Raw genomic sequence first — 144,179 nt, forward strand, 5'->3', positions numbered from 1 at the left:
GGTTGTGTTCTTATCCCTTGCTTCATCTCCAGAACATAGTTGGTGAAAGTAGTTAATACATTTAAACTGTGGTCACCGAGTGTTTATCTTTTAAGCATGCTTTGTGAAGAAATTGGTAGTAAGTACAAGCCTTCTTTTCCACACAATAGTAAACTGTTTATTGAGATAAAAGTGTTTAAACAAACTTTTAAAATCAGGGATGAGATAAAAGCATTTCTCCATGACATTAGTAATACCATTTTTTTAAAGTATTTTTTTCAAGTAGCATATTTCAATGATATATTCTATTTTTTAACAGCCTCAGTCTATCATATCAGAGTATACATTTTTATCATATAAAATATTGTAGCCTTCAGGATTTCTTAAAAGGATCAAATTATGGTATAAATATCTTAAGTTTGATTTTAACATGTGATTTTTTTCATTCGTTGGAGAAATTCGAGACATTATGGGATATGCTTGTATTCATATCCCTGAAAATAGGATAAATAAAAGAAACTAATGCAAATTAGTTTGAAACTAATCTGAAACCTGGAGAAACACTTTCCAGAGCCAAATGAAATCAAAGTGGAGACCTGCTCCATTTACCGTCATCTTGCCATTCCCTTCTCCAGAACACTGAATTTGTTATAGAGAACATTCTGGATATTACGTGTGGGAAATTTTTTAATCCTAAATTTTTTCTTATCCTAATAATAAAAAAAATTTTTTTTATCCTAACAACTGACTTACTGCTGAGAGAGAAACCAGAATACGTACTTTCTGGGTATATGTTTGAGACAAAGATTTAGGAGTATCAGAGGTCATGAAAATTTTACTAATTCTGATGACCAATAATTATGGTTAGGATTTTCTATTTCAGTCGAAATTGAGTAAGAAACAAATCTGGGGAGTTCCCTGGTGGGCTAGTGGTTAGGATTCTGAGCTTTCATTGCCATGGCCCAGGTTTAGTCCCTGGTGGGGGAACTAAGACCGTACAAGCCTCCTGGTGTGAGCAAAAAAAAAAAAGAATCTGACCAGATGGGTGCCTCTAGCGCTCCCTCTTTTAGTGGGTTAAAGAAATCTTGGTGAAAGATTATGAACAGTATTGTCCCTTTCACTGATATAAAATAATAATTATTATCATTCATAGAAAACTATTTTATTTCAGATGAACCTTGCAGATATTATGCAAAGTTAAATAAGCCAGACACAGAAGGACAAATATTAATGATTCTGTTTATACGAAGTATAAGAATAATTAGAGACCGAAAGTAAACTAAGTTACCAGGGGTGCGGGGGTGGGAGGAGGGAAGTGTAGAATTAGTGTCTTATGGGTACAGATATGGGCACGAGAATCTGTTTGGAGTGATCGAACATTTCTAGAAATGGATGGTGAAGATAACTGCATAACAACGTGAATATACTTAATGCCACTGAACTGTTACACTCAAAACTGGTTAAAATGGTAAATATTATGTTGTATATATTTTACCACAGTGAAAAATGTTATGTTATTACTATTTTAGAACTGTAACATAAATTAATTTTAACATATACCCCACGTGGTTAGTCTTATGTGAGCCAAACACCCAACAAACGCCTGGGCACACTGGAAGCCAGCTCTGGAAATTCTCATCACATCCTTTTGAAACATCAGTTTCTACAGAATAAAGGAAACGAGAACACATTGGCAGAAGCCAAAAGGAGGTCTTGAAGAATGATGGCCAGAGGTGAAATTTGGAGCCCCCCATAGTTTGCTGTGGAGAATCCATTCTCCTCTAGAGTCTGAAGAGAAATTAAATGTTTGGTGTCTTTCTCACCAAGGAGAATTCTGTTCAGTGTCAGGCAACAGAAGGACACTGATTGCTCTTTGTTTGACAGTTGTATTTATTTTGCACTTCATAGTTTTTTAAATTTCTATTTTACTTTTGGCTGCACCTTGTAGCATATGGGCTGGACTGCCAGGGAAGTCCCTTATTTTGCACTTTAATTTATTTAGACATGTTCAACTGAAAACCTTTGGCTATGGAATTTCTTCTTTAGGCAATTGCAGTAATTGAAACAAGAGGCCTTTGGGACTTAAAACAAAGAGGAGCATCTCCTTGGCTTTAACCGGAAGACAGGCTCCTAAAGTGAGCCATGGAATGCTAATAAGGGTTTTATGAGAAAAGGTATGTTTGGTCCAGTCAGTAACAGTTGCTGCAGGTTTCTCCACTGCAGAACTTTCCAGAGTGTTTTTTGAATCAATAAAAGAGTGTGCGTGCAAGCTAAATCGCTTTAGTTGTGTCTGACTCCGTGCAACCCCATGGACTGTAGCCCGCCAGGCTCCTCTGTTCATGGGATTCTCCAGGCAAGAATAATACTGGAGTGGGTTGCCATGCCCTCCTCCAGGGGATCTTCCAGGCACAGGGATCGAACCCACCTCTCCTGCATCGCAGGAGGATTCTTTACAGCTGAGCCCCTGGGGAAGCCCCAGTAAAAGTTAGTGCTTTCTTTTTATTTAAAACAATTTTAATACAAGTTTTAAAGGTTACTTTCCATTTACACTTATTGCAAAGCATTAGCTTTCTCCTTATTGTGTAATACGTCACTGAACCTGTTTTACACCCAGTAGTGTAAGTGAGTCCTCTCTTAAATGTTGCTGATATTGTAGTAGTTCTTAACGTTGACCTTCTTTGTACTTTTTACAGAGTGTTTCATGGCACATGTGTTCTGGGGAGCACACCCCGGGGAAGATTGGCCTTAAGAAATTGTGATGCTGTGATAAGAAGTATTTATTCAGCTTTCCCCTCCATTTCTGACACAGAACTCTTAAAACTCTTCATAGTTTCTAACTGGTAAGAATGATAAAGGTATCTTTTTAAAAATTGAAGTATAGTTAATTGACAATATTATGTTAGTTTCAGGTGGATAGCATACTGATTCAATATTTTTGCAAATTATATTCCATTATAGGTTATAAGATAATGGGTATAATTCCCTGTGCTATACAGTATATACTTATCTATTTTGTATATAGTAGTTTGTACCTTTTCAGTTCAGTTCACTAAGCATAATATTCTCTGGGTCCATCCATGTTGCTTCAAATGGCAGTATATCATTCTTTAAGGCCCATCCCTTGACTTCTGGGGAGGGGAGATGGACTGGAAATTGAATCAATTGTCAATAATCAATGATTTAATCAACCATGCCTATGTGATGGGGCTTCCCTGGTGCTTCAGATGGTAAAAAATCTGCTTGCAATGTGGGACACCCAGGTTAGATCCCTGGGTTAGGAAGATCCCTTGGAAAAGGAAATGGCTACCCATTCCAGTATTCTTGCCTGGAGAATCCCATGGACAGAGAAGCCTGGTCCATGGGGTTGCAAAGAGTCAGACGTGACTGAGCAATTAAGCACACACACATGCCTATGTAAAGAGGCCTCAAAATGATGATATTCAGAGAGCTTCCTTAGTGAATATGCAGAGATTTGGGGATAGTGGCGCTCTCAGGGCGTAGAAGCTGTGTCCTTTCCCTATATCTTGACCTGTGCATCTCTTCCTTCTGGCAGTTCCTGAGTTACACCTGTTTATAATAAACTGGTAATGTGTTAAGTAATATGTTTCTCTGAGTGCTGTGACTTACTTTAGCAAATTAATTGAATCCAAAGAGGGGGTCACTGGAATCTCCACATAGCTGGTCAATAAGAAGCACAGGGCATAAACAGACTTGCAGTTGTGTGTGGTATGTATGTGTCTGTGATGTGTTTGTGTATGTGTGTGTGTGTCTGTTGGGGTGAGAGCCAGTCTTGAGGAACTGAACCCTTCACCTATGGGGTTCTTGGTAGGTAAATGAGTTAAATTGCAGTACACCCAGCTGATGTCAGAAAAATTCTTGGTGGTGAGGGCAAACCCCACACATTGGAATTAGTCTCAGAATTAAGAAAATCATTTATACTGTTATTTATTTGCTTCTCACTCATGTCTTATATGATCACTGCATGTTATCTATCAGTGGCTCAGTTGCTCTCAAATGATCTTAACAGTTTTTCTGATATATGTTTAAAGTAATACTCATTGTTTTTTTCTTATTGGAAAAAGCAATGCAATCTTCTTGAAGAAAAACTGCAAAACACAGATCAGCAAAAAGAGTAAATAAAACACCTATCTAGGGGTAATCAGACTTTATTTTCTTAGGCTCCAGAATCACTGCAGATGGTGACTGTAGTCATGAAATTAAAAGATGCTTGCTTCTTGGAAGAAAAGCTATGACCAACCTAGACAGCATATTAAAAACCAGAGACATTACTTTGGCAACCATGGTGTGTCTAGTCGAAGTTATGGTTTTTCCAGTAGTCATGTATGGATGTGAGAGCTGGACCGTAAAGAAGGCTGAGCGTTGAAGAACTGATGCTTTAGAACTGTGGTGTTGGAGAAGACTCTTGAGAGTCCCTTGGACTGCAGGGAGATCTAACTAGTCAGTTCTAAAGGAAATCAGTCCTGAATATTCATTAGAAGGACTGATGCTGCAGCTGAAACTCCAATACTTTGGTCACCTGATGCAAAGACCTGACTCATTGGAAAAGCCCCTGATGCTGAGAAAGATTGAAGGCAGGAGGAGAAGGGGAAGCCAGAGGATAAGATGGTTGGATGGGATCATCGACTTGATGGACATGAGTCTGAGCAAGCTTCGAGAGTTGGTGATGGACAGGGAAGCCTGGCGTGCTGCAATCCATGGGGTCACAAAGAGTTGGACATGACTGAACAACTGAACTGAGGGGCAATCATTGTTAACAACTACTGGTTATCAATTCAGCTCTCTTTTTATTATAAAAATGTATTATATTATACATTTATTTACTACAAGGAGACCATTCAGTACACATTTTTAAAAATCTGATTTTTAAATTAGGTCTACCACAAACTTCTTCCCATTGCAACAAATATTCATCCACAGTATAATTTTTGTTGTTCAGTCACTAAGTCACGTCTGACTCTTCGAGACCCCATGAACTGCAGCATGCCAGGCTTCCCTGTCCTTCACTATCTTCTGGAATTTGCTCAAATTCATATCCATGGAGTCGGTGATGTCATCCAACCATCTCATCCTCTGACACCCCTTCTCTTGCCCTCAATCTTTCCCAGCATGAAGGTCTTTTCCAATGAGTCAGCTCTTCTCATCAGATGGCCGAAGTATTAGAGCTTCAGCATTATTATCAGTCCTTCCAATGAATAATCAGGGTAAATTTCCTTTAGGAATGACTGGTATAATTTTTAATAGTTAAAAAATTCCATATTTACAAATACATATGCAAAGTAATAAAATGTATTTCTGAACTATTGGCACAGACTTTGTTGTTTTAGGAAATATGTAAATGGCTTCATTTATTTTATCTCTTCTGTCTTGCACTTTAATACAATTATAAAGAAAGGATTTAGCCCATGTGGCCTAATCCCCCCACAGCTGCATTTTGGCTATTTGGATATACCCACAGCTGATCAAGGTTCTGTGTGTTACTATTTTTGCCTATACTATAGTTCTCAGATGAATTGTGGAAAGGGACCTTAGTTTCTAGAGACACCTGTTAGTAGTTCACATGTATTTATTTATGTGTTAATAGTCATCTCATTGTGTAGGCCAGACTATAAATGGTAGTTAGCAACTGAAACACAAAGTTCATTACAGAAAATGGGAAAAATACAAAACTTCTTCCAGGAAAGGAATTCGGCTTTTGAATTGAGATCTGTGGAAGGAGGACACCAGCACTTTTCCAAAGGTGATGCTACCTAAGCATTTCCACATGCCACCCAAAGCCTATTTGTAATTATGTGCGCATTTCAAAGGCCCTCCGAGATCAAAAGGGATCGAGGACTGCATTCCGCTGGCGAACCTCAGTTTCTCAGGAAGGAAAGACTGCGTCGGTGAAATGAGCCATTTCTCTCTTGACTGTTTTCAGTGACCCCAGTGAGGCTCTTCCCCTTGTCACTTACGTTTCCTTTTTCCTCACTGACTCAACAGTACCCAGAGAAATCATGGCAGACTCACGCTTCCTGTGAGTTCAGCTGAGTTCCCACGCTGTCCTTGGTGAGAAGGACTGCTTCAGTGGTGAAAGAACAATTTGAAGGGGCTTCAAATTTCCCTGCAATTTGAAGCCCAAAGTAGAAATTAAAATTATGAACAGGATATTTTGACATTAAATTAAATAAAAAATGGAAATGTATGTCTTTATTTTTAAAAAATATGGGCAATCGATTCACTTGGATTATATTACTGTTTCTAAACCATAAGCATCTCTAATCACATACCAGAATAAGTACAAACTGATAAACAAAATATTAAAGATCACTCACTTCAAGAAACAGAGTTAGTCTAATTCTAAAATCGATTTTAGTTTTTTTTATTACATACAACTTTCCCTTTGAATTTTCCAAATCATGCAGTCATTTCTAAGTATATTTCTATGAAATTAGAAAATAGATCTTGTGTTTCCCCCCAAGAGGGCTTTTGTTACCAATAAATGAACTACACACACACACACACACACACGCGTGCATGCATGCACTGTTCATCCAGTTTTCAATAATATTTTCAGAGCAGGTGTTAACATTGTTGCATGCTAACATTTAAGACATTTTACAATTGAAAACAAAGTCAGGATTCATATAAAAAAACCCCAAGGGAATACTTAATCAATGCTCCAAAAAGTAATTGTTGATTGAAACCCTGTTCTTCAGTCAATGCATCTCTCAGAAACAGACAAAAATATGTATTTGTCAACATAGAAATGTATTTCTATTTTCAATTAAAATGACCCATCTTACTCATGTTTTCCCTTCTCTCTACACGCACACATACACATCACACACATATTCACGCACACACAATTAGACAACAAGTTCTGCCAAAATATTTCTTGAACAAGTGATCTTTCCTTAGGAAATTCTACATGACCTGAGTAGAATTATTTCTTAAATCAAAACACTTAAGAGAGACAAGACTTTTAGTGAAAATATACAAATTTTGACAAACTTATAGATCTAGAAATGACCTAACAGATCATTTTATCCAACTCCATCACTGTATAGCTAAAAAACTCCTGTTGGGGAAGCCAAGTTGAGCTCCTCTAGGCTATACAGCCATCTGCTGGCAAAGCTGATACTGAGAGACTTCCAGCCTCTCAGGTCTCCCCATACGCTATGCTAAACACTTCACACTTCTACTCTATCATCTTTCATGTGCTATATGTTTGGTGAAATCTACATATGCAGTAATAATGTATATATAAATGTTTATAAAATATAAAATGGCATTTACTGAAAATTATGGTACTCACAAGTCATTTCCTTACAGAAACCTTCACTTACCTCTCAGACTTGGTCAGCAAGCCTGCATTCAGTCATAGGCTATTGTGCCACTTCTTTGAAGCACTCACCACAGATGTAATTTTACATTTGCTTCTGTGATCTCAAGACCGTAAAGTCTATGAGAGCAGAAAATATATCTACTTTTGCTCACCTTTATATCCCAAGCATCCAGCCCCAAATAGATCTTATTATATTATATTGTGCAAAATTGATGCTTAATTATTTATTGAATGAGTGGTGAACATTTCTGCTAATGATTGAAAAAAATTAATGCTGAGTTAACATATACACGTGTAATTATATTTATGTATTTCTCTATCTCTTTCTTTCTCTCTATATATATATTATGCATATATATATTCTTATTATATATAATAGGAGTGGGCTCAAGCATTATGAGGTTCAAGATAATAGGAGTGTGCTCATGTGCCGAGAGCCAGCACGGGAGATCCCACTCATGACAAGGTCATGTGAAGGAGACCTGATAAGCAAGGCTTCAGGACTTGAGGGACTCCCTGGGCCATCCCACCCGTGACAAGGTCATGCGGAAGAGACCTGATGAGCAAGGCAGATCTCGAGGGACCCCCTGGACCTGCTCGAGCATCTATACCAAAACGAGAATCTGTCTGTCTTACTATTTTGTGCCTTTCACCAACTCTTCTGACATTAACAGGGGGCTATCCCCGACCACCTTTCTCTGGAGAAAATCAACTTAGGGCTCTAGCTAATAAGTCTCTTGGGCATGAAAGGAGTATTTCAATTCAACCCCCCCGTTAGCATTCTAGCTTGCTTGGCAGGTTTATCCATACTCTTGCAGCTACGCATGTGATTATTCACAGCCTCCCAGTGGTGAGAGGCACGGGAAGCCTAAAAAATTCTAAAAATATAGAGCCTTTCAAAGAGTTAAAAGCTATTAGAGTAGTGCTGGCGTAAGATTTCATTGTTGAGCCAATGCTTGCTGCTAAGTTCCCATATCTCTTATCCACTGTGCACCTGGGAGTGCATTAGTTAACATAGTTGGAATGCAAGAAAAACAAGTGTAGCCTTGGAATTAACCACATCAGACCTTTGAGCTAATTGGTTCTTTCTTTGTTGTAACTCACTGCACCTTTGCTCTGTGAGAAATGTAACTCTGTTTAATACTTTCTGAGGCTGACATAGATTAGAAATATAAAGAAAAAATATTTCAAGGGAAAATAAGTTTTCTGGTTGAGCAGCCTTTATCAAAAGAGGGTCATAAAATGTTCACAGGCCTCCAAGGCCAGAAGATAATGTACACAACATTGTTTATGGGAAAGGTATGCAGAAAAAATCCTGGTTTCAATAAAGACAAAACAGATGCAATGTTTGGGCTGACTCTGTATGACTTTGCATCTTTCATTTCCCTCTATGTACAAGTCAATGTATAAAAGCTTCCCTGAAAAATAAAGTGACGGACCAGGATCAGTTCCACGAAAGCCTGGTTCCCCCGTGTCTTTCTTTCTTTCTTTCTCTCTCTTACTCTCTTCTTCATTTTCAGGCTGATCCCTTGGAGCACAGAGGCTCTCTGCGTTCACTTTCCTGCCTGGCCTTCTAAGACATGAACGGGAAGGCACTGTGTCTTTACTCCCTTGGGAGACCGGGAGGGCTCCTGTAGCCTCTGTGAACAGAGCAAGTCCCTTTTCTGGGACTTTATTTACTTTCTGTGTAAACCAAGGAATATCAGCCTCTTTCTCTCCTCTATTTTCTTATCTGCAACATTCTTTCTTTATCTCTCTCTAAATTTCTTCGCCGACGCCGTCGCACTTTGGATACCCTGGATCCGACTGGGGCAGGACCCCGGCAGTCATGCATTATGAGGTTCAAGAAATCCCTTGATCTGTTATCTGCAAGGTGGAGAAGCAGGAAATTTGGTGGTATAATTGGTCCCAATCTGAAGATCTGAGAACCAGGAGTGCCAGTGTCCAAAAGCAGGAGATGGAGGATTTCTCAGCTCAAACAAAAAAGAATATATACCCTTGCTCTGCCTTTTTAATGTATTCAGACCCTCAACAGTTTGGATGGTGCCCACCTCTGCTTCCACTGCCACATCTCCTTCTCTAATTCTGACTCTCTAGCCTCCCTCTTTCCCTCATAAGAACTTTTGTGATTACATTGGGACCATCAAATAATCTCTCCCTTTTGGGGACTTCCCTGGTGGCTCAGAGGTAAAGTGTCTGCCTACAATGCGGGAGACCCGGGTTCAATCCCTGGGTCGAGGAAGATCTCCTGGAGAAGGAAATGGCAACTCACTCCAGTATTCTTGCCTGGAAAATCCCATGGACAGAGGAGCCTGGTAGGCTACACTCTCCATGGGGTCGCAAAGAGTCAGACCGACTGAGCGACTTCACTTTCACTTTCAAGATATTTAACTTAGTCACATCTGCCAAATCCTTTTTGCCTTGTAAGATAACATATTCACAGGTTCTAGTGAACAGGGTATGCCTAGCAAAATTGGTGGAATAATTTTAATAACAATGAGAACTATCATTTGAATTTAGCATGACAAAGCTAAAAGCTTCCAGTGGTGAAAGATAATAGGTCATCTAAAAACATATTGATAATCTGCTGGTACAGGTTTCTCACCAGCAGTCCTAGAGAGCAAAGAAACTCTTATCAGTGCTTTCAAAGGTTTTAGCGAAGAGTCATTTTCAACCTGGAATTCTGTACCCAAAGTGTCCAGCAACAGGGAGTGCAAAATGTGAAACATTTTCTCAAAATTTACCTTTTTTTTTTTTTTTAAAGGAAATAACTTTTCGTTGAACTCCAACAAAATGAGGAAGCAAACCAATAGACAGGATGATATGAATCCAGGAAACAGAAGTTCAACTTGGGAGAGCAGTGAAGGTAAGTCCTGAGAAAGTGGCTGTCTGTTGGGGCCAGAGAATGATGTATGTGGATTGGAGGTGGGGGGAACAGCTCCGGAAAACGGGGGATTTGGTGGACTAAACAGTATGTAAAACACTGGTAAATCTTGAAATTGTGATAAAAGAACAGCAGGGTTCAAAGAGAAAAGCAGAAGCAGTTAGCGATGGTAGAAAATTGATGGATGAAAGGATAGATTACAAAGGGATGGACTTACTTGATTGTGGGCTTGGAGACACAAGTCTCAAGCCCATAGGCCAGGCTATCAGGACGAAAACATCATGGCAGGCTTGAAACCATGGGCACAGGCTGAAGCTGTTGTGCACAGGTCCAGAGAAATGTCTTCTTTTTCTCCAAGAGAAACTTCACCCCATCCACTTTAAACCTCCTTACTTAGAATCAACTGATTGGGGCCTTAAATTACCAAAAGCTCTTCACAGAAACGCCTTGATTAGAGTTTGAATATCAGAACTCTAGACTAGACAACGGAGAAGGCGATGGCATCCCACTCCAGTACTCTTGCCTGGAAAATCCCATGGATGGAGGAGCCTGGTGGGCTGCTGTCTCTGGGGTCACACAGAGTTGGACACGACTGAAGCGACTTAGCAGCAGCAGCAGCAGACTAGACAAGCTGACATATCAAAAACCTCATCCCACATAGGCAAAAGAAAAGAGAAGAAAAGGAATCAGAAACTACAAGGAAAAAAGTTCCATCATCAGAAAGTCATAGTCCACTACTGTATAGCACAGGGAACTATATTCAATTTTCTGTATTAACTTCTATGGGAAAACAATCTGAAAAAGAAGAAATATATGTGTATGTATAACTGATTCACTTTGCTGTACACCTGAAATTAACATATCATTGTAAACCAACTATACTCCAATACAAATTTTTAACAATATAAAATTTTGATAATCAAAAAAAAAGTATGTCTAAGTAAAAAGCAAACTAAAATTAAATGTTATTTTGGTTACATGATAGAGCACGGAGGAGGAGAATCCATTTGAACGTAACCATAGAAACATTTTCCATTGAGGGGCATGGTTGTGATGTGCCAGCCATTGAGGAGGCTGGGCAATCTTACGACTACACTCAGGACTTGGCTCTACATGGATACTATTTACCTGGTAATGATAGTAAACTCTGTTTACCAGCTTGGAACATGTGGGATCAACCTGTGGGCAAATCACAAGAGGCTTGACTTTGTTTAAGGAACACAGCATAAATGCTTCAACCTTGATATTGTGCAAACCCCGAGGTTCAGGTTACAAGGCTGGGAGGAGAAGTTGGGGGCAAAGTGAAAGAGATAAGAATTGTGAAACTGCTACACTGGGAGTGTAATGGGGAAGAACACATCTGACTCCATATTGGATCCCTTTCTTTTATTTTAACCTTTGTGTGCTCCTGCTTTTTCTACAAGTTAACCAGTAAACAGGGCTTCCCAGGTGGCTCAGTGGTAAAGAACCTGCCTGCCAATGCAAGAGACCTGGGTTTGATCCTTGGGTTGGGAAGATGCCCTAGAGAAGGAAATGGCAACCCACTCCAGTATTCTTGCCTGAGAAATCTCCTGGACAGAAGGAGCCCCGAGGGCTACAGTCCATGGGGTCACAAAGGGTGGGACATGACTTAGAGACTAAGCATGCATGCAGTCCCTAAAGGGATGTTGCCTATAGCTTGGACAACATTAAGACACGACTTAGTGACTAAACAACTTCACCTCGTCTACTTTATCTCCTCACTTCCCTCTCTTTGCTCTAGAAAAGACACTAGCATCCAAACCTGGGCAAGATGATGCTTTGGGACACTGGTCCACCATCTTCTTGGTCTGCTGGCTTTCTGAATAATGTCACTGTTCTTGCCCCCAACAACTTGTCTCTAAATTTATTGGCTTGTGGTGCTTACTACTTGGAGGAAAGTTATGACCGACCTAGACAGCATATTAAAAAGCAGAGACGTTACTTTGTCCACAAAGGTCCATCTAGTCAAGGCTATGGTTTTTCCAGTAGTCATGTATGGATGTGAGAGTTGGACTATAAAGAAAGATGAATGCCGAAGAATTGATGCTTTTGAACTGTGGTGTTAGAGAAGACTCTTGAGAGTCCCTTGGACTGCCAGGAGACTCAACCAGTCCATCCTAAAGGAGGTCAGTCCTGGGGGTTCTTTGGAAGGACTGATGTTGAAGCTGAAACTCCAATACTTTGGCCACCTGATGCTGAGAGCTGATTCGTTTGAAAAGCCCCTGATGCTGGGAAAGATTGAGGGCAGGAGGAGAAGGGGACGACAGAGGATGAGATGGTTGCATGGCATCACCGACTCAATGGACATGGGTTTGGGTAGACTCCGGGAGTTGGTGATGGACAGGGAGGCCTGGCGTGCTGTGGTTCATGGGGTTGCAGAGAGTCGGACACGACTGAGCTACTGAACTGAACAGAACTAAGTGCAGAGAGAAGCACAAACTTGGAATCCATGACAGCAGGAGGCAGGAAGGGGATGTGGGAGCCATACAGATTAGCTAAATCTTCTGTCACAGGAGGGAATCAACACACAAAGTCCAGAATTGATAAATCAGGACTTAGACATAGAAGTTTATTATTCAGAGCTGTGGAGATGGCAACCAAAAGGAAACAACAGATGGCACAATGGTTGCATGTGGGCAGCAAAATGAAGCAAGAGGAGAGCAGAATCCAGACAGTTGCTTTGCATGATGAGTCCTTCTCTACTCTTTGATTGTTAACCAACCACGTGTACATTATCTTTATGAAGAATTTAAATAATTGTATTTGTAAACAAAATCTCAAACCAAAGCAATGGTCACATGAGGTTTGTAAGAGGTGAAAGGTAGGCACAAGGGAGGACAGTGGTGGTCACAGTATTTACAACGGGAATCCAGGATTTCCACCTACTCTTCTATTGCCTGTGTCCTCAATGAAGGCCCCTGAAGATTCACATTTGGGGGTCAACGTTCAGTATGGTGGTGCACACAGCCAGGCTGGAGACTGGGGAAGAACACCAGAGAATAAGTCAAGCACAATGTCATGATAACAAAACGTGTGTGCGTGCTCAGTTCTGTCTGCTCTGTGCGACCCCATGGACTGTAGCCCACCAGGCTCCTCTGTCCATGGGATTTTCCAGGCAAGAATACCGGAGTGGGTTGTCATTTCCTTCTCCAGGGGATCTTCCCGACACAGGGGTCGAACCCAGGTCTCCTGCATCTCCTGCATTGGCAGGTGGATTCTTTACCACTGAGACACCTGGGAAGCCCAATACTATAATGAGCAAAGTCGCTTCAGCTGTGTCTCTTTGCAACCCCATGGACATCCTGCTAAGCCCCTCTGTCCATGGGATTCTCCAGGCAAGAATACTGGAGTGTGTTGCCATGTCCTCCTCCAGGGGATCTTCCCAACCCAGGGATCGAACCCACGTCTCTTACATTTTCTGCACTGGCAGGCGGGTTCTTTATCATTAACACCACCTGGCATCTGACCCCTAATCACTATCAGAGGGCATTTCTCTGATCGCCAGGCTTCATCAGGTCATGTTGGCTGCTCACACTTATGGTCAGCTCAAAGCAAACGACTACTTGACTCCTGTGTGATGGAACCTGGGGAGGGGGGGCCATTTTGCCAGTGACCCCAATTCTATCAGAGTGTCACCCCATACTGCAGTTGATTAAGGCTCTCCTTGGAACCATCCCAGGTTTTACTTCCTCTTTGCAATTTCCTGGCAGCCCTGTTCCAAGGCTAGATGAAATCTTGACTTTTACCAGAAGCCATTCTCAGTAAACATTTGCTAGGTAGATGCTCGCATACATGAATGAATGAGGAAGAAGGTTGCATGTGGGGTTTGGAAAGAAGCAGGGCAGCAAGTGGGCACCTGAGGGTGTCTCTGTGAGGGTGGGGGTGCCTGGTGAGCACGTGAGGCAGGTATTGAGGGGAATGGGGAGTGGAGGGCAGATTACAGTCTTCTCCTTTTTGTTTTTCCTTCAGCTCTGGACTCTGGTCCTGTTTGTCTCCTGCCTTGGGTGGCTTTTCTCCTGGTCTAGGCTTCTGGGGGCCCCTCCTGCTCTCCTCCATTCTGTTCTATGTTTGCAATGTACCCCCAGCTGTTCCTTCTACAGACGTAATGCTAATGCTTCATTTCTCCATATTTACATAAGGTTCTTTTCATTTCCTTTCTGGCCTTTCTTCTTCCACGCCATCTAGTCATTTTTAGGGATCTCAGAGAGAGGACAGGTGTTTCAGAATGATAGTGACATATCTCACAGAGCTCTCCTGCAACCCAGAGCTTTCTCTCCCCTCCCACCCCTGATTGATTTGAGCTCTCTAAGTGAGACTTTTTCAGCAATAATTCCAAGATCTCAGGAGAATCACCGCAGGCACAGGCAGTTGTGCAACCTGGGAAGAAACTCCTGTTCTTTAGTGTTCTTTAAAAGCCAAGGGAAAGGGGGTTGGGGGAGGGTGGAGTGGGAGGTTGGGGTTAGCAGGTATCAGTTATCATATATAGCCTGGATTAACAGTAAGGTCCTACTATATAGCACAGGGAACTATATTCAATATCCTATGATAAACCATAATGGAAAAGAAATTTTAAAAAGAATGTATAATACATACGTATGTATAACATCCCAGGTGGCTCAGTGGGTAAAGAATCTGCCTGCAATGGAGGAGACATGGGAGACCTGGGTTCGAGCCCTGGGTTGGGAAGAGGAAAGCACAGCAATCCACTTCAGTGTTCTTGCCTAGAGAATCCCATGGACAGAGGAGCCTGGTGGGCTACAGTCCCAAAGAATCAGACATGGCTGAAGCAACTGAGCAGCACACACATATGCACAACTGAATCACTTTGCTGTACAGCAGAAAGCAAACAACGCTGTAAATGAACTATACTCCAGTTTTTAAGAAACCTAAGAAAATAGGCATGTGAAAATAGACTGTTTTTGTCGCTTTTGACAGCAACTGCCCCAAGCTAGTAGTTCTAAAGAGGGTCCCATCCACAAGGAACAGAAACACAGAACCTCTTTTTACCATCCCCAATCAAAGAGCAGCGATGCTCCTCTTTCTAAAGCATAAAAATGGAGTCAACATAAGAATTGTCCAGGGAACTTCTGATGGTCATTTCCAACAGAGAAAACAAAGTAATAAAATTCATAGTCCCTTTTAAAGAGCTAAATAACTTGGTTCATGTATAAATAAAACAAGTCATTCCAATTTTAGAAACCAAGAGCCTGTGCAACTGCAGTTTTAAAGCTCAAACACAGCTCAGTAACTTTATTACAAAATTTGCATTCTGACCTGTAAGACAAATTTAAATGAAATTTTACAGTGTCTCCAAAATGCACGTAGGGAAAAAAATGGAGTATTCAATAGCACTTAATTGTAGTAGAGTTATGTAGTCTTGGTGTAAAACAGAGACCAATGTAACAGACATTTACCCCTAGTTTTACAGTGGTACCTCTTTATATTATATTTAATTTAGGACAAGTGGGATCTTGACATCAGTTTAAGAATTTAAGAAACCTTGCTAGGAAAACTGTCAGAGCATCAGCCCTCTCTGATAGGATAGCAACATGGTTAAGGGGTGAAAAAATCCCTGGAGACTGGGTTCTAGATGCAGCTAAGACATCAAGGTGCTGCCAGGCCTTGGACAAATCACCCAGCTGCTCAGGCCTCAGTTTATTTCATAAAGGGACAGGGGTTGAGAGCAGGCTGTATCTTAACCCTTTATTGGCCACAAAAGGTTTGGAGAATTTAGTGAAATCAGCAAGCCCACCTGAGCTTCCCTGGTGGCTCAGTAGTAAGGAATTTACCTGTCAGTGAGGGAGATGTGAGTTTGATTCCTGGGTCTGGAAGAAGGAGAAGGAGATGGCAACCCACCAGAGAAGGAAATGGCTGGAGTGGGTATTCCACTCCAGTACTCTTGCCTGGGAAATCCTATGGACAGAGGAGCCTGTTAGGCTACAGTCTATGGGGTCACAAAGAGTTGGACATGATTCTCTCTCCTCTCTCTCCCTCTCTCCCTCTCTCTCTCTCTCTCTCTCACACACACACACACACAACCATTTTCCAGAATTATCTAACCTCATGTTCATCCATTGGAGAAGGCAATGGAACCCCACTCCAGTACTCTTGCCTGGAAAATCCCATGGACAGAGGAGCCTGGTAGGCTGCAGTCCATGGGGTCGCTAAGAGTCGGACTGAGTGACTTCCTTTTCACTTTTCACTTTCATGCATTGGAGAAGGAAATGGCAACCCACTCCAGTGTTCTTGCCTGGAGAATCCCAGGGACAGGGGAGCCTGGTGGGCTGCCGTCTATGGGGTCACACAGAGTCGGACACGACTGAAGCGACTTAGCAGCAGTAGCAGCAGTAGCATGTTCACCCATTACGATGTTGTTTTCCACCCCAGTTTGAACAGGATCTCACATATATGAGCTTTTATGTCCTCCACACGTGCCCACAAATACAATTTAACTAAGAAACACTGGGCTCTCCAGGTGGTGCCAGTGGTAAAGAACCCACTTGCCAGCGCAGGAAGACACAAGAGACACTGGTTCAATCCCTGTGTCAGGGAGATCCCCTGGAGAAGGGCGTGGCAACCCACTCCAGTAATCTTGCCTGGAGAATCCCACGGACAGAGGAGCCTGGGGGGGGGGGGTCGGAGGTGGGGGTGGTGGTGGCTACAGTCCATGGGGTTGCAAAGAGTTGGACACAACTGAAGCAACTGAGCACATGAAGCACCACACCTAACTGGAAAATAAAAGCGTGCAAAATATCGTGAACATCACTTTCAGTTAGCACTAATGTGCAGTCTTGAAATGGTGAGTCTGGGTACCACCTCTGCCACAAAATGGGTTCAAGTGCCTTAACATTTTAGACATGATCAAATGATGAATGCTCTTTATATATCACCACCAAGTTGCTTTATCTTGCAGTATCTTATTCATTCTTGCATTCCACAGGTATTTACTGGGCCCCTACCATATCCCAGACAATGTTCAAGGCACGGAGAATACAATAAGTCCCCTACCTATGCGTGTGTGTTACTCGCTCAGTCGTGTCTGACTCTGTGATCCTATGCACTTCAGCCCATCAGGCTCCTCTGTCCATGGAATTCTCCAGGCAAGAGTACTGGAGTGAGTTGTCAATCCCTTCTCTAGGGGATCTTCCCGACCCAGGGATTGCACCTGGATCTCCTGCACTGTAGGCAGATTCTTTACCATCTGAGCCCCCAGGGAAGTCCCTGCCTATGAATGAGTCCAATTTGTTTGTAAGTCCAACACAGAGCCTAGGTATCCAACTAACACAGTAGGCTATATAGTACCGCACTGTAATAGCTTTATAATGCTTTTCACACAAGTAATACATAAAAAACAAATACGAAAAATTAAGAAAACATTTTTACTCTTACAGTGCAGTGAAAAGTACAGTGGTAGAGGACAGCAGCTGGCATACAGGGGCTGGCATGGAGTGAACAGGCAAGAAGAGTTAAGGACTGGAGGAGGAAGAGGAGGTGGGAGATGGTGGGGCTGAAGGATCGTCAGCAGGAGGAGATGGCGGGCAAGCTGCAATTTCACTCATGCCTCACGCTGATGGAATACATGCTTACATCTTTGAAAGTCTGCAACTTGAAGAGGGGACTTACTGCGCGTTGTGGGAAAAGACAGAAAAGGTTCCTCATCAGGTGATGACAAGGGCTAAAGAGAATTCAAGTAGGTGATGTGATGGTGAGTGCCGAGTGGCTCAGGGCCACGCCTGCCGGAGGTCAGGAAGGACCCCGGGGGAAGAATTCAAGGAGGTTCCTACCCTTGTACAAACAGCAGGCGAAGGAACACCGGAGGAAGAGGCAGCGGCCGGTGCAGAGGTGCTCAGGGGCAACAAAGTGTGGTGTGTTTGGGGACGTGGGTTGGGGTGGGATGAAGCAAGGCTGGAGAGGTAAGCGGAAGCCAGGGCTCACAGGATGCGTGTGCTTAGTCACTCAGTCGTGTGTGAGTTGCACACAACTTTTTGTGACCCCATCGACTGTAGCCCATCAGGCTCCTCTGTCCATGGGATTCTCCAGGCAAGAATACTGGAGTGGGTTGCCACGCCGTCCTCCAGAGGATCTTCCCAACTCAGGGGTCGAACCCAGGTCTCCTGCATTGCAGGTGGATTCTTTACCATCTGAGCCACCAGGGAAGCCCAGGGAACCACACAGGACAGCGGTTCTCAAACCTGAGACCTGATGCTTCCTTAAAAAATATGCTTTGTAGTGGTCCTCCAGTTCAGTCCAGTTCAGTCGCTCAGTCGTATCCGACTCTTTGCGACCCCATGGACCTGCCCTAAAGTGAAACTCCCAGATAATACGGATCCTTTTTCACCTTAGACCATTTTCCTGGTGGCTCAGACGGTAAAGCGTCTGCCTGAAGTGTGGGAGACCCGGGTTCAATCCCTGGGTCGGGAAGATCCCCTGGAGAAGGAAATGGCAACCCACTTCAGTATTCTTGCCTAGAAAATTACTTGGATGGAGGAGCCTGGTGGGTTACAGTCCATGGGGTTGCAAAGAGTCGGACATGACTGAGCGACTTCACTTTCAAGTTCACCTTAACTGTTTTTTAAATTTAAAAACATATTGAGAAGACAAAATCTATCCAATTCCAAGGAAACAAAAGAAATATTAAAACTGAAATTCCAGCCCCAAGTTTGTGGGTGGTCCATAGATTAATGGACCTTATCTGCAATTTTTCTCCTGAGAAGAGTAAGGCCACTCCTACAGGTCCCATGTCAGTTACTGTTTATTGGTTATAAGGTTGTTATGACCACCATACTCTACACACTGGGAAACAAATTGTGCCTCATATCTAAGGGCCCTCATCTCGTCCCTCAAGGGGTAAACATAGTTAGTCCAAAAGTTTTACTGTTAAGCCTGGACTGGTATAATCAACCAATCTAATTTGTGCTAAAGGAATTTGTAATAAAGCATTTTGTATTTCAACATGTAAGTGCTTAGGCACAGCTCTATTGGAAGATATGAAGTAAATGAATGATTGCCCACCTAAGTAGGATCACTGTGCACGTGAAGGAAATTTGCCATAGTGACCCAGACACAGCCAGTGACTTCTCCGAGAAATGGATGACTTTCTGAAATGGTTAACATCTTTTGATAAACTTTAGATCCAAGCAAAGCACATCCTTTCTACTTTGTGTTTAATGTATAATACTGAGTCAGGGACTTCCCTGATGGTGTGATGGATAAGAATCCGTCTGCCAATGCAGGGGACATGGGGTTTGATTCCTGGTTCCAGAAGATTCCACACACCTCAGAGCAAATAAGCCCCTGCACCACAACTTCTGAGCCTGAGGGCTACAGCCACATGCCTAGAGCCTGCGCTCCACAACAAGAGAAACCACCACAATGAGAAGCTCATGCTCTGCAACAAAAATGAGCCCCTGCTAGCTGCAACTGGAGAAAGCCCACAAGCAGTGACAAAGATCCGCTGCAGCCAAAAATAATAAAATAAATAAATAAAAATAACATTGAGTCTGCATCCAGGCCCAGATATAGATCGGCAGGCAGAATAAAGAGTCCCACAATTATGGGACATCTGGTATACTTTCGGGATTCCCTGGTGGCTCAGAGGGTTAAGAGTCTGCCTGCAATGTGGGAGATCTGAGTTCAATTCCTGGGTCGGGAAGATCCCCTGGAGAAGAAAATGGCAAGCCACTCCAGTATTCTTGCTGGGAAAATCCTGTCCATGGGATTACTTTACCCTGCTCATTAAATGGCAGTAGCAGCCCCCCTCCTAATCAGTATGACAATCAAAAATGCTCCTATGCAATTTCAATCACTCCCCAGAAACAAGAACCACTGAGGCAGGCCCTCAGTGGAAGGAGTTTGAATTTGATTCTATGTGCCCAGGGGGAGCTCACTGAAAGCGCTAGGAAGTGACAAAAACCATTAGCATTTTTAAAAGCTTGTTCTGGATGCCATGTGGGGAATCGATTGCAGCAGGGGAGAGAATGGATGCGGGGAGACCAGTCAGGAAGGGATGGCTGTATTCTAGGCAATAGATGATACTGCCTGAGCTTAGGATGGAAGGAACAAAGGTGGAAAGAAATGGATAGACTGAGGATGTGTTTTGAGAGGAGAGGTAACGGTATCTACTGATTGAACTGCTATGGAATGAGAAAAAGGTTTTGGCTTTCAGTTCAGTTCAGTTCAGTTGCTCAGTCATGTCCGACTCTTTGTGACCCCATGAATCACAGCACGCCAGGCCTCCCTGTCTATCACCATCTCCCGGAGTTCACTCAGACTCACGTCCATTGAGTCGGTGATGCCATCCAGCCATCTCATCCTCTGTCATCCCCTTCTCCTCCTGCCCCCAATCCCTCCCAGCATCAGAGTCTTTCCCAATGAGTCAACTCTTCGCATGAGGTGGCCAAAGTATTGGAGTTTCAGCTTTAGCATCAGTCCTTCCAAAGAACAACCAGGACTGATCTCCTTTAGAATGGACTGGTTGGATCTCCTTGCAGTCCAAGGGACTCTCAAGAGTCTTCTCCAAAACCACAGGTCAAAAGCATCAATTCTTTGGCACTCAGCTTTCTTCACAGTCCAACTCTCACATCCATACATGACCACTGGAAAAACCATAGCCTTGACTAGATGGACCTTTGTTGGCAAAGCAATGTCTCTGCTTTTCAATATGCTATCTAGGTTGGTCATAACTTCCCTTCCAAGGAGTAAGTGTCTTTTAATTTCATGGCTGCAGTAACCATCTGCAGTGATTTTGGAGCCCCCCAAAATAAAGTCTGACACTGTTTCCACTGTTTCCCCATCTATTTGCCATGAAGTGATGGGACCAGATGCCATGATCTTCATTTTCTGAATGTTGAGGTTTAAGCCAACTTTTTCGCTCTCCTCTTTCACTTTCATCAAGAGGCTTTTTAGTTCCTCTTCACTTTCTGCCATAAGGGTGGTGTTATCTGCATATCTGAGGTTATTGAGATTTCTCCCGGCAATCTTGATTCCAGCTTGTGCTTCTTCCAGCCCAGCGTTTCTCATGATGTACTCTGCATAGAAGTTAAATAAGCAGGGTGACAATATACAGCCTTTTCCTATTTGGAACCAGTCTGTTGTTCCATGTCCAGTTCTAACTGTTGCTTCCTGACCTGCATATATGTTTCTCAAGAGGCAGGTCAGGTGGTTTGGTATTCCCATCTCTTTCAGAATGAAAATTAGTGATGCTGTTTACAAAGAAGAAGAAGAAGACATAAGTGGTGGGGAAGTGGTCTGAGAATCGTGAGTTTGGTTTTGACCATGTTAAGTTTATGGTGACACCCATGTGGAGACATCAGGTGACCAGTTAGGTGTATGAGTTTCCGAGAGATGCCCTGGCCGGAGCTGAGTCTGTGGTACATAAAGGGCAACCAAAGCCATGAGGTTGGAGAGTGGAGGAGGTCTCCCTGGAGGAAGGGGTTGGTGGAGGAATGAAGTGGGGTCAGGACAGAGCCTTGGGGTCCTCCAACACTGCTAAATGAGGCACTGTATTAATTATTCCATTAGGAGAAACACAGATGTTTTCCATTAATTTAAATGGGAATATTTAATGATTGATGACACCACTTTGGGCTCATGAACAAAAAGTTTGGAAACCAACTATACTCATTTATCAAAGCATGAGGATGTATTTTATCATGAATTTCAAATTATTTTCCAATGAGTAAAGTCTGATTATCAAAACAATCTTATGATAGAAAAATAGTCATTAATGTTTGGATTGAGGGCAGGCTATATAAGGGGGAACTTGGGCTTGTATCCTCATGAAAAACTACAGATGAAGTACATTAATCAATATTTACAGGTCCCCTGCAGAATAGGTCCTGAGATTTTTCATTTTAAAAATCACCTGTATATTTCCTAATGGAACTTGATAGACTCCATTTTCTAAATTTTAAAAATCTTTCTTTTTCGTAGCTTTATTGAGATGTGTATGTATCTTCCATTGGCTTAGCAGTAAAAAAAACATTTGCTTGCCAATGCAGCAGACACGAGTTCAATCCCTAGGTCGGGAAGATCTCCTGGAGGAGGAAATGGCCACCCACTCCAGTGTTCTTGCCTGGAGAATCCCATGGACAGAGGAGCCTGGTGGGCTACCGTCCAGGGGGAAGCAAAGAGTCAGACACGAGTGCACACGCACACATATACAACTTCTTTACCCCATACCATACAACTTTAATAGTTTTGAATTTGAAGACAGTTATGGTGAATTGTCAAATAAACATATAAGTTAAAACGTGCTGTCTAGCATAGGGAGCTTAGCTCGGTGCTCCGTGATGATCTAAATGGCTGGGCTGGGAGGTGGGTGGTGGGAAGGAAGCCCAGGGGGAAGGGGATATATGTATACATATAGTACATACAGCTGATTCACTTTGTTGTACAGCAAAAACTAACAGAATTTTGTAAAGCAATTATACCTCAATTAAAAAAGATTACCCCACTGGTTTAAGTAAACATAAGAATGGCAGCTAGTGTTGATTGGGCATCAACTCGGGTGACAGGTATGGCAAGCAGCGTTTTACAGAATTGTTCCCGATCTTTACAACATCTCTGAGGAATGCTTTCCATTTTACAGAGAAAATATGGCCTGTGAAAATTTGGAGAACTTTATGGAGGCCACCATGAGGGGAGATCAGGGGCAGGATGGGGACGCAATCTCTGACTCAAAGCCTTTCCCTCTCCCTTCCTTCATCCTGCTCCCAGTCTCCCGAAAGCCAGCATCTAGATCCTGGAATATACCTAGAAACCATCTACACGTTTTAAAGATAGATCAGTGTCACAACCCACTGGGACTGGCTTCTCAATGGCTCAAATTTTACAGTGTTTTACTGTCCTACGGCTTTTACCTTCAGAAACATTTCTTAATGGTGTTACCTTTAATGCCTTATACTTAAGTAGAATTACATATCCTATAAAGGTTAAATTGGTTTATCTTGTCACCTTCCTCTCCAAAGGACCTATGCTCATTGAAGTTTCTAAATATATTTAGGCAAGTGCCTGGGTGGAGTAGGAAAATTGGTCGGGCCCTGAGTTAATGGGTTTTACGAGATACAAATGGGCTATTAATATCTGATGACTGGTAAGGGGAGAATCTGCTGTGTACTTAGGCAGACACCCAGGGCAGAGTGGCCGCCAACTTACCCAGTTAGGAATCATATCTTCCAGAAGTAGGGAACAGCAGGCGTCCATGTCCTGACCGGTGGAGACAGAATTACACCACCAAAATAAAGCCTTGCCTACAAAGGGATAAACAAGAATGTGGAATGTGGCTCTGTGCAGAACAACGGTTGAGGTTGTGGCAAAGGAGTACCCTGGGTGAGAATTCCCAGTGGGGTATTCTTTCAGCAGAGGGAGTGGAATCTGGGGGAAAGGGAGCACGGAAGAGTGGCTTGAACTCTTTGGGGTTAGCAGCCCCCTAAGACTGGTGGTGCAAGTTACAGGTCTGAGATCCAGTGTGGTAAACATCCATGTCAAATAGCCCAGGAGGGAGCCAGGAATAAAGGAAGGATTGTAGAACTGGAAATCGCCAGGGTAAGAGATGTCCTAACAAGGAGCTAGTCTCTAAATTAGGGGTCATCTAGGAAGCAATATAAATGAAAATCAATATTTTCACTTTATTTCACTATTTTCATTTCACCAGCAACTTCCCTGGTGGGTCAGTGGTTAAGACTCCAGGCTTCCATTGCAAGGGGCGCAGGTCTGATCCCTGGTCAGGGAAATAAGACCCCACATGCCATGAAGCATAGCCAAAGGGAAAAAACAGAAAGGAAAATGAGTAGTTATAAGCACCTTGAAGGCAAAATTCTTTAGTAAATAAGACCAAATGTGCAGTAGAGTCATCTCGAGATTCTTTATTCAAGAATCGATAGGTGGATGTCACTTATGTGTGGAATCTAAAAAATATAACAAACGAGTGAGTAAAACAAAAGAGAAGCAGATTCACAGATACAAAGAGCAAACTAGCCATTACCACCGGGGAGAGAGAAGCAGAGGGCAGCATGGGGCTGGAGGAAAAGGGGGTTGTTATGGGATTATATGAAATTATAGGGCTTTCTCCATGGCTCAGTGGTAAACAATCTGCCCGCAATGCAGGAGAGGTCGGTTCGATCCCTGGTTTGGGAAGATCCCCTGGAGGAGGAAATGGCAACCCACTCCAGTATCTTGCCTGGGAAATACCATGGACAGAGGAACCTGGCGGGCTATAGTCCACGGTGTCGCAAAGAGTTGGCCACGGCTGAGCACATATGAAATCATGGGTGTGAAACTTTGGAAAGCTGTAAAGCATTATAGAATTCAAAGAACCTTTTTCATGCAATTAAAAGAGGAAAAAAATGCAGAAAAACAAAACAAAAAAGAATCCACAGATGGGACTCTTGTTGGAAGCATCAGAAACAAAGACCAAGATTCGTTTTATTAACATTAGTTATGGTTAACTGGGCATTGCGGTTTTTTTCCTTCCTTTTTTCTTTGTCAGAACTCACTACACGTTTATTTGTGTGCGCTTGGTCTCTCAGTCGTGTCCAGCTCTGTGACTCCATGGACTGTAGCCCGCCAGGCTCCTTTCTCCATGGGGATTCTCCAGGCAAGAATACTGGAGTGGGTTGCCATTTCCTGTCTAGAGTGTTATTTACTAGAACATTGTTTACTGGAAAGTTGCCATTTCTTTACTAGAATGTTTATTATTTTGTGGGGATTTGAAAAATTCTGAGTTTTAAGTTATCTCCCATCTTGCAGAGATACTTAGAACCCTACCACCCCTCTTTATTGACAGGCCTGCATTTATGATGCTGGCTAGGTGAGCATCCCCAGTGCTACCAAGCCACTAAGTGTTCATAATGTGCCTGTGATTCAGAGTAAATCACACAACCTACAAGAACATGGCAACTATTTTCCTGTTTTACAGATGATGAGACTAAAGCTCGGACGTTAATTCATTTGCCTGGAACACACAGCTCAAGAGTGACGGAGCTGGCATTGAAAACTGGTCCCTAAAACTCAGGTGCCCTGATTCACATCCGCATGGGATGGAAATAAGGTGGAAGTGACTCCACCTGACCCAAGATCAAGGGAAAGAAGAACATTTTCTCTCTCAGGTTTTCAAAGGGCATCTGGTCCTAGAGGGGAACGGCAGCTCAATTTCAATTTTTTTTTCTTTTTCTTTTTAAAACTTACTCTATGTTAAGGGATAAAGAGCCCTGTGTTACTCTGATTAACTGGTTTGCTGACCGAGGTGGGGCATTTATACATTGTCAGCTCTTCACAAAGTCAGTCCCAAGCTTTTAAATATAATACGGTCCTGCCTTTTAAATACCATGCTAGATTTCAGCTGACATGGATTACAGCCTTTCAGTTGCCAGCACTGGGCTTCAGATCTGCTGAAAGGCTTCCAGTTTCAGTGCTTGGAAACTGCAGCCCTGAGGAGTCCTAGGGGCACCCTCTTTCTTTGGGGACCACTGCCTTGAAACCTCTTAAGAATGATAAAAGTACAACACTTATATAATCACTGGACTGAATAAAAGTAGGCTTTTCGGTAAACTGCCTACAGTTTTAGCAATCCCAATTCTCCCAGAAAAAAAAAAAAAAGTATATGTATTGAAGAATCAACTAACCTTGAGGCTAACAGCTCATCTTTTAAGTTGGGGGAAACAGTAATGAAACCTAAATCTAGTACAATCATTTGCAAGGCCCTGGGCAAATTGTTCCTTGTTAATATATTCTGCTAGTGTCAGAAAACACTGTCGATCCAATGCAGGCAACACATGAAACACACTCTTTTAAGAAATACCTATGGTTGTAAATGATTCAGCTAGTATTGTACCAGTCCAGAATTTGCTTGAAGGTTCCACACCCATGCTCCCTAGAAATGGCAGTGGGCAAGCAGCTTTTGTACCTTCATTTCAGTTCAGTTCACTCCACTTGCTCAGTCATGTCCGACTCTTTGCAACCCCATAGACTGCAGCATGCCAGGCCTCCCTGGCCGTCACCCATTCCCGGAGTTTACTCAAACTCATGTCCATTGAGTCGGTGATGCCATTCAACCATGTCATCCTCTGTCATCCTTTCTACCTTACTCCTTCAGCTGCTGGAAATGTGGGAAGGTGACCACGCTCATTTCCCCTACTCCTGCCCCCAGTTCCAGAGCCTTATGGAACCATGAAGGTGGGATCTACTCCCTGTTCACATCCCCGCCTCAGCCGTGCCACTGACGCTCTCCCCGGAGCTCAACTTATTGCTGATTGAATCCTCTCTTCAGAGCAGGTTCCGACCTTTCCGAGCCTCCTCAGTCCAGCCTTAGGGGACGCTCTCAGTGGGGGCGACATCATCTCGCAGGCACCTAACAGCTCTGCATTCTAACACAGCCTTCCTCACTCCCTCCTGTCTCCACTCACCATATTCACTTCTCCCTGGCTCCTACTCACCACTCAGCTTTTCTAGAATCAGTACTCTGCCTCCACTTTTTCAGTCCAGACTCTCTAACTCTTATCTATTGGCTTTATGAACCCTCCCTGCCAGAACTTCTAAGGTCACCAGGGACTTTCTGAGAAACTACTGTAAACCTTAAGTTCTCACCCTTCTCTGTCTGTTCTCTTTGTGTTGTTCATTAAACCCTCCTTGTTGACAGGCTCTGCTTGGCTTCAGTGATTCTTTCGTACTTTGTTAGTTCCTTCCTCATCCTCGTGTGTAGGTGTGTGCTCAGTGCAAGGGCCTCTCAAGAGTCTTCTCCAACACCACCGTTCAAAAGCATCAAATCTTCAGCACTGAGCCTTCTTTATGGTCCAACTCTCACATCCATACACGACTACTGGAAAAACCATAGCTTTGAGTAAACAGACCCTTGTCTGCAAAGCAATGTCTCCGCTTTATAATATGCTAAGTTGGTCATAACTTTTCTTCCAAAGAGCAAGCCTCTTTTAATTTCATGGCTGCAGTCACCATCTGCAGTGATTTTGGACCCCAAGAAAATAAAGTCTCTCACTGTTTCCCTTGTTTCCCCATCTATTTGCCATGAAGTGATGGGACTGAATGCCATGATCTCAGTTTTTTGAATGTTGAGTTTTAAGCCAGCTTTTTCACTCTCCTCTTTCACTTTCATCAAGAGGCTCTTTAGTTCCTCTTCACTTTCTGCCATAAGGGTGGTGTCATCTGCATATCTGAGGTTATTGATATTTCTCCCGGCAATCTTGATTCCAGCTTGTGCTTTATCCAACCTGGCATTTCATATGATGTACTCTGCACAAAAGTTAAATAAGCAGGGTGACAATATACAGCCTTGACGTACTCCTTTCCCAATATAAGGACATATTCACTTGTAATACCAAGTACAATGGCTGGTGTCAGTAACTGCTTAATAAATGCCAATCATCATCTCTGTAAGAAGATCAACCTTCAGTTCAGTTCAGTTCAATTCAGTCGCTCAGTCGTGTCCGAATCTTCGTGACCCTATGAATCTCAGTATGCGAGGCCTCCCTGTCCATCACCATCTCCCGGAGTTCATTCTGACTCACATCCATCAAGTCCGTGACGCCATCCAGCCATCTCATCCTCTGTCGTCCCCTTCTCCTCCTGCCCTCAATCCCTCCCAGCATCAGAGTCTTTTCCAATGAGTCAACTCTTTGCCTGAGGTGGCCAGAGTACTGGAGTTTCAGCTTTAGCATCATTCCTTCCAAAGAAATCCCAGGGCTGATCTCCTTCAGAATGGACTGGTAGGATCTCCTTGCAGTCCAAGGGACTCTCAAGAGTCTTCTCCAACACCACAGTTCAAAAGCATCAATTCTTCAGCGCTCAGCCTTCTTCACAGTCCAACTCTCACATCCATACATGACCACTGGAAAAACCATAGCCTTGACTAGACGGACCTTAGTCGGCAAAGTAATGTCTCTGCTTTTGAATATACTGTCTAGGTTGGTCATAACTTTTCTTTCAAGGAGTAAACATCTTTTAATTTCATGGCTGCAGTCACCATCTGCAGTGATTTTGGAGCCCCAAAAAAGAAAGTCTGACACTGTTTCTACTGTTTCCCCATCTATTTGCCATGAAGTGATAGGACCAGATGCCATGATCTTTGTTTTCTGAATGTTGAGCTTTAAGCCAACTTTTTCGCTCTCCTCTTTTACTTTCATCAAGAGGCTTTTTAGCTCCTCTTCACTTTCTGCCATAAGGGTGGTGTCATCTGCATATCTGAGGTTATTGATATTTCTCCCAAGTTACCCACTCCAGTATTTTGGCCTGGACTATAGTCCACTGGGTTGCAAAGAGTCGGACATGACTGAGTAACTTTCACTTTCAAAATTACTTATAAAAATGAAGATCAACCTTCAGACCTGAATTTCTCATCACCTGCTGCATATCTCTTTGCTAAGTTATCATAATCACCTAGTTCAAGGATAAACTTAATGTACTTATCAAGGGTTAGTACAGGTGACTTTCACTTTCTTCTTTTTGTTGGACTTTTAAAATCTTGAGTAAATAAGAATTTAAAGTCACCTGTACGAACCCTTGCTTCCCTGACAGCTCAGTTGGTAAAGAATCCACCTGCAATGCAGGAGGCCCTGGTTCGATTCCTGGGTTGGGAAGATCCCCTGGACAAGGGATAGGCTACCCACTCCAGTGTTCCTGGGCTTCCCTGGTGGCGCAGCTGGTAAAGAATCCACCTGCAATGTGGAAGACCTGGGTTTGATCCCTGGATTGGTAAGATCCCCTGGAGAAGGGAAAGGCTACCCACTCCAGTATTTTGGCCTGGACTATAGTCCACGGGGTTGCAAAGAGTCGGACATGACTGAGTAACTTTCACTTTCAAAATTACTTATAAAAATGACCTAACTTCAAAAAGTCAAATAATTGCTTAAATCACATTCATCGGCAGGTAACAAAAATCTAAATCAAAGTACATGAAGCAGAAGAGGGGATTCTCCACAGATTCTGGTGTGTCCCCGGAGAGCCAAGAAGAGGGCTGTGGCAGCACTTGGGAAATCCTAGACCTGGAAACCCAGATTCTCTGAGAACCCTGTTTCTCTCATTTTTCATCTCCAGCTCAGATAGCACAAGAGATGGCATCAGGCCACTCCGCTAAGATTTACCACAGCTTCAGCCAGGCACTTTCCTACGTCCAGTCTCTGAACAGGACCCCACCTGGACCATGTGATAGTAACCAGAAGGAATATCACGTTATACTGTATGGAAAACCCCACAATAACCCTGTGGGTTGGAGGCTGGTCTTAGAAATTGGTAGACAGATGCTGGTGTGTTTCAAACACCAGGTAGCTATCATACAGACTTTTACTCTGACTGTTCTCTTGCCTCAAAATTTCAAAATGCTTCCAGCCTTCTGGGTTCAACCTTAAACACAACTTTTTCTGTAAAACCTTCATTGATCTCCACTTAGCCAAGTCTGAACTCTTTTTTTAAAATTTTCTTTGTGCTTCCCTGTGCTTTTCATTTTGCCTTATTTTATAGTAAGTTTACATGTCGCAAAGTGACAAGAGTCAGAATATAATAAAACAAACTCTAGATTTTAAAATTAGACCGGAATGAAACTAGATTTTAAAAATCTGTGCTACCTAGCTAGGACTGATGCTGAAGCTGAAGCTCCAATACTTCGACCGCTTGATGCAAAGAATCAATTCATTGGAAAAGATCCTGATGTTGGAAAAGATTGAGGGCAGGAGGAGAAGGGGGTGACAGAGGATAAGATGACTGTGTGGCATCATCGACATAGGACATGAGTTTGAGCCAACTCCAGGAGACAGTGAAGGATAGAGAAGGCTGGCGTGCTGCAGTCCATGGGGTCACAGAGTCAGACACAACTTAGCAACTGAACAACAACAACGATACCTAGCTAGGTGACTTTGGACAAGTTATTTCACATCTGAACTAGTTTCTTCATTTATTTATTTATTTTTTAAAGTTAGGGAGTCAAGGACACAGTAAATCACATGTTCTTGTGAGGATGGAAGACATTGTGTGGGAACTCTAGACACAGAACCTGGCTCAGCAGATACTCATGAACTGCTAGTTTTTTCTCTTCCCATTTCCCTTGCTGGGCTCTAAAGTCCTTAAATTCAGAATTTTCCACTGTCCTTATTAAATGGCTTAATGGTAAGTAGGTCTTCATCAAATGTTTGTTGAACTGAATTCCTTTCAGATTGTCTTCTGAGCCAGATTTAACCAGTAGTACTAATACTCATGAGAGGTTGACTAAATCGCCCCAATAACCCTGTGAGATAAGACTTTATTGCCTCTATTTTTGCAGATGAGAAAACAAGGGCAGAGAAGTTCAGAATTTGCTGGAATTCCAATCTGTGAAGTAGTGGGGTGAGGAAGTGGCTCCAGGATCCTCCACCTCTAATCATCCCAGCTAGTGGTTTCTTAGGGGCAGAAAACACGGCTACCATGAAATACTTAACATTAGTTATTTTTTGTTTGAACTAGTTTACATTTTTTTCTAGTAATCCACACAAACGGTTGCTTGACTTTTTTATTCCTTTAATGAAAATCTTCCAGGAGACTTAAAAGCCTCCGTGGCTGATGACAGGCTTTCTCAGGTGGCAGGAGTGGTAAAGACACATGGGTTCGGTCCCTGGGTCAGGAGGACCCTTGGAGGAAGAAACGGCAACCCAGTCCAGGAGTCTTGCCTGGAGAATCCCAGGGACAAAGAGAAGCCTGGTGGGCAACAGTCCATAGGGTCACAAAGAATTGGACATTACTGAAATGACTCAGCACACACATGGCTGATGAAAATAGTCCCAGGATTTGTCTAAAACTACAAATAGTCGCAGTTGAGCATGAAGGGCTGATAGAGGCTCCATACTGCCAACTCCTAGGGCCCTGGAACACCTGGGAGTTTCACCTGGTAGATTTCCAAGCTGGCTGCTTGTGTAGTGACACACTTGCAAAACTGTCCCAATAGGCAGCCCCAGGAACATAGGAAAGTGAAAAATAGCTGTCCAATAAGAACAAGGTGAGAAACCCTGACCTGAACGCTTTATTCTTAGACAATGTCCACTTACACTTCATTGCTGAAGCCTGATAGCTTTGTTCATTTTTCATTTCTTAATTATGTACTTGGCTGTCAGGTCTTAGTTGCATCATGCAGGATCTCTCCTTGCAGCGTACACAGTCTCTAGTGGTGGCTTGCAGGCTTCGTTGCTCCACGGCATATAGGATCTTAGCTCCCCAACCAAGGAAGATCTTAGCTCCCCAAACAAGGATCGAACCCACGTCCCCTGCATTGCAAGGTGGATTCTTAGCCAGTGGACCACCAGAGAAGTTTCTCTTTATTATAGCTCACTCATCACCATGGGCTTCCCAAGTGGCGCTAGTGGTCAAGAGCCCGCCTGCCAGTGCAGAAAATGTAAGAGATGCGGGTTCAGTCCCTGGGTCGGGAAGATCCCCTGGAGGAGGGAACCCACTCCCATATTCTTGTCTGGAGAATCCATGGACAGAGGAGCCTGGCGGGCTATAGTTCATAGGGTGGCAAAGAGTTAGACATTGCTGAAGGGACTTAGCACAAATGCATACCAATCACCCCTGGGTACCCAGATCACCTGGGCCAGGAATGACTTAGTAGGTAAGGGGGGAAAGAGAGTACGGAGAGGATGCAAGCAAACACTGACCACATACTTGCACAGCAGCTATGTTTGCAAGGTACATTCACACGTATTTTTCTTCCAAAAGATCCTCTCCTCACCTTTGCAGCGAGGACACAACATTATCTCCATTTTACAGATAAGGGCACGGAGGTTCACAGCAACGAAACAACCCAGCAAAGCACGTATCAATGTGTGTTATGACGGAGGTCTGCCATCCGACTCTCTACACTTACACCATGATGTGTTTGGAGACAGCAAGATGCAGAGGAAATTTCTGCTTGGTCATAGTTTGGAGAGTAAATGAGGATGATAAATACCCCGGGGGAAGAGGTATAAAAATGTACAGGAGAAGCAGTGGGATCTGTTTGGCCAGGAAAGAACCTGAGTCTCCCCAAATTTGTGTCCTTCACAGCTCAGCGTTGGGAGTGGGGTGGGGCTGAGAAAGAGAACGGGATCAGCCCAGTCCCCAGGGGATGGCAGAGGCAATCATTCCGTCCAGTTGCAGTTTCAGTTTTCCTTCCTCCTCCAGTGTCCCACACACCCTTTCATAGTCACCCTTGCATCCTCATCTGAAATTTAGTAACTGGGACTTCTGGTTGACTGAGAAGTACCCACCAATAGCAGCTGCTGCTGAAATTCCTCACATAAAAAGTTGAGCAAGTCTGTTTTTCTCTTCACATTTGAAATTCCTTTATATCCTTTCTTTTCTGATTTACAGTGACTCTGCTCCTTTTGGGCTTCCCAAGTGGTGACAGATTGTGGTCCACTGGAGAAGGGAATGGCAAACCACTTCAGTATTCTTGCCTTGAGAACCCCAGGAACAGCATGAAAAGGCAAAATGATAGGATACTGAAAGAAGTACTCCCCAGGTCAGTAGGTGCCCAATATGCTACTGGAGATCAGTGGAGAAATAACTCCAGAAAGAATGAAGGGTTGGAGCCAAAGCAAAAACAATACCCAGCTGTGGATGTGACTGGTGATAGAAGCAAGGTCCGATGCTGTAAAGAGCAATATTGCATAGGAACCTGGAATGTCAGGTCCATGAATCAAGGCAAATTGGAAGTGGTCAAACAGGAGATGGCAAGAGTGAACATCAACATTCTAGGAATCAGTGAACTAAAATGGACTGGAATGGGTGAATTTAACTCAGATGACCATTATATCTACTACTGCGGGCAAGAATCCTTTAGAAGAAATGGAGTAGCCATCATGGTCAACAGAAGAGTCCGAAATGCAGTACCTGGATGCAATTTCAAAAATGACAGAATGATCTCTGTTCGTTTCCAAGGCAAACCATTCAATATCACAGTTATCCAAGTCTGTGCCCCAACCAGTAACGCTGAAGAAGCTGAACGGTTGTATGAAGACCTACAAGACCTTTTAGAACTAACACCCAAAAGAGATGTCCTTTCCATTCTAGGGGACTGGAATGCAAAAGTAGGAAGTCAAGAAACACCTGGAGTAACAGGCAAATTTGGCCTTGGAATGCAGAATGAAGCAGGGCAAAGGCTAAAAGAGTTTTGCCAAGAGAATGCAAACACCCTCTTCCAACAACACAAGAGAAGACTCTACACATGGACATCACCAGATGGTCAACACCGAAATCAGATTGATTATATTCTTTGCAGCCAAATATGGAGACGCCCTATACAGTCAGCAAAAACAAGACCAGGAGCTGACTGTGGCTCAGATCATGAACTCCTTATTACCAAATTCAGACTGAAATTGAAGAAAACAGGGAAAACCATAGACCATTCAGGTATGACCTCAATCAAATCCCTTATGATTATACAGTGGAAGTGAGAAATAGATTTAAGGGCCTAGATCTGATAGACAGAGTGTCTAATGAACTATGGAATGAGGTTCATGACATTGTACAGGAGACAGGGATCAAGACCATCCCCATGGAAAAGAAATGCAAAAAAGCAAAATGGCTGTCTGGGGAGGCCTGACAAATAGCTGTGAAAAGAAGAGAAGCAAAAAGCAAAGGAGAAAAGGAAAGATATAAGCATCTGAATGCAGAGTTCCAAAGAATAGCAAGAAGAGATAAGAAAGCCTTCTTCAGCGATCAATGCAAAGAAATAGAGGAAAACAACAGAATGGGAAAGAATACAGATCTCTTCAAGAAAACCAGAGATACCAAGGGAACATTTCATGCAAAGATGGGCTCGATAAAGGACAGAAATGGTATGGACCTAACAGAAGTAGAAGATATTAAGAAGAGGTGGCAAGAATACACAGAAGAACTGTACAAAAAGGATCTTCACGACCCGGATAATCATGATGGTGTGATCACTCATCTAGAGCCAGACATCCTGGAAAGTGAAGTCAAGAAAGGGCCTTAGAAAGCATCACTACGAACAAAGCTAGTGGAGGTGATGGAATTCCAGTGGAGCTGTTTCAAATCCTGAAAGATGATGCTGTGAAAGTGCTGCACTCAATATGCCAGCAAATTTGGAAAACTCAGCAGTGGCCACAGGACTGGAAAAGGTCAGTTTTCATTCCAATCCCAAAGAAAAGCAATGCCAAAGAATGCTCCAACTACCGCACAACTGCACTCATCTCACACGCGCGTAAAGTAATGCTCAAAATTCTCCAAGCCAGGCTTCAGCAATACGTGAACCATGAACTTCCTGATGTTCAAGCTGGTTTTAGAAAAGGCAGAGGAACTGGAGATCAAATTGCCAACATCCGCTGGATCATGGAAAAAGCAAGAGAGTTTCAGACAAACATCTATTTCTGCTTTATTAACTATGCCAAAGCCTTTGACTGTGTGGATCACAATAAACTGTGGAAAATTCTGAAAGAGATGGGAATACCTGACCTGCCTCTTGAGAAATCTGTATGCAGGCCAGGAAGCAACAGTTAGAACTGGACATGGAACAACAGACTGGTTCCAAATAGGAAAAGGAGTATGTCAAGGCTGTATCTTGTCACCCTGATTATTTAACTTCTATGCAGAGTACATCATGAGAAACGCTGGACTGGAAGAAACACTAGCTAGAATCAAGATTGCCAGGAGAAATATCAATAACTTCAGATATGCAAATGACACTACCCTTATGGCAGAAAGTGAAGAGGAACTAAAAAGCCTCTTGATGAAAGGGAAAAAGGAGAGCGAAAAAGTTGGCTTAAAGCTCAACATTCAGAAAACGAAGATCTTGGCATCTGGTCCCATCACTCCATGGGAAATAGATGGGAAAACAGTGGAAATAGTGTCAGACTTTCTTTTTTGGGGCTCCAAAATCACTGCAGATGGTGATTGCAGCCATGAAATTAAAAGATGCTTACTCCTTAGAAGAAAAGTGATGACCAACCTAGATAGCATATTCAAAAGCAGAGACATTACTTTGCCGACTAAGGTCCGTCTAGTCAAGGCTATGGTTTTTCCAGTAGTCACGTATGGATGTGAGAGTTGGACTGTGAAGAAGGCTGAGCACCGAAGAATTGATGCTTTTGAACTGTGGTGTTGGAGAAGACTCTTGACAGTCCCTTGGACAGCAAGGAGATCCAACCAGTCCATTCTTAAGGAGATCAACCCGGGGATTTCTTTGGAAGGAATGATGCTAAAGCTGAAACTCCAGTACTCTGGCCACCTCATGCGAAGAGTTGACTCATTGGAGAAGACTTTGATGCTGGGAGGGATTGGGGGCAGGAGGAGAAGGGGACGACCGAGGATGAGATGGCTGGATGGCATCACTGACTCGATGGACGCGACTCTGAATGAGCTCTGGGAGTTGGCGATGGACAGGGAGGCCTGGCATGCTGCAATTCATGGGGTCTCAAAGAGTCGGACACGACTAAGTGACTGAACTGAACTGAACTGAACTGAACTGAAGTGGCGCAATGGTTAAGATTCTGCCTGACAACACAGGAGACCCGGGAGACTGGGGTTCCATTCCTGGATTGGGAAGATCCCCTGGAGGAGGAGATGGCAACCCACTCCAGTGTTCTCGCCTGGAGGATCCCATGGACGGAGGAGCATGGTGGGATCCTCTGTAGTCCCTGGGGTTGCAGAGAGTCAGACCTGATTTAGTGACTGAGCAGACACGCACTGCTCTTTTCATGATTAAGTCTCCCTGCCTCTGCAATTTAGTTTTTTAGTCATTTAGTTATGTTTGGCAAAGAATATTTGAGAAAAATCTCTCAAGAGAGCAGTGAATTTTATGAATCCTAACATGTTACATGTGAAGAAAGGAAACAAACTTTTGATCAAAGTAAGCAATAATGACATGTTTATTTAAAATTTCCAGTAGAGAAAACCCACTAGTTTTGGAATAAAAGTACTCAGTGTATGAGAGTGTAAGTGAATATAAAAGACTAGCAGAAGAAAAATAAAACCAAACATAGTACAAAAAAATTTTTTTTTAAGTTTGAAATTGGTTTAAACAGAGATGTTCTTTAAATCCTCCAAATATTTAACAGAGTCACTAGGTTTGGCAAATAATTCACTTGAAAATTAAAGCCTATTTCTGTATTGTAAACTCCATAAAAACTCCTTATTAAATTCAAGCAACTCCATTCAACTGTGGTACTGAAATACACAGGCAGTCAATTTCAGAACAGAAGGAATTATTCATTTGCTCTCACAGTTATATGAATTAACCAGCTGCATAACTTTTTATTTTTGGAGAGGATGAGATAGAAGATGCAAAAAAAAAAAAAAGAAAGGATAAAATCTCTAAAAAATTGAAACACAGCAAAATTCAGACATTAGTTTGTTTCTTTAAAGCAACAAACTGAATTTTTACAGTATATTCTACATTTGTCATTTCCCTCTCCCCCCACCCCCTTCAATACTCCTAAACCCACTAGTCTAATCAATTCTTAACTTTCAAATATTCTGTACATATATATTTAGCAAAGAGCGTATGTCTAACATTATTCTGACAGCATTGTGGTCAGCATACAATTTTAGAAAGATTACTATGTATATCACCAAGATTAACCTTTACTTAAAAAACAAACAAAACCCTTTACTAAACGAATAGTTTTAAAATATTATGAAAACCCACGAAGAGAATACTCCACGCAGGCTCTAAACCTGATAAAAACACACATCAGAAAGACTATTAATGCTTAACTTCTGCCAAACGATGACCTTAAAATGCCAAACACAAAAGACTCTCTTAGGATCGTTTTTCCAATAGGTGATTTGTCCCTGGCTTGGCCTTCTCTCCTTTAACTATACACAAAGTCCTGCTAAAAAGTATGCATTTTAGTTGATTTTACAATCCAATGTTACAATGTAAACGAAACAGGTTCTTGATATCAACAGTATGTTACCCCGGTTTTTCAATTTCTGAATCCGACAGTTGGTCACAGAGGTCAAGTATTGTCAAGGCTCCTTTGTCAGTTCAGATGGTTGTCTGACTCATCCATCCTTCAAGTACATGCAAGGCTCAATAGTGTTCCAGAGGCAGAAGCCTGAGGCGTTTAAGACACAGATGAAATAGGGTTATGAGGTGAGCCCATCTGGGTAAGGACTTTATCCAGCCACTGGAGGGGGCCGTGCAGATGGATCTCGATCCAGCAGGGGGTGCTGGTAACATCCTGGCGGTGGTATTCTGCTCCCCAGCCCTGGAAACAAGAGTGGGAGTCATTTAACCTGCTTGACTCAGGGGTTCAACTTACGGAGTAAAAACAGCTCACACAACCAGACGCTCCCATTAAAGATACGGTTCTCTTCACAACACAAATGTGTATGCATGATTTGGCAGACAATTTCATAGCTCCCCAAAGACCATATGTGGATTCCAGATTAAGAAGTACTGGTCTTAGGGGACCTCCCTGGTGGTCCAGTGGGTAACACTCCGTATTTCCACTGCAGGGGGCTCAGGCTGGATCCCTGGCTAGGGAACTTATGATCCCGCATGTTATGCAGTATGGCCAAAAAAATTTAAAAAAATGAAATAAAATAAAGAGAATAAGTCTCAGGGAATGAAAATTTTAAACTACATTATTAAGTGTCCGACTCTTTGTGATCCCAAGGATTGCAGTCCGCCAGGCACTTCTGTCCATGGAATTCTCCAGGTAAGAATACTGGAGCGGATTGCCATTCCCTTCTCCAGGGAATCTTTCCAAGCAGGGGACTGACCCCATGGCTCTTGCACTGCAGACAGATTCTCTACGGTCTGAGCCACCACAGAAGCCCAAACTACATTATAAGGCTGTTGCAATAGCCACTTTGTAACTTTCATTTTCACTGTCCATTATGTTACCCATACTATGATGACAGGTATTGTTAAACTCTTATCTTATCATCAAGAAAATAAGAAAAAAAAGGTATGTAAGACAAACTGACATTCTGTTTCTCCCTATTCAGCCACTGACAGTTCCCTTGCTAACACAGAGCTCCTGACCTTTTGATCTCTAAGCAAATCTGGAAGGACCACGTAAGTATCCAAAAATCTATTAGGAACACCTAACCAGTGACTTGGATCATTTGTAAAAGAGGGTAGCTTGCCAGAGACCTTCAGGATTACTGAATTAGGACATGACAGTTGACAGAAGAAGTCTCTATGAAAAAGAGAAAAATAATTTTGCTATTGCAAACATCAAATCCTTACAGGTGTGGTGGATGAAGGCATATGAGATACTGATAAACCCTTGTTTCCTGAGAGATGTCAGAGAAGGCTGGGTTCTCTTTATCTATCTCAGGAATTTCAAGTAATGTATCTGAATATCAGAACTTTCAGAAGAAACCTGAAATATATGAACCGCATAGGTATAAACATCCACACATCTGTAAATATATCAACAAGCTGCTAACTTTAGTGGAAAGGTTTGTTTAAGTGCATGTTCCTGCACTAGACAGTAAGTTCTTTGAAGGTAGAGACCAGATCTCACTTATTTTTTTTTCTCAAACATCTAGCAGAGTGATGGGCACAAAGCAGAAGATGCTTGTTGAGATGCTTGTTGAGCCGAAATGACTTAGAATTTTCACATATGGGGAGTCTACTGTGCAAATAATTTATAAAATACATGTTTAAAGTCCAAAATTGATCTTTTCACTAAGTAGTACAAAATCAGCTATTAATATTATTAGAATGTTTTCTATCCTTTCTCTAAGATGCTGAGGGAAGAGTATGTAGTGCTTATGCTAATAAAGAACAAGGCTGTACAGTGATCACATTTTTTGTGGCTCATGTAGTGAGTAGCTGCCCTTTATCATGTCAGCAAGAGGTTAAAATGTTTAACTCTCCAAATCTAGCTTCTCAGCCTTGTCCTTTATAGCTTGTATAACCCTTCACTCCAGTACTTATCAATTTATATTATAATTAAACATAGGCTGAGCCATCAGAATCTTGAAGCTAGAGACTTTAGGTGTTTTATCATCTTTGTATTGCTATTTTGGAATGGTGCTAAAAAATGTTTGCTGAATGAATGAAATGCTAATCTATTTTTAATGCATATCTTTGATTATAAACACTTTTTACTAGTGTAAAGGTGGTTTTCACTTATGTAAAAGTAAATAATTAAAAACCTGTAAAAGTAAAATCATTAAAATTGATTGGGTAATCAATAAGAGATAAGTTTGAGAAGAAAGCCAGTTGGAGCATTACAGTCATAAATTCTCCTAGAGTGGTCCTTTGATAATAATAAGGGACCCCAGTTCCCTAACTACAGCCACCCATTTTAAAGATAATGACCAAGGGGATCAGGAAGGAATCTCTGGGCCTTAATCACATGACAGAATAAGAACATGGATCTTCATGTTTTATTTATTATATTTCCTCCCTATCAATAAAAACAATAAACACAAACAATGCTGGCAAGTCACCGTCCTAATTTTAAAATTCACTTTAGTCAAAATGCTAAGTCAAAAATCAGGGACTTCCCTGGTGGTCCCTGATGTTGGGAAAGACTGAAGGCAGGAGGAGAGGGGATGACAGAGGATGAGATGGCTGGATGGCATCACCGACTCAATGGACATGAGTTTGAGCAAACTCTGGGACACAAGAGGACAGGGAAGCCTGGTGAGGTGCAGTCCAAGGGGTTGCAAAGTGTCGGACACAACTTAGTGACTGAAGAACTACAACTGGTGGTCCAGTGGTTAAGACTTCGCCCTCCAATCCAGGGGCTATGGGTTTGATCCCCAGTCAGGGAGCCAAGATCCCACATGCCTCGTGACCCAAAAAACCAAATAAAACAGAAGCAATACCGTAACAAATTCAATAAAGATGTTAAAAATGGTTCAATAAAAAAAAAATCTTTATAAAAAGAATAAAGTTTAAAAAAAATTAAACCGTGCACATTAATAATGGATGAGAAAGCTCTTTGTGGTCTCACAGGTATACAGCATATAGGAAAACCTCTCTAAAAGGTAGAAAACCTCCTTTAATACTTGAAAGGTACCAAACTCGGCTATAAGAAACTGCAGAATTATGTTTCAAGAAAACAAACACTAAGACAACACAGTGAAAACTCTCCTAACATGACTCAGAGAAGTAGGGAAAAAATGATTTTCAGCGAAAGTTATCTTTGATGTAAAGGATGATTAACAAAGTAAGGTTCCGAAATTATCCTCTGTAATAAATTCATCACAGAACAGGTCTACCAACAAGTTCAGTGAGTTTCTGAGGAGAGGACATGAAAGGTGATTGCCTCGCCCAAATATATAATTAGTTTTGCTACTCAGGGTAACAGAGGGGGAAAATCTACGTTTGAGAATTCAGAGACAAGTCAGCCACAATAAGCTGTTGCTGGTGGTGGTTTAGTCGCCAAGTCGTGTCTGACTCTCGTGACTCCGTGGACTGAAGCCTGCCAGGCTCCTCTGTCCGTGGGATTTTCCAGGCAAGAACACTGGGGTGGGTTGCCATTTCCCTCTCCAGGGGATCTTCCTGACCCAGGGACCGAACCTACGTCTCCTATGTTGCAGGTGGATTCTTTACCACTGAGCCACCTATGGACTTATAAATTTAATTGGATATTTGAACTTTTTTTTATACTCTGATGGCATCTTAAAATTTTTACTTCTCAGTGGCAGAAGAAGAGGCAGCAAAGAGGTCACTTCTAGTGAACAATGTCTGTAACCTTGACCCTCCTCAAACCTGACAGCGCAATCTTAGTGCTGAGGCAAGGGCCTTATTAAACTTTTGAATTATAACAAAATCACAAGCTTTGCTGGAACCACTAAAAAAAAAATCCTGGACCAATCAAAAATAAATCCTAGTGTGGCAAACCTTTACTTTCAAAAAATGCTTTGACTCTACAAAAAAAAAAAACCCCTTGCTTACTGTTGAAACAAAAGTACCAAGTGTTTATCATCATAAAAATATTAACAAATCTAGAATTAAAAAAAAGAGGGGTGTGTTTACAGGATTGGTCTCATAAGACAACCGTGCACTTAGAGTATATATGTTATATATATAACATATTCTAATAATATTGCAATAGATAAAATAGCACTATTCAAATAAGGAAAAGTTTTTAAAAACCTGCTATTATTAACATTGAACACAAACACTCCTACATTCCAATGATATTTTCCCAATAGCTGACCTCTTATTAAAGGTTAAAATGGCTAGATAATAAGTTGGTGTCACATATATCAAGAGGATACAGATTTACATATAATGCCAAAGTGCATTAAACCCTGACCAGAGGAACCAGAACCACTTACCTTCACAAAGCTCATGCGGATAGTGCACATTTTTGTGAGCTCATAGACCGTCTCGAAGCCGTGGTTCACAGACTGTGCCAGTAACTGAGCAAACTCTTGGTTATTAAAAATTTTCAAACTACACCCACTCGGGATCTTGCAAACAGTAGTGGGATGAAATCCGTGATGGTAGTTGCAGTTCCGACTTTGCACAAAAATACTACTGTCACTGAGGCATTCGGCATACACCTCACCTCCGACATAATAAAGATGGACTCCTGCAGGAAGACAAGCGCACAGTGTGGTTATTACCGCTTCTCACAGCTGACGAGCATCGCGGTAGCTTCAGAATGTAAATTTACACGGTTATTAGATAAACATTCCCTCAGTCTTGCACAACTGATAAAATCTTAGTTAACAGTATCAGTTAATACAAAGCCCATATGTCAACATGCATGTCTAGACAATTTCTAGAAAATATTTAATAACACGGCAAAGTGTGTTAACTTAAAAATCAGTTAACAGAGGATAGCAATTTCATTTTGAAAAGCATTTAATGCCCTATTTGGCCATGGATTGAGAGCACAGTCTCACTTTAAAAATATAGCATAAGAAAGCTGGATTTGATTATGGGATCCTACCGGTATTCATCACATATGCTCTCTCGTATTTATTTTGCAGCTAAGCTGTTCAAAAAATTTTAGGGTAAGGAAAGGGAGGATCAAGAGGACTAAAAGAACTAGAAAACCACAGGTGGAGGAAGTATTGCTGAGAGCAGAAAGAAGGAAAGGTCCAGGGGAAAAAGCCCAGAAAAAATCAATTCAGTGTAGAATATGATCTCGCTGAATTATTATCTGCTCCAAACTTCTTCCGGGGAGATCTTGAGTGCCAGGACTGTAGGAAACTGACCTTATCCAATCCTTAAAAAAAAAAAGGCGGGGGGCGGGGGGGGGGGGGAACCCACTCTGACAAAGCCCGGTATCATTACAGGCCACCCAGCAAACAGAGTCACATCCCATGCGGCTTTCAACAATGGACCCTGCAGGTAACTCTGGCAAGGCTTAGTCAGTGCTAGAACTATTGTCTCATCCAAAATACTGTGTGCTGTGTTTATAAGTATACACAATGGCTAAGATTCCTGTAACAATTAAACAGCCGCTGGAGCAGAAGCCCATTTTTCTGTCTGATATAGAGAAAACAATTTGAGGGTGTGTGTGTTTGTTTTTTTTACTTTTTCCTGATTATAAAAATGAGGATTTTTCATTTTAGAAAATTTAGAAAGCAAAGCAAAACATAAAGAAGCTGAACATATGATCACTCCTTTAGTGGCCCAGAGGTAATAACTATGAATACACATAATTTTGGGTCTTGGGTATCACCAATCTTTCTTTGCAAACATTTAACACATTTCCATGACTGAATGAATACAATAATTTATTTAAAGGATTCTCCCATTACTGGACCATTTTGTCAATGCTAATTTTCTGTTATGATAAGGCGGCCATGATCAATGTTGGCACATAATTCTTGATAATCTCCTTAAGAGAGACTCCTGAAAGTGAAGTCATTGAATCGAAGGCTTTTGATTCACTTTGCCAGAGTGCTCGTATCAATTTACATGTCTCCAGCAGTAGATGTCTCATTTCACCCATGCCAGTACTAAGTCTGAGTTTAAAACACAACAAAATTCCCCTAATTTATAGCCGGAAAACAATGTTGTTTTAATTTGCACGTGAGTCTCAATATGTGCTCCTCTGCTTCCTCACCATCTGTGTTTCTCTTGTGGATTTACCGTTCATATTTCTTACCTATTTATCGCACTGGAGTTCCAGTATTTTAATATTTTTTATGAGCTACACATACAGGAAAGATACAAATGATTTATTTCCTATTTGTTTCCCTGCTAGTCCTTTGTCTTTTGATTTTGTTCATGCTATTGTTTTTCTTTAACCCACAGAAGTTTGAAATCTCTAAGTAGACAAATCGCTTGTAAACTTTTCTGTTGCTTTTTTATGCTTAGAAAATCTCTGCTTCTCTGATCAGTTTATTTTCTTCAAACTTTTCAATAGCTTGCCATAAAATAATTCAACTCATTAATCTACCTGCATTTGTGGAATGAGGTCAGGATTTGAACTGTTAGCCTCCCTGTAAAGCTAACTTTGTTATGACAGGACCATTGAAACAGTCTACCAATTTGTTTTATTTAACACACATGAAACTTTTATATATAGTACAGTCTGAATTTATTTTATTCTACTGCTTTGTCTAAACATTGATTTAACTGTAGCTTCATAATCTTTTATTAACCCCCACTTCAAGATTCTTTTCTTTACTCCTTCATTGAAAAATTTAGCTATTTTCACTAATTTATACCCAGGGATCCAACCCAAGTCTCTCAAATTGCAGGCAGATTTTTTACCATCTGAGTCACCAGGGAAGCCCCTTTAATGCATACTTCCAGGTAATATGCAGGATATACATCTTCCAACTTTCAAAAAACATCACACTGTGATTCTGACATGGATTGTTTTAAACTATGAATTAAATTAGGAAAAATCAGAATATCCTTATAATGCTCTCACCATAGTAAGTCTTCTCTTTAAGGAACATCGACTGCCATTTATCTGTTCAAATTTTCTTTCTCTCTCAGTTAAATCTGGTTTTCTTTATAAAATTCTCATATATCACTGGTTCAGGTTATTTATGCATTCTGTTGCTACTGAGAATGTGTTCTTTTTTCTCTCCATTGTATTTTTCTAACTGGTTATTGCCAGATTAAAGAAAACTGACATACAATTTCTAAAAATAGATTCTTTAGTAGTTTCTAGGTAAACAATCCTATCATTTTACTAGACGCAATCATTGTAAGTAATTTTGAATAAGTAAAAACGGAAAGACACTCTTAAGTTTCCGGTATGAGTGAAAATTAATAAAAATTTCCTGGAAAGTAATTTGGCAAAATACATCAAGAATTTTTGGCTTGCTAATTTCACTTCAAGAGCCGATCCCCAAAATGTTATCAATCAGTTAATCATATCATCTACAAATAATGATAATTTTGGCTTATTTCCATTTTTTATAAATCTTCATTTGAGCGCTTCTAGTCAAGGCATCTGGAACAATTTTAGCAGCATTCCCAGAATCCGTGTTTTCTTCCTAATTGTCATTAGCAATGTTCCAGAGTACAATGGCTTTTTACTACTGTGCAGTAACAGTCAACTTTAGAACGTAATGAAAAATATGTTCCTCTGTCCCAAATGTATGCAAAACTGTGTTTATAGATAGTTTCAGGGGTTTACAGACCACAGGAAGATATCTATATGCTATGAACCTAAGTTCTGGCATTCTATCATTAAATGTGTAGTTTAGATTTATTTTTTTGCCTTAACCATACTAAGGAACTATCTATCAATTCCTGCTTTATGAGGAGTTATTTTTGTTTCCAAGATTAAATGTTCAACTGCATCACCAATGTCTTTTAAAGATCTATTAAATAACCTTTTAATTTGGTTTACATTTCACAAGAGGCCATTTAAAAAGTTTTTACCCTGGAAATAATTTTAAACTTATAGACACAGAACAAACAACAAAGAAAAACAGAACAAAGAACACCCATATAACCATTATCCAGATTCATCTGTTGTGACAATTTACTCCATACGTTCCCCATGGGTACCGCCCTCCATCTCTTCTTCCACACACACACACATGTGCATATATTCTGACACAGGACTCTCAGATGGACAGATAGCTCTCTCTCTGTTGATCTATAAATATAAAAGATATATATAATTTCTTCTTGAACCATTTCACAATGGCCCTTTACCCCTAAATACTTAAGTGTGTATTTCCTAAAATCAGGAGTTTTCTCTTATAGGCCACAGTACAGTTAGCAACGCCAGTGCACTTAACATTGATACACTATGTCTATCCTTTCTACCACTCATATTCTAACTTTGTCTGCTACCCCCAATAATAATCTTTGTAGTATTTTTTTTCCCTGTCCGGTACAGGATCATGTCCACGGTCAGATTACTATAGAGCTGTGGTATCTCATTAGCCTCTTTTAATTTGGAATATTTTCACATTTTTGTCTTTTGACATTGATATTTTGGAAGAATACAGTCCCTCCTCACCCTTTTTAATAGAATGTTCCTCATCTGTGGTTTGTCTGAAGGTACCCTGTGATTAGATTCAGATTTGCATTCTCAACTGGGATTCTCTGTAGGTGATGTTACCTCCTCATCAAGGTACCACAGCTGCAGGCATATGATAGCCGCCGGTCTCTCACTGGTGGTGGTAATTCTGATAGCCTAGTCAAGTTGTTCTCCAACTTCTCCAGGATACAATAACTGATTTTTACTCTCCCTTGTAAGTAATAGGCAGTCTGTGAGGAGACACTTAAAAATCATACAAATACCCTGATTCTCATTAAAAAATTTTCTCTATACTTAGCATCCATTGACGATTCTTGCCTGATGGGTTGCAAAATGGAAACTTTCCACCAACTCACACTATATATAGCCATCAGCCTTCGCCATTCATTTACTTATCTATTATTGGTATGGACTTACGAAAACTCATCACTGTATTTTATTATTTCAGCGTTTCAATTATCCAAGCTGGCAGTGGAAATCACTCCAAGTTGGCTCCTGTGACATGCCTCCATCGTGCGTACATATTTCTTTACTTTCAGCCATAACAAAACATTCTACGCTCATCTTGTGCCCACCTATTCCAGCCTTGAAGTCAGCCCTTTCTCCAAAGTCTGGGTTCCTCTCTAGCAACATGGTGTCAAGAAATGATGATCTGATCACTGTATGTGCTTAGTGCTGCTGGGTATCGTTGCCTCTTGACCCTTTCAGCATATGAATCAAAAACTATATGCATACAGATCAAACCCAATAGATGAATCAGAAACTATATGCACACAGAAACACATCTATTGGATTGGTCCAAAAGTTCGTTTGGCTTTGTCTGTAACATGGAAAAAAATCCAAACTTTTTGGCCAACCCAATACATAAGCCTTCATTCACACGCATATACAGGAGACCACAAACATGTTATGCACACACACATATACACACCACCAAAATCATAACTTCACACTAAAACTTTCACAGGGTTTATTTTTTACCCTCCTCCACACCTGTATGCTTCTTATACCACAGTGAAAACCCAGGCTCCCCACAACATCCACACATTCAGTCATTTGCTTAATTTTATAATATGAATACATCTTAAAGTTTCGTAACTGTTTCCTTCATTCTGCCACTAAATAACCAAGACTACTCTAAAGAGTTCAGGATATGTTTGTTGGCACTCTACCTTACCTGGTCCAGGCCAAGGATATGCAAATACTAGGTTAGTCGCTCAGTTGTGTCCGACTCTCTGCGACCCCATGGACTGCAACTCACCAGACTCTTTTGTCCATGGGATTTCCCAGGCAAGAATACTGGAGAGGGTTGTCATTTCCTACTCCAGGGGATCTTCCCAACCCTGGGACTGAACCCAGGTCTCTCGCATGACTACTATATTCATAAGTTATTTTGAAGTTTTTTTCCAGTAAGTTAATGTATTCCACTTAAAATACATTAGCGTTTACCTGTTTGCGTTTGCTTTTAGTTTTAGGTTGTAAAGAATTTTTAACAGCTATTTCGTTCTGCAGCAAAACGTATGATAGATTAGTATCCCCAAATAGCACATCACAATTTCAACTAATTAAATAACAATTATGAGTCAGTAGACCACAAAAATCACTGACTGGGAAATGAACAACTTCCTGACGACACAAATTGAAACAGTATTTACAAACTGGAGCTGCTGCTGCTGCTTAGTCTTGTCAGTCGTGTCCGACTCTGTGCGACCCCATAGACGGCAGCCCAACAGGCTCCTCTGTCCCTGGGATTCTGCAGCAGGTGTTTATTATCTGGCGTTGGCTCCAGGAAAGACTGCCGGTCAGGTCTGGGGGAAGGAGAACACAACAGACAGACGTTCAAGAGAAGCTCCAGCGAAGGCTCACCTTTTCCGATATGCCGCCTCGTGTTTTCGATGGTGGAATTCCGGTTAACGTTGGAGAGCAGCCCGAGGCAGAAGCGGTTCTTGTTGTTGGAAGGATCGGTGAAACCATCCACCAACACGCTCGTGGAAGAGGCATGGAACGCTTCGCCCACGCGATTGTTGAGCTCATAGTAGACAATAGAGCACCAGTGTTTCGGCTCCTCATAAGCAACCGCCTGTACATCTGCAAGAAAGGAAAGCTTAGAGTCAACCACGGGGGAGTGCCCCGGGCATTCGAAAACTGAAACTGTGGCGTAAAGTTGGCTCAGGGTTGTGGAATGAAGATGTGACACGCCATCGCTATTATCAGGTACAGAGTTTACCTCTGATCTCGGAAGCGGCGGCTCCTTGCTAAGTGGGGCATTCACCTTCCATTGGAAGACAGTTTCCTCTGATGGCCATCGGATCAACAAGACAACTGCTAAGCACGCCAGCAGTATGTGCTGGGCACTCCCAGGACACGCTGGCTCTATAATTTGCCAAAATGGAAATGACCCCACCACTGACCCTGGCTCACCATCTAAAGAAAGGCAACAAGGGGCAAGCGAAAAAAACAAGTGGGGAGAGAACAACAGAGGACAGGAAATATGCCAAAGGTGCTGGCACAAAAAAGGAATGACTCTGGACAATGTCTCAGTACACCGATGCTTTTCGAAAGCAGTGAAAAATCAGTTTCTAATTATTGATAAGAACTTACTTGACTTCATGTTGCCAGTAACTCTCACAGTTACAGCCTTGCTCCAGTCCTCAAACTCAGGAAGAAATCCTGCCAGCTGGCCATTCTTCCTGGATGAATCATATCTCTCTCACCCAGATTTCATGCTAACTTCCTTATATTTGCTTTAAGTCATGCAGAGCAGGTGTGTTTTGTCTCTCCATTCCCAGAATGGGCCAACAATGGAAATTACCCAACTTTACTGACAGGATGCAGCTTGTTAAGTCAAATCTCTTAAGACTAACAAATCTCCAAACAGAACATGCTTCTAAACATTTGCAACTAAAAGGTTCTAAAGATAAGTTCCTTCTGCAGTAAAACCTCTTATATCACTGCTTTAGAGATTCCAGGAATATAAACCATATATTTCCACTGTGCCAATATGTAATGATCTGAGGTTTTATGAAGCCTGGAGTATACAATCATTAAAAAAAAAAGAAAATCCATGTTGGAAGCATGAACTCTGTTAAAGGAGAATGACCTCTGTGTTCTGAACATCAACCTCCATGAATATTAAAATGCCCCTTACTTTAGAATACGGTAAAGAAATTAAGAAAAACAATCATTAAAAAAAATCCATCCATACATTAGCTGCTTTACACATTTAAGCAGGTGAGTTGAAAACAAACACCATCTTCCATGATTGCTAAGTGTCATCCCATGTCAATCAGCTATTATGTCAATCAGCAAGGTTCTTTCAGATTTACAGGTACCAAATCTTAAAGAAGGCTGCAACGTCATTAAGAGAAGGCTTTAATCAGCTACCGGGATCATTCAAAGTACTATTCATCTAGCTTGGAGACTGACAAATTTTTTCTGTAAAAGGCCAGTAAGGTCTTAGAGGCCACACAGTCTCTATGGCCACTATTCAACTGTGCCCTAGCTGTGCAAAAACATCCACAGATAATATGTAATGAATAAACATGGCCACGTCCCAATAAAGCTTTATTTATAAAAATAGGCAGCAGGCTGACGTGGCCTGTGGGCTGCAGTGTGCTGACCCCTTGCTCCAGGAAAACCACCAAGGTTCAACAAAGCCAACAGTCCTTAGAAAAACATTAACTGTAAACTTACTTTCTAGTGGGGAAGCAATTTCTAGCCATTTAAAGGAAAAATCTGAAAGCCAATTAAAAGTCTGTTTTCTGAAATCAGACATTCTGAGTTTAACAACCATGGCCGCAAGTCCACATGCTCGTAACCGTTTCAGGCTGTGCCCGTTCTCTTCTGTTCCCCAAATACACATTCCAAAGGTGTGTGAGACAGGAGTTATTTTCTCCAACCAGAATCTTTGTCAGCTCATAATTATATGTTTGAGAAGATGCTTCACAGATTATCAAAATCCAGAGTCAGTAAAAAAATAAAACACATAGCCAATAAAAAAGATATAAGAAATGTTTACACCTTAAAAAGGTATGACTTCCAATTTATTGCACTGCACATTACAGGAAAGATCTCTGAGTTCATCATCAACTTTGAAAAACTTAAAAAAATATCTGTGACTTCTGACAAAGTCTGAGGTTATTTCCAGTCCTTTACTTTAAAAAGTGCTAATTCTCACTGGTCATAGCAAACACCCTCTTCCAACAACACAAGAGAAGACTCTACACATGGACATCACCAGATGGTCAACATGGAAATCAGATTGATTATATTCTTTGCAGCCAAAGATGGAGAAGCTCCATACAGCCAGCAAAAACAAGACCAGGAGCTGACTGTGGCTCAGATCATGAACTCCTTATTGCCAAATTCAGACTTAAATTGAAGAAAGTAGGGAAAACCGCTAGACCATTCAGGTATGACCTAAATCAAATTCCTTACGATTAGTGAGAAATAGATTTAAGGGCCTAGATCTGATAGAGAGTGCCTGATGAATTATGGACGGAGGCTTGTGACATTGTACAGGAGACAGGGATCAAGACAATCCTCATGGAAAAGAAATGCAAAAAAAGCAAAATGGCTGTCTGAGGAGGCCTTACAAATAGCTGTGAAAAGAAGACAGGCGAAAAGCAAAGGAGAAAAGGAAAGATATAAGCATCTGAATGCAGAGTTCCAAAGAATAGCAAGAAGAGATAAGAAAGCCTTTTTCAGCAAACAATGCAAAGAAATAGAGGAAAACAACAGAATGGGAAAGACTAGAGATCTCTTCAAGAAAATCAGAGATACCAAGGGAACATTTCATGCAAAGATGGGCTCAATAAAGGACAGAAATGGTATGGACCTAACAGAAGCAGAAGATATTAAGAGGTGGCAAGAATACACAGAAGAACTGTACAAAAAAGATCTTCACGACCCAGATAATCACGATGGTGTGATCACTCACCTAGAGCCTGACATCCTGCAATGGGAAATCAAGTGGGCCTTAGAAAGTATCATGATGAACAAAGCTAGTGGAGGTGATGGAATTCCAGTGGAGCTGTTTCAAATCCTGAAAGATGATGCTGTGAAAGTGCTGCACTCAATATGCCAGCAAATTTGGAAAACTCAGCAGTGGCCACAGGACTGGAAAAGGTCAGTTTTCATTCCAATCCCAAAGAAAGGCAATGCCAAAGAATGCTCAAACTACTGCACAATTGCACTCATCTCACATGCTAGTAAAGTAATGCTCAAAATTCTCCAAGCCAGGCTTCAGCAATACGTGAACCATGAACTTCCTGATGTTCAAGCTGGTTTTAGAAAAGGCAGAGGAACTGGAGATCAAATTGCCAACATCCGCTGGATCATGGAAAAAGCAAGAGAGTTCCAGAAAAACATCTATTTCTGCTTTACTGACTATGTCAAAGCCTTTGATTGGATCACAATAAACTGTGGAAAATTCTGAAAGAGATGGGAATACCAGACCACCTGACCCGCCTCTTGAGAAACCTGTATGGAAGTCAAGAAGCAACAGTTAGAACTGGATATGGATCAACAGACTGGTTCCAAATAGGAAAAGGAGTACTTCAAGGCTGTATATTGTCACCCTGCTTATTTAACTTATGTGCAGAGTACATCATGAGAAACGCTGGGCTGGAAGAAGCACAAGCTGAAATCAAGATTGCCGGGAGAAATATCAGTAACCTCAGATATGCAGATGACACCACCCTTATGGCAGAAAGTGAAGAGGAACTAAAAAACCTCTTGATGAAAGTGAAAGTGGAGAGTGAAAAAGTTGGCTTAAAGCTCAACATTCAGAAAACAAAGATCATGGCATCTGGTCCCATCACTTCATGGCAAATAGATGGGGGAACAGTGGAAGACTTTATTTTTGGGGCTCCAAAATCACTGGAGATGGTGACTGCAGCCATGAAATTAAAAAACGCTTACTCCTTGGAAGGAAAGTGATGACCCACCTAGATAGCATATTCAAAAGCAGAGACATTACTTTGCCAACAAAGGTCCATCTAGTCAAGGCTATGGTTTTTCCTGTGGTCATGTATGCATGTGAGAGTTGCACTGTGAAAAACGGTAAGCACCGAAGAATTGATGCTTTTGAACTGTGGTGTTGGAGAAGACTCCTGAGAGTCCCTTGGACTGCAAGATCCAACCAGTCCATTCTAAAGGAGATCAGTCCTGGCTGTTCTTTGGAAGGACTGATGCTAAAGCTGAAACTCCAATACTTTGGCCACCTCATGCGAAGAGCTGACTCATTGGAAAAAAGCCTGATGCTGGGAGGGATTAGGGGCAGGAGAAGAAGGGGACGACAGAGGATGAGATGGCTGGATGGCATCACCGACTCGATGCACATGAATTTGGGTGAACTCTGGGAGTTGGTGATGGTCAGGGAGACCTGGCATGCTGCAATTCATGGGGTTCCAAAGAGTTGGACATGACTGACCGACTGAACTGAACTGAAAGAATGAAATAAGACATACCTAATAATGAACTTGTATTTTAACCTCAATTTGAGTTGCTGTCTTTTAGTCACAAAGTCGTGTCAGACTCTTTGTGACCCCACGGACTGTAGCCAGCCAGGCTCCTGTCCATGGAATCCTCCAGGCAAGAATACTGGAGTGGGTTGCCATTTCCTACTCAAGGGGATCTTCCCAACCCAGGTACTGAACCTGTGTGCCCTTCATTGTAGGCGGATCCTTTACCACTGTGCCACCTGAGAAGTCCTTCCATTTGCCTTAATTGAAGCATGCACACAGGGAACAAATGCTATTAGTTTGGTTCAGCTGCCACTATTCTAGATGAGGGCCAGAAGGAAGATGAGGCTTATAAATATTTATCCTGACAACAAAAGAAGCGTTTGGAACGCCTTGTTGTATGAACTTTTCATTTTGCAAATCACAGTGAAAACTCGATTTCAATTTTATATTCACTTCCCACCCCCGCTCAACATCCCTTTGTCTTTCACTTAAAAATATTCTTTTATCACCAATTTGGAGGTATTAAGTACTAAGGCTCTAAACAGATGGCTGCACAATTATATTTAGACTTTCATTAGCTAAATCGGTGTATCCGTTCTTCATATAAAAGGCTTATTTCTAAACCAAGGAATTCTTTCTAGTGAAATTCTATTATAAATGCTCCTTTTCAAATAGCTATCTTTTTCAAGACTAATAAAAAATTTGTGAGAGCGAGCAACATTTGGACAGAGAACTTCAGACTCTAAAGGGAGAATAAGCAGCAGTTCATTTTACCTCCTCTGTTGATTTCTGAGGGCAGAGAAGGCGCCATCATATTTGTGTCCATGGGTTGAGAGCCATCCTGGGTCATGGGGTCTTCAGGGGGCAGGTAAGCAGGTGGGGGTGTATCTGCTACAAAATTTGGAGGGAAAAAAAAAAGATTTGTTTATCCTTAGTAAACATGCAAGCACACAAGCTTAAAACATATATTCTCTTCCATGCCGAAATTCTTATGAGATTAAGTGGCCACTTCACCCTCCCCATCTGAAGACTAGATGATACTTGGGGTATGCTTTTTGAAGATGGCTACCATCTCATATTCTTATATGACTGCAGTGAAAATTCAGTGGGAAAAAAGCATCGTGTACCAGTTCTAGAAGCTGTCTGCCTACTCGGGATCACTCCTTTTTAAAACAATCAGAAGAGTATTTAAACGTTCTTGCAGACAACCCACTTTCAAAGGACCTCTGCATTTTGTCATTTCCCCCGTAGATGGAAAACTTTTGAAAGCTACACATGACTTCTTCAGAAAAGGAGCTTCAGGGTCTCATGCATTAAATCTATGGGCTCTTAGGAACTTACCAACTGAGTTTCACGACAGCCAACTTACTGACTCATACTCTGAATTTCCCATGACTTCAAGAAGTCTGCTAGGACCACCTAACTTCCTATCCACTCAAATAATCACTAGCCTCTAGCAACAGAATTAGAGGAAATAAATCAGTTTGTCACAACTATCTTCTATTTCAGAATTTTTGTATACATTTCTTCTGGAAAAGTTCACAATCAACTGGCAAATAAGATGCAAACACCGTGATTTTTGAAACAACACTAACACAAATCTTGTGCTTCCACATTTTTCACTTTTGTTTTTGATGTGGACCAATTTTTAAGTCTTTACTGAATTTGTATGGCATTGCTTCTGTTTCATGTTTTGGTTTTTTTTTGCCACGATGCATGTGGGACCTCAGCACCCCGACCAGGTATGAAACCTACAGCCCCTGCACTGGAAGGAAGTCTTAACCACTGGACCACCAGCGAAGTCCCAGTCTTGTATTTTCTTAAGTAAAATAAAGGGTATGGCTTTCCCACAAATAATTCTTTGTGATGGAAAAATGAGTTCCTCAAGGGCCATGGCGAGCTCATGGTACCATCTGGCACATATGACAGAACAGGAAACACAGCTTCACCTTAACCAGTAGCCTGGGTGAGTGCTCGACACCACTTGGGGCAACCGTCAGACAGAAAAAGCTAACGCGGCTCTCGCAGAGTTTCTCAGTGATTTCCCAGACTGACTCTCCAGCTGAATCGCTCCCTGGCCACCCCCACCGCCTCCCCCACCCCCCACCCCCTCACCGCTCAGCCACTACGAGCACAGAGACGGGACCGTGGGGACCTGACCCGGACGCCTTTTCTACCCTTTCTACTGCTTTTTTAAAATTCAGCTTCTTCCTTGCAGCTGTAACACTGCCTCTGTTTTATTTCCAGCCAAAAATGAAGACAAAGAGCCTCCTCTGAGACCAAATCCAATAAATTTCTGCAAGCAGACTGGTGAAAACTTCATCAAGCCCCTGTGGCCTCAGCTCCGGTGGGAAGGACCGCATACTATGGGTGATGCTCTGCTCTCTCCCTGAGGCCCTCCTTCCACCCCTTCAGCTTTCTCTGCTTCATGTTTTCTCTACTTGGCCTGTGCCTCAGTCCCTGACAGCCAGGGACAAGGTGTAAATTCAAGCAATAATCTTCACTATTTTCTACTCTTGGGGCTACCTTGAGTCTGCCACTGCTTCAAAGCCACCCAAAACATCTAACCTTGCCTCTAACCTGTTCCTCAAACTCAACGGGTCCAGGAGGGGGATAGGAAATCACCAGATGATATGAGTTGGATTTTGAAATAAATCTATCTCCCATCCTCATCTTAAACAGTTTCTGACTGAAAAACAAGCCAGTTCAATATAAACAGGCTTAAAATGTAAAAAAGCACTAAATACATAAATAAAAGATAAGAATATCAAGTATGGGCCACTCTGTAGTTTTTTGAGAAGACACTAACTCTGCTATCGAATTCAAATTTGCCCCCAAAGATTTCAATATGTTAAACATGCTTGCCCACTCATTTTCCCTTCTTGAAATGTTAATAGATGTCAAGTGTATCTTTGTTTAATGTACCCTCTGTGAGGCTGACTGGCTAGAAATCTGGCACTAATCATTTTTATTGTTCTGAGATGCTGGCTTATTAACCTATAACTCGAAAAATATAATGTCCTAATTAATCATTTAATTGACAGACATTACACCCTCAGAGAAGTCTACAGAAGGATAATGGTCTTTTGTCTTTGCTAAGTTAAACAAGCAGATGGTTTCCAGTGCTTCTGTTGCAAATCCTTTGTTGTTCAAGTGTATGTTTCTCAGGATTACATCACCACTTAAACGAATTTAATTAAGTGTGTGTGTGGGGGGGGTGTGTGTGTGAGATCCCCCAGGAAATATCTTTTCTGAGGTTGCACTTATGACAGGGTTTTTTTTTTTTTCCTTGCATGAAAACAGCAAATGTGTGCGGCGTGCTATTTTTTTTCCGCTTGCTTTTATCAAGAGCAAAGGCTGGAACAACCATGCCACTCCCAGAAGGATGCAGCTGTTTCGAAACCTTTCAAAAATCAAACACGAAAACGTATTCAAGCATCTGTGCTGGACAAATAAAACACTGCCTTGCTTGGCTACGAGGTGTGTCCTTTCATTCAAAGTTGTATCCTGAGTTTTAGAGCACAGCGCCATGTCCCAAGGCTTGCGAGCTCTTCCCATTCCAGGAAACCCGGCTTCTTCATGACACTGTGATGACGTGTCTCATTAACCACAGAACATTACCGAACGCGGCAACCTACCTGGCATCTGAAAGGGGCTTCCTGGGTCTGAGCTGGTCGGAGAGTGAGGGTACGTGCTGCTGCTGCTTCCAGGAGAGTTGGGGTAACTGCTGTTGGGAGAATGAGGAAACGGATGGCTGTTGGGCTGCTGGAAAGAATCCGGGAAAGTGGCGTTGAGTGGCATGTGAGGCTCATTTTGCCCTAAGTTGCGGAACTGAGCTAAGAGGCTGTGCTGAGGATTGTATTCGCTGTGTCTTGGAACCAGTACTGGAGGAAGAACTGGAAAGGAGGAAAGGGGAAAAAAACAAAAAGAGGGGCCAAAATGAGAATGATGAAAAATCTTTTCATAAGGTCACACTAAAATACAACAAAGTTGAAACATAATCTGTAAGTCACAACAAGTTATTTGAACCTTGTCCTGCTGCCAACTCAAAAGCACCATTCAAATGAAAAGCCCCATTCAAATGAAAAGCCATTTCCCACTCGGGAACAAATGCACAAATGCGGTAAGGTAAGAACGATGGTCTGCTCAGAATCACTGACAGCTCAGCCCGAGACCAGCAGCATCAACAAAGTGCCCAGGCAAAGACTGCAAAATACGTTCTTTTATGTGAAAAATGTTAAAGTTCCTCGATTCTTAATTTTCTCACCCACTAAAAACCAAGGTAGCGCCACTGACAATTCCAGTTTACCTCCCTGGCGGAAAAGATTTCACACTTAAGAGCTAATACTATTTATTGAATGCTGTGTATTATCCACCATAAATGTTTTAAAATTAAATCTTTATTGAATTTGTTACAATACTGCTTCTGTTTAATGTTTTGATTTCTTTGGCTGAGAGGCACGTGGGATCTCAGCTCCCTCACCAGGAACCGAACCCGCGCCCCCTGCATTTGAAGGCAAAATCCCAGCCCCTGGACCACCGGGGTGGTTCCTACTCACTCACCACAGAGGTTTTAAATGGACACGTTAGCTCACTTTAAACCAAAGCAATAGTAACTAAGGTTGAGACAATAAATACAATGAGCAGTATAAAATCCAAACGCCAATGAAGATAATTAATTAGATAAAAATACAATGTTTTGTGGGACAGACTTTACAGTGTGTCCTAGTAGCCACACTTCATGAACACTTTCCTCTAAGGATCTGAATGTATTTACCACTTCTCAGCAATCCTTATCACTACCAGATAGGAAAAGGAAGCAATACAATCAGCATTTTACCAACTGAATACTCAAGGTACAAAGGTCAAAAAAATGTACCCACTAGTAGAGAAGGAAATAAAACAAGTCAAATCGCTCCCCAAAGCTCTGTGTGTTAGGAACCTAAGGAGTCAGTAATTAGCAGGGTTGTTCTCAATCTCCAGAAAACTCCAGAGGCAAAGCCACTTACAAGGGCGATGAGAAGGGAAGGGATGGGCCAGCTACCAGAACCCTAACTGGGTTGTCCCTAAGCTTCTTGCCAGCGTCACCAGATGGCTCCTCCCGAAAAATAAAGGTCCCTGGAATCCCTACTGCTCTTGTGGCCTTGGTTAGAAGGAGAGAAACAGTCCATTTGGTAAACTGCACAAGAGGAGAAAGGAGATTTAAAATCTGTTATTGTTACTAGGAGTTAGGACTCAGAATACATTTTCCCCAAGAAACCGTATTTAGTGGCATTAGGAATTAAGTAGATTTTTGAGGGCCTTCCAGTCAATCTATCCATGGCTTATATCATTTCTACAGGAGAAAGTGTAGAAAGTGCTCTTAACACTTGGATTATAACTGATTCACGAGCTGAAAACTGTTTAAGTAAAAATCGGGTTTCTGAAGGTGTTAAAATGTCTCATATGCTGCATCTTAAATGTCTCCATAATCCTCCATAAAATTCACTGATTTCCCTACAACTTAATCCCTTAGAAACAAATCTTTTTAGTGTAATAAATGTATTTCCTTTTTCACAAAGTGATGGAGTCTGTCCAAATCAAAAGCATGATTGTTACTTATAATGGAAAAGAATCTGAAAAAGAATGTGCGTGGGTGTGTATATATACGTCTACAGCAGAATCACTTTGCTGTGTCTAAAACAAGCACAACACCGAAATCAATAATACGCCAATTAAAAAAAAAAAAGACCTATGAAGAGAAATACAGGAAAACAAAAAGACATAATTCTTCCTTTTACCTTTCAGTAATCACTTGAAATGTAAACTACTCTGGTTCAAGAAAAAGTTTCCAATAGCCACGAGCACTTTCCCAACACCAACAGAAATCTATTGGGTTGGTTGGAAGGTTTATTTGAGTTTTTCCATAAGATGAACTTTTTGGTCAACCCAATATATTCCAAAATAGACACATGCTGTAAACTAGTGCAAATATCTTTAAATTACCTACACAATCAAACACTTTCCCTTTTTCTTTCAGCTGTTACAACTTGAATAACCGCTTCCCTATTTGTGTTTATAGTCACCTAACTATAACTTCTCCATTCTGATGCTTACCTTTAAAACCTAGAAAATACTGGCCTCTAAACCCTCCTACCAACAGGAGCACAGACAGCAACAGAAAAATCAATTCTCCGTCTCTCTTCTCTCGCCCTCCCCTCCCCACCTTCCTTGGGCTCCTGTTTCAGCCACTCCTATTGCCTAACAGCTTTACAACTGGGCATTTCTGTCTTCCCCACTGCCTGCAGGGGAAGGCAGGGAAGGCAATGTATTTCTGCACCTCCAGTGGATGCTCTGCGCACGTGTCCCCGTGTACCTGTTGTTTGGTGTGCAGTGGTCTGGCTCTAAAGCACAGGTCTGCCCTTGGTGTACACCACAGGCGAGATCAATCAGCTTTTGTAGGTGACCTCTGAAGTGAACCACCAGTTACAACAAAGCAGCACTCTACAGATGAACTTGACAAGATCAATACCTTTTTTCTCACCTCTGATAATTAAAAGGTGAGATGATTTTGCCACTCCTGATGTAGGTACAGGTATATTTTAATGAACTTAAAAAAGGTATTGAGGTATCACACATCTATAGTAAAATGTACAAATCTTCATATAAACGCAATCATATACACCCTTGTGTTTGGCTTTAGTTCAACATGATGTTTGTATGACTCATCCAATGTTGTGTGTTTGTATGACTCATCCAATGTTGTGTGTAACACCTCATTACATGTATATATTACAATTTATTTACTCAGTTTGCCCATCTAATCTCCTCAGAGGATAATCAATTTCTTTTTTTTTTTCTGGTTCCTGTGCATCTTCTTGAGGAAATTAAGCAGATAAATGTTTGCTTTCTTATTTCATCTTTATTACTAAAAATAAAGGCAGCCCCTGCACGTCGCTTTTTTCAACTGTTTGTTGTTGTTTAGTCGCCAAGTCGTGTCCTGGTCTTTGAGACCCCAGGGACTGCGCTGGGCCTCCCTGTCCTTCACCATCTCCCGGAGTTTGCTCAGATTCACATCCATCGAGCCTGTGATGCTCTCTAACCATCTCATCCTCTTCTCCTTTGGCCTTCAATCCTTCCCAGCATCTTTCCCAATGACATGGCTCTTGGCACATTCTAGAATTAACTTCATACTACCTATAGAGATCTTCCTAATTTGTTTTTATAGCTAACAGCACCATAGTTTATTCAACCTATCTCCAACATCTGGGCATGTAGGTAGTTCGCAACATTTTAACCATTATATACAGTACTGCAATGAATAACTCCATGCATATACTGTAGGACTGTTAAAGGTGTATCCTCGAAGTGGAAATACTGTGTGAAAGGGTAAAGAAAGGTATAATTTTGTTATCATCAAGTATCCATGCATAGGGGTTGTACCATTTTGCATAGCTACAAGCAACAAACGAAAGTGACTTCCCCCCAGATGTCTCCTGAACAGACTATTCTGTCAAGTTTTTTACTTTTTTGACAGTTGGATGGGTGAAAAAATGGTAGGCACTTTGGTGCCCTTTTATATTCCTTTTCTATATCTTTTCATGTTGATCATCTTTTGATGTACTTCAGAAGACCTATTTTAGTCTTCTTTTGTCTGCTTGTACCTTTTGCTCATTTTTGGTTTTTCCATTTTTCATTAAAATAAATCAATCATATAAATATATAGGCAAATATATAATATCTTATCCATATTACAGATATTATATATTATCTATATGATATATCATAAATAAGATATATTATCTATATATAAAATATTATATCTTATCTATATATCTTATATATATTAGAGATATCAGCCCATGATTATATTATGTTCCAAATAGCTTATCACAGTCTGTCAGTTTGCTTAACTTTGCTTATGTGCAAGTTTATTTTTTGGTAGTCAATTTTTCTTTTTTTTAATTGCATGTGGATTTTGAGTCATAGAAAGTCTTCTTCTACACCCAGGTTGCAAGGAGGATTCATCCAAGCATTCTTCCAATGCATGTAAGGTATCATATTTTATCTAAATCTCTGATTCATCTGGAGCTCAGTTTATTTATACCATAAGGAATAGATCTAATTTTATCTTTCCAAATAGCTAGCCAGCTGCCCCAATACTATTTACCAAAGAGCCCACCTCTGTCCTAGTGGTCAGAGATGCCGCCTTTCTCATACGCTTCCGCGTACGTTAGGGTCTGTTTTCAAGATGTTCCATCCCATTCCGTTCTAGTCCGCTGCCCCATGTCACTCTGTCTAATTATAGAGACTCTGTGTGTGCAAGTGTGCTCAGTCACGCTCAACGCTACGCGACCCCCACAGACTGTAGCCTGCGAGGCTCCTCTATCCACGGAATTTTACAGGCAGGAATACTGGAGTGGGTTGCCATCTCCTCTTCTAAGGGACCTTCCCGACCCAGGGACTGAACCCGCGTCTCTTGCATCACCTGCACTGCAGGCGGATTTTTAACCACTGAGCCCCCTGGGAAGACCTGCAGAGACTTTATAGTGTATGCTAATATCTGTAGGGCTAGTCCCCTCTCACAGTCCACTTCACGGTTTTACTCACATGCTTACTTTTTCATATGAACTTCGATGGTCACCTTGTCGACCTCCAGAAAAAGAAGATTATTGATCCTTTTACTGGGATCACATTGTATTTAATCATTAACTTAGTAAGAATTAATATCTTATAACGTTAAGCTACTTTATTCAAGAACCGGGAAGGTCAAGTCTACTTTTGTGTCTTTCAGGATCGTTCCATAGCTACTATCTGTACCAGTTTGCTAGGCCTGCCCATAACAAAATACCACAGACCGTGGGGCTTAAACCGCAGAGATTTATTTACTCAAAGTTCTGGTGGCTGGAAGTCCAAGAGTAAGGTGTTTGGCAAGCTCGTTTCTTCTGAAGCCTGTCTTCTTGGCTTGCAGATGGCCACTTGCTGTGGTTCTTCCGTATTACTTCCCTGGTGTCTCTATGTATGTCGCCATCTCCTCTTCTTATTAGGATACCAATCGGTTTTGAGTCCAGCCTAACGGCCTCATTTTAACTTTTTAAAGGCCCTATTTCCACATACAGTCACATTCTTAGGTACTTCTGACTGGGGCTTCAACAGATACATTTTGCAGGGGACAGAATTTAACCTATAACACTGTATTAGGTTTTAAACATTTCTTATTAAGTTTATTAAGTATTTTATCTCTTCTGTTGCTATTTTAAATGGAGTTTTCACTTTTACCTTATACCGTTCACTTTCACTTATACCTTCTATCTGGTAATTATTTATATATTGGTTATTGACGTTTCTATTTTCTGGATGAATTCTTTTATTGTCTCAGTTATTTTTATCATTGACTCACTGTAGAGTTAGTTCTCCAGCAAATGATCATGTCTCCCACAGCTAATTTTACTGCTTCCTTTCAAATTATTTTCTTGTGCCTAACTGAACTGATGAGTAGCGCCAATACTACGTTCAAAAGTAATGGGAATGGGGCTTCTTTGGTGGCCCAGCGGTAAAGAATCCGCCTGCCAATGCAGAAGGCACAGGTTCAATCCCTGCTCTAGACGGACTCCGCATGCCGCAGAGCAACCGTGCCCGTGTGCCACAACTACTGAAGCCCGTGAGCCCCAGAGCCTGTGCCCCGCCACAAGAGCGGTCGCTGCAATGGGAAGCCTGGGCACCGCAACTGCAGAGCGGCTGGGTGTGGCTGTGTTAAAAAGCTCTACTTACAAAAACAGCTCACAGACCTGACTTGGCCTGTGGGTGGTTTTCCAATCTCTGGCTGCTGTGATTACTTAGGTTTTCCCACCTGACCGGTCATGTGTTTAGACTGGTGTATTAACGTTCCTATTATTGGGTGTGTTTCTATTTCTTTTTCCTGCCGTACTGTACTTTATACAGGAGGCTGCTGTGATATTTGGTGCATATATGTTCACTTTAACACATCACTGACCATATGTATCACGAAGTTTTAGAGCTTAAGGTCGATCCAGCATTCATTACACAACTTATGATTGTCATAATCATTCACATGTCACTCTCTTAGGTCTTTGTTCCAACCGTGTATATATTATAAATGCAAGTTTATGACCATTAAAATCTTTAAAAATGACACATCACGAAATGTCTCATTTCTAAAAGAGCCCCTGAAGACATCTGCCTTGTTGACTATCGAGTAAAATAAAAGAAACATGTTCTAGAGGAAATAATGCCCAGAGGACGAAAAGAAAAATGCTGCCCAAAAGTGTAGCGTCTGCTCTTCTAAGGGAAAGTGCAGTGATACACGGTATATTTGTAACAGACGTTCTGCTCTTCTGCACAGAGATGTCAGCTATATTGCTTTCACGCTCCAATGAAGTATTAGAATGCTTTAGTGAGACATACAAAGTTTCAAATAAACACATTAAGTGCAAAAAAAGTTGTTATTTACTCAAACAAGGGTGTTTCAATATTCACTTACGAAACAATCACCCACACATGTTAGTTTCTGCAAAAAAGGCCTAACGTGTTGAAGTGTCTCTCTGGGTCTGTGCCTTTTGGTCTTCTGAATTCTGTTTTGTGTGATATCAGAATCATAATCCTCCACTTGTTGTTTACAGGTGCCTGATATATCTTTACTAATTCCTTGATTTTTAGCTTTTTAATCACTTTTTCTTGGGGGGGAGGGATGTGTCTCTTGAAAACAGCATAGAGTTTTGCTTTATGAACCCATTTGAAAATCTCTTAATTTTAATAGGTGATTAAGCCTATTTATATTTATTGATATGACTCACACTTGGTATCAACTCTGTCATGTTATTTTTTGTTAGTTATTTGTTATATTTACTATATTCTTCTATGTGATGTAATTATTTGTCTTCTGTGTTTTTTAAAGAGGAAACTCTAAACATAGTTTTCTACTGGTGTTATATGATTTTTCTATTTGTATCTTTTAATGTCTTCCATTTCTTCCTTACTTAACCTTACTTAATACTTAATTATTTACTTTAAGCCTAGAACCATGCTGAGCACATTATCACACCCTGCAAAAAAGAAAGCTGGAGGGATAACTTACCTAAGGGTCCCAGAGAAAGGGTGGAGAGTTGGGATTCAAACAAAGGCAACGGGCACTCTCAAACCCTGAGGTTCTGCTGACTTGATGACCAACTTTCCAAGAATGTTAAATTCTGTCTGATATAGTCTGTTTAAGGGATGTTTAAGGGATAAGTGAGTAGAATAAACTCTAGAAGTGTTTCTGGACAAATTAAAGTTAAGGTCAGGCAACTGACAGGAGAAAACTCCAGTCTAGGCGAATAAGTTCAATTATGAAACACTTCTAACTCCTTGATGATGCTAATAGGTGAGTCACTATCAAATCTGATTCGTGTAGCTTGAGGATTATAAATATATTCTGGCTTGCCTGGGACAGTCCCAGCCTGTAGCTGTTTTCTGATGGATTTATTAATAGGTGACCCAATGTCACTCCCACAAGGGCTTCCCAGGTGGCGCTGGTGGTAGAGAACCCACCTGCCAATGCAGGAAACATGAGCAACACGGGTTCAATCCCTGGGTGGGGAAGATCCCCTGGCGAAGGGAATGGCAACCCACCCCAGCATTCTTGCCTGGAGAATCCCCATGGACAGAGGAGCCTGGCGGGCTACAGCCCACGGGGGTGCAGAGTCGGACACGACTGCAGCAACTTAGCACATCACTCTCAAAAGGGTTCTGGTTTGGACAGCAAATCTTATGGTCATCCAAACTATTAATAACCGATTACATTTAGGAATGGTATGGGGGTCTGAAACAGCTGCTAGACCTGGAATGAAGTATTAATGCGAAAGAGAAGAGATGGGGGGAAGTGAGCTAGGCAGGGTTACGTCTACACACACAAGCTGCTCTAAAACGAGGGCAGGCGCCTCGCTGTGCTGACTCCTGAGGACAGGGAGATGCGTGCTCTGTCCCAGAGTCTCCCCGACCCCCAGTTCCTCTTCCTTTCATTTCAGCAATATTTCAATATGAAGCTATGTTTGCTATTGGGGGAAGAGAAAAGAAAAACTATTCAGACCAATTATCTATGTGTAAACAAACCTCTATGAAATTCTTATTTCCTGGGTGAGAGGCTGCTGAGCCAGGCGAGAGGAGGGAGATGTGCGAACTCTACAACTGACTCAGGCCAGAAACTGGAAGGCAGAGAGGGTGAGGCACGTCCTCCTCTTAGTATTTCTTTCCATGTTTCAGTGTATTTCTAGTTTAGGGAAAAGAGAAACAGGGGAGCACTGACTCTTCCGGGAACCCTGTTCCTCGGCACCCTGATAAAACTACTCCTACCTGGCAACTTGAGAGAATGACTTAAGTTTGCAGCTTCCCTTTAAGGACTGTTCCTACTGGTTCAGTTGAATTATGAGACTCTCCTCTGAAAGAGGGGCCCAATGTTTAAACACTTTCTTTATGCCCATAAATTTCTTTTTGAATTGAATCATTTAAAACTCCGAATGTGTAGTATCATCCTTGTATTTTAAGAGTCCTAACCCTGGAGAATCCCATGGACGGAGCAGCCTGGTGGGCTATAGTCCACGGGGTCGCAAAGAGTCGGACACGACTGAGCGACTTAACTTTCAACTTTTCAACCCTGGTTAAAATAAACAAAAAACTTGAGCTGTTTTCACACTATCTCTTCAGGTGGATTCTAGTTTGGGGGGTGAGAGGGAAGGCTCCTAGATAACTTCACGACACCTCCTTCCACCTACTCAAAAATTCCTAGTAACTGCGTATCTTTTCCTAATCGCTCAAGAGGAAAAAAGTAAAATTTCTGCCTTTTGAAGTATTTATGCATCTATTTCAGTTGGGGCTTCCCTAGTGGCAGGAGATGTGGGTTCAATCCCTGGGTCGGGAAGGTCCCCTGGAGAAGGAAATGGAAACCCACTCCAGTATTCTTGCCTGGGAAATTCCCATGGACAGAGGAGCGTCGCAGGCTACAGTCCATGGGGTTCCAAGAGCCAAATACAACGTAGCAACTAAAACCACCGCCACCATTCAGTTAAAAAATGAAATAAAATCCCATTTCTAGTCAATAGGGAAACCAAACTAGGAAAGTTTCAGGATTTATTTTTGTTTCCAGAACCAAGTTTCAGGGAGACATTTGTGATTCTGCCACTGGACTCAGCTTTTCTGCGTTACCAGGGCACAGAGAAAAGGAATGAAAAAAAAAAAGAGAGAAACAGCTAACCCTGGAGACGGAGGCTGTGCTGTGCAAAGTATTCTTGCACACCCTCCAGATCGGGGAACGTTTTTAAGATTTTGAAGTATTTGAAATTCTATCACGAAGTCATCTGCATAAAGTAGTCTTGTAACCAGATGAAGGCAGATGAGGCTACGATATGCCAAATGTTCATGGACAAAAATTTCTTTTTCACACACAAGAGAGTTCTGATAACAAAGCTGCCAGGCTGTTGCCTCTGTCCACACAGACGTGATGGCAAATAAGCTGGCTGTGACCCAGCAGTACATAAACACTCTTTAGTTCTGAAGACATGGAAAAGGAGTTTAGGGTACAGTGGAGATGCCCAAGTTCTAGCCTGATGATGCTAATTATTAGTTCTGTGACTTTGAGAAAGTCACTTAATTTCCCAGGGTCTCAATTTTCCTCCCTCTGCAGAGCAAGGGGTCTGAAGGCCCTTCTAGCCCAGAACTGGGCAAGTTTGCTGCTGCTGTGCTCATCTGGAGAGTCATGGTGCCCAAGTGCCGGACCACACCTCGCTCAGGACTGTCAGTGAGGTCACCCAAGAACAGGATGGTCCAGGGCTAATGGGAGCTTAGGTCCCTGAGGTCAGGTCCTGTGGCCTCAATTCTCATCTGAAAACAGGTGTGGGGGGCGTGAGGACGGGGAGGGTAGTCAACGCCAGAGCAGCTGTGCCCAGTATCATAACTGTACCAAGCAGATGTCCCTCGATTCGGTGTGTGTTCGTGACCTCCTAAATAGAAACATTTCCAGGAGAGAGTGGTGGAGAGGATAAAACTACTTAAAAGTTAATAGTATATGCAATTATGAAATAAAGTTCCTGACCTCAGGATATGTCAGGGAAACTACACTGAAGAAAAGATTCTCAGGACACTTAATTGAGGTTAAATTTTAATGCAAATAGAGCCCCAAGTCCCTGAACAGGGGCACTTTATCTTGTGTGCTTATTGGCAGTGACGTGGCACAAGGGAGGGTGTGAAGCAACATTAGCTAATGTTCACTGGGCACTACATATATGCTCACTGAACCCCGGGGCCAGGCTCTGGGGGGACGGGGCAGATGCAGACATCAGTGGGACAGCCACTGTCCCTGCCCAGCCAGAGTTTATAACAGATCCCGAATCCTCATGGCAGACACAGAGTGTACTTTTCCTGTACTTTTGCTCACTTAATACACTTCCAAATCTCAGGTTCAGTGTCATTTCCTTTAGGGTATCTTTTCTGTTCTCTCTATCCACCCCCAGAGGAAATGAATTTCTCTTTTCTTTGTGCCCCACTGCGGCTTAGACTATCATGGCATCAGCAACATTTTACTAATTTGACTTTACATCACTCAGACCACCAGCCCCTTCGGGGGAGAACTGAACTTTTTTTCTTCTGTATCGTCCAGGGCCTAGTATATAACAGGTCCCTAATAAATTTTTTTCAATTAATTTATGTTTGTGAATTATATTACTACTTTTGGATTAGTTATTATAAGCTGACTAATATAGACCTTGCTCAAGGCACAGTCCTCAGTGAATTAGGAAGACACTTGTTTCGAGGAAGATTCATCTACCTCACCCCACACAACAGATAGGACCTTCTGGGGTTTGAGTGAACACAGCCTGGGTGAGGAAGGTGAGGGGTTCCCGTATTTATTGGCAATGCAGCCCCAGGCTTCCTGTCCTGTCTCCATCTCTAATTAGCTGTGGAACTTGAACTTCAATTTTCTCACCTTGTTAGATGTCTGAGCAGCATCCCTTCCACCTCTAAAACTCGATGTAGCATCAGTCTCAATCCTCGGGTATGTAGATTAAGTTAGAATGATACAGAGAAGACCAGCATGGCTTTATACTAAGCTGACAAGAAAATTCAGTGTCGAGGTGTTTTGGTCAGAAGGCTTAGAGCCACAGAAAAAGCAATGGCTTTAGATTAAGAAGCCCAGGGTCCTGGCGGGGTGAATTCAGGCACAGGAGCCTCCGTTTCCCTGCAGGGCGAGAGATCCCGTTCTGGGAGGCTGAACGTGGCCAGCTCCTCTCTCCAGCTCCTCTTCCATCCTTACTCCAGGTTCCTTTCCTCTGCCCAATATGTATTTGCTTAACTCCCACAGAAGGAAGGTGCTATGTTATCAGAGACTTCATAGCTTGTTAGAAAAAAAAAAAAAAAAAAAAAGTCAGGGTGTCAGCTTAAAATATCAGGAGAGGAAAAGGTCCTTCCTAAGGTTCACAGGAAGTTTAAAAAGAGTTAGAAGCAGGCTTTAGCTTTGGACTTCTGGATGGAAGTCTTGTTCAGTTACTTAGGAGCCAACTGATGGGGAATTTACTCTTTACACTTCATTTCTTACTAGTGAAATGGGAACATTAGTACTTCTCACAGGTTTCTTTGTATTTAATCCTTTACATTGTGCTGACTTATGTCAAGTACTGTACCAAATGTTAACTAATCTATGCTGGGAAAGATTGAGGGCAAGAGCAGAAGGGGGAGGCAGAGGATGAGAATGGTTGGATGGCATCACTGACTCAATGGACAGGAGTTTGAGCAAACTCTGGGAGATGGTGAAGGACAGGGAAGCCTGGCGTGCTGCAGTCCCTGGGGTCGCAAAGAGTCGGACACAATTTAGCAACTGAAGAACAGTAACAATCCTCATAACAACTCTGACCTCATAACAACTCTGAACACGGAGGTAGAGACCGCCTAACTTGCCCATGAATATACAACCAGGCAGCAGTGGAGACAGGTGTCTCTTGATGTTGCTCAGGTCAGTTTTAACAAGTCCCTGGGCCCTGGTCAGCCCTGGCCTAGTGGGCCTAAGCATCTCTTGGCCGCTACTGATATGGAAGTCCTCGGTCATTCCCCAGGTGTCACAGCAGGCACTCATTTGCAGCATGCAATTAGTTCTCATTCTGAGATCAACTTTGATTCTGTAAAATATATTCCAGGAAACAGACACTTGTCATCTAATGATGAAGACTGACTGATGGGAAATAAATACCAATAAAACCTCCAGAAACATCTGAAGCACAGGTGTAGACTCTCAATTTACCATTTTTTGTTTAGTCACGCAGTCGTGTCTGACTCTTTTTGACCCCATCGACTGCAGCACACCAGGCTTCCCTGTCCTTCACCATCTCCTGGAGCTTACTCAAACTCACAGTCGGTGATGCCATCCAACCATCTCGTTCTCTGTCGTCCCCTCTCCTCCTGCCTTCAATCTTTCCCAGTATCAGGGTCTTCTCCAATGAATCAGCTCTTCCCATCAGGTGGCCAGAGTATTTGAGCTTCAGCATCAGCTCTTCTAATGAATATTCAGGGTTGATTTCCTTTAGAATTGACTGATTTGATCTATCAATCCCAAACTCAAGCAGCTGGTGCACATTATGTATTTTGGATTAAATCCTCTGCTACTGAAAATTCTGGATACCTTTCTCCTTTGTCAAAGAAAGAAAACTGGCTAAGTGTGGGGAATGACTACTTCAGGGAAGCAGCAGTGTGGTGAGTGGCAGCATGGGCTTTGTAAAGTTGAAGTTTGAACGCCGCCTCTCCCCATAAAGCCACGTGACACAAACAGCAGCTCAGAGGTCCAGCTGCTTGGCATCTCTCTGCACCTCTTACAGCTGAGGTCAGGAGCAAACGAGCATGCACATGAGTCCGTGAGCACGGTGCCTGGCACATAAAAAGCAGCTGTTTTAATTTTTATTGTTACGGTTATTAATACCATAAGTATTGCCCCTGGAATAACACAGATCTGAACTGCACAGATCCACAATCATGGATATTTTTTTTTTTCACTAAATATGTACTACATGATCTTCAGGTGGCTGAATCCCAGGATGCAAAACCGTGGATATGGAGGGCTGACTTTAAATTCATACATGGATTTTTCCACAGTGTGGAGGGCTCTAAACTCCAAGTTGTTCATTAATCAACTGTACTATAGTCTTCTGAAGATGTGTTTGGTGAAAACATAACATGAATTTTGTTTTTATTCTGAAGAAGATGTGCACAAAAGTTATGCTCTTTGTATCACTGTTTCAGCCACAATTTAATGTTCCCAGAGTGCAGAAAGCCGGTTCAAGTGCATGATTTAATCCTCAGCATGACCTTGGAAGGTAGATATTATCACTCCCCATTTCACAGGTTAACAAACACAAGCTCAAAGAGAAGGAACCAGCCCAAGGTCAAAATTACCAAGTGCCAAATTTTAGTCCAAGCCTTCTGACCCAAGCTTCTACCCCACCACATTTTAACCTTACAACTACGGAGAAGTATCTCCTTAACAGTTCCCATTTGTCCTGAATTTCCTAGAGAACTCCACGTCTGTCAGTCAGCATCTACTATAAGCAACAGCCCTCCTCTCTCATTTACTGTTGTTGTTTAGTCACTGAGTCGTGTCCGACCCTTTTCAACCCCAAGGACTGGAGCCCGCCAGGCTCCTCTGTCCATGAGATTTCCCAGGCAGGAATACTGGAGTGGGTTGCAATTTCCTCCTCTAGGAAATCTTCCTGACTCAGGGATCGAAACTGCATCTCCTGCATCGGCAGGCGGATTCTTTACCACTGAGCCACCTTGGGAAGCCCTCTCCCTCATTCATTATCAGCTTGGATCCCTGTTTTTATCCTCCAGTGGCTGATAATTCATTTCTGACCTTAATCATCTTGTTGGTCATACTATCTGCTTTAGCCAGGAACAGCCTCTTCAAGCTGACCTGAGTCCTTAGGACATGCTCCTATCAGTTTTCTCTTTGAAAAATAACTCATTTTAACATCAGCTGTTCTTTTTCCTCTTGAAAAGCTGTCGTTAGATGTTTCAAAAGCACTTGCCCACAATTCTTTCCTAACTTGACCACTGTACCTAAATACCTGTCTGGAAACCAACACAACGTTGTAAAGCAATTTTCCTACAATTAAAAACAAATTTTTTTTAATGTTTTCTTTTAAAAAACAAACAAACAACAACAACAAAAAAACCTTTCCAATACAGCACCATACCCTGGAGACACTTTTTACATGCTTGAAGAAACAACACCGTCACAGAAAAAATACTGCTGAGTCTGCTACAGAGCTAGCTAGATGGAATTACAGGGAAACATACAGGAAAAAACATACAAGGCAATTAATTTCACTCTGTTGCCATATGTAGGTTTACCTTCAGTTTACAAAAAGCCGCCCAAATAATTCTCAAGAGTCACAGTCTCTCCTTTTGCCTTTTCCTGACTGAAGAGCCCACCCGGGCAAGGGGGCAGGGGGTCAGGTGATGTGTGGCCAGGTGAGCCATACTCTTAACTCAGGTAAGAAGCGGCTGCTTTGTGAGAGAGAGCAGGGAGCGGAGGACAGCAGCGCCTCCGAGAGCTGCTTTGGAGGTGACATCACAATGCAGCAGGATGTAAACCTCATCTTTCACTGTAAGATCTACTAAATGGACTCCAGAGCATAAGAACAAGCACTTAAAGAATGGGGTGGGGGCGGAGGACAGAACTCAACGTGGTGGAAAGACTGCGCTTCCACTGCAAGGAATGGGTTTGAGGAGGGCTTCTCAGGTGGTACTAGTGGGAAAAAACCCACCTGCCAATGCAGGAGACACAAGAAATGGGGGTTTGGTCCCTGGGTTGAGCAGATTCCCTGGAGCAGGGCATGGCAGCCCACTCCAGTATTCTTGCCTGGAGAATCCCATAGACAGAGGGGCCTGGCGGACTACAGTCCACAGGGTTGCAAAGGGCTGGACACGACTAAAGCGACTTAGCCTGCACATAGGGAACTAAGATCCTACATGCCCACTGGTGAGGTCAAAAATAAATAATTTTTAAAAAATTTTTTAATTAAAAAAAGTCTACTCCTCATATAGCTAATAAATCAAAGCTTACTAATTTTGGAAACTAGATTCTCTCAAAAAAAGAAAAATAAAGACATAACCAGGGGAGAAAAATGCCAAACAGTCCTTTGTGGATCTAAATTTCTTTATTTAAACAAAGTCTCTGTTTCCAGATTTCTTTCTTTCTCAGAGAGGTTAACATTACTTCTAGTCATACAGCCCACGTGGCCCGTACCAGTGTCATGAAGAGCAGACTGAATGGAATGCTAAAGGGCAGGCTTCGGTGCTGAAGGTCACGACAATGGAGAAATTCAGTTGCGGGCACTGGTAATTAGGAAGGTGAAACGGGTTAAGGGACAGTTTCAGTCCCTTAACACATCTGCACCCACAGGGAAGAACTGCTGTTGACGTCATGAGTGCCTAGACCAGACTAAACGCAGCGAAACAAGTCTGCAGCCTTTCAAATCAGTCCTGAGACCAGCATCTAACGGTGCCACACTAGCAAATTAACAAAATTTGTTTTTTAGTTCTCCTTTTCTCCAGGCTCTCTTGAGATTTTTAACACAGTAGTCAGGGTGGCCTCCAGCTGCCAGAAGTCCCTCAGCCCTGCTCTGTAAAGCTCCACTCTTTCCTTCCTTATCTCCTCCCCAAACAAATCTCGTTTCCCAAATATCAGGGCTGAGGTCTGGTGATTTGGCTAGCTCAGGGTTATCAGGCATGATGCTGGGTCATTTGAGAGACTACTGCATTTCAAAGTAGAAAAAGACAAGGAGATGGGACAGTTTCGGGAGAAAGAAATGTCCAGCCTTTTCTTTGAAGCTTTGAACTTCTAATACCAAGGAGGCTGAAAGTAAAACCAAGAGAATCAGCCCGAGATCATTACGAAAGCTAACCTTCCCCCTCATTTCTCTCACTTTTCAAGGGTCCATCAAGAGCCTAAGGCACGACACCAACCGAGGGCAGGTCACCTGCAGCGTCCCCACCACAACCACACAAAACACTCCCAGACCCACAAGAAATTGCTGTTTGAGGAGGAGCCACATGTGGGGATCAAAAGCCCCAACACACTACTCACAGGTCTCAATGTTAGTTCACCCCAAGCTAGTCTTGGAAGTTATTAGCTAGGCTTTTCCTTTTGATTGAAAACATTACTATCTCACAATTGCCATCAGTGAACTACTTTATTACAAGTGTTTCTCTGTGGTTTTCAAACTTGCTTTTCCATCAGCCATGGTTCTTTGAGTGTGTGCTTGGTTTTTAATAGCTGCTGGCTGGCTAGTTTTCCTACAGCCTTATGAACTGGAGGAACAACAATGCAACGGCGATGAACCTTAAGTGAATCCAAAAAGTCTGAATGTATCTTCTCTAGGCAATGGCACCCCACTCCAGTACTCTTGCCTGGAGAGTCCCATGGACAGAGGAGCCTGGTAGGCCGCAGTCCATGGGGTTGCTAAGAGTCAAACACGACTGAGCAACTTCACTTGCACGCATTGGAGAGGGAAATGGCAACCCACTCCAGTATTCTTGCCTGGAGAATCCCAGGGACAGGGGAGCCTAGTGGGCTGCCATCTATGGGGTCACACAGAGTCGGACACGACTGAAGCGACTTAGCAGCAGCAGCAGCCCACCTAATTGTTGCAGAGACAGAAACGGAATGAAGTAGAGGATAATGGTCAGGAAAACAAAAGTATGAGTAAGGTACTTCGTATAATCTGCAGATCACAGTCTTAAAACTTCAAGTTGGGAAAGATCTGGCAATAAAAAAACTCTACCCAGAAACAAGTCACATAATAATTATCTAGATATCTGCTTCAACTTATGTAATTCATGTACTTTTATATTTTATGTACAAATAATACATAGTAACTGCTAAAGCTTACCATGAGTTCATCCATTCATAAATAACACAAAACCAGTGCCCCCAAATCAGGCACTAAGAACAGCTGCTCAAGGAAAGAAGAAAAGAGCAAAACAATAAACTTCATATTTTGTCTTGGGTTTAAGATAAAGGAATCCACTAAGAGATCTGGGTATAAAATCCTACACACGATTACATTACTTCATCCGTTTCTAATAAAACTGCAGATGACAGTGATGAAATTATCAGACACAAGCCACATGCCAATGATAATACAGGGGAAAAAAGTTTGCCATCTAAAGTCCACGTCCACGTGGCTGTGCCTTGAGCCTGGATGGAAGCAGAAGTAATAGCGAAATGCTTTTGCGAAACAAACCTTCCACATGGATGGGAGAATAGAGCCCTGAGTGGATGATGGAAAAGGAACTCAAAGTCTGAGGACACCGCTCTTGCCCCAAGGATCCCCTCCAGCAGGAAGTCTCTGCATACTGCCTCAGTGGCTCTCACCCACCATCCAGCCTCAGGCACAAATGCTCTACAACCTTTAAAGCATTTTTCCTTCATCTCAGGGTCACACACACCTCTCTCCCACACCAAAAGTAGGAGCAAACCATCCAGCCTAGGACCGCACACACACGGTAACTCGACTCTGATACATCTGTATCAGTCATTCCTGGAGCACACATGTGGTGATTTTCCTTAGTCTTGACCTTCCTTGTTAAGTTTTTTCCCCCCGGCCTGCCTTATTAGTAATACTCTCAACTGTAAGTCTCCTCGTAAACTGATTTAAATACTTTGTACAATGAAATATATACAGACACACATGTTAATACATATATATCTGGACCACCACACAGACTGGAACACAATGTCCGATGCATTAGAGTCAGGTGAGCTGAGTTCTAGGGGCACCCCCACGCTTCTAAGAGTTGGTTGTGTCCCCCATACACACTTGTATCATTCAATTTAGCACACTGTGCTGTACTCTCATGCCTGTCTTTCCTGTGTGTGTGTGTGTGTGTGTGTGTTTCTCAGTCGTGTCTGACTCTTGGCGACCCACGGACTGTAGCCGTCCAGGCTTCTCTGCCCATGGAATTCTCCAGGCAAGAATACTGGAGTGGGTTGCCATTCTCTTCTCTGGGGACCCAGGGATTGAACCTGGCTCTCCTGCACTGCCAGCAGATTCTTTACAGTCTTTCTGGGGCAGACTCAGTTCCTGGGGAGTTGTACATGAATTGTAGATGTTTGAGTGAAAATAAGTTTTCTTCTTTTTACAAGGACCATTTTAAAAGTCTCTATTGAATTAGTTACAATAGTGCTTCTATTTGTTGTTGGTTTTTTTTTTCCATGAGGTGGGATGGTTAATTTTGTGTGTTACCTTGACTGAGCTAAAGGATGATCAGAGAACTGGTGAAACAGTACTTCTTGCTGTGTCTTTTGAGGGGGTCTCCAGAGGACAGAAGCATTTGAAATGACAGACTGAGTTAAGGAAGACCACCCTTGCCAACGTGAGTGGACTGCACCCAAATGCTGATTGCGAACAAAAAGCCTGGAGCATGTCTTCTCCTGCCTTTGCATACCAGTGCTCCTGGTTCCCAGGCCGCTGGGCTAAAACTGGGATTACATTAAGAGCCTGCCTGGCTCCTCAGCTTGCAGACAGTGGATTGTGGGACTTCCTGGCCTCCACACTCATGTGAGCCAGCGTCCATAATAAATCTATAACAGATATTAGACTTCTTTTTAAACCTTTCAAAAATCTATTTGGAGGAGGGCATGTCATGCAGCTTGTGGGATCTGAGGTCCCCCAACCAGGGACTGAACCCAGGCCCTCATCACACAGTACTGAATCCTAACCACTGGACCGCCAGGGAAGTACCAATAGTAGCCTTATTAGTAGGATAATTAGTAAATTTTTAAATTTAACAGGATCTCATAAATACACAGGATCTATATCTATCCTATTGGTTCTGATTCTCTGGAGAACACTGAGTATAACGCACAGGTCATAAAGCTTTAACCTTTATAGTTGATACTGTTGATGGTTAATCCCAAATCTTCACAACTGCTTCCAACTGCTTCTGCTTCTAACTGCTGCATCTTGGTATCTGGCTTGCAGCTTCAGTTACCACATCACTCAGATAAACTTGGAGGCAGAGTTAATACTCCCCCCCACCACCCTTCCCCATCCTCCAAATGGATATACTAATACAAGACTAAAAAAAGGCACTTTAATTACATAGAGGTTTTTGTCATCATTGGCTCAAGAAAAAAAATCACATTAACATGAAGAAACACATTACAGATTTTTATTCTATTTTTGAATATTAATTTTATTAAATCTTGAGCCTTCAGTATACATCTTTTTCATATTCTGTGTGACAAAATGAAACTACTTGTAGAGCACCTCTGCTGCCTGCCAGACACAACGGTGTGTCTTGAGGAGGGGCACTCAGGTGACTGATTCAAGACTAGCTGCTTCTTTTGGGGATCACCATTTTTAGATTCAGATAATGGCAGGTTCACATGCAGCTGTGAGAAATAACAGAGAAATCCTGTCTACCCTGTACCGAGTATCCTCCAGTGGTAACATCCTGAAAAACTAGCACGGGATCAGCCAGGACACGGACACAGATACAGCCAAGACACGGAACACTTCCATCCACCCCACGGTCCCTCCCCCAGGCTGCCTTTACAGCCACGCCCACTCCCCTTCAGATCCCAGGGACCGCCGATGCACTGTCCATTTCTAAGACTTTAAGGCAAAATGTACGGAGCTAGGAACTACCCGGTGACTGGGGCAGCCGAAGGGGCAAACGCTGCACTCAGTCAACAGGTGAAGAAGATTTTAGGTGAATTTTAAACAGCTGGGAGCTATGATGCTGAACATGAAAGAAGCACCAGGAAGCGAACACCAGGGTGTTACTTGAGAGATCTGAATCAAAATTGAAATGTCAGAATTTCAAGCTCAGATTCGATATGGCCTTTGAAGTTCAAAGCAGAGAAGATAATTCTCAGGAACCATGTGAAAAACATTAAAAAAAGAAAAAAAAAAAAGACAGGAAATCTCCACCAAGGCATTTTAATGGCGGCAGACAGCAACGGAATGGCTTTCACTCCACAGCGAGACAACTGACTTCATCACGTCAGCATTTTCTTTGGTCAAGAAAGAGAAGACCGCCATTTAACCCAACCACTAATAAGTAGCCTGGACTCTAAAGATTACCAAAAGTCCAAGTAAACAGCCGCCTGTTACATCATCAACAGGGTCAGAGTCTTCAGAAGCCGCAAGGACTTCCTCTTTCCTACAACTGTCCCCACACTTGCACACAAGTCTTATTGCTTTCTATCAATACTTTTCCCAAAGATGCATGTTTCATTAATGGCCAAGCTACTCTGGACCTTGGTGCTAGCTCTGGTAAGTACTTACCAAAAAAGAACAAAAGAAATTAGTTGTTCAGTTGTGTCCGACTCTTTGTGACACCATGGACTACCAGCCCGCCAGGCTCCTCTGCCCAAGGGATTCTCCAGGCAAGAATACTGGAGTGGGTTGCCATACTCTCCTCTAGGGGATCTTCCCAAACCTAGGGATTGAACCAGGGTCTCCTGCATTGCAGACAGATTCTTTACCGTCTGAGCCACCAGGGAAGCCTAAAAGGTTCTTGCCTCTCACACCCTATCCCATTGTTTTTTGGGTTTTTAAAAAAATTTATTTATTTATTATTGAAGGATAATTGCTTTACAGAATTTTGCTCTTTTCTGTCAAACCACAACATAAATCAGCCATAGGTAAATCCCATTGTTAACTGTGATGAATACAAGTGTTCCTATAACTTTTGGTTTCTTCCCAGACCACTACAATTTTTAGACTCTTTTGTGTCTAAAAAAATCAAAACAAATGGCATAGGTTAAAGAAAAACAGCAGTTACTTAAATCCATTAAAATTATTTTTGGCCAAAGAAACAGAGATAGTAAAAGATATCGAAAAGAACAATTAGAAAATGTCTGTGGGTCAAATAACAAAGCATTCCTTTCTCCCTGTCTACTCTCCCACCCCCCTAAAGACTCACTGTATCAGAATGCTAATCTTTATAAATATCAGCAGGAAGGGACATTCTAGAGCAAGCAAGTCAATTTTATACCCCTAACAAAATGCAACTTTCTAAATAAAGAGGGATTTCAAACTCTTAACTCATCAGCATCTCTTTTTCAGTAAGAGACCTCATCTTGTCAACTGGACTTGATGACTTGCCTGGAAACCAGTGGTTCTCACACTTTAAGCCTGAATCAGGATCACCTGGAGAGCCTGTCCAAACACAGACTGCTGGCCCCATCCCCAGAGTTTGATTCAATAGGTCTGTGCAAGGATCTAAAAATATGCATTTCAACCAAGTTCCCAGGTGATGCCAATGCTGCTAGTCTGGGGACCACACACTTTGAAAAACCACTGCTCTAAACCTTCCAGACACTTGCAGTTTCTCCTGGATTTTCCTCCTGAGGTCTCAACAGGGGCCTTGGCAGAAAACAACAAATTTGGGAGACCTGATTAACTTATGCTTCAACGGCTAAACTGCTCTTTGAAATACTGTATTTGAAGTAAAACAGTTCAGAGGTAAAAACAAGGTTCAAAGGAACGCAGTGCTGAGCTGTGCCTCTGCAGCTCAGAACTCCGCCTTGTTTCTCAGTTCACAGAAACAGCCAGGAGTGTGCCCTGCCGCATGCCTGAGTAACTGCGAGTGTGCGGGGCTAAGGCCCCCCAGCACTTTGATTTAGTGGGGCTTTTCCCCCACAAAGTGCAGGGATTGCTTCATGGTGGTCTCTGAAAAAGTCCATTTGTTCTCAATCCTCTTCACAGTATGAAAAATATAAGGAAAATCCTGACCTGTTCAAATTCACCAGATCTTGGCCTCGTAGGTTTTGAGAACTGGTCTACACATGGCTCCCCATTCTTGGCTAAAGGGGAGGATGAAGTGATATCCATGGAGTCTCAAAATGCCTTATTTTAGCTGGTTTTCCAACTCCTACCTGTCAAGTCTTTTACATGTAAATTACTCAGTTCAGTTGCTCAGTCATGTCCGACTCTTTGCGACCCCATGAACCGCAGCATGCCAGGCCTCCCTGTCCATCACCAACTCCCAGAGTCCACCCAAACCCATGTGCATTGAGTCGGTGATGCCATCCAGCCATCTCATCCTCTGTCATCCCCTTCTCCTGCCCTCAATCTTTCCCAACATCAGGATCTCTAAATTACTAACAGTAACACAATCATTTCCGTATTAACTTTTAATGTTTTAATATTCATCTAATGTCAGATAGTAATGGCAATGAAAGGAAACAAAAGGGAAGATAATGGTCAGAGGGTACAAACAAACCAAAAACTCATCTGTCAAAAAAGAAAAAAATGGCCAGAGAAATTAAAAGTAGTGTTTGCCTTTAGTATCAGAAATGTACTGAATTGTGCTCATTATTAAAAGTAGAGATGTTAATTATGCACATGGTTCCTGCCATCTTGGAGCTTGACTTACTATCCTGCAAGGAAGACTCAGGAGACGGAGAAGAAATGAGGCACGTGGGAGGAGTGCATCCAAGCGTTCCCATGTGACTCAGCCACACAAAGCGTGTGCGTGCTCAGTCACGCTCAGCTCTCTGTGGCCCCATGGACTGCGGCCCACTAGGATCCTCTGTCCATGGGATTCTCTAGGCAAGAAGAATACTAGAGCCAGTTGCCGTTTCCTTCTCCACAGGGTCTTCCCAACACAGGGATCAAACCTGTGTCTCTTGCATCTCCTGCATTGACAGGCAGGTTCTTTACCACTCACGTCACCAGGGAAGTACATGAAAGAATCAAGGTGGGAAAAGAAGCTGGCAAGGTAGGCGAGGACCAGAACACACAGCTGTGTGTACAGGAATGGGAAGCAGGGAGGTTACACGGCTAGAGCCTGCAGCCTGGAAGAACACTCTCTGTAGTGCACTAGTCCCCCTGCAGGGGGCACCAGTCAGGCTGCTGCACAGGGTGAAAGGTCATACGATGGAGGAAGAGGTCTGGAGAAAACGGATCCACCATGTTTCCTCAATCCAGTTCTTAGTTGTCTGACACACCGGTCACTTAGTTTATAGGGACCTCAGTTTCGCCGTTTGTAAGGTGGGATTAGAATCTTCCCTCTGTACCTCTTAAAGTTACCATGGGAATCAAAAAGCCATGTACCTGAATGACCCTGTTGTATATATTATACGTTAAAATTTACATCATGGTGGATATAACAAGCAGTAAAAGAATGTGTATATTAGAACAAGAATTCATCAAGATTGTTGGAAAAAATCAAGTACAGTTCTAGCCATGAACAACTGTTAACAAAATGTAACTTTTAAAAGGATACAATAAAACCTGGTTATCTAGAAATACTGATAAACCTAAGAAAAGATGTGCAAGAACTTTCAAGGAGAAAACCTAAATAAATTTAGAAAAATATTGTGCTCAAGAGCACAACTATGTCAATCCTTCCCCAAATGAAATCAATGAAATTCAAATAAAACCTCCTGAGGATTTTTCACAGGCCTTGACAAAGTAACCCTGAAGTGTGTAATACAGAAATCACAAAACCATGATGCTGAATGAATACAGCAAGTTGTAGAAGGATACTCTAATATCCCTATACAATACCTTTAAATATTCAAAATAACAGTACATACTGTCAAGGATTCATACATACAAAACGACAGTAAAAAGCATGCCTGGGAATGATGTTCATCAAATCTAACCATCAAATTCAGAACAGTAGTTACTGAAGGCAACTGGGTGGTGGATACAAAGATGCTTATTATTCCCTTTTTAAATGTCATAAATATTCCATAAGAAACCAGAATGCTTTTTATTTGACAATCAGGTTATTATGGGATATAGCATAGTTTCCAAACACCAATCCAATAGCCCCTATCAACACTATCTGGAGTACATGTTAAACATGGATCAAAAACCAAAAAACAAAAACATGGATCACTGGGCTCTGCCAGAATAAGAATTTCTGGGAGAGAGCCACATGAATCTAACACACAGCCTCATTTGGGAACACCTGGTAACCATCAGCTATTAATAACTAATCCATCAACAAATTTGATTCGAATCTGACACTGAGATATTTAAGTGCCTGAGATTGCCTAATCACTTTCCAACTGATGCCACTGTCCAGAATGTGGACTCTAATTAAAGTCAAAACCAAGTAAATGTTAAACCTTTATTATGCTTCCTCCACCCCCTCCAAGGTCACACATGTAAAAACTAGGAGTATCTCATATAAAGTAATAGTATCAAATGATTCCACAGCAGAACATAATTCCTTCATATCCTCCACACAGAGTATGCCATCGCAAAATTCTACTGGAGATGATAAAAAGCGCTATTTTTAAGGATAAAGTGATATAAGTCACTGGCAACCACCCTCAAGTATGTAGACAGCAACATCATGCTTCTTTCCTGATTTCCTTCCCTTGCAATAAAATCATAGCTACCTCTGTCTCGAGAAATGCACAGAACCAAAGGGAAACATAAAGAATAAATGTAGCAAAAAAACCAATTTATGAAAAGGTAGATGTATTAATGCCTCCATGACAGTTTTCACAGCCCTGCTCCTAAGATATAAGGTTAACTAGAGACTATGCTGTTAGAACGTATGACCCTTTCAAGGACTGACAGACATGACTTTTCCCCTAATACTTAGAAATTACAACAACAAAAAACACATGGAAAGGGATGATTTCGAGAAGCAACACAGATCTGCTAAATGCCTCTACAGGAACGGACTCACTCACCGGGGCTTTCTACTCGCTTATAGTGGTAGGGGTTGATGCACACCTCCTTCTGCTTGGAGCCGAAGGGAAACTCGCAGCATTCCAACGGCTTCAGTTCGTGGTGGCTCTGAAGGTCGGGCCAGCGCCACACGCGGCAGTAGATGACGTGAGGCAGCCCCTTCCGGTGGGAGACCTGCAGTCTGCCGTCCAGGGAGCGGGGAATGGTGACGCAGTTACTGGGCTGGCCCGGGCAGCTCAAGGCCTTTTCCAGTTCCTCCATGGCACCCTTCTTTTTCTTCAGTTTTTTCACCAAAGCATCAACGGCCTTCTCTGCCCATTTTTCTTCCTCGTCACCCTGTTTCCAGCCAAGAAGTCTCTTCACAGCTGGACTTGTGAAGGAAAACAAACTTGTCACGTTCATGATGGTGCTGCACACACTCCTTGTGGAGGGAGAAATACAGACGTCCCCAAACGTGAAAGGACAGTGAGAGAGGCTTCACTTTATCTACATAAGATTCTCCTTAGCTTCTTCGTGCAGAGGTCCTGAAAAGTAGAAATGACCATTCCTGGTGTTTCCAAAAGGAACCCAAAGCGAGCACCTAGAAAAGAAAAAAGGGGAAAAGATGTTTAAAATCATCTCCACCACAAAATCACAATTTATTAAACAATTACCATGGGCCAGGTACTATTTTAAGCACTTTTATGTATTACAGTGTGCTATGGAATGAATTATGCACCCGCCCACCCCCAAACTCATATTGAAGCCTCAGTGTGACTATATTTGGAGGTGGAACCTGGAGCCTTTAAGGAAGTAATTAAGGTCAAATGTGGTCATGAGGGTGGGGTCCTAACCTGAGAGGATTAGTGGCCTCATAAGAAGGGAGAGATTTCTCTCCTGCCCTATGTGTGCACCCACTGAGGAAAGGCCACCTGCAGAAACAGAAAGAAGGCCGCTGCCTACAAGCCTGGAAGATAGCTCTCACCAGAAACCACACTGGTTGGACCCTTCATCTTGGACTTCACAGACTCCAGAACTGTAAGAAATACATTTCTATTTAAGCCACTCCATCAGTGGTATTTTGTTATGGCAGCAGACCAGCACAGTATTTAACCCTTTAAATAATTATTTCAACTAGGTAATACAATCACTGCAATTTTATAGATGAATAAACTGAGATGCAATTTAAAAAGAAGTATGCTACTCTATACGAGTTATGAGGTAGAAGCAATATTCCCTTAGTGTGAAAAAAGTTCAAGTTCTCAACAGATACAGTGATATATTATATTTATGGTCACTCATGGGCTCTAAAATATTTATTTCAAAATATACCTCAGTCAACAAAAACTGAAAGCAACAGAACTACAACAGTCTTAACATCTGTTTTTGGTTTGCTCAAGTATCTCATGCTAAAAGAAAAGGTAGTTAGTTATATTTATACTAGATAAATGTAGCAACATTTTAGGGTCTTTATTCAGTAAATAAGTCTATGCCTTTGGACTATCAGGCAATTAAGGTAGGAAATTCATTCCCTGCTTCTTCAAATACGCTTTTTATTGACGTGAAACGAATCAAATGCATGAACCCATACTGTACCAAATACTTTAGTCAAGCTGTTTCATTTAAACCTTCCAGTTACTCTTCACTAGATAAAAATGCAAATGGTGAAAAAGATTAAAGATGATAACTTTGCACCAACTCCAGCTAAGATTGCGTAGCAGGTATCCAATCAACCTCCTCCCCAAACAACTATAAAAGTTGAATAAAATACAAATGAATAAATCAAGGTGCGGGGGGGAAGCCCAACTTTTTAAAGGCATCAATGAGCAATCAAAGTACTCAGGACATGAGGGGCCACATCTGGAAAGATGTGAAAAGCAATGAAGTGATAAGCTAAACATTCTTCATTGCTTTTCTTCTCAAGGCATTTGCCAAAGCTACATTGTAAGAAGCCAAGTAGAAAGAAGCTAAAGGACCAAGCAGAGATTTCAGGAGTCTCACAGTGTTGAGGAGAGTACCCCCATCCAAAAAAAAAAAACAGAGTTGAGGGCCTGCCAAGGAGAAATTCTGGTAAACATACCAGGTTTTCCACTGAGACCCTTGAAGAGGTATGCCCTAGTGCAAGGGCTAAACTGAAATGGATAGTGTTTAGAAACAGCCTAGAATCATCTTAATACTAGACTAGATCAAGATGAAAGGAAAGAAGGAGAGAAAAACTGTGAGAGAGGATTTGGTATATTGAAAGTTACTGGCCAAAAACTTTCCAAAACTGGCAACAGACATCTAGCCACAGATTCATGAAGCCCTACAAATCCCAAGAAGGAGACACAGAAATCCACAGGTTTTCATGTGTCATATCATGGTATAATTGCTGAAAACCTACAACAAAAATCTTTAAAAAGACACAATACTTTCAAATGAGTACAATAAGAATGACAGCTGACATTTCAACAGGAACAATGAGAACAAAACCACAGTAAAATGGTATCTTGAGCCTGCCAAATGTAACAGATAGCTGGTAACTCAGAACGCAATACTCAGAGGGAAAGAAGTCATTCAAAAATGACTGCGAAATAAAAGTGCTTTACAACAAACAAAATCTGAAATAACTGGCTTCCAAGAGGCATTCTCAAGCACAAGGGAAAAGCAAGAAACTATAGGAAAAAATGAAGAGTTCCATAAGGGTACTGACTTTACAAAACAATTACAGGAATATCTTGTGGTGCTTAAAAGACAGAATTAAAATGCATTAAAAAAAAGCAGAAGGGATAAATGAATTCAGAGTTCTAAGGTCCTTATACTACCCAGGCAATGCTAATGCATTAAATTATTAGATACAAATTATGAATTCATGTCATAATAAAGCAACCACTGAAAAAATAATTTAAAAGCAATAAAAAGGTAATAGAGGAATTAAAAACATGGAATTCTATTTAAAGATATGATTAACCAAAAAAACTTCAGAACAAAAAGGAGTACATAATAGGTGGGTCAAATAGAAAACAGTAAGATTCAGATATAATCCTCAAAGTCTCGAGAATTACTTACAAATCAAGAGACTAAATAAGCCAAATGAAAATATATAGTGTACTTACAAGAGACACATATCAAATATAAGGACAGAGAAAGCTGAAAGAAAAAGAATGGAAAGAACTGTACTGTGCATATTCTAAGCAAAAAAGTTCACAGAGCTATCAAATCAGACAAAAGAGACTTCAAAGAAAGAAGTATCACCAAGGATAAAAGAGGGACATTTTATAATGTTAAAAGAGGTGCTCTACCATGAATATATCACAATCCTAATTTTTTATCCAAGCAGTAATGGTTTCAAAATACATAAAGTAGAAACTGACATAGTTAAAATGACAAACAGTCTTAGTGGGAGATCAACAGAGTAAATGACAAAACAAGCAAATAAAAATTGACAGATATAGGAGATTGCATGTTTAAAAACTTGACTCAGTTCATGTATGCACCCAGCAACTGCAGCATACATAGTACTTTAAAAAACACAGGACCATATAATGGGCCATTAAGCAAATCTCAACAAATATCAAAGGAATAAAACTATACAGAATATGCTCTTTGATCATACTACAACTAAGAATAAATGCCCAAATACTGTTATTGAAAATAATTACACTTTTACATGACCTGTGAGTCAAAGAAGAAAATATAGGGGAAATTACAAAGTATTTTAAATGGGATGATTATAAAAATCTGACACATCAAACTTGTAGGATGTGGCTCAATCCATGCTTAGAGGGAAGTTTATAATCTTAAGTGCATAATTAGAAAATAAAAGCAGCTGAAAACTAATTTTCTATGTATCTACCAAAAGAAAAAAAAAGAAAGGAAGAAAAATTAAACCAAAGACAGTTAAAGGAAATGAGAGCAAAAATTAAATATATATATAAAATAGGAAAATAAAATCAAAGTCAGCTCTTTGAAAATACTAATAAAACCAGATATTCCTCTAGCAAAACTAATCAATAAAAGAAAAGGCAGAGATTACCAGTAAGAGGAATAAAAGGGGGAAGTCACTACTGATTCTGAGAACTGAAAGGGATAATAATGATGGACTGCTATCACAGCAAATTGTACATGCCAGCAGTTACTTCCTCACTAGAGGAAAATGGAATTCTATCTGACTGTCTTCCTGTCTTTGGAGCAGAGCCCTGTACCTGGCACATATCAGTCTCAATAAATGTTTGATGAATGATTTAGCTCCCTGAAGGAATTAGAAGGCCAAGAGTGGAGCTTTACTTACTCAATAGGTTATAGGGGCTCAGTTGTTCCCTTCTGTAAAGTTTTACTCAGATTTACCAGTTCTTTGAAAGTGGCATTATTTTTGTCTAACAATAAAAGAGAAAACAAAACACTATGCTATCATCAAGAGTCACACTTGGTCAGAGTGTACCTCCTGAAATGATTATTTACTTTTACTAAAGGTTAATTGTGCAAAAGAACAAGAAAGACAACTTTTTTTCCTTGTCCTCTAGTAACAATTTATCAGCGGAATACATTTCTCCTTATCCTGTATATCCTTTTCTTCAACTCCAAAAGCTGCATTTTTATATTTCAGTCAACAGTCTTCAAATTGAGGGGGTGAGTTTCTATCAAAATCACTTGGGGCTATTTTAAACTCTAGAACTGATAAGATTTATCATAAAAGGCATGTGGGTGGGGGTGGGGTGGGGAGTTGGGGAGACTGAGGACCACAATTTCAGACCTTTGCTTTAGCTATTCTAATCGACATTCATTCAACAAAGTTGCACTGAGTGCCTGCTAAGTACTTAGGCTACCCAGCTAAGTACCTAAGTACTTAGGCCAGAGACAAAGATGGCTCCATCCTGAAGAGCCAGTATGTTAACAGTGAGCTCTCGGGAAGGAAACTGGCTCCCCGTATGCCAAGTTCAAGGACTGTGCTGAGCAGTCTTGAGGCAAGTGCAGGTCTCAGCAGGAGAGGAGTTCCGAGTGGAACCAGGTGAACTCAGCGCAGGAACAGAAGAGGCGGCCCCTGTACTGTGCATGTGCCGACCATGAACCAACCACCGACTGTGTCACAAAAGCTCTACCGCACGGAAAAATGCTGCCCGACAATACAGAAGAGCAGAAAAGGAGAGAAGAAAAGGAAGGAACAATTAATTCCAGGGATTTCAGGAAGTGTTCCCAAAGAGGAAATATCATTACAGGATGAGCAGAATTTTGCAAAACAATAGAACTAATATTTGGAGTCATTACATGAGAGACACTGTTCCCTTTATTACCTGGTTTAAACTTCGTGACAAACCCTCTTTAAGAGAGCATTCTGTTTTCCTTACTATACAGGTAAGGAAAGTGAAATACAGAAAAGTTAATTAATTTGTTCAAGGTGTATGTGCACGGTTGTAAGTGGTGGGGCCAGAGAGGGAACCCATGTTTCTGGCTCTAGAGCCTCAAATTTTAAACCACTTTTCTAAATAGGTAGTTCTAACCGACATCAGGGAAATGTTAGGGTTCAAGGTTGATGCAGATGATACAAGGCTGATAAGGGCAGGGCAAGACTGTGAAGGGCCTGTGATGCCTATTATCCTGTGGGCAAATGGAAGGTTTTAAATCAGACCATCAGTGTGACTAGCTTCATGTTTCAGAAAGACAGCTAAGGTGACATCCTCAATATAGAAGGCCTCTCCACCCCGGGAACAAAAACAACATCAAAAAACTGAATCACAACATTGTCAATGAGTTCAGTTCAGTCGCTCAGTCGTGTTCGACTCTTTGCGACCCCATGAACCGCAGCACGCCAGGCCTCCCTGTAAAGTAACAACAACAACCAAAACCCACACTGTTAGGGCCAATTGCGGGGGGCGGGGGGGGGGGGGGGCGGGCACAGGGGGACAGGGGGCGGTGGGAGTTGATGCCACTAAAAATATTAAAAGGACAAGATCATAAACTCTTGCATATAAATGTGCATATGAAACAAAACGCAGGTTGATGACTGATTTTTGCCTCCTTGGGTTAAGCATTTTTTTTTACATTCAAGTCAAACAAGTAACCCACCTCCCATCAGGAACTCAAGAGTCCATGACACGATGGCCTTGGCAAGACAACTCATTTTTTTCTGCCCCTTTTGGTACTTCCTGCTTTAGTTTATGTCAAGAGCTAAGTGGCCTTATCAGTTTAAAGCGCAAAATAAAAACATGAGTCAGCAAACAGAGATTTCCTTCCCTCTTCTCCAAATACAAACATTTCACACTGACAAAGACGAAAAAGCACTCAACTGGTAAAGAACCCCCAAGAAGTCTTTAAAAAAGGGCGAGATTTGTTCCAGTAGCTTCACTTCTAGAAAGGTACACTAAGGAAATATTCTGCACTGAAAACGTAAAACTGTTTTTGCACATGATTTTCATTGGAGTATTCTTTACTGTAAGGAAAAAAATAAATATCTAAAAATGTGAAAATAGTTAAGGAAGCTGTAGTATAGCCCACTCAAAAGAATATTATGTAGTCCTTAAAAATTATGTTCATAAAAATGATAACTTGGAAAAAACCTTAAGCAGAATATAAAACTGTATATAGCTTGAACAACTGTGTAAATATATCAAAGTATTAACAGTGGCTGGGTTTGGAAGGTTAAGTCTCTCTCGTTCTTACTTGTTAAAACTTTTCAAACATTCTTTAATGAAAATCTGTAACTTTAAAAAATTTTAAAAGCCTCTATACACAAATATTTGCAAATGACACACAAAAAAACCACCTCAATTCATTAATTCAAGCCACATACAAAGTCTACTTATAAATCAGATTAGACTTACAGTGGGACCCGATTTAGGACGTCATAAAAATGCAGTTTAAGACAGGGTTCTAAAGTCAGTACCTTTCCCTATAGAGTCTCACTCATGGAAAGGATTTCTATTAGCACTACCAGAACCAAATGTGAAAAATACACTTATAATGCTCCTTTTGACATGGCTATTGAATTCTGCAACTTATGTGGTATTCCTTAATGTTAAAAGAAAAAAAAAGCAAAAAGCTGTAAACTAACTTTAACTGCTGTGTGAACTCGCTCTACATTGAAAGGAACCCTCGTTAGCCAATCGCACAAGGGGCGTTTTCTTCACCTCTGCCTCATCTAGTAAAGAAACATGTCATTATCCAACTGTGTGAGTATCAACAAAATACACTCTCTGCTATGCAATACCTCAGATCCCAGATTCCCACTGAAAGTTTCAAAGGAAAATTATTCTAATTTGTATCCGACGAAAAAAAGACATGGGGGTGGGGGTGGGGTGAGGGTTGGGGGCTGCCAAGCACTACAAATCGAGAAAAGCACAAGAAGAGGGGACAGATGATGGCCAGTCGCCCTCTGCAGCTTCAGACTAGCGCTGTTACAATCCGTGCACTGGCATGAATTCAGTAAACTAGACAAAATAAATGATCCCTTTAAATACTGAGGAATAACTAAATTGTTCAACCAAATCAGCATAAAATATAGGCTCCAAAAGCGACTGGGGGAAAAGTATCACAGACTCCTTCCAGGTACCTTAAAAAAAGTAGATAAATGGTCTATTGTCAGTGAAGTAAGTGACTCACCCCAGGCCCCAACCTCTTGCTCTTTGGTTCATTGCTGTCTTAACTCTAATGGTAAAACATCACGGCATAAAGATCAAAAGAATCAAGGAACTAAAAGTATGGGATATTGATTAACTTCGCTTTAGAACTGTTTAACTGTTGGATAAGTTACTTGAGAAAGCAGACAACTTTGTAAAGATTATCTTTCTACAAAAAAGTCTGATCCATTTTGCTGGAGAAAGTATTTCCAAGTAACTAAATAAACTCCATGTGTATTTCCTGACATACCACCAGCTCTTCTTAAACTGATGATCTTGTGAAGAAACAGAAAAAGACTCCAGTTCTCAAAGAGCGACTGTGGGGCTTTTGAGAAATCCTAAGCAAACTATATGATTCCTGTAGTTTAGTGGTTTCATGTCTAAATCATTTCACCATACACCTCACTAGAATGCCATGGAAACAGGAAGTACCTCAGAGGTGTACTGCATAAAGTGACTGGTGGCAATATTAATTAGTACTGTGGAAAGGTGTTTTCTATCCTAACATCCAATTTTAGATAGGATTCAAGGCCTGATGAGAACTCTTACCTCCCCCGAGATGCTTAAATTAAAATATCAAAAAGGGTCAAAAAGTGAACATACCAGGAAATCTGTAATGTAACTTTTCATTACTTCAAAATGGACTTTTTTTTTTAACCTGCTTTATTTCATGTAGGTACTAATGTCAACCACATACTCCTGCTCAGTCGCGTCAGGCTCTTTGCAACCCAACAGGACCATATACCACCAGGCTCCTCTGTCCATGGGATTTTCCAGGCAGGAATACTGGAGTGGATTGCCATTTCCTTCTCCATATATACTCCTAACCAAGAGCAGACTCCTCAGAACAAATCATGATTGCCAAGAAGGATAAAACAGACACCCAAACAGTCCTGACACTCACAGAAACCACAGAATCACAGACTAGACACTACAGATTTGGGTTGAAAATGCTTAAAAAGATGAAGACCTGCAAATAAAAATATTCCAAAGACTCGATGCTAGTATATATTTTAAAACATAAAGAGCAACCCTTTTAAACCAAGAATCCAAGAACTGCCATGAGCTTTGCTGGGAAGAGTACGATGGAGAATTCACAGGAAGAAGGGGAGAACCATACCAAACAGGCCTAAATAAAATTAGGCTACAGAATTAATGAAAAGTTATGAAGAATTGGGAAACTACCAAGCTTTGGATAAAGCTAAAATACCTATTACTTAAAAGCAGAACCAAAGACACCCCACAGACTGCCTGAACAGGAAAGCTGAAGCCACATACACGCTCACATTTCCAGCTGGAAAACTAACCCTAGGAAGGGGACCAAGGAAAAGCAGTAATGAAGACAGGCAGAGAGAGTACTCTGGGAACACACAGGACACAACCGGAACGGCACCAACTCCAAACAGCTCTGAATAAAAGCACCATAGAGCACTGATCACACAGCTCCCTAAGGAAAATGCGACACCATCATTTACTCTTAAGGCAAACGAGGGAGGAAAATAAAGTTGAAATTGCTACACAAGTACAATGACATCCCAAAGAGGAAAAAGTAGAGAGAGAAAGAGAGAGAGAGAAGGGTTTTCTCTAGCTATCTCAGTCTCAGAAAAGACCGCAAAGTAACAATGGTCTGTGATTTCAACAAATCATCTGTTCAAATGTTTCCTTTTCCCAGTTACTCCAACTAGGAACTCAGGTGGTTTTGAGATCCTTGTCCTGTAAGTCACTCTGCATTTCTTTTTTCATATATCAAACAAGCAGTTAGCCCTCAACTTTCATTCAACATTTCCCAATTTCAAACAGGTCAAACGCAGCTAAATAAAGCTCGCCACTAATCAAAAGGAAGGGAAAGAAAATCCTAGAACAAGAAAAAAGTACAGATGACTAAAACCTCTATCTCTTTGATAGACTTAAAGCACTTTTTAAACCACCTATTTCTTTGCTCAGAAGTTGGGCTAAAGGGAACTCTACTTTGACTGAGTCCTTAGGGGGTAAATATATATATACACATGTGTGTATATATATATATGGGTGTATATATATATATATATATATATATAAGCTATAAATGTACATATTTATAGTTCCTATACAAGAAAGCAACGTGAACATCCACTGCAGGTCACAGAGGAATTCTGCTGGTCTTGGAACAGCAAGAATGTCCTATTGCCACAAACACCCAGTAAAATGGAAGTTGCTCAGTTGTATCTGATTCTTTGCGACCCCATGGACTATACAGTCCATGGAGTTCTCCAGGCCAGAATACTGGAGTGCGTAGCCTTTCCCTTCTCCAGGGGATCTTCCCAACGCAGGGATCAAACCCAGGTCTCCTGCATTGCAGGCGGATTCTTTACCAGCTGAGCTACCAGGGAAGCCCAAACACCCAGAAGACAGACTTCAACTCTCCCGAGTTTCTTATTATTTAGCCTGTTTCAGTTACTTCCAAACCTTTCCCCACTTTCTAAACGTGAGACTGATGACACAGAATAGCTAGTCTGCCTCCTTTTCATTAAAATTTTTTTCAGAGATTAATTTTCCAAATCTGGAGAAACTAGGGGGTGAAGGTGGAAGAGAGGACCAGCTCTTGAAAGCTAATTTTCATCATGCAATCATGCAGGTACTGGAGCCTTTAAAACACAGGCACCGACAGCCTCTCTTCCAGTCTCTTAGGTGTGATCAGAGGGACAAGCCAGCAAGAGCTGCCGAGATGCGGTCTCTCTCAACCGAGTGTTAAGTGAGCGGGAATCGTAGGAATCCAAAAGAAAAGGATGCGCTTACCACCTGCCACTTGAAGTTCACTGCAGGCTGTAATATTTCAGCCCAATGATTTCAAAAGCAGCGTCCTCTCAATGAAAAGGAATCAAGGATTTATGGATGTCACACTTAGATGTGTCTCTAACCGACAGTGCTGTAGTTTACATATTCAAGTGGACTAAGTACGCTATTCAATGTATGTTCATTGTGTTGGAAAATTCAAGACAAGAACTCTTTCTGGTTCTGCGGTGCTACACAAGTGCTTCCATCCTGACAAATTCAGGCTGCCGACAGGGGACCTGGTCAGTTTTTCTTAGTCATAGATAATCCCTGCAGAATAGCATCAGTTTGGTTTTGTTTCACTGGATGATACTTGTCTAGTTAGGTAAATGCTTAAAGCAGAGTTTCCTTACTGTCCTCAACTTCAACCAAGAAACCTGGCTTCTTTCTACATCTCCTTGCCACTTCCTCTAAAAGTTGAATACTGGAGTGTATTCATTTCCTTCTCCAGGAGATCCTCCTGACCTAGGGATCGAACCTGGGTCTCCAGCATCGCAAGTAGATTCCTTACCATATGAGTTAAAGGGAAGTTTCTAAAAGTTGTACAGCATTCTTTAATCCCCCTGAATTCCCCTCTCAAATTTATGCTTATAATGGAAAACTGTCCTTCTGTACGTGGTAAGCCTTTCAAGATATCCAGGTCCTAAGGTCTGTCTAGTCAAGGCTATGGTTTTTCCAGTGGTCATGTATGGATGTGAGAGTTGGACTGTGAAGAAGGCTGAGTGCCGAAGAGTTGATGCTTCTGAACTGTGTTGTTGGAGAAGACTCTTGAGAGTCCCTTGGACTGCAAGGAGATCCTACCAGTCCATTCTGAAGGAGATCAGCCCTGGGATTTCTTTGGAAGGAATGATGCTAAAGCTGAAACTCCAGTACTTTGGCCACCTCATGCGAAGAGTTGACTCATTGGAAAAGACTCTGATGCTGGGAGGGATTGGGGGCAGGAGAAGGGGACGACCGAGGATGAGATGGCTGGATGGCATCACGGACTCGATGGAGTGAGTCTGAGTGAACTCCGGGAGTTGGTGATGGACAGGGAGGCCTGGCGTGCTGCGATTCATGGGGTCGCAAAGCGTCGGACACGACTGAGTGACTGAACTGAACTGAAAGACCTCGCTCTGATAAATCTCATCTGTAGTCACCTTAACTCAAGAACTGTAGAGTTACTGGCTTGCAGCTGCTTACTCCTCAAACACTGGAGACGGCAGAGCAGAGGCATTTCCAAACTTCACTGTCTGTCTATAGAAGGAAAAGGTCTGCAGTAGCTGTCTCTTAGAAAAAAATTCTTTTGAGTCTTTTAAGTTATCATAAAAGAGCAATTTTACAGCTTGCAAAGAATGCTAAATGTGGTAAATTTCCATTAAGTGACCTGTTATGAATGATTCAATCATTAACAAATGGAAGAAACTATTTCAGTTGGGCTATTACCTTATGGAAGGATTGTACTGGTAGTTTTTACACTCATATTGACTTTTTATACCAACTTTTCAAGGTGCATATCATTATCTCCATTTTACTAATAAACCTGAGGGTCAGAGGTTAAGTAACTTTTCCCAGATCATTTTCTAGTAAGCGGTAGATCTATAATTTAAACCAGGAACAGATACTGAAGTCTATTCATCAGGTTAAAACAGTAAGTAATTCCAATACTAAATTCACAGATGAAAACGGAACAGGCCAGAAGAGGGAAAAAACTATCCTTTTTACTTGGAAAAAAAAAAAACAACGCGCCAATCCTGCTGTATTTCAGTTTTGGGAACATTGCTCCTGCTCCACTGATCTCACAGGTGCTGTTTATGACCACAAACACGCACATCTGTAGGGGTGAGTGGCATACACAAGGCAGGGCCGCCTGAGCCCTCTCCCTATATTTAGATCCTCCAGCTCTGCTCTTAATTGAGTCATTTAATCAGAACCCTCTAAAAGGGAAACACATCCATATTCATCACAGGCATCAAAGGAAACATCTTTACAAGTTATATCCTTTTACAAACCAACATGTGGTCTCACGCCACTCTCCCAATTGTTAACTCCTCCTCTGGGAAGAACGTGGAATTTTATTTCTTTTTATCACTTGAAAAAATCACTTCCCTCCTAATTCAGTAAAACTGGGTGGAGGCCACTTCCTCCACAGGTGAGAGAAATAAAACTTGTTGCTCTGTCATTGTCAGGAATTTTAAAGCGAACCATTTATTTCATGTGCTTGCGAAGCAGAAACAAAAGGCAGGCCAAAATCCAGAGGGAGAAATCAGGACCCAGTCTCCAGACTTTCAGATCAGATCCCCACCATGTTTCTGTCATTTTAAGACATTTCTAAGTGAGAAAACAGGAGCTTCCCTTGGAATGAAAAAAGGCAGGTCTAAAGGGAAGCTTTCCACTTAGCAGCTGCTCTTTGAATAAAACACCTCTGAGCCTCAATTTGCTTTTCCATGAAATTTTGATTTCACCACCTACCCCACTGGGTTGTTACCAGCCTTAAATGCTGCTGCTGCTGCTGCTAAGTCGCTTCAGTCGTGTCCAACTCTGTGCGACCCCACAGACGGCAGCCCACCAGGCTCCCCCATCCCTGGGATTCTCCAGGCAAAAGTACTGGAGTGGGGTGCCATTGCCTTCTCTGAGCCTTAAATGGGAATAGGTAAAATTGATTTGAAAATTCTAACATGCTGAGAAAAGTAACATATTTACAGAGTGGGTTCACAGTATACTAATTTTAATATTCTGTTTACACAAACAAAAGTTTGTGTCTTAGTTTTTGTCTGTCCAGTGAAGTTTGAACTTTGTACAAAGAAAATGATAAAAAGAAAAGCTGATAACCACTGCAGTCATTCAGCTCATTTGACAAACCCCCAGAATATATTAGATACTATTCTTTTTTTTTTAATATTTATTTGGTTGCTCCAGGTCTTAGTTGCAGTATATGGGATCTATTTCCCTGGCCCCTTTTGATTTCCCCTGGAATCAAACCTGGGCCCCCTTTATTAGACACTATTCTAAGCACGGGGACACAGCACTGAACAAGAGGGAAAAAACAATTAAAAAAAAAGTTCATGCCTTCATGAGACCTACATTCTAGTGGTCAGGTCACCTCACTGAGAAGGTGATCTTCCAACAGAAGCCTAAAAAGGTGCGAGATGGAGCCAGACTGAGGATGTACATGGCAAGCAGAGGGGGAGCAAGGAAGAGCAGAGGCCAAGAGGCAGGAATGTGCCTGACATGATCCACGGGCAGCACGGAGTCGGCACGGCCTGGATGGAGAGAGGGAAGGGAGAGGAGCAGACAGCAAGGCCACAAGCACTCTGGAGCTTCCTCCCCTCTGAACTGAGCTGGGAGCAGAGATGCCAGTGTGGTCCCACCGCCAGCTTCATGGGGCGACTATGGTGTGGCTGGGCTGAGAACAGGCTGGAAGGTGGGGGAGCAGGAGGAGGAGGAGCGACGGGGCAAGAAGGAGTAAGGAGACCAGTTAGGAAGCTGCAGCAGTTGCTGTGGGTCAAGATGATAAAGGTTTGGATCACTCCAGCAGACATGGTCGGACCTTAGCTGCTGTGGTGGCTCAAATGGTGAAGAGTCTGCCTGAGATGCAGAAGGTCGGGGTTCAATCCCTGGGTCATGAAGATCCCCTGGAAGAGGAAATGGCAACTGACTCCAGTATTCCTGCCTGGAAAATCCCATGGACTGGGGAGCCTGGAGAGCTATACAGTCCGTGGAGTCATATGACTGAATGGCTAACACATTCTGAAGTTATGGCTATGAACAAATACATTTTATGAAGAAAATACTTAACCATAAAGTTGGTGATGTCTGTGTAGTTTTTCTGGGATCTGTTAAAACCCCATATCACAGCCCTATGAGATGGCGTACCTGAGGTGGAGTCAAAGGTCACCAAAGAAGTAGCTCAAGAATGATCATGGGAGGTAGAAGGGGAGTGGGTCTGTGTGAGTCAGTCGTGTCTGATTCTGCGACCCCAGGAACTGTAGCCCACCAGGCTTCTCTCAAGAATGATCACAGGAGGTAGAAAGGAAGGGGAGAGGGGGAGAGATGGAGAGAGAGAAAGTGTGAGAGTGTGTGTGTGTGTGTGTGTGTGTGTGTGTGTGTGTTAGTCACTCAGTCGTGTCTGACTCTGTATGACCCCATGAACTGTAGCCCACCAGATCCTCTGTCCATGGGATTCTCCAGGCAAGAATACTGGAGTGGGTTGCCACTTCCTTCTCCAGGGGATCTTCCCGACCCAGGGATCAAGCCCATGTCTCCTGTGTCTCCCACACTGCAGGCAGATTCTTTACTGTCTGAGCCACCCAGGTAGCCCCAACAGAGGGAATAAGGACAGTAAATCCTGTAGTGATGAGGGTGGAGGATGGGGAGTGAATAATAAGGAGGGGAAGTGTGGCACAGTCTGACGTGACAGTCAGAGCTGGGTGTTTTTATGGAGGATGCTGGAAGAATGGTCTGAAGGGGGCAGTGCGGAGACCCCCACTCCTGTAGACCCTGTGGTATGAGGGCTATGAGGGAAACAGCCGGAGAAACAGCTCCCAGGGAGGCAGCATCCTCACATGAGCAAGAGCTATGTTCAAGACCATTCACGTACCAAATAACCCAGAGGTCCAACAATAAGGGAATGATTAACTTATAGTGCCTCTGACAATGACGTTAACCGGTAAAAAAGTAGGGGGAGGACAGCCTTTCACGTCTAACATGGGAAAAAACCATATGATAATTGTTCAGTTAAAAAAAAAAGCTGCAGAACACTACACACAGTACAATCTCATTTTAAAAACTCGAATGGAAACAAAACCTGTACATGTAAAATATATGTGTACCTTGAAAAGCCAGGAAAGAAACAAATCTGAACAAGCAGTTACTTTACGGAGTGAGCTGGTGGAGAGGAGAGGAGAGCAGACCATTTTTACTTACAACCAATAACTGTTTCCAATTTAAAACCCCAATAATAAAAACTGAAAGTAGGTTAAGAGATTTGTTCTACACGGCCCCAGAAGACACTATTATGACTAACAGGTGGCAAGATTTATCTTTTTATAAAGAAAAAAAAAAAACAATGAAAGTGTTTCTGTATAGAACAGAATTATCACTAAACTAGGATTACTAGAAATGTATTCCTATGTATGGATTTGGGATATATAACCTAATTCTGGATGAATAGGACATTTGATGGGAATATACTTTTTTATTAAGCAATTCAACCACATGATCAAAAAACTCAATTTTACAAAATGGCATGTTATAACAAAAAATAAGTTTCCTCCCCGTTCCAGTCCCCTTCCATTAATAATTCAAATATCCTTCACATTTTTCAATGCATTAATTTTTTTACCAAAGAAATGTTCTGTATTAATCAGATACCTCAAAAGCAATTCGGTCCTGTCTTTTCCCAGTATGTCAATCTGTTATTTGGAAGAATAAAATAACTCCTCAAAATCTAAGTTTACATAACCGCTGAAACAAACATTGAGATCAGCCAGATTTCACTCCCCTTCACAATCAATGACATCTTGTTTTCAATCTGCCAAAAACCCAAGCTGGACTAACAGGCCTTCAGGAGGAGAAACTGAGCAAAGAGCGGCCGCCCGCTTCACCTACAGCAAGAGCTCCCTCCAGCTAAGAGCAAAAAAAGCAGCAGAAGCGCTTGTCTTTCATCGGGTTAGGGAAACGATGCTGTGGGTACGAGCAGGCGTCACCTACAGAATGAGGTGAGACCTGCACCACAAACCTAGACCTCTTTTGCCTCAGGTCAGTTGTTTAGTCCAGTTCTACCTATTAGCCTCCCCAGAGTCAGTTATTTACCAATGGGGATGGAAAAACCCAATAAACAAGAGTGCACTTGGAAGGCTTCCGAATGCAAGTTCTCCTCCTCTGTGTTCAACTTTCTAAGCAACTTTACTCTCCACTAATTCAGTATTTAACTGGATAATTCGGTAAGGGCTTACATAAAGGTACAGTAGAAAAAAACTGGGCAGGCTACAGTTTCCAGAATCACCAAGCTCACAGCTGCTAAGTGGAGGGGAGGCGTGAAGGGTGGAAGAACCACATTATCAGGTTGACTGTGATAAGAGTCGCAGGACGTCTTCAGGCTCTGTAATTATCTAAGGGAGGGTGGACAAAAACCTGTGCCATTTCCTCACCACAACTCCACCTCCTGTGTACCCCGGGCTTTCTGTTACCTACCCTGATACAGAAATCCAAACGAGTTTAAGCTATCAACCATGTGCATCAGTGGGGATGAACTACAGAATGCATCATCCAAAGCAGCCTTAATAAAAATTAACCATTACTTCTCAAATATGCATTATACTTTTATCAAAGAAGTTTTTCATTCCTTAGCACATTCTGCTTATTACACTAATCATCAAACTATTCCATACTCTTGAGAACATACCAAATTCTAAAGAAATGCCTGTTCAAGATTCTAATATAGCTGTGGAAAATACATAGATGACAGAGTTAACTATGATTTTATTATAAAAACTTAAAAACCTATTCCATCACAGAAATCACTCTATGCTCCTCTTGAAATTCATCGTATTGGCAGCAGTCTTTACAGAATATCTGAAACATGCCAGTTCGAGGACTCCATAAACTCTCACCACCCACTTCAAAGGGCTGTCATGCCAGTGGTTCTACGGGAAACATCACGCAAGAGCGTATCCATGGTGCCGTCAATTTCCAACACAGCTCAAGTATTCAGAGAGAGCAAGAAAAGCCTTCTGCTCTCACCACCACCACCATCACAATGAAGCACCAAGCACTGTCCCAAGCTCTTATACCTATTAACTCTCTTAATCCTTACAGGAATCCCATGACGTAAACACTGTTTTAGAGATGATGAAACCAAAGTGCAGAAAGGTTAAGGGCTTACCAAGGCAACCCCTCTACCATCCTGCTTCTCCTGAATAACCTCCTCCTTTGTCTCATGCATAAAGGAGAGGGGCTGACAAGCAAGGATCTGCTTACAGTTTTATTTTAATCCCTCTAGCTCCTTCCCGCCCCAACTTCTGTTTTTGGTGTTGTTTTCCTTCTTGGTATCTTGCCACTTTCCTAGAACATGGAAAAACCAAGACTTTTACCAGGTCAGCAAGTAAGAAATTAAGTCCATTTTCATCTAAAGAGCCTAAAATAGGGATAAGAAGTTATAACTACACAAGGCCGTTAGCACCATTACCGCACACTAACAGCCCATGTTATGTGTTTGACGATTAATATTCTTTTCTTGTGATGAGTCTGTGGAACATTACGATTAAACTCCTCTTAAGCAATTCATTTTCTTTACATTCTCACTGATTATTCTCTTTTTAAAATCTAGTTTATTTTTTACCAATTACTGTGTAGTGGGTTTTTTTTTTCCTCTTTCATATGGCACTTTTTTATTGTGTGAAAATATACAAAACATAAATTTTCATTTTAACCATTTTAAGTGTGCACTTTAGTAGCATTAAGTATGTTCACACCATTATGCAACCATCACAACCGTCATCTTCAGAACTTTTCAAGGTTTTTTTCTTTTTTAAAAAAGTAGAAGTACAGGCTGTATTTTCTTATCCACTCCTAAAAGGGAAACACTTGGGCTATCTCAAACCTTTCCTTTATAAATGATGCTCTAAGAAATAACTTGGGCTTCCCTGGTAGCTCAGCTGGTAAAGAAGCTACCTACAAGGCAGGAGACCCTGGTTTGATTCCTGGGTTGGGAAGATCTGCTGAAGAACGGACAGGCTACCCACTCCAGTAATCTTGGGCTTCCCTGGTAGCTCAGCTGGTAAAGGATTCGCCTGCAATGCAGGAGACCTGGGTTAAATCCCTGGGTTGGGAAGATCGCCTGGAGAAGGGAAAGGCTACCCATTCCACTATTCTGGCCTGGTGAATTCCAGGACTGTATAGTCCATCGGGTCACAAAGAGTCGGATATAACTGAGCAACTTTAACTCACCAAGAAATAACATTTTAAAAAATAAGTTTTTAGTAGCCAGCCTCTGTTAAGATTGTAAAGTCGCCTTTCATTCTGATTATCTCAGAGACTGACTGACTAGATTTTTTTTTTTAACGTTTTCTTCCAGTTTTACTTCAGGTCCTTTACTGAAAATATACACAAAACAGAACAAAAATTACTGGCTCTTTTTTTTTTTTTTTCCCATGAGGTTAACACTGTTCCATTCAGAGTACATCATGAGAAATGCTGGACTGGAAGAAACACAAGCTGGAATCAAGATTGCCGGGAGAAATATCAATAACCTCAGATATGCAGATGACACCATCCTTATGGCAGAAAGTGAAGAGGAACTAAAAAGCCTCTTGATGAAAGCCGAAGAGGAGAGTGAAAAAGTTGGCTTAAAGCTCAAGATTCAGAAAACAAAGATCATGGCATCCGGTCCCATCACTTCATGGGAAATAGCTGGGGAAACAGTGGAAACAGTGTCAGACTTTATTTTTTTGGGCTCCAAAATCACTGCAGATGGTGACTGCAGCCATGAAATTAAAAGAGGCTTACTCCTTGGAAGAAAAGTGATGACCAACCTAGATAGTATATTCAAAAGCAGAGACATTACTTTGCTGACTAAGGTCCGTCTAGTCAAGGCTATGGTTTCTCCTGTCGTCATGTATGGATGTGAGAGTTGGACTGTGAAGAAGGCTGAGCGCCGAAGAATTGATGCTTCTGAACTGTGGTGTTGGAGAAGACTCTCGAGAGTCCCTTGGACTGCAAGGAGATCCAACCAGTCCATTCTGAAGGAGATCAGCCCTGGGATTTCTTTGGAAGGAATGATGCTAAAGCTGAAACTCCAGTACTTTGGCCACCTCATGCGAAGAATTGACTTTTTGGAAAAGACTCTGATGCTGGGAGGGATTGGGGGCAGGAGGAGAAGGGGACGACCGAGGATGAGATGGCTGGATGGCATCACCGATGCGATGGATGTGAGTCTGAGTGAACTCCAGGAGTTGGTGATGGACAGGGAGGCCTGGCATGCTGTGATTCATGGGGTCGCAAAGCGTCGGACACGACTGAGCGACTGAACTGAACTGAACTGAACACTGTTCCATTCAAGTAACTGTAGAGATGGAAAATAACTAAAGGACTCTGCCAACGATCACATTTTATTCTAGAAAATATTAAGATATTCATTTTAATGGCTCATACACAGCTGGCAGTCATAATGCTGTCTAGAGATAGGGGCAAAACAGGTACTCTCAACTCCGGAGGATCCGGGGGAGAGGACAAGGACACAGCCAACAGCAGACAGGTGTGGCAGCAACAGTGGTCAGGGAGACAACCACTTCTGGGTCCCATCGGCCTCCTGGTCTCCTTGGTTCTCCCCTGGTCCAGGGTTTCTCACCCTTGGGATCACAGGATCTCTGGCCACATCCCTGGCCTCTCCCCATGAGATGCTGGTGGTAACAGCGCTGCCCTCCCCACAGCTGTGACGCCCAAGCGCTCCTCCAGACTCCGCGGACAGCCTCCGCGCTCCTCGAGGCTCCGCAGAGGCTCCGCAGACGGCCTCTGCTCTCCTCTAGGCTCCGCAGACGGCCTCTGCTCTCCTCTAACACTCCTCTCCTCCGGTCCCAACCGCTGTCTTTATGAGCCCCCACCTTTTCCCAGTGGTCATGTATGGATGTGAGAGTTGGACTGTGAAGAAGGCTGAGCGCTGAAGAATTGATGCTTTTGAATTGTGGTGTTGGAGAAGACTCTTGAGAGTCCCTTGGACTGCAAGGAGACCCAACCAGTCCATTCTGAAGGAGATCAGCCCTGGGATTTCTCTGGAAGGAATGATGCTATGTGAAGAGTTGACTCGTTGGAAAAGACCCTGATGCTGGGAGGGATTAGGGGCAGGAGGAGAAGGGGACGACCGAGGATGAGATGGCTGGATGGCATCACTGACTCTATGGACGTGAGTCTGAGTGAACTCCGGGAGATGGTGATGGACAGGGAGGCCTGGCGTGCTGCGATTCATGGGGTCGCAAAGAGTCAGACACGACTGAGCGACTGAACTGAACTGAACCTCTAGACTCCAGCACACCAGGAATTGCTGATTTCTTCAAGAAGGGAAAGAGGAAGCTTTCAAAGACACATAATTCTTTCTCTTTTCTCCTCAGAGAAAAAAAAGGGGTGGAAAGCAGTAACCCTCAGAACTACCCGGGGAGCATGGAGCACCGAGGGTAGGTATCACCCGGCGCCTGGCACTGCTGGGTACCGAGACATCGTTCACACTCATAAGGGACCTACATATTTCCTGACACATATTTAAAGACATCAAAATGAAAAAACTCACTCAAAACTAGCATGTGTCAGGCTGACAATTCTTAAGGCTGCTGTATGTGAAACTCATTTGTGATACTTTTTCTAAGCGCTCCCAAGCATCACCCCCATGTCAGACCCCCAGGGATGGGCCCTGGTGTTTGTGCAGTGGCTGTCCTTCACAGGATTCTGATGTGCAAAGTGAGAATCACTGGGCTAACACGGAAATCATAAAGACACTGTCCACATACCCTCAAGGAACGCAGTCTATAAACTGAATGAAAGTGAAGCGCAAGTGTTAGTTGCTCCATCATGTCCAACTCTTTGCAACTCACATGTAGCCCTCCAGGCTCCTCTGTCCATGGAATTCTCCAGGCAAGAATACTGGAGTGGGTGGCCATTCTCTTCTAAGATAACTCTAATAAAAGCTGTTAAAACAGAAGTCAACTAGACAAGGTTCACGTTTTCCCCAAAGTTACAAGCTCTCGGTGCAAATCCTACATGTATCACCCCTCATGTCACCAACAGAAGTGTAAATAGACTCTCAAAAACTTGCTGAAAGAATCCATCCACTAAGCTGGAAGTGGGCAGGACACAGTTCTATCAACTGCATCCAATTTCTTTCCAATCCCTTGATTCTAAAAGGCCATCCCAATTACTGGAGTTATACCCTCAAAGATGCTATAACATAAATAATGATGCCTTGTTATTCAACTTTCCGTATGATCATGAAAGTGAAAGTGAAGTCGCTCAGTCGTGTCCGACTCTGCAACCCTATGGACTGTAGTCCGCCAGGTTCCTCCGTCCATGGGATTTCCCAGGCAAGAATACGGGAGTGGGCTGCCATTTTCTTGTCCACGGTATCTTCCCAACCCAGGGATCAAACCTGGGTCTCCTGCACTGCAGGCAGACTCTTTACCCTCTGAGCCACCAAAGAATCATAGTCTCCTCTTATCGGTAGTTAAGACTGCTTCTGCAGGGAAAACACTGACTGAGACGCTGCTCTCTCCCTCCCCGAGAGAGAACTCAGTGCTGGACGTGTGAAATACTTGCAGAATCGATGAACACCGGCTCAACAAAAAGCAGAGCCAGTAAGTGAGGGTGCACCTAGTTTTAAAGGAAGCTTTCCTGGACTACAGATCAATATCTCAGCCTGCACAGCGTGACAAGACAGAAGTCTTCAGTGTTTCCATGCAAACAAAAGCTATCAACACGGTTTGAATACCGATCATTTCAACGATAATCAAGTTAATTTTGTTCACAGTTTAACAGACGACCATTTGAAACGAATCAAACGTTCTCTCGAGCTTGAACAAACTCAATAGAAGTCCTGAGCACACAACACGAACACTGGGTAAAGAAAGAGGTTGTTATTAATTATACGAGACTGCAAAGCCAGCAACGGACACAGCACAACAGGAAGCTATAACAGGTGGGACGGCAGAGGGCTGAGGGTGTAATTCCTACAGAGACACTCACTGCAGCGTTACCACGCCCTTTGCAAGGCTACCCATAAAATTAAAGACACACTTTGATAAAATCAAAAGACTCTTGGTGCTGGCATGGTTCCTCCCTCCCCAACTTCGTTGAAAGAGTCTGAGGGATGTGTCTGCCTAATGCTTAAGGGTTCAGGCCCCCTGCTCCCAGTCACTGTCCCCCAAAAGGACTTAGGAATGAAGAGGAGAGGCAACAGGCCCAGGGGTAAGCCTGTGGGTGAGATTCAAAAGCCTACCCGCCCCCCGCCAAATGCTGAAATATTTGCAGATCATTTTAAAAGAAAGGAGATGGTGGGGCAGAAGATGCTGACAAATTCTCTTCTGTCTAGCAGCCGGGTAAAAACTCAATGCTGAGATAAGACTGAGTGTACTTCAGTAGGTAAAGACCCAACCACCAACTGGTGTCACATGAAAAGCCTTTCTTACACCCACAATCTTAACTATAATAAGTCCCCTACACATGAACCTTCAAGCTGTGGACATTCGAGATGCAAGCGTACCCCTGCATGCCAGATGTTGTACCTTACTACTGGACTTTTCAAAGTACTGTAAGATTAAAAACGGTCCCTTTATTATGTTTTTAATGTATTATTTATGTGAAAGGTATTATAAATCTGTTATAGTACAGTACTACTATATAGCCAATTGTGTTAGTTGGGTCTACCTAGGCTAACTCTGTCAGACTTATCAACAAGCTGGACTTACGAACGGGCTCTCAGAACCTGTTTGTATGTAGGAGACTTACAATATCACCCTTAAGAGACAATTAAATGCTGATGCCTAACTTGAAATATTTTTCACTTTATACGAAGCTTTACTATGTGATGGAACTTGTTATTTTTAATACCTTATGAGCCAGTCTAGGTCAATAATCAAAACCATGTTTCAAGACCATCGCTGTGTCTCATATGAAAGAGGAGACACTGCAACGAATCAAATCTAAGACCACGACTCAGGGAGGAGAGAAAGAGGCCCATCTTGTTATGAAGCACTGGCGTCCTTAAGGTGCACTGATCATGCCAGCTGACTGAGACACTGCCTGGAACTGGCAGCCCCGAAGTGCCGGGAACAGCTCATGTGCTAACAAGGAGACTCCGAGCCCAAAGTCATGAGGGGCGTGGGGTAACATTAAGGAAATGGGATGGAGCTGACTTGTCTCTTAAAATGCCAACTTAGATTTATTGGGTACCTCTTTGTACTCCTGCTTCTCTCAGGAGGTGGGGAAATTTTGGCTTCCTTTCTTTCAGGGAGAAAAGCGCAGTTTCCCTAGACTGATCCTTCCTGGTCCCCAAGAATGATACAGTTAAGTAAAAGAGAAGACACTGTCCCCATTCCAATGAAGAGTCTCATCCAGGACACAGCAGAACATCTCACTGCTATTAGTTTGCATTTGTTTGTGAATTGCTTGCTCATGCCCTTTACCAACTTTATCAGAATTTATTTTTTATTGAGGCATAGTTGGTTAATAGTGTTTCAGGTGTACAGCAAAATGATTTCGATTATATTCTTTTTAGATTCTTTTCCATTATAAACTGGGCTTCCCCGGTGGCTCAGACGGTAATGAATCCACCTGCAGTGCAGGAGACCTGGGTTCAATCCCTGGATCGGGAAGATCCCCTGGAGAAGGGAATGGCTACCCACTCCAGGACTTTTGCCTGGAGAATTCCACGGACAGAGCAGCCTGGCAGGCTACAGTCTGCAAAGAGCCAACTCACTGGAAAGATCGAAGGCAAAAGGCAAAGAGGACAGCAGAGGTTGAGATGGTGGGATAGTATCACCAACTCAACGGACATGAATCTGAGCAAACTCTGGGAGATAGTGAAGGACTGGGAAGCCTGGTGTGCTGCCATCCACGGGGTCATAAGCGTCAGACATGATTTAGAGACTGAACAGCGACGAACCAGTACAAGCTATACCAAGGCATGAAATACAGCTTCCTGTACTACACAGTGATTATCTATTTTATATACAGTAGTGTGTATCTGTTAACCCCAAATCGCTAGTTCATCCCTCCCTCACTTTCACCTTTGGAAAGCTTATTTTCTGTCTGTGAGTTTGTTTCTGTTCTGCAGTTAAGGTCACTGTATTATATTCTTAGATTCCACGTATAAATAACATCCTGTAATGTTTGTCTTTGTCTGTCTGACTTTACTTGGTACGATACTCTCTAGGTCCATGTACCAATTTTCTGCAGGGGTGTATTTCCTATTGATTTAAAACGTTTCTTACAAAGAAAAGTAACTTGCTGCAGATTTGAAAGGTTGTGTTTTTGTGTGTGGTCATTCATCAATGTGTGCTTGGTCACACAGATGTTCAATGTATAAACTTTTCCTTTATGGTTTCTGCCTTTGAAGCCATGATGAGAAAGAAGAGCTCTATAGGTAGCTATTAATACTACCCTTCCACTATCTTTTGGAAATGACCATCAATTCACTCAGTCAATGACTATCAAGAATCAACCTCCCCCTTCCATTCTAACATTACGACAAGAATCCATGCCAGAAGTTTTCTGCACTGAGCATGCATTCTCTGAGTCAAAAAAACATTTTTTTTAACACCGATGAACACTGAAAGATAAGCACAAAGATAAATTTCGGAATACTTTCAAAAGCTCTGGGCAACTTAAACAGCTTTTAAAAAATCATCAAAGGAGATTCTTTTCTTAATTCAATTATACTTTTCTTAAAAAGATTTATCTGGAATTGTCAGGGAAACACTTGCTCTACAAATTCCCAAACCTGATATTTTACAATTTCATTTATCAGGATTCTCATTGCTTAACCCTTTTCAATTCATTTAATGCATAAGACTCCTTAGAACCTGTGACCCCTTATCTATATTGGATTCCATATTGCTCTCGTTAACATTCTAGACTCCAAAATCACATTGCCTCTTACAAATGAACACTATCATTTTCTGAATGCTCACTATGTGCCAGGTCCCAGGCTAAGTCCTTCATGTATTCTTTACGTCGCTGACGGCAAGATGCACCCGCTCCAAACCAGGAAATTTACAATTAATGGTACGTGGTCCCTCAGCAGCAAATGAAATAGCATCTTTGACTAGCAGCATCTTGGATGAACTATGGAAGGATAACTCATTTTACTATATCAATCCTGAGGCTGAGACTACTATCTCTATTTTTCAGATGAGGAAACTTGACGTTCAAAAGTTAATGGTAGCTTTCTCAAAGTTTAAAAAAAAAAAAAAAAAAAAGGTAAGTAAATGCTAGGAGTATGGACTTAAACCCAGGCAACCTGACTCTAATGCCTCATTTCCTAACCTGTTTGCTCTCCCCAGGCCAGAATCATCTCTGCCAGTACTCTTCAACCTTACTTTCAGGCCACAAAGTTGTATCAACATTAAAAAGCAACAATTACTAGTCCGCTCTACAGTCACATCAAGCTCTACCCCAGGCTTCCCTAGGCTGTTCAAACTTTAAGTTCTCCATAGATTTCCTAGCATGCCACCGATGATGGTTATTCCCAAACGTCTCCAGTATTCTCACACTTTCAGTACTGGTTTCTGATCCTCCACTCCCACTCACTATCCCAATGGAGGGACTGACCTGTCTCCTCCAGTACCGGGGAAACCAGTGCAAGCTGGCATGAGCGCTGCCATCTGCCTCCCTCTCTTCTATGGACCCCAATCTGCCTCTTCCACAGTCTCCCTCCTTGCCATGACTGTGGTTTCATCACCGTCTCCAGATCACTAACTCCATCATCTGTGCTGGTTCTTTGTCCATTAACTTCTTTCCCTCAACCTTCAAATATGAAGAAGTCTCATCAATTTTGAAACGTAAGTCACTCGAGGGCATATAAGACTATTTCTCTTAATATACGCAGCCTCTTCACCTCAGCTGCATTCACTTGATGAACGCTGACCTCCTCTCCTTCACCCTGAACCACACAATACACTCCCCAGAGATTCCTCTAGGATCCCTCTCCTTGTGGCTTCCTAGTTTAATGCCTCTGACCCCACACCTTTCTTCCAGTTCCTTCTTTGGTCTACTTCCAACATGCCTCGCCTGTCCACTAGTTCCTAATTGTGGGCATCAGTGGAAGGGTCCACCCACCAGCTCTCATTTTCTGCATTCATGACCCTCTCCGAATGCCCATCCATTCCTAGATGTTCCACTGTCCTTCCCAGCAGCTTACTATGTGGAGTCCTCAGAAAGCTCCAAGCCCTCCACAGACTTTAGCTTAGCTATGTGTCTCTAACTTGCCTGTAGAATACTTGGGTACACCACGTTACATTCAACCTGTCAGTTCTAATTTATCATTCACACAACCTTCCTTCCATAACCAGTTCTTCTCTATTCTTAAGTAAAAGCTTTATTAATTTTCTACCCACTCATGTTGGAAGGGCTTCCCAGTTGACCCAATGGTCAAGAATCTGCCTGCTAATGCAGGAGATGCAGGAGACACGGGGTCAGGAAGATCCTGTGGAGAAGGAAACAGCAACCTACTCCAGTATTCTTGCCTGAAGAATCCCATGGACAGAGGAGCCCAAAGGGCCACAGTCGAAGAGCTGGACACGACTAAGTAACTATGCACAGACAGATTGGAGGCTTAAGCATAATGTCTGACATCTCTCTTTCCCATTACTCTATAGTCAAATAACTTTTTCACTCACAAAACCCACTGCATCAGAGAGATAACTCAAAGTGCTTTCTTATCAATCTGCTGGTACATAGGCTTTACCCTCTCCAGCGTAAACTGCACGTTCAAACACCTTCAGTGACTTCCCAATGCTTCCTTATTCAGGCGTGCTGAGGTCCTCAAATCCTCACCCAATTTCCCCTTGGGGAACGCCTCTCCTACCTCACTCTACATCAGGGGTCCCCAACTCCAGGCACAACAACCCACAGTGAAGAACTGGGCCACACAGCAGGACGTGAGCGGCGAGCAATGGGTGAATGAGGGAAGCTTTATTTGTATTTACAGCTGTTCCCCAGCACTCCAGGTGTGGCCTGAGCTCCGCCTCCCATCAGATTAGCAGATGGCGCTAGATTCTCAAAGGAGCGCGAACCCTACTGAGAACTGGGCATGTGAGGGATCTCGGCTGCACGCTCCTTGCGAGAAGCTAACGCCTGACGATCTGATTCTGCACTATGGTGAGTTGTATGTACTTCATTATATATCACAATGTAATAATAACAGAAAGTGCACATTACGTTGGTAGTGCATAATAAATGTAATGAGCTTGAACCATCCCCAAACCATCCCCCACCCCCACCTCTGTCTGTGGAAAAACTGTCTTGGATGAAACTGGTCCCTGGTGCCAAAATGGTTGGGGACCGCTGCCCTGTAGGATCCCGTCAGGAATACGCCCTGTGGGAATACCCTCTGGAGCTGCATGCTAGCCTCCAGATCTGTGCTGTCCAAAAAGAGAGCTCATTGTTAATTAGGTAGCTATTTAAACAGAAGTTAACGAAAATTAAAAATGTAGTCCCCAGTTGCACTAGCCATATTTTAAATGCTCAACAGCCACTTGTCATGAGCGGCTATAGTACTGAACAGCATTAGTTACAGAACATTTCTATCACGGCAGAAAGTTCTCTTAACGCTTATGTTCCCTCCAGTCTTCCAAGCCGCTCCTCTGCCCCCATGTCTCATTCTTTGATCCATGCAAACCTACAGGTCCTTCCACACCACAGAAGACCTCATGTGTGCTCTCTGTACAACTTACCCCTATATTATTAACACTATGTAATAACTCTTGCAATATTACATCTAATTTTTCACTTTCTCCTGTCTTCTCACTAATTACTGAGCCACTCTGAACTAATAAAGATTTGCTGACTAAGTGAAGCATATGCTCATTACTATACTACATCAAAATTATCAAGTAAGGAGACATTTCATACCCTTCTCCTTCATTAAAAAGACATGTTCTCTTTCAGTTGAAAAAAAACCAAAAAGATCTTGCATTTAGCTAACTAAATAATGACTTAATTTAATGCCTAATTATAATACTTGAAAGATAATTAGTTCCCTTTTTTCTCTTGTGGTATTTGAAACTAAAAAAACAAAACAAAACAAAACTATAGAGGTCTGAAATAACTTCCACTTTGCAAAAGCACACCGCAAAGAAACCACAAAAGATAGGCAAGGAGAGGTAAAATGAATGAATACTTTGAGTAACTATACCCTAACTATTTGAGATTGTAGGAAAAAAATACAACATAGCTGCCCTAAAATTAAAAGGAAACTACAAATAAAGCATTAAATAAGTATGCATATATTTTTGAATCAAAAGCTAGACTCCTCCATCCTTTTTGCAAACATGACATTAGTGAATTTTTATTTTCATTATGAGGTTAAAAGCATATAAATGCATAATTAACTGTTGTGTATGTTATATGTGTTCCTTGAAACGCACGCTTGTCTGTCTCAAGAAAACTAGTTAAGAAATCAATCCACACACCATAGACCTGGGTTCTAAATAAGGCTCCTATCTGAGCACACGAACCAAGCAGAGATTTGGGAGAATTGCCAGGCATGGACTCCCTCAAACCGTAGGCTGAAGCTTTATCTTCAAGAGGGAATCTTCGCTAAAGTTCTCATTTTAGCTTATTAAAAAATCACAAAGATGCTCCCTAAAGTTCTCATTTTAGATTATTAAAAAATCACAAAGATGTTAAGTTAAACTGCTCAAATACTGCACTTTCTAGTATCTGCCTAAAAACCTGATGCAGTTACTGGAGTTGAACTGTTTATTAAAGATTGGTTTTTCCCCACTGAAAGGCAGTTTTCATTATGAAAATGAATGTTCTACAGGGCCTGCTACTTTTGCAAGTCAGCCAGCAATAGTTGTAAATGTTACTTTTTTGCCTAGGATCAGCAGTATGTCTTTAAAACTGACACTATCTTAATAAGGAACACAGTTTGCTTAAAAAAAAAAGGTAAGTATTTTCTGTATGTTGGACCCAACAAGGTAGAACATTAACTTATCTGTTTAAACACTGTATCTTTTTTTGATCTTTTAAAAAAAGTTTGTGAAATAATTTATTTTCTTCCTACCTTCTTCCTTCCAAACTTTACACACTTCACAGAATCAAACTGTTTGCCTAATCTGAAACCTGAATCCTAAACTTTGTTGGCACATTATCCTTTAAAAGGATTTGTATTATTTTGTAATTTAATTTCTAAACATACCACATCAATTTATAATTTAAGGTCTTCATTGTAATGTTCGAATTAAAAACTAGCAAAATTAGTGTGAATTATAACACGAAGGTATTTTCCTCTTGTTCTTTTGCTGTTATGAAGGATGACTGCTATATCACATTTTAGGGGTAATAACAGCTTTTTTTGTACTATGTAAATACTAGTGGAGATTCTTCTGTTACTAATGACTATTAAAATGTAAAAAAAAAATAATGAACACCAAAGTGAAGATTTAGACTTAGATTTTAAGTAAACACATTCATGCAACTTAGCTTAGCTTTTTTTGTTTTCTTTTTAAAGAAAGTAACTCCAGAAGAAGTATTAAAAATACCTCAGGTATTTTTGCAGCAAATCAGATGACAGATCACCAGATTAGGCAGAATAGCTGCACTACGAGGTAATAACAGAAAATGGATATAAAGAGTCAAGATACTTCAGTTCAAGGCAAAACGGAGATGCCTCTATTTGCTATCAAAGCATGTCCTGCTCGTCTTGGTACCAAAATGTTTAAGACTAGAGCCTCCAGGCTGGTGAATACACATTAAGATGCTCTTAGAGGGAATATCCCCGGGGGTCCAGTGGTTAAGAGTCCATCTTACAATGCAGGGGACGCGGGTTCAATGCCTGGTTGGGGAACTAAGATCCCACATGGCACGGAGCAACTAAGCCCGCAAGCCACAGCTAGAGAGTCCATGTGCCACCACAGAGATCCCACGTGTGGCAACTAAGATCTGATGCTGCCAAACAAATAGCAAGCCTTGGTTTAAAAAAAAAAAAAAGATGCTATGAGAGCGGGGTGCCTGCAGGGGGCATGGAGCACTTTTTCTGGTACCCTGTCCTGTGCATCTCTTCCATCTGGCTGTTCCTGACTTACATACCCTTTTACAACAAACCGGTAACAGTGGTTCAAAAAGACAAGAAAAACCACAAACAGAAGTACAACAGAAAAAACTTCATCAACCTCAATGTCATTTTATAACTAATGTCAAATTTCTCTACCTTGTTATATTTAAATTATCCTTTTTCTCCTTAGACCTTCCAATTCTCTTCCTAGTACCCCCTAGCTCCTTCCCTAAATACCTCAATCTTGAGCTGATTTCATTTGAGCTTTGTATCTTGGATCTCCCATTTTCTAGAAAGGTTTCATTGATTAAATGAGGCATTTTCTTTTCCTTCTCTTAAAAAAAAAAATCAATTTTAATGTGTAAAAAAGTCTCTGTGAGGCTATCAGACTTTATCCCTTATCATCTCAAACAATACTGGGCACACAAAGTCAGTATCATGCCAAAAAATTCTTCTTTCTTCCCTTCTCCAATTAACACTGGATATGATCAGACCAAAAGCCCCAGGAGCACTGTGAAAGTGTTAGCTGCTCAGTCGTGTCCAACCCTTTGCGACCCTGTGGACTGTAGCCCACCAGGTTCCTCTGTCTATGGGATCCTCCAGGCAAGAATACTGGAGTGGGTTGCCATTCCCTTCTCCAGGGGATCTTCCCAACCCAGGAATAAACGTCTCCTGCACTACAGGCGGATTCTTTACCATCTTAGCCACCAGGGAAGCCCAGAAACACTGCAGGCATGGTGGATAAAAAACAAACACCTGGGAACTTGACAGTGAGAGTCATCCAAGTATGGGCTTCCCTCCTCCAATCACTGGCTGGTGACTTCAGGCAAGTCCGCCATCCCTCCCTGATCCCGATCGCTCAACTCGATAGGAACCAACTGGAGCAGAAAGTCATCTGAGCAGTTTTTAACACTCAGTATCTCTACTCTTTGTAAAGGAAATTACAAATCCTGTGTTTATAAGCACACTTGGCAAGGCAGGCCCATGGATGTCCTTCACCTGAAATATCACGCAATTAGGGTACTTTTGTGTACACACAAGCTTACCAGAGCAAATAAGCATGTTTGGATTAGAGGATGCAAGTGAGACAGAGGATCCAGGGTTTCATCAGATTTCTTCAACAGCCCTGATGGCCCCGCCCTCCACCCACATTTAACAATGGCTGAACTACAAAACTACACTAAAGTAGACATTAAATGTAAAGAAAAAAGTTTTCCAAGGAATTTGCAGTGAACTATTTGCATCTCAAGATGCAGTGTTTACCAACTAAAGGAAGATTAATTTTAATGAGATGAACAGAACTCCTGGAACATTCTTTTAAGCACCATCAGTTTATGATTTATATAAGAAAAGAGCAAGGGAAAAGAAAGTGATAGGTTTCCAGAAGAGCAGAGATAAAACTAATTTGGCTTTGAAATGCATTACTTTTATGACAGAATTATTCCTCCAATTATGTCCTGCTTAGATACATTAGATACATAGGATCATTATTATTTCCGTTCTTAAACACTTAAAGGACAACAGAAAATGACCCAGTAGAGCACAATAAGAGAAGGCAAATTTGCCTAAAAGCGTAAAAATAAAGTTACGTCTATACCAGAATAATAAAGCCCAGCAGAACAATGATGAGTTAGGTACTCTAGATATATTAATATATTTGAAAGCGAGGCTCTATGGGTGGGTGGGGGGAGACTCAAGAAAGAAGCATATATTATGGTGGTGGTTTAGTTGCTAAGTCGTGTCTGATTCTTGCAACCCCATGGATTGTAGCCTGCCAGGGTCCTCTGTCCATGGGATTCTCCAGGAAGGAATACTGGACTGCCATTTCCTTCTCCAGGGGATCTTCCCGACTCAGGAATCAAACCCCGGTCTCCTGCCTTTCAGGCAGATTCTTTTTACCCACTGAGCTATGAGAAAAGATCCCATATATACTTAAAGCTGATTCACACTGTTGTACAGCAAACTAACACAGCACTGTAAAGCAATTACCCTCCAATTTAAAAAAGTAAGTTAAAAGGGGGAGAACAGTTAAAAAAAAAGACAGAATCTAGAGTGAGGCTGCCTGGTTCCTATCACTGCTAAGAATATAACCACCAGTTATGTAGCCTGAGGCAAGACAATGAATTGCTCTGAACTCAGTTTACTTACCTGTAAAATGTGACAACAGTATTTAGGGAAGCTTTGAGGCTTAAATGAGATACGAGCATTAAAGACAAGGATACGGTAAAAACCTGCGGGGGGAAAAAAAAAATCAGCTACCATTATTTCTCCTTCCCAAAGCTCCAAATCAAATTAGAGTCCATGACACCAATGATAAATAGGATCCACAGAAAAGTCAACCTCACTTTACACAGCAGCTTCAATGGTTACTTCCAAGCGTTTTTTTTGTTTGTTTGTTTTTTTTAACAAAAGCAACTAGTAAAACAGCAAAATTAAGTGATGGAGCTCTTTCTGTCTCTGACCCCACAAACTCATCCACAGACCTAACAGGTGGAGTAGCAGCTGAAAGATGGGTAGAAAGCAAGGGCGAGGAGAGGCGAAGGTTCTAGAGGGGCAGTGTCCAACACTGTCCATCTGTGACAATGCGAACATTCTGTGTATACCTTGTGCCATGTGGTAGCCACTAGCCACATTAGCTGAGCATTTGAAATGTGGCTAGTGCTGCTGGGAAGATGAATTTTTATTTCATTTTAATTAATTCCAATTTAAATACCCACATGTGGTTATGGCTACCAGATTGGACAGCACAATATGGCTACCAGATTGTCATCCCCAGATGACAGATACACTGAATAAGGAGTGCCAGAAATTTAAGCAAAAAATAAAGATCTTCTTTTCCTGAACTGTTCATATGTTCAATTCAAATATTAGTGTCTCTGTTTCCAGTAGAGAGCTGGTAACTCTGATTAGTTCAAGAAATAACGTACCAGCGGATACATCAATATAGTGCAACTCCATGTTAAGGATCAGAGATGTGAAGTATGTGGTTCTCTGATATTTTAGAAGGTCCCTTAGGCCAAGTTAAATTCAAGCTCACAGGAAGCATGATTCAGTGCAGGGATCAGAGCTGCAAAGGTCCTTATCAGCACCCCCAAAGCATCTGCTTATCCACTACCAAATGGAAAGCTGCTTAACGTAGACTTAACATCCCTTAATTTATCTTCAATTCTTTTCAGAAACTCAGAGTTCTGTAAGCCTTTCTTCTCTTCCAGAAATGCGAGCGTTCCTCACCAGTTCCGCATTTCCGCTATAAACAGAATCCATGTACCACCCATATCTGAAGGATAACGCCAGACTCCTGCTCAGCTGCCCCTGTAATATGGTTTAATTATGATGACTGAACTAATAGGCTGACATCATAGACTTTTACAGGCTGACCCCATGTCATCCTGATGTATCATTTTGCACCAGTTCAGTGCTGTAAATCAATTTTAAGATCTCAAGCAGGTTGAAAAGGCTGGTAATGATGCTTTCTGTGCCGTCTCTGGAGACTCTACATTATACACAACTTACATTATTTATAAAGCCTCAATGATGCCTCCATTAGCCTTGTAAGACTACACAAATGAGATCTTTTATACACACACAACTTGGCCTTGATTATGGCAGTGACTGCAGCTTAAATACACTCATCTAATTACACTCAAGTTTATTCTTTTTCCAATCTAACCAAGTTATTAAACCCAGAATTACTAGAAATCAAAATTACAAACTGCAATTTAGTTTTCAACTAATAAATGTATTTGGAAAAATGAGATACTTCCTTTTAATGCTTCATTGAGCTTAGTAGAAAACTGAATTCCAAGAGGTATAATAAGTTAACATTTTAAATGGCCTAAGAATTGTCAATTCTCTAAAATGCAAAGGTCATCAGCTCCTCAGGGGTATAACACCAAAGGACACTGAAAAAAGGAAAAATGTATTGTTACATACCTATGGCTGGAGCGGTCAAAACTAAATCAAGGACAAATCCCTACCCTCAGAAGAAACCTGATCCTGCCCGGATCCTCCAGAGGCTTTGGCATCACCCACCTCTAGAAAACCACCTCCCAAGACCCTGGTTATAGTTTCCTAAAGAATTGCAATAGTGCACAAATGTACACCACCTGCACAGAAATATCAAATAACTGCAAACGGGAAGGACGGAGGGAGAGGAGAGCACAAACACTTAAATCAGTTACAGCATATTCAGGCCTGGCCCCTCCAACAGAGTAACACTGATGCAAAATATTTAAACCACTGAAAAATCCCGGGGCCGTGAACATTGATTCGGTCCCAATTCTTTTTCAATCGTGGCTCCAGTACAGCTCACCTACCTCCAATAAAGCATCAGGCGGTTATTAGAAACAAGATGAAAAATCAACACAGCGCAGAGAACAGTTTTTTCATTGTGTTCCTGAATGTAAGCACGCTATCCACGGCAGGCCACGAGAGCGAGAAATGTTCTGAAATCAAGGCATTCTGCTATTGAGCGGCGTGCTCAAAGTTTCAGCAGCAGAAACAGCACACCGAGAAATCAGGCAACTTCTGTGTCATTCCATCTACTCAAGAAACTTCAGCTACAATGGCAAGAGAACCTCAGGGGAAACCAACAGGCGGCCGGTTGTCACAGCCCTTTCGACAACGATGCTTTCTCGGGAGATGGTTGGGAGACGCGCCCGGATTTTCAGAAAGGGAAGTGCAAGTGCAAGTGCATGGAAACAACGTCCGCGCCGCAAAATAAACAAAAGCCGCAGCTACTGTAGTTGTAAGATCCTGCAGGCATCGGTTCCCCCGCCCTTCCCAAAGTACATCAAGAAAACGCTCTCCCTGGAAGCCTTCATATATAAATATATATATATTAATCAACTAGAAAAACAAGCCCACATCTCTTTCACACCCACCACCCCCACCTTCCCGCAGCAACAACCCCGAGAAACACTTAACAAAGACCGAGCGCAGAGTAAATGAACAGTTGTTGCACCGCGAACTCACAAACACACATGCAGTGAGGCAATCGAATCCGGGAAAGGGAAAGGAATGAGACGACACTCTGAGACTCGGCGCGGGGGAGGGGGGGTAGGCGGAAGAGAAAAAAAAAATTTACACGCCGCCGCCGCCAGACCTTTGAATAAATTAGAGGGAATTTCGGTGCGAACTTTCCTTGACCTCGACCCCCAAGAGGCTGGTGGGGGCAGAGGAGGGAGCCCGCCCCGCAAGCGGAGGGACCCAGGGCACCGGGTGTCCCCCTGGCGAAAGCCCGGCTCCGCGGAAAGGGCAGCGCCGGCGGCCGCCCTCCGACTCCTGCAGGGGTCGCCCGGGCCGGCGCGGGACACAATGGGCCCGCGGGCCGCGCCGACTGCCCAGGCCCGGCTGCAGGAAGGGAAAGGGAAACGGGCGGAGGGGGAGGGTGGCCGCGGAGGGCCGGGCGCAGCCAGGGCCGGGAGCCCGGGAGCCTCGGAGCGCGGTTCCCCACCGCAGACCCAACAAAGACGCGGGGGGCACCGCGGCCCGAGCCCAGCCCGGCTGGTCCGGCGCCGAGGGCAAAAGGTGGCAGGTTTGCTCCTTTAGAGCGGCCGGGAGGCGCCATCATGGGCGGGGGTGGGGGTCCCCCGATCCGCCCCACGCGGGGAAGAGACCCCCCTCCGCGCCGCAGTCCGCGCCACCGGCCCCGCGCTCCGTCGCGGCCACCCGGCCCGCCCGCGCCCGCCCCAGCCCGAGGCGGCGGCGCTGGAAAGCCCGGGGCGCCGAGGGGAGGGCGGGGACGCGGCGGAGGGGAAAGTTGGGTTCGGGTCTGTTTCGTTTTACCGGGCTGGCTGCGCGCCCATCCGCGCGGGCGCACGAGTTGGCCGGGCGAGCCGGGTCCCCCGCGGCCCCGGTCCGGGCGACCCGGCGCTGCGCCGCGCTGCGCTCGCAGGGTCCCTCCCCGAGCCTCGGCCCGGGCTCAGCGGCTCGGCCTCTCCTTCCTCCTCCCTCCCGCCCGCCCGCTCGCTCGCTCGCTCGCTCGCTCGCTCCCGGAGCCTGGATTGATCTGGTCGCGCTGGCGTCAGGGAGTCGGAGCCGCCCAGCCTCCACTCCTCGGCTGCCAATACTCGGCGCACTCGCCCGCCCGCCTGCTCGCTCGCTCACACGCGCACCCGCGCGCCACCGCCGCCCGACCAGGGATCCTCTCCAAATTCCCGGCCCTGCCGGCGCGAGCGCTGAGCCCGCGCCGCCTCCCCCGCCTCCAGCCCCACGGCCCGCTTGTTCCAAGGAGAAAACACTACTGCCCCTGCCTCCTTGAGTCCAGGGGGAACGGACTTGTGCCTTACCTGCCGGTGAAGTTTCGCCTTCAGTGTTTATTTCCGAAATGTTCATCTACACTCCCACCGTGCCCACCGAACCGCATTGGAAAACGCAGAGTGCATTTTGACAATTACCTTTCGAGCCTCGCCTTTTTACTGTCTAGTTTTCCTTGCCCTTCACTTACTCAGTGATTTGCAAGCCCCAAAAGTTGCTCGTACCCAGAACTGGATAACCTAATGACTATTGCCTGTGTTTATAGCAAACCTTGAATCAATCAATACGTGTGTTTTATGCCAGTTCGGGATCTAATGATGCCAGTTGGTTACCTCGTTGCTCCAGATGACAAATACCACAATATAACTTAACAGTTTTTCCATCCAGTTTCTAAGTCTTTCAAATGTCACGAACTTCCCCAAATAAAACGAACTAACTCCCAGCAACCTGATCTGCATAGACATTGACAGTGTCTTTTTGTAAGATTTAATTTTTCTCTTGGCCAGCTCTCTGTAAGCTGGCACGAAATCTTGGATAATTACCATAATGATGAATTATGTTTAGAGGCGAATAATTATTCTGAGGAATAAATTTCACGTGTACCAAAAGAACCATTACCACCAGTATTTTTAGAAAATTAATGGTACTCTCCAATTGTTCGTGTACTTTTACATGTGCACATTCATTTAAAATTCTTATTTATTAGCTATTTATTATTTCTGCATTCCATGTTTAATTATTCAAAGGAAATGCAACAAGTCCCCCGAAATATGTAAACCGTGTTTATACACAGATCAGACTATTTCTGCTAATTTCTTCATTAAATGATTTGAGCAATTACAGATCAATTCTTGGGCCTCATCTCATTTTCCCTAAAATCAACATTTGACACAATTCTTCATTCTCTACTCCTTGAAACAATAGTTGGAGTGAGCCTTGTTAAATGCCACTCTGATCAGGTCATTCCTCTGCTCAAACCCTCCTTTAATAAAGAGAGTATGCTATATCCATACAATGGAACATTCAGTTCAGTTCAGTCGCTCAGTCGTGTCCGACTCTGCGACCCCATGAATCACAGCACGCCAGGCCTCCCCGTCCATGACCAACTGACTCCCAGAGTTCACCCAAACTCATGTCCATCGAGTCGGTGATGCCATCCGGCCATCTCATCCTCTGTCGTCCCCTTCGCCTCCTGCCCCCAATCCCTCCCAGCATCAGAGTCTTTTCCAATGAGTCAACTCTTTGCCTGAGGTGGCCAAAGTATTGGAGTTTCAGCTTCAGCATCAATCCTTCCAATGAACACCCAGGACTGATCTCCTTTTGAATGGACTGGTAGGATCTCCTTGCAGTCCAAGGGACTCTCAAGAGTCTTCTCCAACACTACAGTTCAAAAGCATCAATTCTTCAGCACTCAGCTTTCTTCACAGTCCAACTCTCACATCCATACATGACCACTGGAAAAACCATAGCCTTGACTAGATGGACTTTTGTTGGCAAAGTAATGTTTCTGCTTTTGAATATGCTATCTAGGGTGGTCATAACTTTCCTTCCAAGGAGTAAGCATCTTTTAATTTCATGGCTTCAATCACCATCTGCAGTGGTTTTGGAGCCCCCAAAAGAAAGTCTCACACTGTTTCCACTGTTTCCCCATCAGTCATAAAAAGGAATGAAGCACTGACACAAGCTACATGGATGAAACTTGAAAACACTATGCGAAGTGAAAGAAGCCAGACATGAAAGACCACAGGTTGTAAGCTTTCATTTATACAAAATATCCGGGACAGGTGCTCCTATTGGAAGGTAGAGTGATAGTTGCCTATGTTTGGGGGAATGGAAGGGCTGAGGGTGGGGTGTGATAACCAAAGGTTATGAAGTTTCTTTAGGGGGTGACAAAAATGTTCTAAAATTAGTCTGGGTCTTCCCTGGTGATCCAATGGCTGCTATTCCATGCTCGCAAAGCAGGGGGCCAGGGTTCAAGCCCTGGTCAGGGAACTAGAGCCGGCATGCCTCAAATGAAGATCCTGCATACTGCAACTGCTTCCCAGGTGACGCTAGAGGTAAAGAATCCACCTGTCAATGCAGGAGACATGGGTTCCATCCCTGGGTTGGGAAGATCCCCTGGAGGAAGGGATGACACCCTTCTCCAGTATTCTTGCCTGGAGAATCCCATGGACACAGGAGCCTGGCAGGCTACAGTCCACAGGGTCACAGAGTTGGGCACAACTGAAGCGACTTAGCACACATATTGCAACTAAGACCCAGTGCAGCCAAAATAAATGAATAAATAAAATGAAATTAGACTGTGATCATGATTGCTCAACTCTATACAGATATACTAAAGCTCATTGAACAGTACACTTTAAGTGGGCAACTTACATGACATGTCCATTTTATTTCAATAAAGCTGTTTTTTAAAAAGACATGATAATTAATCTATGTTTGGATCCTGGATTCTGGGGGGAAGCTATAAAAAGACATAGAGCTGTTAATTTTTTTAACCTATAGATGACCTTTCCCAGCACAGCCTAGTAGCCCCAAATGATAACTACTAATAGCATAGTTCATTTCAGTCGCTCAGTCGTGTCTGACTCTTTGCGACCCCATGGACTGCATGCCAGACCTCCCTGTCCATCACCAACTCCCGGAGTTTACCCAAACTCATGTCCACACATGCTATGAAATTTGATTTTGCCCCAGGTGCCAGCTATTTCTTTCAATGGCAATAGAAAATTGAACTATTTTTAAAAGGACCTTGTTGAGACAGTTGTGAAAACTTGAATGTGGGTTGCCTTGATATCATTGTATGCTCCCAAATCTTCCCTTGACTCACTTCCCTCAAAAGTTCTCGCAATGTGGAGAAGGCCCTTCGTGAACTTTCCTTCCTGCCTCCCTTTCCTCTCCTGACCTGTTCTGCTCTATCCCTTGCTCCTTCCTTGAGTCACCGTGATCTCCTCACAAGTCTTGGCATCACCCGGGCCACACTCACACCTCAGGACCTTTGCACCAGCTGCTTTCTCCCTGGAAAGCCCTTCCCTCAGATGCCTACGCGGGACTCTCCGTCACCTCTCTCCCATATTCACTTAAACATTCCTCTTTCAATGAGGCCTACCCCGGTCACTTTAAAAATCTCACCCCACAACCACTACATCTCCACCAGATACATACACTTTGTATCCTCGTTCCCTGCTTGGCGTGGACACTTCACTTATCACTACCTAAGTACTTCCCTCACCAAAACTGCAGGATTTTGTGTCTACTCATTGCTGTACCGCTGTGCCTAGAGCAGAGCCTGACACTGTTGGAGAAATGAATGAGTGAATGAATCAGTCTGCAAGAATGCTCGCCAATCTTCTCTATCCATGGGATGCTCCCAGCAAGAATCCTGGAGTGGGGTGCCATGGCCTCCTCCAGCAAATCTTCCCTACTCAGTGATCGAACCTGCGTTGTCTCCTAGCTTGGCAGGCGGATTCTTTACCTTTAGTGCCACCTGGGAAGCCCTGCTACGTCCATGGAGTGGGGAAAACCTTCTTGTCAAGAAGTCTTAAAGGAAGAAGGAGTCTACCATGGGATTTGCAGTGAGATTTTCTAAGCGCAAAGGACCCTGACGCTGAGTCCTCTTTCCCCTTTCACGGAAGAGCCAGGAACCTCCGTGCTTAAGTGGGGAGAAGCTAGCAGAGGAAGGAAGTGTGTGAAGCCAGCTACACACGGGCTGGTGAGTGCAGAGCTGGAAACACAGGGACGTTCTCTTGTCTCTGCTTCTCTTATCTTGGTGAAATAACCACACACCCTACTTCCTGAGAATTGGTAAGGGTGGAAGAGATCCTGGAGGTTGGAAGAGAGAGGAGCAGACTGAGAGGGTTCTCTTCTGGGGAAGAGTTTGAGAGCAAATTTGCCAGGCAGCGCTATTAAGTGCCTGTTTGAGGTTAGTGGTCATGAATTTAAAGCAAGGCCAGTCAGCATGGCTGTGGCTTTCCCTCTAGCCTCGGTCGGCCTAAGGGGCAGAGCTGGGGTTTTGCAGGCGAATGTGATGGAGGGAACCAGGATCAGAAAGCAGAGGGTGTAGGCAAGGGAGAGACTCTGAAAAACTGATAAGGAGGGAGGAGACACAGGAGAGTGTGCTGATGATGGAAAGGTGAGAAGATCAAAGGAATGATGGTCTGGGGTGAGGGAGGGCTCTAACCATTGCTGGAGCTGGGAACCACTCCCAAAGCTGAGGAACAGTATGAGAATGGGATGCTGGAGATTAAAATCATGGAGCTGGGAGAGTCTGGGATAATGACAAGATTCAGCAGTATGATCAGAGAAAGTGGATGGGCTGAGCAAGGGAGGTGAACCAGATCCTCACAGAAAAGCAGGTATCACGGGACAGAAGACAAATTCATTCTGCTATGTAAGCAGTTTGTCCATCAATCATTAATCACTTACCAAAAGGTGGGTAAAATTGGCTGCAAATTTTATATATGCAAACTTTGAACCCAAAAGCTTATGTTAAGAGATGGTTCTACAGAAAAAATAAATGCAGAGTTTGTGTATCAGCTTTTTAAGTGAATTGAAGTGAATGTTTCCCAGGAAGGAGCCTGCCAAGGATCACTGGTTCAGAGTTCTTCACATTAATAAAGGAAGTTCCCTTCATTTTATATCTAGGCGAGATGATGGATGTTCACTAAACTTATTGCGCTCATCATTTCATGATGTATGTCATTCAAATCATTATGCTGTGCACTTGAAACTTATACAGTGCTGGTATCAATCACATCTCAGTAAAACTTGAAGGAAAAAGGAAGCAGGAGGCAAAGTAAGGGGGGGCATGTTCCAGCGATAATGGGGTGGCGAGATTCATACATTTTGGACGTTAATATCCCTTTCTTCTCTCATCATACCCTTCCCTCCAGAGAACTTGGAACTGCTTGTAGTTATAGACAAATTTAGGCATGTTGTTGAGTATTCATGGGAAGACTACAGCCTTCTAAGTAATATGAAGGTGGGAGCTCTATTTAGTTTGTTTTTCATTACATCCCCAAAGTTTGCACAGACCTATCGCGGTAGACACTCAAATATTTGCTGAAGAAAGAAATCTGTAATAGAATGGCTGTGAAAATTCCAATGGGCATCTTTCTTAAAGTAGAGCATGTGCGTGCGTGCATGCGTGCTAAGTTGCTTCAGTTGTGTCCGGCTCTGTGTGACCTTATGGACTGCTGCCTCCAGGCTCCTCTGTCCATGGGATTATCCAGGCAAGAATACTAGAGTGGGTTGCCATGCCCTCCTCCAGGGGATCTTCCCAATCCAGGGATCGAATGAGTCTGTTTCGTCTATCTGTATTGGCAGTCAGTTTATTTACTACTAGCATCACCTGGGAAGCCCAGAGGAGAGCATACTTCACAGTAATGCTTTTTTTCCTCATGATGGTCGTTACTCTCAACTCTAAATTTCAGATCTAATGATACTTCTAAGAATTTCCCAAAAGATGTTAGCCTTAAGAGTTTCAAAACAGTCTGTACACTCTGTAAAAGTTCTATGTGGACATTTGATGATAAATATCCCGGGGACAGAAGAATTTTGGAAGAAGTTCAACAGTTTCTGAAGTGTGTGAGGCCTTCTAGAATCCTTGCTTAGGATTATTCTCTGAGACCACATTTCCATTTGGGTCAGGTAGTACTTGCTGCATCTAATGATAGGCCTTTGAAGACCTTCCTCCCTTTTTCTATCACAAGGAATTTCAATATTGCTATCCCCCCAAACTCACAGTGAATATTAAAGCTACTGAATTCCAAAACTATAATAAATCGATAGGGTTCTCTTTGCTTATCTGACCTGTTAATTCAACTGTTGTTAACAAAGGCTGATCCCTGAGTTTATGAGTTTACCACCTACCATTCAAACTGTTGTTTCCAAATTCACCTAACAAATGTTCAGACCCCTAGGTCGTGCCAAGAATGAATGGCTCTGCACTAAACTGCTGAACTGTCACGTCAAAGCCTTGCTAATGAAATCTTGTGGGAGAATTTCCATGGGTTCATCCCTTCCATGTGATACTCCCATCCTTCTTGACACTGTCTCATATCCTTCCTTTCCCATGCCTCTAGTTGCTTTGATCTCATGCCTAAATCTCTAGAGTGGTCCCCCAACCCTCCTCCATACCTCAGGTGATCCTTAAAACATTCTGCTTTCTGAAATAATCTCCCAAGGGGAGTGATTTGGGCAGAAAAGTTCAATGAGGACTTCCCTGATGATCCAGTGGCTAAGACTCCACACTCCTAATGCAGGGGACTCAGGTCCAATCCCTGGTCTGGGAACTAAATCCGACATCCTGAAACTAAAGTCCTAATGCCATATCAAGGGGAAAAAAAAAAAAAAAAGATCCCAAATGCAAATGTTGCAACAAAGATCAAAGATTCCCCATGGAGCAACTAAGATCTGGTATAACCAAATAAATAAATATTAAAAAAAGAGAAAAGTTCAATAGTTTAGCAGTGCTTCCAATACACTTCTAACTTCAAGGCCTGGTACCCAAGGTTCTCAAAGCATGACCCTGACTCACATTTCCTTCCTGGTCTCACTCATACTCTCAAGCAAAATGCTGGCAAATTTGCAACAGTATTACCCCAATGCATCCAAATATTATGTCCTGCATTCATACTTCGGAGAAGGCAATGGCAACCCACTCCAGTACTCTTGCCTGGAAAATCCCATGGACGGAGGAGCCTGGTGGGCTGCAGTCCATGGGGTCTCGAAGAGTCGGACACAACTCAGTGACTTCACTTTCACTCTTCACTTTCATGCATTGGAGAAGGAAATGGCAACCCACTCCAGTGTTCTTGCCTGGAGAATCCCAGGGATGGCGGAGCCTGATAGGCTGCCATCTGTGGGGTCGCACAGAGTCGGACACGACTGAAGCGACTTAGCAGTGGCAGCAGCATTCATACTTGGTGTATGAACCAGCACCTCCAGTTTCCAAAATTTGACCTATTCTTTATGGTCCAACATCACCTCCTAGATACTAAACAAAATTCCTACTTACGGTTGAAGTGGGACTTCCCTGGTAGTCCAGCAGCTGAGACTCTGTGCTCCCAATGCAGGGGGCCTGGTTTCAGTCCCTGTTCAGGGAACCAGATCCCACATGGCGCAACTGAGAGTTCAAATGCCACAACTGAACATCCTGCATGCCACAACTGAGACCTGGTGAAGCCAAATACATGGACGAATTAATTAACAGACAACAAAAAGTTGGATGGATGAGTGCATCGAGTTCAGAATTCTCATTTTAACAAGTGAGGGAAGTGAAAAGTTAAATACTTTGCCCAAAGTCAAAAACCAGTAAGTGGCAGAATCAGGGCCAGCTCCAGGTTCCCTGAGCCCGAGTTCTCTCTTCGCTATGCCAAAGCCCCCAACCCGAGGCCTTCTTGCTCCTTTTCCTTCTTGCCATGTCCATATATTTGTTTCATATCTATTGCATGTCAAATATCACTCATTCTCTGACAGCTTAATTATCTATCACAAGGCACCATGAGTATGTTATATATGTTCCCTTCCCAACCCCCAACCCATGCCCATCCCCACAAAACCACTTTTTTCCTTCATACTATTTTGGCACAGATCTCACTGAAGAGTCTCCTCTGAGTGCTGTTCTGTATTGAACTCATCATGCTGCTGCTGCTAAGCCTCTTCAGTCGTGTCCGACTCTGTGTGACCCCATAGATGGCAGCCCACCAGGCTCCACCGTCCCTGGGCTTCTCCAGGCAAGAACACTGGAGTGGGTTGCATCATAGCTGGAGTTTATTGAGCGTTTGCCTGGCACGATGCTAAGCACTTGAGAGGCATCGTCTCCTGGTAGTCTCACAACCTCCCTATGAAACAGATGCTCCTAACCCTCATCTGCTGATGATAACAGTGCCTATCCAATAGCGTTTGAGGCGAATAATAATCATGCTAATAACAACTAACATTTATTTAGTGTTTACTGTTTGTCAAGGATTGCTTTGAACACCTTACATAGATATTATTAACTCCTTTATCTTTCAAAACAACACTATGATATAGTTATTACATTATCTCCATTTTATAGACAAGAATGAAGCATCAGAATGTTAAGTGAGTTGCCCAAGGTCACACAGCAAGTATGCTGATGCTTCTACAGTGCTTAACGTGGTATCTGGTACACTGGAGGTGTTCAATAATGATAGCCAATATTCTTTTCACTGAACGTTCGTGGTGCTGTGTTGAGAATACGATTTCTGCATCCAAAGTCAACTATTTTAGGTAGGCTCATTCCAACAAAATATTTAGTGGATTGGTCAGTCTTTAAAAGTTTTAATGGCTATGTGATATCCAGAAAAGAAATTAAACATGTTTGCTTTTGGTAGCAATTTCTTTTCATGAGGTCTACATCCATTGATAAGTTTGCCCAAGGTAAAAGATGGGCTTTGGCTGCCTTTGACACAAAACAGTTGCTTAAGCAATCTAGGAATGTGTTTTCTTATAAGGAAAAACAAGCAAACAAACAAACAAACAAAAAAACAAGCAAAAAGATCAGAAATAAGAATTTCAGAGGTAGTAAGGCAACTCAAAGATGTCAGGGCCAAGATCTCTGTGATCTCCTTGCCCTTCCTCTCTCACTGTTGATTATAAAATGGCTGCTGCAGCTCCAGTCATCATGTCTGCATTCCAGGCAGGAGAAAGGAAAGGATAAGGACACTAAGGGTGACTCACTCTGAAGCTCTGGTAAGGATCACACCACTAGCACCACGGCCACCATGACTTGTGCCCACTTCTCATCAGCGCATGTCTTATGGTGTGTTTTCAAGAATGACTGGGGGAAAAAAAATGACTGGGAAACGCCTTTCTTTTGTTTTTAATCTTCGAAAATTGTCAGTGCAACAAAATGGAAGTTCTGTTAGTAATGAAGAAGAGGAGGATGAATGCAGTGATGTGCTCCAAATAGCTCATTCTGGCTTGTGAGAGCTAATGGTTAAATTTCCAGTTTTGTTTTTTTTTTTTAACAAGGTGGTTGTTAAACACATTGGTAGCCTGAAGTATGTCACAATGGGAACATTTACACCACAAAAACTGACAAACACCAAAAAATTAAGACTTTCTTTATTGTTGTTGTTAGACATATACACCAGCATCCTGCTGAATATTGGATAGGTAGCTAAAAGAAGTCCCTGCTGCAGAAGGCTTCTCATCTTCCACACTCTGCATGCATGCTAAGTCACCTCAGTCGTATCTGACTCTTTGTGACCCTATGGACTGTAGCCCGCCAGGCTCCTCTGTCCTTGGGATTCTCCAGGTGAGAATACTGGAGTGGAGATGCCCTCCTCCAGGGAATCTTCCCTGGGATTCAACCCACGTCTCTTATTCTACCTGCATTGGTACCACTTGCGCCACCTGGGAAGCCCTTCCGTATTTGTCATTTATCTCTGACCTTATAATGGTTGTGGCTTGTGAACATTTCAGCAGATAATCTTTTGAAGTACTTGGCATATTAACAACACCCCTCTTTTTAGTGAAGGCACTCAGTCGTGTCCGACTCTTAGCGACTGCATGGACTGGAGCCTACCAGGCTCCTCCGTCCGTGGGATTTTCCAGGCAAGAGTACTGGAGTGGGGTGCCATTGTCTTCTCCGTGTAAAGATGTTAGGCGTATCCATTTATATTAGGTTTTATTATATTCCTAGAAATTGTAAAAGTTTGTCTTTGGTATTAAGCTAAGGATGTCATAAAACACTAATAAGTTTCTGTTCTGGAACTTGAAAAAGTTTTATGTAAAAATATTCTGTTCTGGTAAGACTCACACATGTGCAGAAACAGCTCCTGCATTTTGTGTTTAGACATCTGTCATATCAAGCTATCGCAAAGACAGACCAGATTTTTTGAGTTAAGGTCTAACTCTACTGAGGTATAAAAATTCTTAAAATAATTTCTTCTTTCAAAATGCATTCCTGGAAAAAGAGTACAGGGGAACATTTTCTCCTCCTGATCATAAGGAGGAACTGATGGTGTTTCACCCCTTAAAGAGGAGACTCCTTAGGTAAGTCTTGTTTTTGCTGTCCTTTTTGAACACAACCAGGCCCTTGAGAACACAGCATTGATAGGCACAAAGACTGCCTTCCCTTTGGTTTGGAGAGAGAACATAAGAAGAATGATTTCAGGAGCTGAGCCAGAAACTGGAAAGTAAATCTCAAGGGCTGGTGAACATGATGACCTCACCTATGGGATTTTACCTCAAAAATACAATTTAGGGTATTTCAAAATGAGCATCAGAAACAAAGTCACAAGTTATACTTTTAGATATTTCTTTATCTTTCTCTTGTGATAAATTAATAAGTGACAGAGAAGCCTTTGAAATTTTCCACTAAACTTGTCTTTAACTTTGTATTTCTTTGGATGATATCTTTTAAAATTTGGTTTTCATTTATTTAAAAAAATTTTATTTTATTTTTTAAAACTTTTTATTTTGTATTGGGGTAGAGCCAATTAACAATATTGTAATAGTTTTAGCTGAATAGTGAAAGGTCTCAAGGACTGGAATTTTTAGTATTGTTTTATCACCTTGAAGGGCTTTCCCAGTGGCGGTAAAGAATCTTCCTGCAAATAGTGAGAGTTTTACTTCTTCCTTTCCAATGTGATTTCCTTTTACTTCTTTTTCTGTCTGATTGCCATACTAGGACCTCCAAAACTATATTAAATAATAGTGATGAGGGTGGGCACCCTCGTCTTATTCATGATCTCGGAATACCTTCAATTTCTCACCATTGAGAATAAGTTTGCTATGGATTTGTTGTATATGGCCTTTATTATGTTAAGGTAGATTCCTTCTATGCCCACTTTTTGAAGAGTTTTTATCATAAATGGGTGCTGAATTTTGTTGAAAGCTTCTTCTGCATTTCTTGAGATTATCATAAAGTTTTTAATCTTTCAATTTGTTAACATGGTGTATCATACTTATTGATTTGCGTATATTGAAGAATCCTTGCATCCCTAGGGATAAACCCAACTTGATCTTTTTAATGTGTTGTTGAATTCTGTTTGCTAGAATTAGTTGAGGATTTTTGCATTTATCTTCATCAGTGATATTGGCTTGTAGTTTTCTTTTTTTGTGTGATGTTTTTGTCTGGTTTTGGTATCAGGGTGATGGTGGTCTCATAGAGTGAGTTTGGAAGTATTCTTTCTGTTGCAAGTTTGGAAGAATTTCAGAAGGATAGGCATTAGCTCGCCTCTAAATGTTTGATAGAATTCACTTGTGAAGCCATCTGGCCTACCCTGGGAATCAAAAGTGGGCAAAAGGCCTAAACAGACATTTCTCCAAAGAAGACATACAGATGGCTAATCAACACATGAAAAAATGCTCAGCATCACTCATTATTCAGTTCAGTTCAGTTCAGTTCAGTCGCTCAGTCGTGTCCAACTCTTTGCGACCCCATGAATTGCAGCACGCCAGGCCTCCCTGTCCATCACCAACTCCTGGAGTTCACTCAGACTCACATCCATTGAGTCAGTGATGCCATCCAGCCATCTCATCCTCGGTCGTCCCCTTCTCCTCCTGCCCCCAATCCCTCCCAGCATCAGAGTCTTTTCCAATGAGTCAACTCTTCGCATGAGGTGGCCAAAGTACTGAAGTTCCAGCTTTAGCATCATTCCTTCGAAAGAAATCCCAGGGCTGATCTCCTTCAGAATGGACTGGTTGGAGCTCCTCACAGTCCAAGGGACTCTCAAGAGTCTTCTCCAACACTATAGTTCAAAAGCATCAGTTCTTTGGTGCTCAGCCTTCTTCACAGTCCAACTCTCACATCCATACATGACCACAGGAAAAACCATAGCCTTGACTAGATTCATTATTAAAGAAATGCAAATAAAAACTACAATGAGAGACCACCTCACACTGATCAAAATGGCCATCATCAAAAAAATCCACAAACAAGTGCTGGAGAGGGTGTGGAGAAAAGAGAATGCTTTCCAACAGCTGGTGAGAATATAAATTGATACAGCCACTTTGGAAGACAGTAGGAAGATTCCTTTAAAAACTAGGAATAAAACTACCATACAACCCAGCAATACCACTTCTAGGCATATTAACAAAATAGAAAAAGATGCATGTACCCAATGTTCATTGCAGCACTATTCACAATAGCTAGGACATGGAGGCAACCTAGATGTCCATCGACGGATGAATGGATAAAGAAGTTGTGGTGCATATATACAATGGAATAGTACTCAGCCATAAAAAGGATCACATTTGAGTCTGTTCTAATGAGGTGGATGAAACTAGAGCCTATTATATAGAGTAAAGTAAGACAGAAAGAGAAAAACAGATATCATATATTAACGCATATATATGGAATCTAGAAAGATGGTACTGATGAACCTGTTTGCAGGGAAGCAATCGTGACGCAGACATAGAAAACAGACTTGTGGACACGATGGGGGAGAGGAAGGAGAGAGTGAGACAAATGGAAAGAGTAGCAAGGAAGTGTATACACTACTGTATATAAAATAGAAAGCCAATGGAAATTTGCTGTATCTCAGGGAAGTCAAACCGGGGCTCTGTAACAGCCGAGAGAGGTGGGAAAGGATGGGAGGTGGGAGGGAGGTTCAAGAGAGAGGGGACATATATATACCTATGGCTGATTCATCTTGATGTATGGCAGCAATCAAACCAATATTGTAAAGCAGTTCAGTTCAGTTCAGTCGCTCATTCATGTCCAACTCTTTGTGACTCCGTGGACTGCAGCACTCCAGGCCTTCCTGTCCATCACTAACTCCTGGAGTTTACTCAAACTCATGGCCACTGAGTCGGTGATGCCATACAACCATCTCATCCTGTGTCATCCCCTTCTCCTCCTGCCTTCAACCTTTCCCAGCATCAGGGTATTATCAAATGAGTCAGTTCTTCGCATGAGGTGGCCAAAGTATTGGAGTTTCAGCTTCAGCATCAGTCCTTCCAATGAATATTTAGGACTGATTTCCTTTAGGATGGACTGGTTGGATCTCCTTGCAGTCCAAGGGACTCTCAAGAGTCTTCTCCAACACCACAGTTCAAAAGCATCAATTCTTTGGCATTCAGCTTTCTTTATAGTCCAACTCTCACATCCATACATGACTATCCTTCAATTTAAAATAATTTTTAAAAACAGAGAGAGAGAAAAAAAAGAAACTTATTGCAATGCAGAAGACACAGGAAATGTAGCTTTGATCCCTGGGTTGGGAAGTTCCCTTGGAGAGGGGCATGGCAACCCACTCCAGTATTCTTGCCTGGAGAATCCCATGGACAGAGGAGCCTGGAGGGCTACAGTCCATAGAGTCTCACAGAGTCAAACGTGACTGAAACAGCTGAGCACGGCGTGGCACAGGCATCACCTTCAAAGTCCGTTGTGTAAATACAGTCAACCTTTTTCTTATATAAGAGATATTTCTTTTAAAAAATCTTGCTTTTTATAATTTACTCTAGCTAATGTTTTCTGACTATAGCCATTGTGATCAGCAATAATTGCTCTATAAGGCTTGGATATCCAACTGAATCAATCACATTTAAGCCACTGTCTTCTCAAGAATTTTTGGAGGATAGCTGATAAATAACACTTCCTTTGTCTCCTGAGTATGGGGACAAACAATAACCAAACCCAAAAGTCAGGGACGTGGAACTCAAAACACAATCTTCATTATCCATAAAGTAGCTTGGAATATTTAGCCATAGATCTGTAGCCAAATTGGCTTGCTAATACTTTGCCTCCAAAGTAGGCAGTCTCAGGCATTAGCATTGTGGGTTGCAATTTATCTCTACAGCTGGATCAAAAGGGTTACTCCTTCATCAAGAACACCCTTCTTCTGGTTCCATAAAGGATTCTTCCACTCTCCATCAGCACATACTCCAAGTTATCTCATCTTTCAAAAGGAAAGCTAATGTTGCACTTTTCCACTTGAGGAAAGGCGATCAGGATTTCTTTTTTTCCAGTTAACTCAGGGATACTCCGCTCTGCTTATATAAAGCTCCCTAAAGTTTGCATTTTGTTGTTAAGGAACTCACACTCCATTTTGTCCATTTCAAAGTCTGATTCCCCAAAGTCATAATTGTTCAGTTGAAATGCTTTGTGTAAAAGCAAAGGAGAGAAAATAAGTGGTACAAAGATAACAGGTCCTTGCAAGAGTCAAAGAACAGTATTAATAGAGTCAGTAAATGTCTGTTGAGTGGCTACTGTGTTCTGGGCATTGCTTAAAGCCTCGGGGTACTACAATGAACTAAAAGCTTTTCCTTTCAGTTGGTCTGTGTTTTAATTGGGGAGACAGACAATGAACACAAGGTGAGTGAAGATGTGATCATTTAAGCCAGGGGGACAAACAGGACGTGGTGATAAATAGTGACTTTAGGGAATGGGCAGGGTTCTGTTTTAGGTAGGGCAGCCAGAGATGGCCCTTCTAGGGAAGAGCTTTGAGCTAAGATGTGGACAGAGAGAGGAGACGGAAAAAGTTACAAATCATCATCTGCACACTCTTCCAAGGACTTTGGAGTCTTTTTCAACTGCAATAGGGAGTCACTGAATGGTTTAAAGTGAAGAGGAACTAAAAAGCCTCTTGATGAAAGTGAAAGAGGAGAGTGAAAAAGTTGGTTTAAAGCTCAACATTCAGAAAACGAAGATCATGGCATCTGGTCCCATCACTTCATGGGAAATAGATGGGGAAACAGTGGAAACAGTGTCAGACTTTGTTTTTGGGGGCTCCAAAATCACTGTGGATGGTGATTGCAGCTATGAAATTAAAAGACGCTGACTCCTTGGAAGGAAAGTGATGACCAACCTAGATAACATATTCAAAAGCAGAGACATTACTTTGCCAACAAAAGTCCATCTAGTCAAGGCTATGGTTTTTCCTGTGGTCATGTATGGATGTGAGAGTTGGACTGTGAAGAAAGCTGAGCGCCAAAGAATTGATGCTTTTGAACTGTGGTGTTGGAGAAGACTCTTGAGAGTCCCTTGGACTGCAAGGAGATCCAACCAGTCCATTCTGAGGGAGATCAGCCCTGGGATTTCTTTCGAAGGAATGATGCTAAAGCTGAAACTCCAGTACTTTGGCCACCTTGTGCTAAGAGTTGACTCATTGGAGAAGACTTTGATGCTGGGAGGGATTGGGGGCAGGAGGAGAAGGGGATGACAGAGGATGAGATGGCTGGATGGCCTCACCGACTCGATGGACGTGAATTTGAGTGAACTCCTGAACTCCAGGAGTTGGTGATGGACAGGGAGGCCTGGCGTGCTGCAATTCATGGGGTTGCAAAGAATCGGACATGGCTGAGTGACTGAACTAAACTGAACTGAACTGAATGGTTTAAAGCAGGGGAGAGGCAGGGTCTGAGTTACATTTTCCCGGGTCCTCTGTAGAAAAGGGGAACCACATAAGAATAAAGAATGAAAGCAGGCTGGCAGTTCAGAGGCTACTATGGAGGTCTCAAGAAAAGATGGTGGTTTCGGCTAGGCAGTAGTGATAGAAATGTAGCAAAGATCATAGAATGCTGTTGTAAGGATAAATGCCTCTTTTATAATAAGCTTCAAGGGGACAACGATTAGGCCAGTGAAAGTTGCCTTTTCATGGCGACTTGAGTTCCTATACATTTCAGGAAATTTTTTTTTTTTAAAGATGCTTGTTACATATTTAGATTGTCCAACCATATGTTCAACAACTGCAAGTCTTCTCTTCAAAAATGAAGAATTACAGCATTTCTCTGCCATCAACATTTCTTTTTTCATTTTAACTCTGTATCTCCATACATGCTGTATATCTTCTAATACATTCATAAATATAGAAAACAGAGCCCCCCCAATAAAACCCCTTATTTCCAAATGCTTATCCAGTTACAATTCTGTGTCCTTTCCTGTCCAGCTTGTTCAAAGAGTAGTTTATACGTCCTGACGCCTCCATTTTCTTACAGTCACCTAGTGGCCCACTGTATTCTGATTTCTGTTTGCACCATGATGTCAGCCTTGCCAAGCTCGGTACTGCATACTGCTGGGTTTGTGATGTACACCTTAGCCCTGGTTAAGATTTCACTGACCTTCGTATTGCAAAATCCAGTGAATTCTTTAATGTCTTCCATTAGATGGCTCAGATTCACTGGGCACTACAAGCTGTTCCTTCATTCTCAAAAACTTTGTAAAAGACTGGAAACAACCCAAATATCCATTCAACTAGAGGACTAGTTGAATTAACATACTGGTGCTGTTTGTGTAAAGAGCTCTTCCCTTTTAGAGACATGTACTGAAATATTTGCTAATGAACCAATATGATGTGTGTTTTTCGTTTAAAAAATAGTATCATTTAGTTGGCAGGAGGAACTGGGTAGAAATATAAGTAAAATAAGATTGGTTGTGAGTTAACCATTGTTGAGGGCTCTATGGGAATCATATTACTCTTTCCACTCTTTTTTATGTGTGGAATTTTATATAATAAAAAGTAAAGCAAATAATTAAAACCCCTGACTCCCATGACTGCACTCCCCTAGCTCTCTCCTGCCTCTCTGACCATCTCCTTTGTCTTCCTTCTTCTTTCCTTGTTCCATACATTGTGGTGCTTCACTCTTTACTCTTGGCTCTTCTCACTCCAACTGTTCCACTCGAGCAAGTTCACTGACCAATCTCCTGGCTCTAACTACCAGCTATCCACTTGCCAGTGGGGTCTAAATGGGTATCTTTAGCTCAGAGCTCTCACGCTCTGGGCTTTAGATTCTCACACCCAACTGTCATGATTTTATTCCCCTGGAGCTCTCACACATTCTTCAGATGCAACATATCCAAAACATATCACCATCTTCATCCCAAAGCTGACGTTCATCCTGTAGTATCTACCACTATTCATGGCATCACTCATAGTCATCCAGGTTAGGAACCTGGAACTCCATCTTTTTTTCTGTGAACGCCTATTGAGCACTTACTATGTGCTAGACAGTAATCGAGGCTTCTGTGTTGGCTCAGGTGGTAAAGAATCTGCCTGCAATGTAGGAGCCCAGTTTTGATCCTGGGGTTGGGAAGATCCCTTAGGAAAGGCAATGGCAACCCCTTCCGGTATTCTTGCCTGGGGAATCCCACAGACAGAGGAGCCTGGTGGGCTACAGTCCATGTGATAGCAAAGAGTCGGACATGACTGAGTGACTCACACGTTCACTTTCAGACAGTAATCTTGATGGTGGAAATACAGAATTAAATAAAGACAAAATTCCTGTTCTCATAGAGCTTACACTCTAGTTCTAGATTTTAGATGTTCCTTTTCTCTTTCCTAAATTACTGATATTAGCCTCCTAAATGGTCTCCAGCCTCACCCCTTCAAATACATCCTGCACAACAATAGTGGAGGTCTCTAAGTGTGGCGCCTGCAGCCACAGCAGTATCGCTTGTTAGGAATGCAAATTCTCAGGCCTCATACCAAGGTGACTGGATGAGAAACTCAGGAAATGGGGCCCAGCCCTCTGTTTTAAAAGCCCTCAGTGAAAGTGAAAGTTGCTCAGTCATGTCTCTTTGGGACCCCCATGGACTGTACAGTCCATGACATTCTCCAGGCCAGAACACTGGAGTGGGTAGCTGTTCCCTTCTCCAGGGGATCTTCCCAACCCAGGGACTGAACCCAGGGATCAAACCCAGGTCTCTGGCATCGCAGGCAGATTCTTTACCAGCTGAGCCACCAGGGAAACCCAAAAGCCCTCAGAGAAATGCTTAATTCTGAGATCCACCGCTCTGAAAAGCCATCAGAGAAGATGGATCTAAAAGTCTGGCCATGTTGTTTCCCAGCTTAAAACCTTTCAGTAGACTCTCCCTGAAAACAGGGAGAAGTCCAAGCTCCGTGGGAAGGTTCACAGGGCTCTCCAGCACCAGTTCCTGCCTACCTCCCCTCAATCATCAACTTACTGAGACGGGGTGGGACCTGGGACCCAGGGCTGCAGTGCTAGCACCTGGACACACCGCTCCTTGAGCAACAAAATGCAAAGAAACTGCATGAGAAGAAAAACAATTGCATATATGCACAGTTGGAGCAAATTCCTGACCTAAAAGATGCAAAGAGACCAGAAACCCCAACTGCCACTTCTGAGGAGCCAGGAGTAAAGGCAGGGTACAGCACATTATCGTCACCTGCACTCAACAGCACCAGAGGGGTGGGCAAAACACCTTAAGCTCCCCTCCAGCCCAATGCCCGGCCACACACCCACTCACCGCATATAAGGAACAAATTCAGGCCCCTGAGGGAGCAAGCAAGCAAGGCACCCTGTTGTCTGAGTTCACACTTGCTGCAGCAGGGGCCCCAGTAAAGCCTTGCCTGAATTTCTTGTCTGGCCTCTAGTCAATTTCTATCGATTGGGGAAGGCCGAGAACCCTGGCTGGTAACGTTAATACTCATACATCTTTTAGGATTTCCGTCTGGCCTGGCTTCCTCTAGGAAGCTTTCCCTCATTATTCCCACCAACCTAGTCAAAAGTGCTACTTCCGTGCTTTTATAATACTGTGCCTGTGTCCATCACTTACAGGCCCATCATTGTATATATTACACATAACCAGAGGAAAGCTTCAAGAGCTCTGGAGCCAGGTTAGCCCTGTGAGATTGGGCAAGGAACTGACGCTCCTTGTGTCATCTAGGAAATGGATTAATAGGCCTTCTATGGTAAGATTGTGAGAATTACATATAGTGCAGGCTGCCACTCGGCACGAACTGAGTGTCCCCTAGTTTATGAACTGCCTTTGTGTGAGTATCTCCTGCCTGGATTATATGAGCTGCTTACGAGGCAAGTGCCTAGGTGTTGCTCAGCCGTGTGTTCAAGAGACCCGCTACAGGGTCGGCCCCATCACAGGCGCTCAGCACACATTTGGAAAGGAAGCAACTCCCCAACTGTTACTTTAAACTCAGATGTTTGGGCTCTGGATTTCCTTTTGTAAGTGATCAATATACTATTTATTCTGAAATATTTATTTAATAAAGGAATACACTGAACCAAAACTGAACAACATGATGAATACCTGTTATAATTTTATTAACTTTATTCTACTAAGGCTTCCTAAATGTCAATAATGCTAATTGTGTAAAACAGCCTCACTACGAGTTTATTCTTTTGCCAAATTGCTTTCCTTAAATGGTCCTTTCACTAATAAGGAAAAGCATATAAACTGTAAAAATGTTGTCGCCTGCTAAATCTTACTTCTACTTTTACAGTAGTGAGAACTCAGCCTGCATGAATAAATTTTCTAAATGTGTTTCTTTTTCTTTTTTGTTTTCTTTTTTTAAATATAAATTTATTTATTTTAATTTCTTTACAATATTGTATTGGTTTTGCTATACATTGACATGAATCTGCCATGGGTGTACACGTGTTCCCCATCCTGAATCCCCTCTCCCCTCCCTTCCCATACCATCCCTCTGGGTCATCCCAGTGCACCAGCCCTGAGCATCCTGTATCATGCATTGAACCTGGACTGGCGATTTGTTTCACATATGATAATATACATGTTTCAATGCTATTCTCCCAAATCATCCCACCCTCTCCCTCTCCCACAGAGTCCAAAAGACTTTTCTATACATCTGTGTCTCTTTTGCTGTCTCGCATACAGGGTTATCATTACCATCTTTCTAAATTCCATATATATGCATTAGTATACCATATTGGTGTTTTTCTTTCTAGCTTACTTCACTCTGTATAATAGGCTCTGGTTTCATCCACCTCATTAGAACTGATTCAAATGTATTCTTTTTAATGGCTGAGTAATACTCCATTGTGTATATGTACAATAGTTTTCTTATCCATTCGTCTGCTGATGGACATCTAGGTTGCTTCCATGTCCTGGCTATTGTAAACAGTGCTGTGATGAACATTGGGGTACACGTGTCTCTTTCAGTTCTGGTTTGCTTGGTGTGTATGCCAGCAATGGGATTGTTGGGTTGTATGGCAGTTTTATTTCCAGTTTTTTAAGGAATCTCCACACTGTTCTCCATAGTGGCTATCCTAGTTTGCATTCCCTAAATGTGTTTATTTTTCTACTCAAGATTTTTAGAGCCCATAGCTCTTTCAGTCTTTCAGACTCCAATGCTTTGCAATTCTCATCTTTGCAGAAAGCCTCCCCACTCTGCCTGAATTAGGTATAAACCTTTCAGATCAGATAAACCCTGTGCCTTTTCAAAATTCTACATTTTTCAAAACTCTTCCCCTGCTACAAGTAGCAAGAGTTAGTATTAATCACTCAGTCATGTCTGACTCTGAGCCACCAGGGAAACCTGAACAAGTAGCAAGATACAGGTGATTTACTAGATCATTCTCTATATTAGCCTAAGGAGAAAAACATGGTACAAAGTCCCAGAAAACCTGCAACAATAGTTTCCTAACCTGGCAACAATTTAAAAAAAAAGATAAAATATTCCTCTTTCCCAGTAAGTAGAGGCTACCTTGGGGCTTCCCTGGTGGCTCAGACAGTAAAGAATCCATCTGCAATGCGGGAGACCAGGGTTCTGATCCCTGGGTTGGGAAGATTCCCTGGAGGAGGGCATGGCAACCCACTCCAGTATTCTTGCCTGGAGAATCCCATGGACAGAGGGGCCTGGCGGGCTACAGTGCATGGGGTTGCAAAGAGTCAGACAGGACTGAGCAACTGAGCACAGCACAGCACGGAGGCTGCCTTGGCCTTTCCAGTCACTTTGGGGGGAGGGGGATCAAACTATTAATACATGTTCAGCCACAAGCATCCTTGGATAAGCTACATCTTACCATCATCCTGTTTCTTCTCACATAGTCTAGACATCACAACATGACTTGGACCTCAAGCCTTCCTGACAGTGTGGCTCCTAGAGTTACAGAGAGAGCGGCAGAAAACATCTTTCCTCACATTCTCTATTACTTCCTGGACACACATTACTCAACAGCGGCTGACCCACAAAGGGAGGAAAATATACAGTCTGGAATGGGTCTCGAGGTGGTGTCTCCTTTGTCGGTCATCTTTCATGTGCTAGAATATCTGGCATCAGGCCCAGAATATTGAGGTTTACTTCCCTTTCTTTGAAGCTCTCTATTTCCTCTTGATATGGATACTTGTCAGTAAGCAAATGTTCTTTGGCTCATTTTAACTCCGAGAGACCTAGACCGAAGCCTTCCATCACACAGGCTTTCTCCCCGGGGTATCTGTATTAATGTGTTCCTTCCTTGCACCAAATCTTCTCCGAGGAAACTGGTCCCTCCCTATAGGGTTTTCAATGGGCAGAAATGAACCGTCATTCATCTTCAATCCTACATGGTAGTATTTAGATACTTTCATGTCTCTTAGCTCTCTAGATTCATCTTTTTAAATAAATATTCACTGAGCTTCTAACTGGCCCTCCTGTAGGTCACTAAGGAGCACAGAACTCTTGCTTTCATGGAATGGCTACCCTAGAGGATCCTGCAAGTGTCCTTACAGACGGATTCAGACAGGCAGCCTGCTGGGAGGTGAGCAAGAAGAAGCATAAAGAACCAGACCAGAACATGCAGATTTCCCGTCCTCAAAGCCCTCATTATTACCCTGTGGGTCCATTTTTCTCAGAGATCTGTTTTGCTTCTTACATTCCCAGAAACACTGAGCTTAACTGCAGGTGTTATGGGAATACATTTAAGAAACTTAGAGAAAGACCGTAAGGGAAATGACTCACTGGGTAGAAATCTGTGTCAGTAGTGTATCTGGAATGATCCACATACTAGCTTGAAGTATAAACACCTCACCTTTTATTTATTCAGTGTATTGCTTGAGCACCCACCTGCCCTCAGTGACAGGAAGTCTCCTTATTTCCCAAAGCCTCCCCCAACCACCTTACTTGGGTTGGGACACTAGAACTTAGTTCAAAGTGGATCGGTTCTGCAGCAAGAAGCCAGGAAGAGAGAGAAAACCAGGAAGCGTGACCAGTCCACGAACGCCAGGCCTTGGGTCTCTGCCATGGAAGGTTACAGGTGGTCCTGCACACTCTGATGGCAGGAAACCTGTTCATGCTTGGTAAGAGACTCCTATTGATTCAGCTCTGTTCTTTCCATCACCCCAGTAGCGTCCCCCTGGAACCCTGAGGACACTTCTCTTTAACATCATAGTCACACGCCCAGCCATTTCCCCTTAAAGCTTAGCACAGTGCCAGGCGGGCCATGTTGGAAAAAACCCAGCCCCAGCATCCTGAGGTGTTGAAATAAATCTTCCCCATAGAGCCAGCTTCACTCCTTCAGGATGGGACCATCACTCCTCCCAACAAGGGATCTTCCCCTTGCACCTAAAGGAGAAAGTCAAATGTTGGTAAGCAACAAACACAGTCATTTTACACACCCACATCTACACATAAACTTTCACTGGCAGGACTGCCTGTTTGCCTCACATTTCCGTAACTTAGGGCTTTGTTGATTTTTCATCCTTCTTTACAAGGAAGCAGTATCCTCCAAGGGGTTGTTCTTGGCTATACAGCAGAAGTGGCACCTCATTCCAATACTAATTTTTCATAAAGAAAAAGTCCGCTCCAAGACTATGGCTATTGAGTGAGGCCAAGTTATGAAGGCTTGAATGATTAGGGTTGGGGCGTGGGGCGGGGGAGGAGTCAATCAGTTACCTGCATCTCCCCAGCCTCTGGGAGTTTACCCCAGGATCAGAATTGTTATTTGTTTGTAACACATGTAACTGCTAAAGATTAGTATCCAAAATATATGAAAGATGTCAATAGTCAAGAAAGAAACCCCATAGTAGAAAAATGGGCATGTCACACAAAGGAACTCTAAATGGCTAGTAAGCCTTAGTAACTAATCTTGAGAATTCACATGATAACTATGAGATCCATTTCACACCCACCAAAACGGAAAACATAGAAATTGTGTTGATGGGAGGCAGAGGGATGGAGATGCCAGTGGGAGAGCCAGTCACCTAGGCTCCTTAGGAAGACAGTGGTGCTCACAAGCCACCATGGTGTTCAATTAGCCCTCGTGTCAGCGGGTCAGTGAGTCTCGATGCTTTCATCCTTCTGGCATCTGCAGCAAGGGCCGGGCGAGGCTTTTCCAGACTGGACAGTGCGAGCAGCCCATTACTCTGAAGGAGGCCCTGCATCCTGCCAGCACCAAGGAATCTCAAAAACCTTCCCAGCCCCCACGCATCAGGGCTGTGAGCTCTGGGTGAAGCTGGTGCTTCCCCAACTATACTGGGCAGGGTCGGTAGCCTCAGGTCGGCCCCAGTGAGCCTGCTGGTTGGGAGTCCCGGCCCTGGGTGTCCCTCCCAGGCTGAGTGAGGCAGGTCATGTCATTACACATGACCTGTGTAACGACACAGGCGACTTCGGAGGCGCTGGGATGTCCTCCTGGCTCCCTCTTGGACCATTGCCGTGGGACCCCACCTGCCATGTTGTCCTGTTGGGAGGAGAGGCCCGGTGATGAAGAGCTGTCATCTCTGGTCACACTAGTATTAACTGGCCAGGCAGTGAGTGGACTTTCCCCTGCCACCGAGGAAAACCTTGGCCATGGCCTACTGCAGGGGCTTCCCTCCTAGTTCAGTTGGTAAAAAATCCGCCTGCAATGCAGGAGACCTAGGTTGGATTCCTGCGTCGGGAAGATCCCCTGGAGAAGGAAATGGCAACCCACGCCAGTATTCTTGCCTGGAAAATTCCAGGGAGACAGTAGTCTGGCGGGCTACAGTCCACGGGGTCACAAGAGGCAGGCATGACTGAGCAACTAACGCACCACCACTGCAGCCTTAGGAAGCACTCAGCAGGAGCCCTCCAATGAAGGTGTTCCCTGACCCTCGGCAAAGGTGTGAGATCGGAAATGTTTGCTGGTTTAACATCTCCATTTTGGAGTGGTTTGTTATGTAGCTACAGATAATTGAGAAACCTTGTCAAATGCAGATTCTCTAACCATATGCTGCGGAAGGCCTAGGATGCAGGACTTTAACAAGGTCCAGGTGATGCCAATGGGTGGGCTCGTGATCCACAAGGAGGAGGAGCATTCAGCCCCCGACCCCACTTCAGTGAGAGGCAGCGACGCAAAGCAGTGCGGTGTGTGCTGTCTCCGGGGAGGCCGTAGGAGTCAAAGCAGCTGGGCTGCCTGGACTAGCAAGCACAGCGCAGCTCACGCGAATGCGGAGGGATGCCTGGCCGCCTGCCGAAGGTTCTGCGAGCCCAGAGCTTCCGGGTGAGTTCTGCTTGTTTAATTTAAAGTTCTCTTGGTGGGTTCTGGACGGTTCTGTGTGTTCTGGTGCGGTTGAATTCTGAGCTTGCTCAGTGGGTTTCCGACGGTTGTGTGAGCTCTGCTTCCATTTAATTCTGAGTTGGCTCAGTGGATTCTGGAAGATTCTGTGAGTTGTGATTGAATTGAGTTTGCTCAGTGGGCCCTGGAAAGTTCTGTGAGTTCCGGTTCCATTGAATCAGTTTGTTCAGTTGTTTGCTGGAAGGATCTGTACGTCTTCGCATGGACTCCGGAAGGATCTGTGTGTCCTGGTTCCGTTTTGATTTAGAGTTTGTTCTATGAACTCTGAAAGGTTCTGTGAGTTCTGGTTCCATTTAACCCAGCATTAGGATTTTAATAACCAGGGAAAATATGGAAGCGAAAATGTGTGTTATTTGTTTTTCAGGGAGTGTGGGATTGAACAAGTACAAACTAATAACGATGACATTCAAGCTTCTATGGGGACAGAGCGCCCGTTTCAAGGCTGGCTCTGCTCTTTTCTCCTTCAAACACATGACCATCCTTCTACATTCAGTGACCAAGGACTGCAGAAGTCCAAAATCTCCCACCAGGCTTGCATAGTCGTCTACTATTTGGTCCCTTATCCCACCCATGCATTTAAATTCACCAGTATTTTCCTAACCAAATTCTGAGCTTTGGTTATATTTGTTTACTTTTCCACAAACTCATTTTTAAAGATAAGCTTTAATTTGGGGTAATTTTAGATTTATAGAGAAGGAGATGGTAGAGAGAATTTCTACATATGGTTCACCCATTGAATCTGGGGGTTTTGCAACTGTAGATTTCAACCACTATGAATGGAAATACTTTTAAAAACAATTCCAAAAAATTCCCCAAAGCAAAACTTCTCACAAGCCAGCAATTGTAATTGCATAGTACTTCCACTGGATTAGGTATTACAAATAACCTAGAGGTGATTTAAAGTATACAGGAGGCTGTACCTATGTTCTAGGCAAATATTACATTATTTTATATAGGGGACTTGAGCATCCCCAGATTTTGGTATCCACAGGAATACTGTTCGGGAACCAGTCTCCCTGGGATACTGATGAATAGACTGTACTCCTCACCTAAATGTTTCTCTAAATGTTGACATCTTACATTCTCATGTGCCATTTTCCCAAACTAACAAAACAACATCAATATGTTACTCTTAACTAAACACCCATTTCCCTGCTGATGTCCTTTGGCTCTCCTAGGATAGAGTCCAGGACACCATGTTCATTTAGATGAGGTGCATTTTTTTGTTCCTAGCTCTGTTTATCACATTTTCCCTCCCCCGGATGCCCTTTTCCTTTCTTGACTTTCGTAAGTCCTACCTATTCTTCAGATCAATTCAAATCTTATTCCTGAAACATCTTTCCTAGTTCTTTCTGTACTCAGTGATTTCTTTAACCCTCAAACTCCAGAACCACTTTGATCCAAATCACGCATTTGGAACACAGCATTAGCTGACCTGTATTGTTACATGTCTTTTAAAATCTTGTTTGCAAATTAGTGTTTAAGGCAGGGATAATATCTCATACATTTTGTAGCATATCTGCAGGCATGGTGTTCTCAAAGCATTTATTGTAATGAATCTTTATTTTCATGCTATGTTATTTTATATTAGCATAAACAACTAGGAGTAGACTGTAAATATTAATTGAATTTATGGAGGCCCATGTTTGCTACATTTATATTTTATAACAGACATAAATGCAACTTGACAAGTAAAAATAACAAGTATTTATTGAACACTGACATTATGCCAAGTACCCAACTAAATGTTTTACATGTAGCATCACAGTTAATTCTTGTGAGACTTTATGTAGCAAATATTACCGTTATCCCCTTTTAAGATTAAGTGATTTACCGAAGACTACACAATGTGAAGAGACAGAGACAGGATTCATACCCGTATGTTAATGACTTTAGAGCATGGACTCCTAAGCACTTTACTATAAAGTGCGGTTTTTATCCCAGTAGTGATTTCAGGTGAGTGGTTTACACTTGATGCCTTCTTTTTACCATCATTCAATCTTTCCTTCATTTCTAAAACCTGTCCCCAGAAGCCCACTGACACTGCTCTAGAAAGTATCGAATTACTTTGTGTCTTATCAGTCCCAAGGGCCTTATAACGTGTGCCATGATTTTTACTTTGTACACGGGGTTAGCGCTTAGAAACAATTTTGCATTGTGTCCCATCTCTTTACACTCCAAGGGCAAGAACTTTATATCCTTGTGCCTGGCACTTAATGCTGAACATCAGAGAATGCGACATCAACTATTTGTTTCTCCTCTTTTATGACAGTGTTTTGAAAGTCTTAAAATGTTTTAATTTCATGCACATTTGAAATTCTTAAGTATAAATATATATAGTAATAAGTGAGAATATATATATAGAGAGTAATAAGTAATATATAGAGTAGTAAGTAATAATATTTCCTTCCTATTCCTCAGGGATAGATTGTTTAAAACCGTGGCTGTGATGCTTCCCTGGCAGTCCAGTGGCTAAAGACTTTATGCTCCTAATGTGGGGGGCACGGGTTTGATTCTTGGTTGCGGAACTGAGATTGTGAATGATCAGGAAGTCACTCAGTTGTGTCTGACTCTTTGTGACCCCATGGACTGTAGCCTACCAGGCTCCTCCGTCCATGGGATTTTCCAGGCAAGAGTACTGGAGTGGGTTGCCATTTCCTTCTCCAGAGGATCTTCCCAACCCAGGGATCGAACCTGGATCTCCTGCATTGTAGGCAGACGCTTTACCATCTGAGCCACCAGGGAAGTCGAATGCTGAGCAGTGCAGCCTTAAAAAAAAATTAAAGATAAAACTGTGGCCTTGACACAGTGTTAAAAAGTATGAATGTTTTTAATTATAAAGGAAATACAAAC

General features: G+C 42.5%; 1 protein-coding gene and 1 non-coding gene across 4 annotated transcripts; both read right to left on the reverse strand.

Moving 5' to 3' along the window:
* Positions 1–36,646: 36,646 nt before the first annotated feature.
* SMAD1 (SMAD family member 1) lies at positions 36,647–116,706 on the reverse strand. Of its 3 annotated transcripts, none has more exons than XM_052654444.1 (7): positions 116,652–116,706; positions 80,747–81,324; positions 55,698–55,955; positions 52,834–52,947; positions 47,459–47,680; positions 41,457–41,713; positions 36,647–37,411 (listed from the first exon to the last, which is right to left on the reverse strand). In XM_052654444.1, the coding sequence occupies exons 2-7, from the start codon at positions 81,144–81,146 to the stop codon at positions 37,268–37,270; spliced, it is 1,395 nt and encodes a 464-aa protein (XP_052510404.1). In that variant the 5' UTR covers positions 81,147–81,324; positions 116,652–116,706; the 3' UTR covers positions 36,647–37,267. The 3 variants fall into 3 exon arrangements, with proteins under 3 accessions (XP_052510404.1, XP_052510402.1, XP_052510403.1); XM_052654442.1 differs by having other exon boundaries at positions 52,834–52,950; positions 116,652–116,701; XM_052654443.1 differs by lacking the exon at positions 116,652–116,706 and adding an exon at positions 115,969–116,044 and having other exon boundaries at positions 52,834–52,950.
* A 27,293-nt stretch (positions 116,707–143,999) lies between these two features.
* Positions 144,000–144,071, reverse strand: TRNAC-ACA (transfer RNA cysteine (anticodon ACA)). The gene has a single exon. It is a non-coding gene; the product is annotated as a tRNA-Cys (tRNA).
* Positions 144,072–144,179: the final 108 nt, after the last annotated feature.

This window comes from Budorcas taxicolor, chromosome 17 (genome assembly GCF_023091745.1).
Source record: "Budorcas taxicolor isolate Tak-1 chromosome 17, Takin1.1, whole genome shotgun sequence".
Classification (NCBI taxonomy): domain Eukaryota; kingdom Metazoa; phylum Chordata; class Mammalia; order Artiodactyla; family Bovidae; genus Budorcas; species Budorcas taxicolor.

Coding starts and splice junctions, on each gene's coding strand:
- SMAD1 (XM_052654442.1), bottom strand. CDS start 81,146: ATGAACGTGACAAGTTTGTTTTCCTTCACAAGTCCAGCTGTGAAGAGA. Junction 41,714..47,458: donor GAGGCGGCATATCGGAAAAG/GTGAGCCTTCGC, acceptor GTCTTCCTGCAG/GAGTCCATCTTTATTATGTC. Junction 37,412..41,456: donor TCCGCATGAGCTTTGTGAAG/GTAAGTGGTTCT, acceptor TCTTGTTTCCAG/GGCTGGGGAGCAGAATACCA.